Raw genomic sequence first — 134,217 nt, forward strand, 5'->3', positions numbered from 1 at the left:
CCAAGATGTAACAATTTCACCAAATCTTTACTAATGCTCCATTTGGGCACAACGACCATCAGGGCCACCAGAACGCGTGTTCAATACTCCTGACTTATTCAACAGAGTATGGTCATGGCATCTATTTATGTGCTGTATGTTCATTTATTACACCGTTATCGAGAGCAAATATATGAATAGAGTCATGCAGTTTATGGTTTATGCTCGTGTTTTTTTAGAAAAAAATAGCACAGTCACTGGATAACAGTAAAGCACGGGTATATGTAAAAACAAACAAAGTGACAGTGTATTTCACACCAAATACCATTTATTATTATGAATGTGAGGGTTTTTTCTCTCACAATTGATGTGTATTGTGTATATAACATTTATTTTAATAAATACTATGAATCCTACCTCTGGCAGAATGACTTCTTCCAGACACATCTGCTGTTCCATCTCTTCTCCCGGGACAGGCAGGATGTTCTTCAGGCTGTTGATCATCTCTGCAGTCTAAAACATTTTACAAATGATAGTTATTACATATGATCTACAAAGTACAGACTTTCTTCAGAAGCTTTGATGAAAATGTCGTGCTTCTGTTTTTTGACAAACATTATTATAAATACAGATCATACTTTCCTAACGATTAGAGACAAAGAGAAACACGTCTTGCTAGTTACGATGAAACATGGCAATGTGTTGAGCATAGCTTCAACTCATCCAACAATGTGTTGTTGGTGGCATACCTCATTTGTAATCCTGGATTAAAACCCTTGTTTTTATGGCGATAGTTTCTGTTGCCATCTGTGATCTTTTGCTCCAGATCCTGCAAAGAGCAGAACAATTCTGATGTCATGTATTTCTTTCGCCATCTCATGTGAACAAGTTAAAGTATTGATAACCCAAAATGAATGAGTTGTCGCACTTGCCGCCGAGTTGTCGCTGCCAGTGACTGCACTCGCCCTCTCTCTGATCCGGTCAGCGGCGTGAAGCCGTTAGCCTCCAGCTCGTCATCCAGAGTCTGGGCCGCATTCGCGCTACATCGTTACAGGTCAACGGGGCCTTACTTGAGCTGGAGCTGCTGGTGCTCGCTCTGGATCTTCCCCAGCTCGATCTGCAGCCGGGCCCGCTCCTTGGAGGACTCGTCCAGGCTCCTCCGGGCGTCCGCTAGCTCCGTCTCGTAGAGGGCCTTGAGTCCAGTCACCTCGCGGCTCCTGACGTCCTCCTTCTTCGTGATGGTGACCTGGAGGACGTCGTTCTCCGACTCCAAGCTGCGGACCTTGTCAATGTACACCACCAGACGATCGTTGAGGTCCTGGAGCTGCCGCTTCTCCTCCAGCCGGGTGATCCTGTTTGCGGTCAACGGAGTGCTGCCCTTGCTCCGCTGACCGGTGGGAGTAGTTGTCGCCATTTTAAAAAACAAACTTAAACTAACCAGTTTTAAACGACTGCGACCGAACTTAGTCAAGCGCGATCGGGGCGGTCAACGTTTTCCAACTGACCAATGGCGATGCCTTCTCGTCTGGGTTCACTTGGAATAGTGACCGCTATATGCCGACACGGTGCGCAGTAGGCGGAGTCTATTTACGTTAGGCTTTGTGGGGGGCTGACCCCGGTTTGTTGGATCCGAGCTGTCCCGGTGTTAATAACAAGCGCCGCCTGACTTCTCTGATAACGGCTGCTTTTGAAATCATTCGGTTGTATAAATTCTCCCCGTAGTGGCCATACAAATGTATTTTAATACGATTTGGCTATTGCTGCTCTGCTCCTTTTGCTAGATTCCTAGGTTTTTTGTGTGCTAATTTAAAGTGAATTAACATCTGGAATCTTCAGCAGTTAAAACTGTGTTTACACATCATTCATAGCTTGTTAATGCGTTCCCTTTCCACGGCGTGTTGTTAAAACAATTATTTTTACAATATAATGTTAAAGCCCTTGATAGATCAAGTCAACTGCGCCTCACAACTGCCCACCTCAGAGCCCCCCCCCCCCATCACCCTGAGGGACTCCCCCAGGACCTCAGTGGCAGCTGAACATCAGCTCCCTCACCAAAAGAGCTCAACAGAGGATGTTCTTTCTGCGGCAGCTGAAGAAGTTCAACCTGCCAAAGACAATGATGGTGCACTTCTCCACCTGCATCATGGAGTCCATCCTCTCCTCCTGCATCCCCACCTGGTACGCTGCTGCTGCCACTGCCAGTGACAAAGGCCGACTGCAGCGTGTCATCCGCTCTGCCAGAAGGTGATTGGCTGCAATCTGCATCTCTACAGGACCTGTTGGCCTCTAGGACCCTGAGGCGGGCAGGTCACAGTGTGGCCGACCCCTCCCACCCGGGTCACAGTGTGGCCGACTCCTCCCACCCGGGTCACAGTGTGGCCGACCCCTCCCACCCGGGTCACAGTGTGGCCGACTCCTCCCACCGGGTCACATTGTGGCCGACCCCTCCCACCGGGTCACAGTGTGGCCGACCCTCCCACCGGGTCACAGTGTGGCCGACCCTCCCACCCGGGTCACATTGTGGCTGACCCCTCCCACCGGGTCACATTGTGGCCGACCCTCCCACCGGGTCACATTGTGGCTGACTCCTCCCACCGGGTCACATTGTGGCCGACCCTCCCACCCGGGTCACATTGTGGCCGACCCTCCCACCGGGTCACAGTGTGGCCGACCCTCCCACCGGGTCACATTGTGGCCGACCCTCCCACCGGGTCACAAACTCTTCGAGGTCCTTCCCTCCGGCAGGAGGCTGCGGTCCATCAGGACCAAAACCTCACGCCACAAAACCAGCTTCTTCCCGGCTGCCGTTGGCCTCATGAACAAGGCCGGGACCCCCACCTGACGGGGTCACTCACCCCGCCCCCACACCTCAAGCCTGTGTTATGTTAACACACACTACACTGCACACTGCACATTGCACATCCACTTTTGCACTTTTGCACTCCTGCCCTGTTTTTTTGTATTGTAGTACTTATTGTGTTTGTATGTTTTATGTTCACTGTATTCACCGATACACAAATTCCAGGTCGGTGTTAGGTTGTAATAGTTTATTTTGATAACATCTGCAGAGGTCTTATGTTTTAAATTAATACATATAGAAAGATATTATAATAGAAAATATTAGGTTGTAATAGTTTATTTTGATAACATCTGCAGAGGTCTTATGTTTTAAATTAATACATATAGAAAGATATTATAATAGAAAATATTAGGTTGTAATAGTTTATTTTGATAACATCTGCAGAGGTCTTATGTTTTAAATTAATACATATAGAAAGATATTATAATAGAAAATATTAGGGAGAATATTGATATTGTTATTAATGTATTATGAAGCATAGGGGTAATGTTTACTCTATGCAAATGTAAATGGCAAGAAGTAATGTATGTTGCATGAGAGTGACTGTATGTTCGTATTATAGATCGACGAGGCCGGTTGAATTCCGTCAAGTGACTCACAATAACAAGGGACTTTTATTGTGAAAGTGACTTTAATGCGGACAATAACAAGACAGGACTCTTATTGTGAAAATACTTGTTTAGCGACTTGACCGGAAGTGACGCGTTTGACCGGGACATTGAGTATAAAACTCCGTGGATTGGAGAAATCGGGTCTCTTCCACAGGTATCCTCGACGCCAGAAGGAGGGAGGAGCCAAGAAGATCACGATTGTGAGCCTTGAATGTTTGTTTACACTTCCTGCCATTAAATGTTGATAACTTAATTCACGCGTCCGGAAGCCTGTTTTCCATCATCTGCGAAGTGCCCAGTTTCAGAACTACTTTACATAGGTGTAAACCTACTTGGCAATAAATACTTTCTGATTCTGATAGATAAGAAAGCCGTTTGACAGTGAATCAGTTGGGAGTGGTATTGTTCGTGAGAGCCGATCCCTACAAGCCAAACAGGATCAGGCTGCAGATCCATCTCCCACATTGTAATAATACATCATGAATACATATGTCGTGTGGCAGGGATCCACATCAGCGCAGTCCAGAACCGGAGGCCATGCAAACAGCCATGTGAGAGGTCACATGACCACAGTGGAAACACGGGTCACCTTTACATCTAATGGGAGTTGTTACAGGTGAGGATGAAAAGCTTGGGAGGAGCCCAGTCATCCAATCAGGGACGAGGAGCGTCACATGACATCACTGATGGACGTGGAAGTCGTCCTGTTTATTGCCACCAGCTGATTGACGACCATCATCAGTGCTGAGAGGTCACCCCCCCCACCCACCAATTTCTTTAGGTTGAACAGAAATGATTTGACTGGAAAATGAAAAATCATATATATTAAATGTCTATAAAGATGTGTATATATATATAAGTATATGTGTATGTATGTATACAGTGGGTACGGAAAGTATTCAGACCCCTTCAAATTGTTCACTCTTTGTTTCATTGCAGCCATTTGCTAAAATCAAAAAAGTTCATTTTATTTCTCATTGATGTCACTCAGCTCCCCATCTGGACAGAAACAAACTAACATGTAGACATTTTTGCAAATTTCTTAAAAAAGAAAAAGTGAAATATCCCATGGTCCTCAGTCTTCAGACGGGAAAGGGAACAGATTAAAGTCGATCTCAGAAACATACGACTCTTTTCTGACTTGAACTTTTTACTTGATGTTAAGTCAAAGTTCAGACACACGAGAACATTACACATACATATATATATATATATATATATTAGGGCTGTCAGCGTTAACGCGTTAATCTATGCGATTAATTTGGCCGCGTTAACGCACTAAATTTTTTTTTTTACCGCGGCAGTACGGTTTGACACTGTTTCCGTTTTTAAAACAATCATTTCTCCACGAAAATAAGGAGCAGAAATCAGTTTAAACTCGTGGATGAATCAGTCGAGTTTCCTCCTGCTCCTCCTTCCTCCCGTCTCCCCCTCTGACACACAGAGGAACAGAGGGGCGACGTGTCGGGGGACGCGGCGCAGAAAGAACGCGACACACGAAACCTTCACCGTGATTGGTCAATCCGTTTGTCTGTCAACATTTCGGGGGGGAAAAAAACCAATGAACACTCAGTAAATCACAAAGGACCTCCCACCTCACAGGTCAGGCTCATTTAGCAGCCTGTCAGTCAGAGAACCAGAGGACACAGCGCGAGGACAATGAGGCTCATTTCAGAGCTGAGATTGTTCTGGAATGTTTGATGTATAACACGTGGGGGTGTGTCACATGCAAAAGACTTTAAACGGTGAATTTAATTTATTTTGTAAAATGTATAAAATGCCCCCAGCCTCCAGAGGGTGAACGTGACATATGTGAATGTCAGTCAGTTACCAAGGCCACTGGTTCTGCTGCTGTTCAATGTTAAAGATGACAGGACCAATGGGGTCTCAATATACTTCTTTTTTTTACTAATCTGATGTTTCACTGAAGAAACAATTTATCATCCACGATATTAAATACCTCGCTGGCACTTTATAGGTAGGAGCCTCTTTGAAAACACAGCTCTGTGTGAAGTTTTGTCTTTAAAAAGAATGAACTTTTAATTGCGATTAATCGCGATTAATTAATCTCAATTTCAAAATGTGCGATTAATTAGTTAATTTTTTTTAATCGATTGACAGCCCTAATATATATACATACAGTGCATCCGGAAAGTATTCACAGCGCTTCATTTTTTCCACATTTTGTTATGTTACAGCCTTATTCCAAAATGGATTAAATTCATTATTTTCCTCAACATTCTACACACAACCCATAATGACAAAGTGAAAACTGTTTTTTGCTAATTTTTGCACATTTATTAAAAATAAAGAACGAAAACATAACATATACATAAGTAGCCTTTGCTCAATACTTTGTTGAAGCACCTTTGGCAGCAATTACAGCCTCAAGTCTTCTTGGGTCTGATTCCACTGGCGGCACACCTGTTTCTGGGCAGTTTCTCCCATTCTTCTTTGCAGAACCTCTCAAGTTCCATCAGGTTGGATGGGGAGCGTCGGTGCACAGCCATGTTCAGATCTCTCCAGAGATGTTCAATGGGGTTCAAGTCAGGGCTCTGGCTGGGCCTCTCAAGGACCTTCACAGAGTCGTCCCGAAGCCACTCCTTTGTTATCTGGGCTGTGTGCTTCGGGTTGTTGTCCTGTTGGAAGATGAGCCGTCGCCCCAGTCTGAGGTCCAGAGCGCTTTGGAGCATGTTTTCATCCAGGATGTCTCTGTACGTTGCTGCATTCGTCTTTCCCTCAATCCTGACTCGTCTCCCAGTTCCTCCTGCTGAAACACATCCCCACAGCATGATGCTGCCCCCACCGTGCTTCACTGGAGGGATGGTGTTGGCCAGGTGAGGAGCAGTGCCTGGTTTCCTCCAGACATGACGCTGGCATTCAGGCCAAAGAGTTCAATCTTTGTTTCATCAGACCAGAGCATTTGGTTTCTCATGGTCTGAGTCCTCCAGTGCTTTTTTGCAAACTCTAGGCGGGCTGTCATGTGCTTCTTACTGAGGAGTGGCTTCCGTCTGGCCTCTACCAAACATGCCTGATTTGTGGAGTGCTGCAGAGATGGTTGTCCTTCTGGAAGGTTCTCCTCTCTTAATAGAACAACGCTGGAGCTCTGTCAGAGTGACCATCGGGTTCCTGGTCACCTCCCTGACTAAGGCCCTTCTGCCCCGATCGCTCAGTCTGGCTGGGCGGCTCTAGGAAGAGTCCTGCTGGTTCCAAACTTCTTCCATGTCCGGATGATGGAGGCCACTGGGCTCATTGGGACTTTCAATGCTGCAGACATCTTTCTGTACCCTTCGCCAGATCTGTGCCTCGATACAATTCTGTCTCGGCGGTCTATAGATGATAATTCCTTGACCTTCATGGCTTGGTTTATGCTCTGATATGCACTGTCAACTGTGATACCTTATATAGACAGGTGTGTTCTCAATCATGTCCAATCAACTGAATTGAGCACAGGTGGACTCCAATCAAACATCTCAAGGATGATCAGTGGAAACAGGACCTGAGCTACATGTTGAGTGTCATGGCAAAGGCTGTGAATACTTATGTACATGTTATGTTTTCCTTCTTTATTTTTAACAGATTTGCAAAAATTTGCAAAAAACAGTTTTCACCTTGTCATTATGGGTTGTTGTGTGTAGAATGTTGAGGGAAATAATGAATTTAATCCATTTTGGAATAAGGCTGTAACATAACAAAATGTGGAAAAAGTGAAGCGCTGTGAATACTTTCCGGATGCACTGTATGTGTATATATATATATATGTATGTGTGTGTATATATATATATATATATATATATACACACATATATATATTAGGGCTGTGAAATGATTACAAATTTTAATCAGGTTAATCACAGGTTTCTGTGGATTAATCATGATTAATCACATATTACCGATATTCTCGGTATATTTTTGTGAGAACATGAAGATTCATGACAAAAGACCGATCTATACATTTGACATTCTTTTTTTATTCATAAAAAATGCAACTCAGCAGTTCTGTAGCAGTTCTCTTCCACATGGAACATGAATGTATCTTCATCCTAAACAGAACGTTTCAACAGTCAACCATGAACTCCACCATGATGCAGCCTGAAGGCCTCTAGTCTTCCTCTAGCAGCTGCTGAGGCAAACTCACTTGTTCACATTCTCTGACCGCTTCTTTTGCACAATGTGTCCTGCGAACCGTGGAAGAAGGAGTGGCGAGGTATCTGCTAGCTGTGAGGCCAACTGCTCATGGGCTCCTGAATGAGATGAGCACCACTCCAAGGGGCCGTCCTCCAGACCAACGCTCTGTGAGGCTGCTGCACCTCTTCATCGGAGTCACAACCTGAGCCCATTACCAGAAGAGTTTCTTCTTGGTGGCCCATCTTCAGCAGCTCGTGGCCTCCTGGCCCCGGGTGACTGTTCCTGCAGCAATCTCTCAAGTGTGGTCCACCCCTCTGGTCTCTTGGGGAGGCTCTTCAGGGCTTTAACACGTGGATCCAGCTGGTGCAATAGAGAGCCATTCTCTGAGCCATTCATTGTTGGTATTGTCTTGGCGGGAGGCTCGGTCTCTCTTGAATGCCGTCTTAAATGTCACCACATATGCAATTGTTCATTGGTCTATATTCTCTGAACGCAATAAGATATCAACAAGATGTTCACTAATTATGATGACATTGAACCACTAATGGACCCCAGAAATTTTCGGATGAATCGGACAAAGCGTTTTGGAAAAAAATGAAAAAAATATTTTTTTACAAAATTCTAAATGGCGGAAAATCTAAGTAGGCGCATTTGATGGTCACCATTAACTTATTTGTAGAGCAGGTCCAGGTGAACCTGCATATCAAATTTCAAGTCAATCGGTCATTGTTGAAAAAAAGTATTAGCTTTCTACTTCAAGGGGGCGCTAGAGAGAATTTTTTTAATAAACAAATTCCGAAAACCAAAAAATCATAAATTTTTCACGAGTTCTGATATGCGTGTGAAATTTCACTTGGTTGCGGTATGAGGTGTGCGGCCAGTCGACGTTTGTTTGGAGAAAAAGAATAATAACTCTTAGAAAAACAATAGGTTCCTCTACGACGAAGTCGTAGTAGAGGACCCTAATTAGTGTCTTTTTGTAGACTTACGTACAATATGCATTAAGATAGTGCTGTACATTACTGCTATACAATATTTAATATGGTTTTGCTTCTATATATTCCTGTGTTGCAGAGGGACAGACCATGACTCACATGTGAACTAAATAGGAACATTATATACAGAGCATGTGAGACAATCACAGTAAAGTGTACAAGGTTCCGGATTGTTCTGAACCCAGATCATCAGCTTGTTCTCACACTTCGGGAGGCGACTGAATGACTTGTCATACTGCATGTACATTCCTGTGCAACGCTCTCCCAGTGGAACATTGATGTGATGTTTCTGTCGTAAATACCAGGAGATGTGGGATGTTAGGACGTTGAGTGGACCATCAAGAAAGACTGCTCTGTAGAAAGAGAGTTCCTTTGACAGGTCTGGTCTGTGACTGTGTGACTTGTGCATGCTTGTACATTGAATGTATTGTAAAGGTCGAAAACCTCCCTTTATACAACAAAGTAAGGGTGTTTATGTCGAGGTGGTTAATTATATCAACAATATTAAATACAAAAATATTTGGTGAATATTTTAGATAATATTTGATATATAACACAATAATTTTTTTTGTGGGAAGCAACTTGAACTAGTATGTGTGTGTTCCTCACACACACTGCTCTCATTACCACTGACACACATGGAGCAGCTCCCAGTAAAATGTGCTTTCCAAGTTTCAGCTCGACCTTTGTCCTCTGGCCTCAGAACAATGGCCTTTTTTTTCTTGTTGATACTTTTACTTTTTGCTCCAGAAGAACTGAAGTTGAGACAGAAACGTGTCGGTGACCGCAGCAGATACACGGCGTACCTCCTCCGGTTCCCCCGGTCCTCCCGGGGAACCGCCACAACGAGCCTCTCTGTCCGGGACTGGTAAACAAGGGGAGGGGGCGGGGCTTCGCCGCGCGCACACCCACTTATTACAACTACAGCTGTTTACGTGACTTCACTTCCACGAGTTGAAACAGTCAAACAGGAAGTTTGCCCTTCAAAATACAATAACGCTACACAGCTTCTCAAATATTATGTTATAATGTTCTGTTTATGATTCACTCTGTTGTTGTTTTTGTTGCTGTTATTGTTATCTTTTTATTTCTTATTTGTAATTATCTGCCTGATGGATCGTGGAGGTCTCCATCGTGGAATATGCCTACTACCAACTATTCATACACTCTGTCATATTCATTGAATGTGTTTAAATTCTAATCTGTCCTTCTGGTCACATGACATCTTTTGTTCTGTCCATCCTGGAGAGGGATCCTCCTCTGTTCTCTCCTGAAGGGTTCTTCCATTTTTTCCCCGTGAAGGGTTGTTTGGGAGTTTTTCCTGATCCGATGTGAGGTCAAAGGTCAGGGATGTACAGATTGTAAAGCACTCTGAGACAAATTTGTAATTTCTGAAATTGGGCTATACAAATATACTGAATTGAATTGAATCTCCACCCCTCTCAAATTGTCTTCTTTTATTTATTATATATATCTATTTTCTTCTTCTTCTTTCTTTTCTTTCTTGTCTTTTCTTCTTTCTTTTCTTTTCATTCTTTCTTTTATTCATTTTCATTATATAATTCATTTTCTTTCTTTTCTTTCTTTTCTTTATTTCTAGTATTTATTATTACAAATGAAGAAGACAGGACTTTAAGTATACAACACAGAGGGAAATTATAAATTAATGGTTAAAGAACTTCAGAAAACTCACCAAAACAATAAGAACAATAATTAGAAAAATCACAGCAAATAACACATTCGCCCATCACCAGTCTGACATCAGTACATTTTGGTTATATCATCAAATCAAGTCAGCACCAGTGTTTATAATCTGGCAGGGCAAAGTCCAGCACGTCTCAGACCGGTTTCCATGTGTCTTCTTTTATTTTGAAGGCGGTATTCATCATGTTCCGGACGCACGCCGTGTGACTTACCTGTGGGCTGGCAGCTCGCTGCCGGTGTTTACCACCTGGACTGTAGTAACAGAGTATTTAGTGAGCCACGCGCGCGTCCCGGGTTATCTCCACCGTGCCCCCCTCCCCAACACCCCCAACCCACCCGACCCATCGCTGCCTGACAGCCGCAGACATGCCTCTGTCTCTGGGGTGGCTCTCGGCTCTGTTGGCGGGTCTTCTCTGCGCTCACGTCCTGCAGACCCTCTGCTTCCCGTACTTTTGGAGGGACTTCTTTTTCCTGCTGAAGGTGGTGCGTTACGGCGTGAGGCTGGAGCTCTCCTCCAGGCTGCCGCGCGGCGTGCGCACGGTGCTGGACCGGTTCGTCCAGCAGGCGCGGCGCATTCCGCTCAAGCCGTTCCTCATCCACGAAGGACGCGTGCACACGTACCGGGACGTGGAGCTGCGCAGCAACAGGCTCGCCAACGTGTTCCTGGAGGCGGCGAAGCTGCGCAAAGGGGACTGCGTCGCCCTGCTCATGAACAACGAGCCCGACTTCCTGTGCGCCTGGTTCGGCTTGGCGAAGGTCGGCTGCTCGGTGGCGTTCCTGAACACCAACATCAAGTCCAAGGCTCTGCTGCACTGCTTCCACAGCTGCGGAGCCACAACTCTCGTTGTCGGTTCAGGTAGAACCCTCTCTAGCACTCTCTAGCACTCTCTATCACTCTCAATCTCTCTCCTTCACTCTCCATCTCTCTCCATCTTCCATCTATTTCTATCACTCTCCATCTCTCTCCATCACTCCATCTCTCTCCATCACTCTCCATCACTGTGGGTCATCAGCTCCTGCCTGCTCCATCAGAGCACATGATAACTTAGAAGTTTTATAATAAACTCCTTTAATTGTTTATTCATAATTTTATCATGAACAATACTCTGTTACCTACGACTGCACTTGTGTATTTGACCTGAATGGATGTACTTTGTACTTCATCCTCTGGGCCATCACTGGACAACAAATGCATGATCCCTGATCTTATTCCTGTGAACACGACATGTTCCAATCCAAATGCCAGGTTGTAAATTCTCAATTATTATACAAAAAGCAACATCTGGCATATAGCAGCCAACAACTGTGTAAAAGTGGAGAAATGTGTGTGTTGTAATCCAAGCTTCTCCTGTCTCTGTTGACAAGACCACACACCTTTAAATCCAATTACATTTATGTGTATAGCCCAATATCAGAAGTATTACATCAGCCTCAAAGGGCTCTACAACCCGCACGGCGTAGGCTGTGGCCGAGAGGAAGAGGTTTGATCCCCGGCTCCGTCGTCCACCTCGAAGTGTCCTTGGGCGACACACTTTTAACCCTTAACTGTTCTTGAAGGCTACGTCTTCGGTGTGAATAAGTTTAGTCCTGATGGGCCGGTGGTATCTTGCCCGGTAACCCGTCAGCGTGTGAATGGCGTGTCGAATACAGACACAGATAAAGGTGGTGTACGGATGCAACTCCATTCTCCAGTCACACCTTCTGTCCTGGGATTGGATATGTAAACATCCCCCAAAGAAATATTGTGTTTCCATCAGCACTGTTATCTGCATCAGCGCTGTTATATCCGTCAGCAATGGTATCTCCATCAGCACTGTTATCTCCATCAGCACTGATATCTCCATCAGCACTGATATCTCCATCAGCACTGTTATCTCCATCAGCACTGTTATCTCCATCAGCACTGATATCTCCATCAGCACTGTTATCTCCATCAGCACTGTTATCTCCATCAGCACGGATATCTCCATCAGCACTGTTATCTCCATCAGCACTGATATCTCCATCAGCACTGATATCTCCATCAGCACTGTTATCTCCATCAGCACTGTTATCTCCATCAGCACTGTTATCTCCATCAGCACTGTTATCTCCATCAGCACGGATATCTCCATCAGCACTGTTATCTCCATCAGCACTGTTTGCTCTTGTTGAGAGCCAAATTATTACCTGAGGATTGACTAATTCATTAATAATGTATTAATTTGTACATGATAAACATTTGATAGGCCCATTAAATACTTAAATTAAATTTGAAGAAAATATAATGAAAAACAGGCAGTAAAATCCTTTTCATTGTGTTGTCATTGTGTTACGATACTGAACCCCGTTCTCCAAACGTCGGGCCAGATCATATTGATTGTTTCCCCGCTCGGCTGTGAACTGTGTGACTGCTGAACTCTGACCTCTTCCAAAACCTGCGATATACAAACAAAGCTGGACCCTGCTGTACATTATTTAATTTGTAATATTTGCTGTGTGTATTTGAGAACACAACGATGTGAACTTGTTGTGCTTCCACTCGAGGTTTACCGGTCTTCACTGAATCCTGTTTCTAGTTAATAGGAATCACCGGGCGGCAGCATGTGACAGGATGACAGATGATCGCTCGAGCAAACAAGCGTGATATCGTCCGGGGACACGGCGCTCAGCCTAATGCGTTGAGACAGGAGAAGGATTCATGGTCCGACCCTGAGAGGATTTAGATGACCTTTGCAAGGTGAAAGTTATGCCATTGGGCAGAAGAAAGACGAGACACTTGTGTTTGTGTTTGTAGAGTTGTGGAACATGAGTAAAAAAAAAAGAAGTACATTTCTGCTTATAGTTCAGAATTATTACGCAAAATCAGATTCTAGATGGTAAAGACGTGTTATTGAGTAAAAACACGTTACAGTACGGCCATCCGGTACGCCCCTACGGTACGCCCCTACGGTACGCCCCTACGGTACGCCCCTACGGTACGCCCCTACGGTACGCCCCTACGGTACGCCCCTACGGTACGCCCCTACAGTAATCCCCAGGACAGCGGGTCTATAGAACTATGTGGTGTCCTTAATAACTATGATCTGACCTGGCATGTCACAGGTAAAGAACATTTCCGAGGTTGCCGTGACTGACGTTGCATTCTCTGATCATTCCTGTGTTTTCTTCGAGAGTCGATCTCCCTGCACACAAAGGTCCAAGCCGAGGTTGTGACAAAGCGTCACATCACTGAAAACACCAGTGAGCTGTTTATTCAGAAGTTCTCCTCCACACAAGCCTTCTCTTGCATCTCAGTCTGTGAGAGTTCAATACAAATGAAAAGCATATTAAAATGATCTCCATCTCTCAGATCTGGTGGAATGTCTGGACGGCATCCTCGGCAGCCTGCTGGAGGACAACATTCAGGTGTGGGCCATGAAGAGCCAGAGCGAGCACCCACAGGTGCTCTCTCTGCTGGATAAGGTGGAGGCTGCCTCCGATCAGCCCGTGCCGGCGGCGCTGCGTGCCATCACCTCCCTCAAATCCCCGACTCTCTACATCTTTACGTCTGGAACAACTGGTTAGGGTGGTTTTCTTTGTTTGCCTCATAGCCGCCAGTGTTTGTCTTGGGGGGTTGTGTTCGCAACGGGTTCCCTGAAGGCCTCCTCCAGCTTCCCCCCTGTGCGATCCATCCTGTGCTCTGGGATCTTTGCCTCTTTGTTGGTTTGAACATGAACCCAGCGCCCACTCTGCGTGTGCAGGGACATTATAACGATAACATGATGATTGTCTTTTAAGTATGGATTAATCATACATCTCCTTTTAGTGTATGAAATGTAGAACACATTAACAACCCATGCTGCTCAGTTTGAAGACATGCAGGCTAGGTGTAGGTCTGATGAGCCTGTGTTTTTCCCAGTGCATGCTGGGATAGACATGGTGACAAACAGCATTCAGCAAATGAGTTCAACCTTAGGCTTACCATATTTGTGAGACTTTCTTCTTTTTTTTTTACCAAGACAATTTTACTTTTCTATTTAAAATTTTGAAAGACTATACATTTCAAATAAAGTGCAATATTAAAAACGCTCTGATCTCAGGGGTTAAACTTCAATATTAAGTGTTTTCCGTAGCTGACGTCCCTCATTAGCTTCCACGGTTTAAGAGCTGCAGGTACCTTTAAAATAAAGGTTGCCCCGGTCATGGTTTTGGATCGATGTCTCACTTCGATATGAAAACCATGTCTTTTAGAAAATAGACGGCTTTCATTTTCTCATGAATCCGTCTGAATTTCCATAAGATCTCTGTGGAAGGACAATAAAAGCTTGTTTCCACTGGACGTCATTGGTCCATCAGAACCGAACGGAAACGGCACGGGACGGGACGGGACAGGCTTTCCCTTCTACCACCGTGACCTGAGGAGTGTCTTTTAAATCAGAGTGAGGGAGAGGGAGGCCACTCACAGGGCAAGCGAGGGCAATTCCGTGCGCTTTCGTCATTAATGGAGTCGGGAACCTTAAACTGCAGCTTTGCGTGACGTCATGCAGGCTGTGTACCACGTGTCACACTTTTCTTTTCCCGTATCATATAATGCATAAGTTGTGTGTGTTTCATTTCCTCAGGGCTCCCGAAGGCCGCGGTGATCACTCACCTGCAGAGCCTGAAGGCAGCAGCAGGGTTCTGGGCCTTCGGAGCTACCGAAGACGACGTGGTGTACATCCCTCTGCCGCTCTACCACAGCGCCGCTTCCTTGATCGGCATCGGAGGAACCATCGAGCTGGGTAGGCCTCCGAGTCCGCGTGGCTGATTCTTGTGTTGGAAGCGTTTGTTTTTGTCGTAGCTCATCGGAAGAAATCTAAACATCGAGCAAACGGCGAACTAGATCAGCGGTTGTTTGCATGACCGAGTTGAGGCAACGAAAGCCTCTTTGGACTCTTTGGCCTTTTACTTTCTTGTCACATTGAACGGTTTGCAGAATTATCAATTCACAGTTCCTGTTTAAAATGAAGAATCACTTTGTAGAGAAAACCTGAAAACCTGAGAGTCGTGACACCCTCCTCAAATTCTTCTGCAACAGGTTTTATTTTGAAAAACCTCTGATCTCACCGTGTCATTATTGTCATATATCTTAAAGCAGCGAGAGCTATTGTGCCATCGACCACACAAAAAACTAAAGTCAATGATCAATACATCTACAGCTATTTGAAGGGCACTTTATTCAGATGGTGAGATGCACCGACGTAAGCATGCTCACAATGGAGAATAGCACACGTCAAACACTATGTTTTCTAACTTTTTATTTTATTCTATTTTGTGTGTATTTTTTTCTTTGGAAATATTGACAGGTACATAACACGGTAAACATGAACTTTAATTAAATTTTTTAATTGAATGGTAGATGACACTTTCATTTTATGATTTTAATAATAATAATAATAATTTTATTATCGGCTGCAGAAACGCGTTAAATATCATTTCATTTGACAAAATGTAGGATGCAATTTATGAACCTCAGGGTTTTGTGAGCGTTTGTTTTCACAGCACGAGTCCACAAGGTCGTGACGATGATATGAAAACAAAACAGATTTGCAGCAGTGTTGCGGTCATGTGGATTATTGAGTGAATATAATCGTATACATGCATGTTCCGCCAGAATCTTGCCACATGATAGTTTCCAGAGGTAAATAATAATCTACTTTTAAAATGTAAAACAGGCAACAGAAGGCATCCTGAAGAGGTTTTTGTGGCCTTTGTTACATAACAGGGCTGCAGACGGTGTCACCGCCAACAGCGTCCCCCTTTTGAGGACCCAATGTTCCACAACTAGTGGCCTAATTGGAGACTTTAGAACAGGAAGTGGACACCGAAGACTCTTGTAGATGATGCTATTGTTTTGGGTCGTGGTCGCCGTGGTCGCCGTGTTCGCCTCTTCACAGAAGCGTCCACCGTGTGAACCTTCATATTTTGGGTTTCGATGACATTACAGTACGGTCCAAACTGCTCGTTTCAGCAACTTTATTATAATTTAGAAATGTGATGCTGCAGTGATATAACATGGTTTGGGAAATGCAGCTACTTCTTATCTAATCAGCGATCCCATTGATGACTCTCTGGCTTCTGCATTTGGGCCAACTGCTGCCAGAGTTGACGGTTCAACGTCCTTCAGAGATAAACCTCGGGGCAGCTTGTGCTCACAGACCGTTGGCGAGGTCGGCGCCCTCACAGATTTAGATGTTGACACACGGGGGTACGTACGCCTGCCTGGACTCACAAGACCGCCTCTAAACCCAAAATAGAAGTCCAAAGTAAGCTAACGTGGAATAGCCCACCAGAGGTGTAAATACATCATTTCGTTCCACTGCGAATTTATATTTTGATAAATTCCCACTTTACATTCACGTTCCACTCTGGCAGCATCTTCAGTCTGAATCTATATCTATCTCTGAATATGATTTAAGCTTCTCATTTGGAGTCGATCAAGCCGTCATCTACGATACGCTGAGTCGGTGTCCTCGCTGTTTGTCCCGTCACAGGCGCCTCCTGCGTCTTGAAGAAGAAATTCTCGGCCTCCCAGTTCTGGAACGACTGTCGAAAATACGACGTCACCGTTTTCCAGTACATCGGAGAGCTCTGCAGGTACCTCTGCAACCAGCCCGAGGTAATCCGCTGCTCGGCATCCAGATTAAAGGGTTACGGTGCAGTGCTAACAGCACGCCTGGCACCAAGAGGCTGGCTCTCTGCTTCCTCGTAACTTCATCTCGGTTCGTTCCTTCCCTTCTGTGTGTCTGCTGAACAAGACTTTGGAGTCACATTTAGAAAGGGCGTCGTCTTCTTTCTGATGGACTGACCCCTGAACCATCGCTCTTCAGAGCACCTTCAGGTGTTCCTTCTCTCCTCAACTCACTATTCTAAGAGTTTCCGTATCTGACGCCGAGCTAGGAAGCGGCGCGACGGAGCCAGTGAGTTAGCGTTGAGGCAACAGGAGAAGGAAACGGCATCAATGCTTCACAGCCAGGGCCACTTGGCGAGGACCCGTCAACTCAAATTGTGGCACAACTAGCAGAAAGACAAGCAGGGCCTTTGTTTTTGTGATATTCACGTTCTCCCATTGGCGGACACACACACACACACACGCACACACACACACACACACACCCAGTGTGAGGGCAGAGCTCGGACTCAAAGTCCTCTTTGTCCACTCGGTTATTCGCCGCGTGGGCGGAGGCCGGGACTCGTCCTCGCCACTGATTGGCAAATTAAAGATGTGGATACGCACATAAGCACTTTTTTTTCACAAGGTCAACGTGAGTGACGATCACCGCCGGCACGCCGGCCCCGTGCCACGGACGCCGTCAGAGAGGACGCAACGGCAAATACTTTATGAAGAACTGCGGCGTATTCGCTCAGTGTCATTGATGTCATATTTGACTCATGTCATGTGTTAAAGCTGCATTCTCTCTCCGGACCGCCAGGGGGCGACTCCTTTTGGTTGTATAGAAGTCTATGCTTCATGTGTTAAAACTGCATTCTCTCTACTGACCACCAGAGGGTGACTCCTCTGGTTGTATAGAAGTCTATGCTTCATGTGTTAAAACTGCATTCTCTCTACTGACCACCAGAGGGTGACTCCTCTGGTTGTATAGAAGTCTATGCTTCATGTGTTAAAGCTGCATTCTCTCTACTGACCACCAGATGGTGACTCCTCTGGTTGTATAGAAGTATATGCTTCATGTGTTAAAGCTGCATTCTCTCTCCGGACCACCAGGGGGCGACTCCTTTTGGTTGTATAGAAGTCTATGCTTCATGTGTTAAAGCTGCATTCTCTCTCCGGACCACCAGGGGGCGACTCCTTTTGGTTGTATAGAAGTCTATGCTTCATGTGTTAAAACTGCATTCTCTCTACTGACCACCAGAGGGTGACTCCTCTGGTTGTATAGAAGTCTATGCTTCATGTGTTAAAGCTGCATTCTCTCTACTGACCACCAGATGGTGACTCCTCTGGTTGTATAGAAGTCTATGCTTCATGTGTTAAAGCTGCATTCTCTCTCCGGACCACCAGGGGGCGACTCCTTTTGGTTGTATAGAAGTCTATGCTTCATGTGTTAAAACTGCATTCTCTCTACTGACCACCAGAGGGTGACTCCTCTGGTTGTATAGAAGTCTATGCTTCATGTGTTAAAACTGCATTCTCTCTACTGACCACCAGATGGTGACTCCTCTGGTTGTATAGAAGTCTATGCTTCATGTGTTAAAGTTACTTTCTCTCTACTGACCACCAGTAGAGAAGCCGCCCCCTGGTGGTCAGGAGAGAATGCAGCTTTAACACATGAAGCAGAGACTTCTATACAACCAGAGGAGTCGCCCCCTGGTGGTCAGGAGAGAGAATGCACGTTTAAGACTTTGAAATCTACTGTGCTAACGTCGTCTCGTTCCCACCAGTCGGCGAATGACGGCGTTCACAAGGTGCGGATGGGCGTCGGCAACGGGCTGCGGCCGGACGTGTGGCGGGAGTTCCACGGTCGCTTTGGGAATGTGAAGATGTGCGAGGTGTACGGCTCCACCGAGGGGAACCTGTGCTTCATGAACCACATCGGCAAGATCGGAACCGTGGGCCGCTCCAACTTCTTCTACAGGGTGAGTGCTTGGTGACCTCGAGGGAATAACATGAGATAGATCACATTAAATGAATCATAAACACCCTCTCTCCATAGTTAACGTGGTAAATGACTATTCTCTGGTGTTTAATGAAGTCTCTACAGAGGTGTGTAGAGGCCCATCTCCAGTGTTCAAATGGTCCATTGTGTTATCGCCTTAGAAGACTAGCGGAGGGGTAGAAAACCCTTTAAACTCTTTTTATGTGAGCGCAGCTGAAAACAGTTATGCTGCTGAGAGAAGCTATAAAACTGTCCTTCCTTTGAGCCACAAGAAGAACAACATCGCCTCTGTGCATTGTGGGAATCTGTTTTCCAACCCGATAGTGAGCTCACATCCCACGTGCACTCTCCAGAGGCTTGACCACTAAATTAGTGCATGTGGCTGAGTAAACTGTAGTGGGTGGGGGGGGGGGTCAGCTTAGAGGAGGCCTGTCAGGTCCTGTAGTGTAGTCCCCCATCGGAGAGGTCTTTGAGGGGTCAACCAGCTGGTTGGCCTCTGCGTGGCCTGGGGGGGGGGGGGGGGTCATGAACACCTGTGATCGGCCAATTTAACGCCGACTGGTTTTCTGAAGCATAACATCCGGATTCAGTGTTGGTCAAATATAATAAAGTTATTTTATGTAAACTGGACCTCTGGAGAATTGATAGAAATGAACAAAGATCTCTCATTTGGAGAGAAGCCACGCCTCCTCTGAATGTCCTGGGCCTCTCGTGGTCGTCCAGGTAAAGGTGTTCCACGAGGTCGTTGAGTATCCCAGAGGTCACGACAGGTCATTCACCACGGCTTTTAAATGGTCTCGCTCCAAATAAAAAATGTAAAAAGATCGACGATGGAGATGACCGTCTTCCCACGGGAGGAGAGTCGGCTCCTTAAATCCACGAGGGTCTCCGGTACCCGGCGCACGAGTATTTAAAAACATCAACTTTTAGATGAGGCCTAAATAATTTAAATAACATTTAAATAACACATTTATGCTGTGTGTCAAGACAAAAAGGATGTTTTTGGTCCTAAATAGATTAATTTCAATATCTTGAGGTCAAGGATCAAAAACACCTCACAATGGACCAATAAATGCAATGTGTCTTCTTTTTGCCCGTCTGTTCGTTATCATAGGACAGTGTGACTCATGTATGGTGATTATATTTAATCAAGACAATAACATGTTTATTTTGTGGTCATTTTAACCATTTCATGCGATGCTGTGAACAGAAGGACCTCCTGTCGAGTCGGGGGGTGAAGGGTCATATGAGGTCATCCTGAGTGATGCGTTCAGGGCCCTGAGCTCACCAGTCTTAGCTTATATATCTTCCATCAGACTGGTTACACGTGTTCAGCTGTAATCTCTGACCTCTGAGTTCTGGAGGTCATGACCTCAGAACGTGACCTCAGGACGCACGGCGAGGCGTTCAGAGCCTTTCGCGTCCGATTCGGTTACATTACAACGTGCACAATTTGGGGAAGTTTATATGTACAAATATGCAAATGTTGGACATTTAAATGAAATAAATATGCACATTTTGAGTAAGTTTAAATGAAAAAAATGCACAATTGTGGGAGCCTTAAATGAAGTAAAAAAAATCAAATTTGTGGGAATTTTAAATGAAAAAGATATTGACATTTGGGGAAGTTTAAATGAGAAAATATGCAAATTTGGAGATGTTTACATTTTTTTAAAAGTGCAAATTTGGGAAAGTGAAAAACATTTGCAAAATTGAGTTAAATGTAAAAAAATTAGAAGAAAAGTGGTGTGTGTGAATATGTGTCTTGTATGTAAAAAAAAAAAAGGAGGAGAATATTCTTGAAGATGAACTCCCTCCATTGAGCCTTCTCACGGGGTCAGGAGGAGGTCAGAGCCCAAATTCTATCTGCTTCTATAAATCTGGACCAATATTCTAATGATGTCATCATGAGGTCATGGCCTTCTCGTCAAGGATCCTGGATGAGATCGCTGTGACGTGATCTTTAGTTCAACACGTTCTCTCGACTGTGTGCAGCTCTTGTTCAAGTACGACCTGGTGAAGTACGACATGGCGAGGGACGAGCCGGTGACGGGTCCCAGCGGCTTCTGTCAGCGGGTGGAGAAGGGTGAGGCCACGACGCCTGAAGGTGTTCCTTTATTTTGAAATGAATCCTCTTGGTATTGACTTCCTGTCCTCCTGCCAGGTGAGACGGGGCTCCTGCTGTCCAAGGTGAGCTCCCTGAGTCCGTTCTTCGGCTACGCCGGCAGCAAGCAGCTGACCGAGAGGAAGCTGAGGAGAGGCGTGTTCGTGAAGGGAGACGCCTACTTCAACACGGGCGACCTCATGGCGGAAGACCACGAGGGCTTCATCAGCTTCAGGGACCGCGTGGGGGACACCTTCAGGTACCCAGACTCCTCTGGTTGTATAGAAGACTATGCTTCACGTGTTAAAGCTGCATTCTCTCTCATGACCACCAGGGGGCGACTCCTCTGGTTGTATAGAAGGCTATGCTTCACGTGTTAAAGCTGCATTCTCTCTCCTGACCACCATGGGGCGACTCCTCTGGTTGTATAGAAGGCTATGCTTCACGTGTTAAAGCTGCATTCTCTCTCCTGACCACCAGGGGGCGACTCCTCTGGTTGTATAGAGGTCTATGCTTCACGTGTTAAAGCTGCATTCTCACTCCTGACCACCAGGGGGCGACTCCTCTGGTTGTATAGAAGTCTATGCTTCATGTGTTAAAGCTGCATTCTCACTCCTGACCACCAGGGGGCGACTCCTCTGGTAGTATAGAAGGCTATGCTTCATGTGTTAAAGCTGCGTTCTCTCCCCTGACCACCAGGGGGCGACTCCTCTGGTTGTATAGAAGGCTATGCTTCACGTGTTAAAGCTGCGTTCTCACTCCTGACCACCAGGGGGCGACTCCTATGGTTGTATAGAAGTCTATGATTCATGTGTTAAAGCTGCATTCTCTCTCCTGACCACCAGGGGGCGACTCCTCTGGTTGTATAGAAGGCTATGCTGCACGTGTTAAAGGGTACCTGTAGTGAAAACGAATATGTAGCCAGATCAAAAGATAATGTGTTTCTAAAGGTTATTCATGCACTGACGGTCCAGTATTCAATAACAATACGTAGTTTAGGCTGTTCAAAGTCCTCAACTCCGACATGCGACATTGCACTGGAGCTTGAATATGTCGCGGGTGGTGTGACGTCAGATCGTTGATAGATCGACAGCCAGCCACAGCGGATGTGTTCAGATACCAATATAAACAACGTCGAGCGCTCGCAAACAAATGCTGAGAGATTGAGAATATGGACGATGAAAGATTGTCAGATTCAGCAACTGGATACTTGTTTGAACCTTTAAAAGCAGACTATCCCCATTTAGTGAATTGTGACAGCGATGATAGCGATGATTCTGATGAAGTTGATGCGAAGGACCGCCGGTCCAGATGCTTCACCGTGCACGCAAGTCGGCGGACGTTTGGTGCAGTTGTGGGAAATGTGTGCCACAAAAAACAGACAGAGTGCATTTGTTGTAAAGAACACGAACTTATGTCCGATGATATAGTGTCATTAGACCTCATCTGCTTCACACAAAAGCGTGAGCTTGATAGCTACATCGCGCATAAGCCAGCGCTGGAGATGTCTTTCATTGATGCAATGATCGGCCGACATGTTCGGGGTGCTAGTGACTTTTCTTTGCTCCGTCCGTCCGATGCGCGCAAACCGGTGTCGGAGCTCCGCGCGCACGAGACGGCGGGCAGAGGACTGTCAGCGCAACACGTAGAGACAGAAATGACGTGCTGCTGCTGTAATGTGGCGCTATAGAGAAAGTGACAGGGGGGCGGGCCAATTTTTTTTAATGTCATGCGATCTACCAATACTACGCCGCGATCGACTGGCAGGTCGCCGCGATCGACGTATTGAGCACCCCTGATATAGATTGTGTAATTCTTGAGGCCACCGATCTATCCCAAGAAGCAACGCGTGTAGAAGTGGCTCCGGATGGGCTGAATTCCTTTCAACGACTCTACGTCATAGTGACCTTTGACATGAGTAAATAACTAGCAAAATGGCTGCGCCCTGAAGCGTTCACGGACTCGGAATGTTGACAAAGAAATGTAAAGCCTCGGGCTATGCGTGACTTGTTGACAATAGCGGCGGGGAAAATATGATTTATTTGATGCGCCGAATGGATGTAGCACGTTGTTGTTTTGCACTACAGGTACCCTTTAAAGCTGCGTTCTCACTCCTGACCACCAGGGGGCGACTCCTCTGGTTGTATAGAAGTCTATGCTTCACGTGTTAAAGCTGCATTCTCACTCCTGACCACCAGGGGGCGACTCCTCTGGTTGTATAGAAGTCTATGCTTCATGTGTTACAGCTGCATTCTCTCTCCTGACCACCAGGGGGCGACTCCTCTGGTTGTATAGAAGTCTATGCTTCATGTGTTAAAGCTGCATTCTCTCTCCTGACCACCAGGGGGCGACTCCTCTGGTTGTATAGAAGGCTATGCTGCATGTGTTAAAGCTGCATTCTCTCTCCTGACCACCAGGGGGCGACTCCTCTGGTTGTATAGAAGTCTATGCTTCATGTGTTAAAGCTGCATTCTCTCTCCTGACCACCAGGAGGCGCCTCCTCTGGTTGTATAGAAGTCTATGCTTCATGTGTTAAAGCTGCATTCTCTCTCCTGACCACCAGGGGGCGACTCCTCTGGTTGTATAGAAGGCTATGCTGCACGTGTTAAAGCTGCATTCTCTCTCCTGACCACCAGGGGGCGACTCCTCTGGTTGTATAGAAGTCTATGCTTCATGTGTTAAAGCTGCATTCTCTCTCCTGACCACCAGGGGGCGCCTCCTCTGGTTGTATAGAAGTATATGCTTCATGTGTTAAAGCTGCATTATCTCTCCTGACCACCAGGGGGCGACTCCTCTGGTTGTATAGAGGTCTATGCTTCACGTGTTAAAGCTGCATTCTCACTCCTGACCACCAGGGGGCGACTCCTCTGGTTGTATAGAAGGCTATGCTTCACGTGTTAAAGTTGCATTCTCTCTCCTGACCACCAGGGGGTCTATTTTTTTAAATCATTCCTGTTTCCCTGAGTTCAGGTGGAAAGGTGAGAACGTAGCGACCACGGAGGTGACGGAGGCCCTCGGTCAGGTGGACTTCATCCAGGAGGTCAACGTGTACGGCGTGGAGGTGAAAGGTGCGTTAAACACTATAAATATATAACACCTGTCATCGCCGTGGCGACCCGGAGGGTGACCTCGTGTTCGTGTCCAGGACACGAGGGCCGAGCCGGCATGGCCGCCATCATCACGAGGCCGGGCCTGGCGCTGGACGGCAGGAAGCTGTTCCACCACGTGATGAGGGAGGTGGCGGCCTACGCGCGCCCGCTGTTCATACGGCTGCAGGTAAGGGGCGGGGCGGGGGAGGAGGGTCCTCCACCCGTAGGGACTCAGACCCCCAGGTGAGGGTTTAAACTGAGGTGGTCGGTTTGAGCGTTCCGCCATCTAGTGGCCGTTAGGCGCCACTGCCACAGTCATGATGCCATGAATTAAATGGGATAGAAACAAATAGGAGAGGAGGGAGAAGGAGAGGGAGAAGGAAAGGGAGAAGGAGAGGGAAGGTGAGAAGGAGAAGGGGAGAGAGGGAGAAGGAAAGGGAGAAGGAAAATGAGAGGGAGAAGGAGAAGGAGAGAGAGAAGGAAAGGAGGAGGTGCTCTCACCGTGTCTGATATCGGCCTTCTTTATCTCGCCAGTGAGAAACAGACTCTCCATGTTCTCGATGACATTGTTTAACTTCTCTGCTTCAGAAGATATTTGGGGGCGGGGCTTAAACCATGCGTCAGAGTGAAGGCCCTCCCCTTACGCCTGATGGCCGCTGTGTGTTCTCCTCAGGTTGTCATGGAGACGACGAGCACCTTCAAGCAGCAGAAGTTCCAGCTGGTGCAGAGCGGCTTCGACCCGGCCGCCATCTCCGACCCGCTCTACGTGCTGGACTACCAGCAGCAGAGCTACGTTCCCCTCACGGAGAACATCTACCGCAGCATCATGACCGGAGAACGCAAGCTGTAGAACCCCGAGTGAGGACTGGGAACGAGGAACAGAGGGGAGGAAAGGAACCGAGAGGAACCGAGAGGAACTTAGAGGAACCGATATGAACTGAGAGGAACCGAGAGGAACCGAGAGGAACCGATATGAACTGAGAGGAACCGAGAGGAACCGAGAGGCACCGATATGAACTGAGAGGAACCGAGAGGAACCGATATGAACTGAGAGGAACTGAGGAACCGAGAGGAACCGATATGAACTGAGAGGAACCGAATGAACTGAGAGGAACCGAGAGGAACCGATATGAACTGAGAGGAACCGAGAGGAACTGATATGAACTGAGAGGAACCGATATGAACTGAGAGGAACTGAGAGGAACCGAGAGGAACTGATATGAACTGAGAGGAACCGAGAGGAACTTAGAGGAACCGATATGAACTGAGAGGAACCCAGAGGAACCGAGAGGAACCGATATGAACTGAGAGGAACCGATATAAACCGAGAGGAACCGATATGAACTGAGAGGAACCGATATAAACCGAGAGGAACCGATATGAACTGAGAGGAACCGATATGAACTGAGAGGAACTGAGAGGAACCGATATGAACTGAGAGGAACCCAGAGGAACCGAGAGGAACCGATATGAACTGAGAGGAACCGATATGAACCGAGAGGAACCAATATGAACTGAGAGGAACTGAGAGGAACCCAGAGGAACCGAAAGGAATCAAAAGGAACCGAGGAACTGAGAGGAACCGATATGAACTGAGGAACCGAGAGGAACCGATATGAACTGAGAGGAACCGATATCAACTGAGAGGAACCCAGAGGAACCGAAAGGAATCAAAAGGAACCGAGGAACTGAGAGGAACCGAGAGGAACCGATATGAACTGAGGAACCGAGAGGAACCGATATGAACTGAGAGGAACCGATATCAACTGAGAGGAACCCAGAGGAACCGAAAGGAATTGAAAGGAACCGAGAGGAACTGAGAGGAACCGATATGAACTGAGAGGAACCGATATGAACTGAGAGGAACCCAGAGGAACCGAAAGGAATCGAAAGGAACCGAGTGGAACCGAGAGGAACCGATATGAACTGAGAGGAACCTAGAGGAACCGACGTTGTGTAGTTAACAGGATGAGTTGATCACACACACTTTGTGAAACGTCCGATAAACAATCTGCACCTGAAGGCATCACGGTGGAACATGTCTGCTGTGTGTTGGTTCTCCGTGACGTCGTATCCGTCCATCTCTTCATTTACAGATCAATATAAATATCTGATGACGTAAAGATAATAAAGAGAAGTTCTAAGTATTTTCAGCTCTAAAATAATAATTAATAGTCGGGTTATTCTTTAAAATTCACGTATGTAATAGTTTTACAGTAAATAATTAATAATGGGGTTATTGTTAATATTATTATTAATAATATTCTGTATTATATAAATTGTTTTTAATGGTCTTTCTAAATGGATACAAATCCATTTAAAGTGCCTTAATTCCACCCGTACTGAAGGGTTCATTGATGGAATTTAAAGGTCCAAAAGTTCATTTTATGAGGAAGATTCAGGAATGTTTTTATAATCTACAAACAAATGAATTCTCACAGATATTTTTGCTACTTTACTGACAGTGAAATTGTTTTAAATGTATTTGTGGTCAACAAATTTATCCAGAGATGTTTTTCAGTGATTTTACTTCTTCAGCAGAATGACGTTGACAAAGTGATATTTTTAATATGAAGAGCTCAAAGTTCTCGACATTCATGTTTTCTTTTAATTCTGTGAATGTTTTGATTCCACGATTTATTTATTCATTTTATTACCTTTGCATTGAAAATGCGGAAGGTTATGTTTTGATCGCCGTGTATTTGTATGCGTGCGTGTTATTCGCATAAGTAAAAAAGTATTAAACCGAATCGCATGACATTTGGTGGGATGATTGATTATTATCCGGGGACCATTTGATTAGATTTTGGGATCGATCGGGTCAAATGTCAAGGTCAAGGTCATGAAAAGGTAAAAATCTTCTTTTTACCATAGCGCGTCAATTTTTATCCAATTGGCATGCAACTAATGCCAAAATGTTCATAATTCAATGCCCAATTTTGTGATATGCGAAGGTATGCGCTCTACCGAGTGTCCATTCTAGTTTATTTATGTTTTACTTGGTTGTTCATGTGCTGCTGCATTCAGGGAACCCTTCCAGGTGACATGAGTGTTCACTGAACGTGGGCAGCATCAGGGCAGGCGGGATTTGAACCATCGACCAAAATAAGCTTAAGAAGTTTCTGCTCACGTATTTAATTCCAGTGTATCACCAGAGATAATATGTGTAATGTTCTCGTAAATAAACACAACAGTGACTGAATGGAGGCCTTTGTTTATGTGCAGCTTTCCCAGGATGCAACACAACGTCCGGGTTGTTGTGTAGAACGTTCTAGACGTTGAGCCCTCGGCCTCCTCCAGAGGTCACCGCTGTTCTCCAGTGAAGCTCGGCGAGCAGCTGGAGCTCCCACAGCTGCTGCATCAGGCAAGAGAGTCGCCAACACTGCCTATAAGGCCACGCCCCCTCCAAGGTCACGCTCCCTTTAAGGCCACTCCCCCAAATGTTTCATACTCCCCATAAACAGACATCATGGCTTTTGTTAGCACTCACACACACACACACACATATATATATATATATATATATATATTCATATACATACTGTATATATGTATTTATTTACTTTTGTTGTAATATATAATTATACGTATATACATATATATATATGTATATACGCATCATCTCACTCTTCCGGTAAGCTTTGGTTGCCAGCTCAACAGCGAGCATGACTTCTTCTTCTCTCCCTCCCGCTCCCTCTTGCTCAGTGTGTCTCATGTATAGTTATCCCCCTGCCTCCCTTAATGATAACGATACATGCAACAAGTGTAGTTTATTTGCTAGGTTGGAGGCAGGTCTAAGTGGGTTAGATGCACGGCTCCGCGCTATCGAAGCTCAGACAGCTATGCTAGTTAGCCCGCCCTCTCCCGTAGTCGGCGCGGAGCTACAGTCAGCTGTTAGCTGTGCCCCGGCGGTAACCGTGCAGCCGGATGGTTGGGTAACTGTTCGCAGGAGTCGTAAGTCTACACAGAAGCCCGCTGTGCACCAACCACTTCACGTTTCGAACCAGTTTTCCTGCTCAGCGACACACCCGCTGAGGAACACACCCTGGTTATCGGGAGCTCTATAGTCAGGAACGTGAAAATAGCGAAGCCACGGACCAGAGTCGTGTGCCTCCCGGGGCCAGAGCGGGCGACGTGGAGTCTTGTTTGAAGCTGCTGGCTAAGGATAAGCGGAGATACAGTCAGATTGTAATACACGCCGGTGGTAATGACGCTCGAGCCCGCCGCTCGGAACTCACTAAAATTAATGTGGAATCGGTGTGTGCTTATGCCAAGACGTTGTCGGACACCGTAATTTTCTCTGGCCCTCTCCCAAATTTGCAGACAGACGAATTGTATAGCCGAATGTCGTCTTTCAACCGCTGGCTGTCGAGGTGGTGCCCAGCGAATAATGTGGGCTACGAGACAACTGGAAGACTTTCTGGGAAAACCTGATCTGATGAGGAGAGACGGCATTCATCCCACGTTGGACGGAGCGTCTCATTTCTGCGAATATGACCAAGTTGATCACGGACTTAATCTATGACAACCCAGGGTTCAGATCAGGAACCGGGAGCAGAGTTGTAGTTTAACACCCTTCTCTGCTCTTCCATTCGAGCAGTTACCCACCCTTGACTTTAGAGTAGAGACTGTGTCTGTCCCACGGCCACTTCAATTAAATAAATCAAAAGTAAGCAGAAGAGGAGTCGTACACAATAACCTTATACAAGTTAACACAATTATTTCAGCAGTGCAACAAAATAGGTCTATTAAATGTGGTCTCCTAAATATTCGATCTCTGTCATCTAAAGCTGTGTTACTGAATGATTTAATATCAGATAATCACATTGATTTATGTTGCCTAACTGAAACCTGGCTGAGCCATGAAGAATATGTCTGCCTGAATGAATCGACTCCTCCAAGTCATATTAATACTCACATTCCTCGAGGCACCGGTCGAGGAGGTGGAGTAGCAGCCATCTTTGAATCGAGCCTATTAATTAATCCTCAACCAAAATTACACTACACCTCATTTGAAAGCCTTGTTCTTAGTCTTTCACATCCAACCTGGAAAACACTACAGCCAATTCGATTTGTGATTCTGTACCGCCACCAGGTCCATATTCAGAGTTTATATCTGAATTCTCAGAATTTATATCAAGTTTGGTTCTTAAAACCGATAAAGTTATTATTGTTGGAGATTTTAATATCCATGTGGATGTTGATAATGATTGCCTTAGTGCTGCATTCATCTCCTTGTTGGACTCGATTGGCTTCTGTCAGAGAGTACAGAAACCCACTCACAGCTTTGGCCACACGCTTGATCTTGTTCTTACTTATGGCGTTGACATTGAGCATTTGAACGTCTTCCCACAGAATCCTCTTCTGTCAGACCACAACCTCATAACTTTTGAATTTATACTACCGGAGTGTACTCCGTTAGTCAAAAGTTTCTACACTAGATGTCTAACTGATAGTGCTGTAGCTAAATTTAAAGAAGCGATTCCTTCTGTATTTGATTCGATACCACGTCTCAATATAACAGAGGACTCCTGGTCTAACTTTAGTCCGTCCCAGATTGATCATCTTGTTGACAGTGCCATAGGCTCTCTGAGAATGACACTGGACTCGATAGCCCTCTGAAGAAGAAGACAGTGAGGAAGAGGAGGTTTGCTCCTGGTATAACCCTCAGACCCGCAAACTGAAGCAACGTCACGAAAGCTTGAACGCATATGGCGTTCAACTAATCTCAAGAATCCCGCTTAGTTTGGCGAGATAGTCTTAAAACATATAAGAAGGCCCTCCGTAATGCCAGAGCAGCCTATTACTCATCAATAATAGAAAAAATAAAACAACCCCAGGTTTCTCTTCAGCACTGTAGCCAGGCTGACAGAGAGTCACAGCTCTGTGGAGCCGAGCATTCCTATAAACCTTAGTGGTAATGACTTTATGAACTTCTTTAATGAAAAGATTTTAACTATTAGGGACAAGATTAATAATCTCTTGCCCATAACCAGTGCCAATCTGTTCTCAAGTGGAATGGCCTTGGAAACCGCTGTATGCCCTGGTGTATATTTGAGGATTTTCTCCTATCAACCGTGACCAATTATTTTCAACGGTTTCTACTTGAACACGTCTACCTGTCTCTTGGACCCCATCCCGACGAGGCTGCTTAAAGACGTTTTGCCTTTAATTGGCGGCTCTCTATTAGATATTATCAATGTGTCTCTGCTAACAGGCCACGTACCACACTCCTTCAAGGTGGCTGTTATTAAACCTCTCCTGAAGAAGCCCACTCTGGATCCAGAGGTGTTGGCTAACTACAGACCGATCTCTAACCTCCGTTCCTCTCCAAGATCCTTGAGAAAGTGGTCGCAAATCAGTTGTGCGACTTTCTACATCATAATAGTTTATTTGAGAAATTTCAATCAGGATTTAGAAAACACCACAGCACCGAGACGGCACTGGTGAAAATTACAAATGACCTCTTAATGGCAGCAGATAAAGGACTCCTCTCTGTCCTGGTCTTGTTAGACCTTAGTGCTGCATTCGACACCATTGACCATGACATCCTGTTACAGAGACTGGAGCAGTCGATTGGCATTTCAGGCACGGCACTAATTTGGTTTAAATCCTATTTATCAGATCGATCTCAGTTTGTATTTGTAAACGATGACGCCGATAACCACCAACGTTAATCACGGAGTTCCACAAGGTTCTGTGCTTGGACCAATTTTATTTACCTTATACATGCTTCCTTTGGGCAATATTATCAGGAAACACTCCATAAACTTTCATTGTTATGCAGATGACACTCAACTATATTTATCGATAAACCCAGAGGAGTGCAACCAACTCTGTAAAATTCAAGCATGTCTTAAAGACATAAAACATGGATGACCTGCAACTTCTTGATGTTAAACTCAGACAAAACCAAGTAATTTTAATCGGCCCTGAGCACCTCAGAGATCAATTATCTGGTGATGTGGATTCTGTAGACGGCATTGCCCTGGCATCCAACACCACTGTAAAGAATCTTGGCGTTATCTTTGATCGACTTGTCCTTTAACTCCCACGTAAAGCAAATCTCAAGGACTGCATTCTTTCATCTACGTAATATTTCAAAAATCAGGCACATCTTGTCTCAAAAGATGCAGAAAAATTGGTTCACGTTCGTTACTTGAGACTGGATTACTGCAACTCCTTATTAGCAGGCTGCTCTAATAAATCTCTTAGGTCCCTCCAGTTGATCCAGAATGCTGCAGCTCGTGTTCTCACTAAAACTAAGAAAAGAGATCACATCACTCCTGCACTAGCTGCTCTGCACTGGCTCCCAGTAAAATCAAGAATCACTTTTAAAATTCTTCTCTTAACCTACAAAGCCTTGATTGGTGATGCTCCATCATATCTTAAGGAGCTTGTCGTACCATATTGCCCCACTAGAGAGCTACGCTCACTAAATGCGGGACTACTTGTAGTTCCTAGAGTCTTAAAAAGTAGAATGGGAGCCAGAGCCTTTAGTTATCAAGCTCCTCTTTTATGGAACCAGCTTCCAATTTCAGTCCGGGAGGCAGACACAGTCACCTCGTTTAAGAGTAGACTTAAGACCTTCCTCTTTGACAGAGCTTATAGTTAGGGCTGAATCAGGTTTGCCCTGGTCCAGCCCCTTGATATGCTGCTATAGGCTTATAGCTGCCGGGGACGTTTAGGATGCACTGAGTACCTATCTCCTCTTTTTCTCTCCTTAAGGATGAATTTTCATCTCTCAATCACACGTTACTAACTCTGCTTTCTCCCGGAAGTCCTTTTGACTTTACGTCTCATGGGGTCATCGGACCCTATGAGACGGCATAGATCCTATCTGCCTGATGGATCGTCTGGGTCGTGGAATTCCTGCTCATGACTACGCCACTGTCCTGTTGAGACTCCGCCCCTCCTCCTCCCCACCGCCATCTGCCTGATGGATCGTGGAGGTCTCCATCGTGGAATATGCCTACTATGAACTATTCATACACTCTGTCATATTCATTGAATGTATTTTAACTCTAAATCTGTCCTTCTGTACACATTACATCTATTGCATCTGTCCATCCTAGGAGAGGGATCCTCCTCTGTTGCTCTCCTCCAGGTTTCTTCCCTTTTTTTCCCCCTGAAGGGTTATTTGGGAGTTTTTCCTGGTCCGATGTGAGGTTTTGGGGCAGGGATGTCTATGTGTACAGATTGTAAAGCACTCCGAGACAAATTTGTAATTTGTGAAATTGGGCTATACAAATAAACTGAATTGAATTGAATTGTTCATGTGCTGCTGCATTCAGGGAACCCTTCCAGGTGACATGAGTGTTCACTGAACGTGGGCAGCATCAGGGCAGGCGGGATTTGAACCATCGACCAAAATAAGCTTAAGAAGTTTCTGCTCACGTATTTAATTCCAGTGTATCACCAGAGATAATATGTGTAATGTTCTCGTAAATAAACACAACAGTGACTGAATGGAGGCCTTTGTTTATGTGCAGCTTTCCCAGGATGCAACACAACGTCCGGGTTGTTGTGTAGAACGTTCTAGACGTTGAGCCCTCGGCCTCCTCCAGAGGTCACCGCTGTTCTCCAGTGAAGCTCGGCGAGCAGCTGGAGCTCCCACAGCTGCTGCATCAGGCAAGAGAGTCGCCAACACTGTGCCTATAAGGCCACGCCCCCTCCAAGGTCACGCTCCCTTTAAGGCCACTCCCCCAAATGTTTCATACTCCCCATAAACAGACATCATGGCTTTTGTTAGCACTCACACACACACACACACATATATATATATATATATATATATATATATTCATATACATACTGTATATATGTATTTATTTACTTTTGTTGTAATATATAATTATACGTATATACATATATATATATTTTCATATTTGTGTATACAGGACTGTCTCAGAAAATTAGAATATTGTGATGAAGTTCTTTATTTTCTGTAATGCAATCAAAAAAACAAAAATGTCATGCATTCTGGATTCATTACAAATCAACTGAAATATTGCAAGCCTTTTATTCTTTTAATATTGCTGATTATGGCTTACAGCTTAAGAAAACTCAAATATCCTATCTCTAAATATTAGAATATCATGAAAAAGTATACTAGTAGGGTATTAAACAAATCACTTGAATTGTCTAATTAACTCGAAACACCTGCAAGGGTTTCCTGAGCCTTGACAAACACTCAGCTGTTATAAATCTTTTTTTTTACTTGGTCTGAGGAAATATTAAAATTGTATGAGATAGGATTTTAGAGTTTTCTTAAGCTGTAAGCCATAATCAGCAATATTAAAAGAATAAAAGGCGTGCAATATTTCAGTTGATTTGTAATGAATCCAGAATGCATGACATATTTGTTTTTTTAATTGCATTACAGAAAATAAAGAACTTTATCACAATATTCTAATTTTCTGAGACAGTCCTGTATGCATATGTTTGAATATATATATTATATATATCTTCACATGTGTATATATATGTATATTCATATATATATATATATATATAATTTTGTTTTCATATATAATTATATATATGTATATGTATATTCATAAATGTATATAATATATATATTTATATACTTTTGTTTTCATATATAATTACATATATATATGTATATTCATATATGTATATATTTATATACTTTTGTTTTCATATATAATTAGAAATATATATATGTATATTCATATATGTATATATTTATATTCATATACTTTTGTTTTCATATATAATTATAAATATATATATATGAATATTCATATATGTATATATACTTACATCCATAAACACAGTGATGTTGTCATATTGATGATGGACAGCAGGGGGCGCTATAATGTTTACCATTGGTGGAAGTACTCTGATCATTTACTGAAGTAAAAGTACTAAAATCTCAGAGTACTAATACACATTCACAAGAGCTCCTTCATAAATAATTATTAATATTAATGAGGCACTAATGACAGATGAAAGCATCAGTGTGTGAGCAGCTTTCTGCAGGTGTGCTGTCTTAAGGTGGAATTTAAGTGTCATGCGTCCAGCTCAGCTAGTTCGGTCCAGTGGGTTCCCAACATAGGGCTCCAGCCCCAACAGAGGGCCACAAGGTGAACCTGACAGGGTCCGATGCTTAAAGAAGAAACAAAGTTATATTTTTATCGTTGGTCTTGATTCAGGTGTGAAATGTTAATTTAATTTCTTCAGAGCAAAATGTCTCCTCTTCAAGTGAGGATGGATCATTTTGTTTGTTTAAATTAAAAGAATAAACCACTTAAAGGTCAGGGATGTCGTACGTAATAAATAAATAAATTCGGTTAATTTTGGGCTATACAAAATAAATGTAATCTAATTGCATTATGGGTATTTGGATGATAAAGATATGGCACACAAATAGCATTCATTCATTTATATATATATATATATATATAAATATATATAAATATATATATATAAATATACATATATACATATAAATATACATATATATATATATATAAATAAATAAAAAGATGACTGCAGCATTAGAGGGAACAATACATATTTCCAATACAATTATTTGGAAATTTAAATACAAAATAAAATGTACACACAGATACACAGAAAAAAAACCAACAAATAAACAAACTAAATCGTGTTTATGAGCAGATTCACACAGACAGCCTGAGTGCATGAGGCTGATCTGAGACCAGCCCACAGGTGTGTGAGCGTAACGCGCCTCCAGGAGCCTCTCTTGACATTTTAACATCCCGTAGATCACCATCAATATTGACACGCATAATGTTTACTGTGGCTCAAGGGTTCTGGGGCGCTCCAGCTGCAGGGTAAATGCAGGCCGAGCCGCCGCGTGTGTGCGCTGACAACACAATGAAGTGTGTGTGTGCGGGGTCTGAGGAGGAGACCTGGATCTGCTGACCCCTCAAGAGGAGGCCAAGAGGAGAACAAGAGGAGAACAAGAGGAGGCCAAGAGGAGGCATCAAGGAGGCCAAGAGGAGGCCAAGAGGTGACCAAGAGGAGGCCAAGAGGAGGCATCAAGGGGAGACCAAGAGGAGACAAAAAGGAGGCCAAGAGGAGACCAAGAGGAGACCAAGAGGCGGCATCAAGGAGGCCAAGAGGAGGCCAAGAGGAGACCAAGAGGAGACTAAGAGATGGCCAAGAGGCGGCATCAAGATGAGGCCACGAGGAGGCCACGAGGAGGCCAAGAGGAGGCGAAGAGGAGACCAAGAGGAGGCATCAAGGGGAGACCAAGAGGAGGCAAAGAGGAGGCCAAGAGGAGGCCAAGAGGAGATCACGAGGAGGCCAAGAGGAGGCGAAGAGGAGACCAAGAGGAGGCATCAAGGGGAGACCAAGAGGAGACCAAGAGGAGGCAAAGAGGAGGCCAAGAGGAGGCCAAGAGGAGACCAAGAGGCGGCATCAAGATGAGGCCACGAGGAGGCCACGAGGAGGCCAAGAGGAGGCATCAAGGAGGCCAAGAGGAGACCAAGAGGAGGCCAAGAGGAGGCCAATAGGAGGCCAAGATGACACCAAAAGGAGACCAAGAGGAGGCTAAGATGAGACCAAGAGGAGGCCAAGAGGAGGCATCAAGGGGAGACCAAGAGGAGACAAAGAGGAGGCCAAGAGGAGGCCAAGAGGAGACCAAGAGGAGGCATCAAGGAGGCCAAGAGGAGACCAAGAGGAGGCCAATAGGAGGCCAAGATGACACCAAAAGGAGACCAAGAGGAGGCTAAGATGAGACCAAGAGGAGGCATCAAGGAGGCCAAGAGGAGACCAAGAGGAGTCCAAGAGGAGGCATCAAGGAGGCCAAGAGGAGACCAAGAGGAGGCCAAAAGGAGACCAAGAGGAGGCTAAGATGAGACCAAGAGGAGGCCAAGAGGAGGCATCAAGGAGGCCAAGAGGAGACCAAGAGGAGTCCAAGAGGAGGCATCAAGGAGGCCAAGAGGAGACCAAGAGGAGTCCAAGAGGAGGCCAATAGGAGGCCAAGATGACACCAAAAGGAGACCAAGAGGAGACTAAGAGGAGACCAAGAGGAGGCCAATAGGAGGCCAAGATGAGGCTAAGATGAGACCAAGAGAGACCTCCACACTAAAGGTCGATTCCTTGGCTCCCGCGAGTCCAGTGTTGCCCTTGAGCAAGGCACTTCACCCCAGCATGTGTCCGTAGCTGTACTATTGTGACTGTCAGTTGGTCCTGGTGTGCAGGTGGAACTGTAGCTCCTCCCACCAGGGAGTGAGAGGGTGAACGATGTCATGCAGTGTTGAAGGAGACTAGAAGAAGAGACGCACAGGTACAGGTGCATTTATATGTCAATGACATCACATAATGCGATGGACACATCTTTTTAAATGTTCTTTATTTTTGTATGATTCCAATATTTTCCCTTTCATCTCGTTTGTGATGGCCACCTCTTGTTTGGTGTTTCTGTGACTCGCATTGATCAGCAGGAACACGGGGAGAGGCGTTCAGGACCTGCTGGAGACGGGATTATTAGAGAAGAATATAAATGCATCTTCCTGCACACAAAACAAATAGTTAAATTACAACCCAGAGAATTCCACATTGTGTTTTTCTCAGCTTGGATGGACGACTTCTCAGATCAGTTTGTGAATAAGCTCCAAACCAAAAGGTTAACTCTGGTTACTTTAGTTGTTTATATATGTGTGATATGTATGAATGCTTGCTATGTTTATTTATATCTAAGATATTGTTTATATTGTTTGCTTCAATGATTGGTAAGTATGAACAAGTACCATTAACCCTCCTGTTACCTTTATATTTACTGACATATTTTACCCTTGGGGTCAATTTGACCCCAGCAATTAAAACCTCCAGAAAATTATTAGAATTAATATTGTTTTCCAAGTTTAAGTGTGAGACACTTTATGTTTGTTTGTTGACTACCTAAATAGCCCTTTAAATATATTAAAAAGTTGATATTTCTTATATGTTTGACACAGTGAAAAACAGCCTGGGGTCAAATTGACCCGAAAGAACACCGACATTAAACATTGAATGGGGTCAAATTGACCCGAAGGTAACAGGAGGGTTAATCTGTAGACGTATCGCTCTCGACAGAAGAGTGAGGTCCGTCAGCGGTCACCTTGCAGGCGCCGCGTTGGGTTCACTCGACTCGGTGAAAGTCACGGCGCCCTGTGAGAGAAAGGCCACGAATATGGTCAAAACAAACGCACCACTGCTGATACATAAACTCCCCCACACCCCCATGCCACATCGCGCCCGGCCGGGAAGTTACAATAACAGCTGTCATTCGTCCAACCGCTGAGCCCAAATTAATACTTTCACTTCAAAGTATGCGATGCACCAGGAAAGAAATGCTCGATATGACATCACAGACACCCGTGACCTCCAAAACGCTGCTGCCCCTCCACTGTGTGGCTGTGACTTGTTTTACCATCAAAAGAGAGAAAGAGAGAAAGAGATTAAAGCGACCGCGAAGATACAAAGTGACGGCGAGGAGACGCAGAACGACCACCGAGAGATGCAGGGTGACTAGAAAGAGACCCACAAGGACTGGGTGGATCAAAACCACCACGAAGGAAACCAGAAAGAGTCAAAACCATCATGAATATAACCAGAAAGAGTCAAAACCACCATGAATATAACCAGAAAGAGTCAAAACCATCATGAAGAACACCAGAAAGAGTCAAAACCACCATAAATATAACCAGAAAGAGTCAAAACCACCATGAATATAACCAGAAAGAGTCAAAACCATCATGAAGAACACCAGAAAGAGTCAAAACCACCATAAATATAACCAGAAAGAGTCAAAACCACCATGAATATAACCAGAAAGAGTCAAAACCATCATGAAGAACTCCAGAAAGAGTCAGAACCAGCAGGATCAGATCAGAAGCAATGGAGCCGCTCCTCCTCTCCCCTCCCCCTCCTCCATTGGCTCCTGGAGACGCTGTTGGTGAGCCGGCTGGACTTTATTCTCTGAAGGTGGTCTTCAGGTCTCTGCGGACAGGAAGCTGAGGGCCCCGGGGTCAGCAGCAGGGCCGTGTGGCCGGTGTGGGTGACCCAGCAGGGGGTCGGCGTGGGGGTCAGGGCCCGGGGCACAGGGCTCGCCTTACGCCCGCGGGCCGCCATGCTCAGCCTGTGTGCACAACACTCCGTGTGTACGCTGCCGTGACCTTGAGGTCACCGGGACGCCCTCGCTGAACAACCACCAGGTCATTTAAAATCAGTGTTCACTTGGTTTATCAATATCATTCCTCTGATTTCATGTTTTTTATAATATACTAAGCTGAACACGCTTCCTCTTCCTCTTCCTCTTCTTCTAAACTGAGCGTACGCATCATCCAGAACACGGCAAACATTTATCATTTAAATGGCCTTCAAAGGCCTCGAGTCGTGTTTCAGTCTGAGGGTCACATGAGGTCAGGATGAGTGGTGTTCCTGTTATTGCTCCTCTGGTTGTATAGACGTCTATGCTTCATGTGTTAAAGCTGCCTTCTCTCTCCTGACCACCAGGGGGCTCCTCTGGTTGTATAGAAGTCTATGCTTCATGTGTTAAAGCTGCCTTCTCTCTCCTGACCACCAGGGGGCTCCAATGGTTGTATAGAAGTCTCTGCTTCATGTGTTAAAGCTGCATTCTCTCTCCTGACCACCAGGGGCAACTTCTCCTTGAAAGACATCGTTCAGTCCATCCACCAACAACTGAATACTTTTTTCCTTAAAAAAAAAACCTTTTTCACTTCTCAACTTTGAATTTCTTTAATAAATACAAACTTCCATAACATCTTAGACCAATTTCTTTTTTTTAAAGTCCACATGAGAAAGAAACGAGGATTTTATTCAGAGTTTTGTTTAACCAAATTTCATTTGTTTACAGGTTCAGGTCACATGGTGTCCTAGAGCAGAACGACACAGCGTAGAAACACGGAGAAGATGTCCCGCGTTAGCTGGATTAGCTCCTGGCTAATGAGGCCCCTGGGTGGGTCTGACCTTCAACACCACTGGAGACCTGATAGAGACCTGGTAGAGACCTGGTAGAGACCTGATAGAGACCTGATAGAGACCTGCTAGAGACCTGGTAGAGACCTGATAGAGACCTGGTAGAGACCTGGTAGAGACCTGCTAGAGGCCTGATAGAGACCTGATAGAGACCTGGTAGAGACCTGATAGAGACCTGGTAGAGACCTGATAGAGATCTACTAGAGACCTGCTAGAGACCGACTAGAGGCCTGGTAGAGACCTGCTAGAGACCTGATAGAGACCTGATAGAGACCTGGTAGAGACCTGCTAGAGACCTGATAGAGACCTGCTAGAGACCTGCTAGAGACCTGATAGAGACCTGCTAGAGACCGACTAGAGACCTGATAGAGACCTGCTAGAGACCTGATAGAGACCTGCTAGAGACCTGCTAGAGACCGACTAGAGGCCTGATAGAGACCTGCTAGAGACCTACTAGAGACCTGCTAGAGACCTACTAGAGACCTGCTAGAGACCTGATAGAGACCTGCTAGAGACCTACTAGAGACCTGATAGAGACCTGCTAGAGACCTGATAGAGACCTGATAGAGACCTGCTAGAGATCTACTAGAGACCTACTAGAGACCTGCTAGAGACCAACTAGAGACCTGCTAGAGACCTACTAGAGACCGACTAGAGACCTGATAGAGACCGGCTAGAGACCTGATAGAGACCGACTAGAGACCTGATAGAGACCTGCTAGAGACCTACTAGAGGCCTGCTAGAGACCCGATAGAGACCTGCTAGAGACCTGCTAGAGGCCTGATAGAGACCCGATAGAGACCCGCTAGAGACCTGATAGAGACCTACTAGAGACCTACTAGAGACCTGGTAGAGACCTGGTAGAGACCTGCTAGAGATCTAATAGAGACCTGATAGAGACCTGGTTGAGACCTGATAGAGACCTGATAGAGACCTACTAGAGACCTGGTAGAGACCTGCTAGAGATCTACTAGAGACCTGATAGAGACCTACTAGAGACCTGGTAGAGACCTGCTAGAGATCTACTAGAGACCTGACAGAGACCTGGTTGAGACCTGATAGAGACCTACTAGAGACCTGATAGAGACCGGCTCCCGGACCACATCTGCTGTGGCTTGGCTCTGACCTCACCTCCCAACACATAAAACATACCAACACAAAACAACAACAAATAAACAAACACATAAGCGGCCATGTCCCTCCTGAGCAGTCAGACCCACTACATTGTGGTCTAGGGGGTCCGGTCCAGGAAGAGCCACCTGCAGCGGGACCAGCTGGGTCTGGGTCCGGCCCAACATGAGGATTATGTTCTCCTGCAGACTGAAGAACAGGTGTAAACAACAGGTGTAAACAACTCATTTCCTGGGAACTTCTTCTTCTTCTCTTCCAGACGTGGCTCCAGGTGAAGAGAGAACAATGTGTTCTCAGGTGTAATTTAATATCTTTGTGTGATCCTGTCATCACTTTGAAGTTTTCTTCATGCTCTCCAAACACAAAGCTCATATTTATTAGTGACGTTACTTAAAACTCACCCGGAAGAACACATGAATGCTTGTTTAATCCCGTGTAGAGAGCATGTGGTAGTGGAGCTCTGCTGCCTCTTGTGGCTTGAACTGGTATTACATCAACACTTTTATTCTAATGACCAAAAAAGATAATAATTTACCTGTTGTGAAAACAATCTACATCAGAATAAATGAACCATAGTTCTTCATGCCTACTTCTCTCATTATATGAATGTTTATCCCCATTAAACGTTTTTTTTTACCGATGATGTCATCCGTGTACAGACTGTAAAGCCCTCTGAGGATAATTTGTGATTTTGGGGCCGATACAAAATAAACTTTAATTGAATCAAATTCATTGTCCCTTTATTATTATCACCGTGTAGCTCAGAGGTCATTTCTCATTTCTCTCCACACATATTTTAGAACCAAACAAAATGTCAATTTCAATATTCCCCCCCCCCGCGGCCTTCTTGACTAAGCAAAGGCTGACATGTCGTTACATCTGTTGAGGACGTCCTTGAGGGAAAGGGACGCGCTGCCGGCTTCTTGTGGGGAAAAACACACAAAACAAGGCGCATACTTTATGAAAAGTTGCTTTTATTGGAGGGCAAATGTATTATTCTCTAAATATGAGATATGATATTACTATTCCCTCAGTGAGGACTTGCAGGATTACAGCAGCTTTTGCACAGCAGTGAGCAGAAATACAAATTAAAAAGTTTAAACAAACAATATTAAACATACAGACAGAATAAAAGTACATACATGTAATAATTAAGTGAATTGACAGGAGATTACTTACTTTATGAGAAGCAGAAAAACTGCTACCCTGGATAATTTAAACCATATTATCGTACGTGTCTTAATAACATAGTTCACGACCTAGTCTGATGCGGTGCTTCGTGACATGATGATGATATGACTTCCCTTGGTCGTGTGCAGACACGTCCTTCATGGTTATTATGCAGATGGTCATTGTTGTCTCACGCCCTCCTCTGATTGGCCTGTTCATAGTCACATTATTCATGAGCCCTCCTCCCTCCATCAGGAACAATGGCGGCTTGTGAGCGTAGCAACAAAACACGATGATTTAAATACTAAATAACACCTCAATGTGGGGGCGGTGTCGGCTAACGTCTCCGAAGCACAAACAATACGCAGACCTGCGTGTTTACAGAGAAACGCTATCTTTACACAAGAAAGATACAAAGATCTTATTTATTACCTTCGCATTGAAAATGCCGGAAGGTTATGTTTTGATCGCCGTGTATTTATTTATTTATTTATTTGTATGCGTGTTATTCGCAAAACTCAAAAAGTATTGAACCGAATCGCATGAAATTTGGATGATTGTTTATTATCCGGGGACCAGTTGATTAGATTTTGGGATCGATCGGGTCAAAGGTCAAGGTCAAAGGTCATGAACAGGTCAAAATGTTCTTGAATCGCATGAAATTTGGTGGGATGATTGGTTATTATCCGGGGACCATTTGATTAGATTTTGGGATCAATCGGGTCAAAGGTCAACGTCAAGGTCATGGAAAGGTCAAACTCCTTTTTTTACCATAGCACGATACATTTATGTCCAATTGGCATGCAACTAATGCCAAAATGTTCATAATTCAATGCCCAATCTTGTGATATGCAAAGGTATGCGCTCTACCGAGTGCCCATTCTAGTTTCTTCTTTTTTTAAACTTTTTATTTCTTGATTTTTGTCTGTTTTTTTGTCCAATTGTAAATGACAAAAAAGACAAAAAGAGGAGAAAAAATACATTTAAAATAAATAAAGAAAAGATATGAGTAGAACATATATAGTACATTAATAAGGGGTCATCAATCACTCTTTACAATTCTTTAGGAAGAGAGGACATTTTTCCATAGAGTATATTTTTCTCTACAATGTCCAAAAAGATCTTATTTTTTTACTTTTTATTTATAGATTTTTTTCAGTTTCTCTGAATATAAAAAGAAGGCAACAAAACTAATTTTAAATGACAAAATGACAAGAAGAGGAGAACAAATGAATAAAAAAGAAAGAAAGAAAAGACAGACAGAAGTAGAACATATATAGTAAATTAATAGGGGGTCATCAATCACTCTTTACAATTTTTGTATCCATTCTTTTCCGGTCAGCTTGTATATATTTGTTATAGACATGTTTCCATAGAGGGTATTTCCCTCTACAATGTCTAACAGTATCTTATTTTTTAATTCTACATCTCCCAACGTAGAAAAAAAAAAATGTCATGTCAAATACTGAGTTTTCTATAAATGCATTTCTCTACATGTTCATTACCCAGAGCCCCCTCAAACCCCTCAGACCGTCAGGCCCCCCAGGCCCCCTCAGACCCCTCCAGACCCCCCCCCCCCCCCCCAGACCCCCAGGCCCGGATGTCACAAAGAGCTCTTATCTTCTCTTCTATGTATTGATGCATTTTCATGACACTCGTCTCTCGTCTTTTATATTGTTCTCATGGTCACCTGCCTGTAAACAACTGGATCTCTATTGTTATGTAGAATGTGTTCTGCTGCTGTTGTCTGATGTGATGTCATCGCACTGAGATCTCAGACGAGGCTCATCGCTTCATCCATCAGGTGATCGGCTCCTTAGCACAAGAACACAGATCGGTAGTTTAGTTGTTGGACTCGTGTTTCCTCCTCACGGGGCCACTCACCCTGCCACCCCCCCCCCCCCCCCGTATGTATGACATCATCACTAATATGTTGACACAACACTTATTAGCTTCTGGGTTTGGAATTAACTTGTAGTTCAAGGTTTGTTTAGACTCAACGTTGGCCCTGGGCCCAGAAGCTGTAAGATAATAATAATAATAATAATAATAACAATAATAATAATAATAGTAATAATAATAATAGTAGTAATAGTATTAATATTAATAGAAATAATAATAATAATAACAATAATAATAGTAATAATGCTAATACTAGTAATAATAATAATAGTAATTTAAATAATATATTATAATAGTAATATTAGTAATAATAATAGTATTAAAAGTAATAATAACACTATTAATAGTAATAATAATAATAGTAATACTACTACTCATATTAATATAAATAATAATAATAAATAATAATAGTAGTAATAATTATCATTATAATAATAATAGGTATGGCAGAGGGTTCAGTAAATGTGCACAAAGCTGTAAAACACTGTGACTCAAAATCCTTTGTTTACGGCATCAAGTTCTTACTCATGAGGTCACTGAGCTGGATCTGGTCTAACTTCATTTACCCCCAAAACCGGATTAAAGCGGATCGATGCTGTCTCATAAGGTAATTACACGGTTAGTGTAATCAATAGGTCAATGTCATTTAAAGTCGGTACCGGACCCTTAAAATGCTCCTTAAAGTGTCAACCAGATGTTGGACCATGGTTCCTCCCATTCGGGTCCAGGTTCCGGACCAGAGTCAGTCGAGTTCCTCCACAGCAGACCGGGACAATCACTTCTGAAATATCATTAGATATTATATTATTATTTACGTAATATTACGTAATAATGTAACAGTCACTGGGGTGTTGTTGTGCATTCATGCTTAAAGCAAAATGTGTAAATATCACAATGTACTTGTATTTTATAGTTGAATGCAGGACTTTTAATTGAGTATTTTACACGATTGTGTTGCTACTGTTACTTAAGTAAACATGATTGCCCATTAGATTATATATGCTAAGGTATACACTTTCTATTTTACTTTCTTTAATACACTCTATTCTACTCCCGGTGCATCAGTATAACATTCTCGGGTCCCTTTACTAATTTTGTATTTACTTTTGTTTATTTGTAATTTTTGTAATTTAAAACATTGATGTACTATATGCACTGTACCACTTTGATTAAAACTAACCTGGTTAAATGATGTATTCTTTTGTTTTGGTTGAGGCGGTTGGTAGTTCAGCATTATAAAAATATTTAAAAAAATGTTAACCAACTGGTTTATCTCACCTGTCCTTCCAGTCTACTCAATAGACTTTTTGTATGTCTGTCACGTGCTCTTTAAATATTGAATCGGGTCAAAATGACCCGAAGGCAACACAAGGGTTAAAACATGTTTTTTTACATCTCTCACTACACATGTTTAAATACCTCTGAAAAAGCACGGCACGTGTATTGTGTGTATGGTTAAATGACTTAAATCCCGTGTGAGCGAGGCGGTTTCAGGTCACACATGTTGTCTGCTGTCGGTGAACATCTGTGCTGAGGCCTGGGGCCCAGGTGTGAGGGACCAATCACAGTCAGGCCCTAAAAGCCTTCAACACACTACTCCTGTATTGTATTGTAATCAGCCATCAAACTAACGCCTAAAACACTCAAACACCACGTTATTACCCTACAGTTTGGCAGAAAACACACACAAACACACGCACACAAAGTATTGGTAGGCCTGTTGGTGCAGTTTCACCGCCTCCCCTTCTCGCCTCGTCTCCTTAGTCCCGCCCATTCAAATTCCCTCCAGCCTATCAACGTCGCCCATTCTGATTGGGTAATGTCGCATCTTCTCGCGATACTTCCCACCCTCTGAAGGGGAGGAGAAAAAAAAAAAAAGAGACATGATGGATGACATCTCGCGAGACTTCCCTCCTCCAGTGGGAGCCCACCCTTTAACGATGCCGACTGCAGTGTGTATAATAGCACGGAGGACAGCGCCGGCAGTGAGGAGGAGCTGCGGCAGCATCCCACTCAGAGCGACACACCGGGGCGGCCGCACGGGAATCACAGTCCAGGTAGCGACTGAAAAGTTACCGGGAGAATTATTTCCTTTGTTGGGGTAATTTACTGCCGCGGAAGATAGGAGCGGCAGAGTGGCTGAAAGTTTCCATCCTGTGTAGCCTCATGTTCCGGGGCAGCTAACGAGCTACTGCCGGGATCCGAGCCTCTCGAGCGGGTAGAGCAGCGTGTTCTCCCCCGACGGTTTGTCCGTTAGTCACGGGGCGACTCCCGGGTTCGATGGCTCCCTGCTGTTAGTTCGTGGGCCACAACGTTATTTGTGTGTGGTTTTTTTGGCCGCACACCTTTTTCCACGTTTTTGTGTGTATTTGTTTGAGTTTTGCCATGTCAGCGTCATCCTCCACACCCTCCGCCCCGGTGAGCGATTTTTTAACCCCGGGTGCGGGGCCGAAGCCGCTCGCTCCCACCCCGAGCCAGAGCCGCTTCCAGGTGGACATCGTCACGGAGGCAGCGGGCGCCGCGGAGGACAAGTCCCCGAGCTCCACCACCCTCCCATCCTGCGACGCCGCCGCCGTCGCTCCTCCTCCTCCTCCTCCGGGGGGTCCGGATGCGAATCCCGGCGGCGGTGAGGAAGCCAAAGGCCGGTTTCGCGTCGTGAACTTCGCGGACCCGCGCGAAGCGGAGAGCGACGCGACCTCTCCGGAGGGCGAGGGGCTGCAGAACGGGGACACGGTGATGAGCGAGAGCAGCTTGCACTCGTCCACGGGGGGCCAGCACCACTATCACTACGACACGCACACGCACACCTACTACATGAGGACTTTCGGCCACAACACCATCGACGCGGTGCCCAACATCGATTTTTACCGGCAGACGGCAGCGCCTCTCGGGGACAAGCTCATCAGACCCACCCTGTCGGAGCTGCACGACGAGCTGGACAAGGTAAGCCCCGCGCAGGCTCACGGGTTGCATTATGACGCTTCATAAAAAACTTCTTAATTTGTGAGTGATGCGTGTCACGCAGCCAGAGGACCGAGGTGCTCCCGGAAAGTACGACCGACCCCGGCGTTACATTCCGGGTCGTGCCTCGTGCACATATTGACATTTTGTGCACATGACACATAACACGTGCTTTCTGTGTGTCTTGAACGTCACAGCAACGTGTGACCTCCAGGCATTAGCCCGCTTCACTGCTGCTTTTGTTGTATTTACATATTTGCGTGTTTTTTTTTTAATGTGTCCTTTTTGTGAACAATGCACGTGAGCTTTGAGCCAGCTTTATATATGTTGCATGAGTGAGGTCCAACCGCCAGTCCCACATGTGATGGATGTGGCTGTGGTTGCGTTCAGGGTCAAACCATCTCTTCATGGGGCTGACTTTGTGCACGAGGCCTCCAACTGCAACCACAAAGTTTAAAGAACTCTGATGTCTAAATCATTAGATGCCCGAGCATTACTTATATATACATATATAGTGTATGTTTTGGTACTCATGGTTTTATACATGCCATGTATAAACTACGACTTACTACTACTACTTATAGAATAGAATATACACTTTTATTAATCCCCAAGGGGAAATTAGTTCTCTGCATTTAACCCATCCTTAGTTATTAAGGAGCAGTGGGCTGCGGTGAAGCGCCCGGGAAGCAACTGGGGGTTCAGTGCCTTGCTCAAGGACACTTCGACTTGCAACTAATGGGGAGAGCGGGGATCGAACCCACAACCCTGCGGTTGCAGGACGGCCCTCTTACCCCACTGAGCTAAAGCCGCCTTATGGTACTACTTATGGTATTACTCATGGTTTTCTACATTGTATTGGTATTACTTATGGTTTTATACATGGTATTGGTCATGGTAATACTTGTGATATTATTCGTGGTATCGCACATGGTTATGCGCATGGTATTACTTATGGTGTAACTTATGGTACTCATGGTATTGGTCATGGTAATACTTGTGGTAATACACATGGTAATGCTCATGGTTGTATACATGTTTTTATACATGGTATTGCACATAGTACTACTTATGGTATTACTTGTGATATTACTCATGGTATTATGTATTTTTGTAGTTCCCTTATTGTAAGTCTGTTTGGATAAAAGCGTCTGCTAAATGACGTGTAAACTTAATATTTTGAAATCTATCCAAATGTCCTGTAAGACAAAAGCTGTTGACGTAATCGCCGGCGGGTTCAGTGACTCGTGTTCCGTCTCGAGGGATTCCAGAGGCTCCTCATCTGACCCCTCCTGTTGCCTTTTTAATGGTCAAGGTTACATTTTGATAAGCATCAAAGTGACGCGTTGGCGGGAGTAGCCCGGCTAATCCACCGCGGCGCTATTCCAGAAGTCTTGACTGTAAACATCTCGACTATGAATAGAAGACATTCATGAGGCGCGTCGGCTCTCCAAACCTGAAACACTTCTATCCCCGAGTGGCCTTTCTGAAATAGAGATAACATTCTTTGATGCCGCTCGAGCAGATAATTCTGATTTCAATGTGGATAGCGGCGTGAAGCGGGGGGGCTTTCTGGATGCTGCTGCTTAATGTTTTTCATAAATGAATGTCTTTGTGAGGAATTCTTTTAATGTAGTTAGAGTAGATGTGGGGGGGGGGGGGGGGGTTACGATATCAATTTAGAAAGGACTGTTGGAATTTCTGTTCTCGTATGAGTCTTTACTTATCAGCTGAAATATCAGTTCATCATCATCTGTGAGTGTGCCCAAATAATATTTATTGCGCATTGTATTTATTAGAACACCTCGTCACATGACAGTGATACTGTTTGATGACATCACTTTTATTTGTGTGTTTAGTTCATAGGAAGCTTCCACACCTGTTTGGCTTAGCGTAGCTCCATCGGTACCATCAAACGGCGGCTAATATGGCGTGTTTGCGTACTGTTTGTGGGTAACCCACCTGGGTGTCTGTACCTTTTTTGTGGGTATCCGACGTCTGTACCTATTGTCGGTACCCTTATGGGGTATCCGCATCACAGAACCACCTAAAGGCGGGTCCAGAGTGGTATTGAGTGGTTCTTGTTCAGTAATTCAGAACTTTCTTCTTTTATTTGCCTTCGTTAGAAAAAGAGTTTTTCTGAAAACTCATGTTTTTCTGTTTCTGAAAGGAAGGGATCACAAAAGGCTGGACTTGATCCCCATATTTCACAACCGTAGCATTGGCCCTCAGTCTTGTTTGTACTTGTTTAACAGTTTAGTAGTTCAACACAATCATTACCTGTCCTCTGCTGGCCAAATGCCTCCAACTATATCTGGATTAAAACACAGATTTGCACTTCAGTGGCTCTTAAATAGCTCTTATTATGGTACTTTTGTAGTAAGACTACTACTACTGTTACTTTCTGTATTCTTGTTGTTTTTAGTTTGTACTCTAGGTTGATGCACTTATTGTAAGTCGCTTTGGATAAAAGCGTCTGCTAAATGACATGTAATGTAACTGGTATTCCACCCCTTTGATTCTCGCTCCAGAGCGAAGTGGTTGGCGTCTTGCCGAGGGAGGAGGTTATTGGTAGTAAATCGTGGGCAGTGTATTTAGTTAGCAGCGATACTTCCCAAAACTTTGCTTTCACTTCGTCACAATAGTGAGCTGAAATACCAGGAGACAGAACACCACCATGTGGAATCCCATGTTTACATTCCAGTCAGTAACTCAGCTGTTGGTCATAATTAAAAAATGTCGGATGCCAGAACGTTTTTTTGTTTTCAATAGACTTTCCAGAAATCTACTATAATGTAAAAAAAGAAGGTGGTAGAAGGTTTTTATCCAGATTGCTCAATCCAACCCTCTCAGTTGATATTTATGTTCTTAAATAACAAAATCCAATGAATCCAATGGCTAAAAATTAGAGCGTGGCAGCTCTCCAAACGTACCAGTCTCAGATCGTTTGTTCCAGTTGAAGCTTTTTGTGTTTCAAAGATGCAGTCCAGGTGTCTGCTGTGAGCACGTGAGTGAAGGGACGATCAGACGACCTTCTCTCAACGTAGAAAAGACTCTTCCTGCCCGAGCCGCTCCGCTGCTGCTGCGAGCGTTCAGGAGGCGGTCACCACGGCGCCGCTGGGTCGTAAAACACACGGCGCCGGCGGCACTCACGAGTCCCCGACTCCTCCGGGTGAGTCGGTACGTCTTCGTCCTGGAACGAGTTTGACCTTGAGGAGTAGACGCGCAAAAAACAAGTTGGCACAAACAAACCAACCCGGTCTCAAACCAGCCGGTCTGACCCTGACCTCCACTGGACTGTTTTAATTTAAATTATAGAGATAATCGTGAATATTGTCTCATCACGGCAGAGAAGTGAAGAGATGCAGCCTCACTTCAGGAATAATCCTTTAAGAAAGAACGGACTCTATTATTTATACTTTATTCGTTCATCATAAACTTTATTGATTTAATCTTTTTTTCATAAATCATTGTTTATTATAAAATATATACAAGTTTGTCCGGTCAGTTTGCGTAGCTTGGCTTCTCGGGGTCCAGTAAGGCTCTAGGGTTCAGTCGGGTCTTGAGGATAGGGTCCGATCTGGGTTCTGGATCCACATGAACCCCCCCCCCCCCCCCCCACACACACACACACACACACTCTGTGTCCTAGACCGTAACGCTCCTTGTCCAGGACCACTTCCTGGGTTCAGTTGTACAGTCTAATGAAGAAATGGTGAAAAGCAATCTCCCCGTTGTTTAATCTGATGAGCCCCCCCCCCCCCCCCCCCTCCTATCCAGTCCTTAAGTAGTGTGTGATGAAAAGCTGGTGTTCGTCTTCCCCCCTCAAGGTTGTGAAAGAGTAGCTCCCCTTGTGTTCCACGGTCAGGAGACGTCGGGTCGTCCGGTATCGGAGTCGAGTCGGTTTCATCGCCACCGAATTACGGCTGATTTAATTATCCGCCGTCGAGGCCGCGGCGTTTGGCTTTTGAGCCAAGGGAAATGTCTGACGCTGCGGCTGTCATTTTGTTGAGCAATGTCACCCCCCCCCCCCCCCCTCATAATCTCCACTTCCATCGAGCCTAGAACTGAAGGGAAACACCCAGAGTACGTCTACTGGCTTTATTACTTCTGCTCGGTCAGCATGTTTTCACATCGAATGACTATTTGACTTCAGGAACAAAGCAAGGACATTGAGTAAAAGCCTAGATACCCAAGGGAGGGGGGTCATCATCATCCCATGGCACTTTATTGTGAATGAACTAAATTCAATATTGCTACCAGAGAGCAGCAGCTGGCGGCGGATCGACTGCAGCGCTGTAAATTTGTCGTTGGGTCTTCTCGACTCTCTGGAAAGCGTCCGCTGGTTTCTGGTGCTCAGAGTGAATAAATAATTACAACTTTCATGTGACGTGAATGCAAGATCAGACACGCTGCAGCAATCGGAACAATGACTCGCACACACACACACACACACACACTCACTCAGCATGTGGGTTACCTTGAGTGTGTGTGTGGCCTCCTTCACACATGGACCTCATGGGATGTGTGTTACTCTTAACTACATCTGACGTTGCAGTAATTGGCGCGTTGGAGTTCATTAGTTTGGATCTGAATGAGTTTCCGTCTGCGACGACGAGGTCGACGTTTGTACTATTTTAAGACCGAATACAAACCTGAACACCTTTTTAATAATAATCTGTATTTCTTTCATAAGTTCCGTCTATTGCAGGATGAGTTGTGAGTCGTCCTGAAACTCTTTCCTGGTCTTTAGAGCTCAATGGATTCCCAGTCGGCTGGAGATGCTCCTCTACTTTCATTTCACTCTTGGCGGCTGGAGGATTTATGTTTTTGGTTTGGCCGTCTAATTAATTTCAAATATATGATTTAATACCAAAAAAGTATCACACACACACATTTCTACCGTTTGTAGTTAAATATTTAACAATTATTCCAACACTGACATAATAAGGAGATCTTATTCATACTATTCAGTATATATATGATTAAAAAAAATACTGTACATGTGTTATATCATATATTAATACCATATAATATAAATATATTCTAATTAATAAATATAAGAAAATATAAATATGGTATTTAAATACCATATAATATAAATATATTATAATTAAAATATAAGAACATATAAATATGGTATTTAAATACCATATAATATAAATATATTCTAATTAATAAATATAAGAAAATATAAATATGGTATTTAAATACCATATATTATAAATTTACAATATAAATATAGAGTAATATAAATCACTTTAATCTAACATTGATTTCCATAATTTGTTATTATAAAATGCCTCAAGCCGCCAGTGATGACATCATGAGTGTGGCCCGTGACTCGTGTTGCTCCGTTCAGGAGGTCCTCTGCTGCGCTCCTGTGCACGACGACAAGCTCAAGGTGAGATGAGTATTCCGTCGTGTTTCCAGGTCGTACAGCTGAACTCGTCTGACTCGATCCGGTCGTGCCTCATGAAATTTGACTTTTAGAGATAAACGAGGATCGAGCTGCTGCTGCTGAGTTCTGCTCTTTACAGGAGACGTTACGAGCTCTCGCACAATGGACTCGCTTGTCTGAGTGTTGCGCGTTACCTTTTTTTTATTTAAAGCCCCCCCCCCCCCGTTTCTACACTGCTCCCCCTTCTCCTTGTTTTGCTGTACACAGAAACAGGAAGCGGAGGACGCCCCGGGCGGCTGGCGTGGCCTCTGACAGGAGAGGGAGTCCTTTTGTCTCAGCCTTACAGCTGTTGACGCACACACACACACACACACACACACACACACACACTGCTCATAAACCTCTGTGGGTTAGTGTGCTTTTTGGACCTTCTTCCCCTCACATCCATGTACGTCACACAGGACCTGGTGTCAGAAATAGCGCAGCAACCCCCCCCCCTCCTCTCCCTGAGACCATTTGTACAGTAATTAAACTGGCAGTACATCGTTGGTACAACTGTACAATAAGGTAACGTCTACAAATTCAATGTACAGCTAAGAAAGAAGCAACAATTACACATGCAACTCCTCCATGCCAATAAATCACAATATTACTCTACAAAATAAACTGAATAAAAAAAGGAAATAAAAACCATACCCAGGAACTATCCCCTGCTTTTAACTTAAAAGTTTTAGACGAGGATATCTACATTCACTAGTCGGGCGCCTTGCTCAAGGGAACCTCAGTGGTGATGAGGGGGGTGCTGACTTAAATAAGTGAGTTGTGTTTACTATCCGGGGTTCGTACACTCATGGAAAACCTGGAATTTTAAAGTTATTTCCAGGCCTGGAAAAGTCCTGGATAATAAATAAAAAAAAATCCCAAAAGTCATGGAAATGTGTTATATTCATAAGTAGGTGTTCGCGGTGTACACGCTATGCGTTGGAATTCTCATCGTAGAGACTGGACTAGTGGAACTCGTCAAACCTAGAGCGCCTCGGCCCACCTGGACGCCTCCTGCAGCCAGGTGAGAGGCCTTCCTGTCGGCCTTTTGTTCCTCAGCAACAATGGAGCGACGCGTTCTCCCAACGCTCCGGTGGAAAAGCTCCAGTCTGAGGAACGCCAGTGGAACGCTCGGGTTCAACATCTGGAGCGCGTCGGGGTTGCAATAATATTATCCGACATGGAAACGCACAGGGAAAAAAAATTCCCTCGTCTGGAATTTGGTCCCCTTCTAGGACCACGACCTTCACCACGACCTTCACGGTCACGTTTCCCGTTTCCTGCGCGGACGCATCGACCGGGCTGCAGCGCTTCCACTTTGGGGCTCAGTGGGGGGGGGGGGGCAATGTTGACATCACTTTCTCACATGATATGATAAACCTTTTTGAATCATGGTTCTTTAAAGAACCATTTCCTTAAATAGTTCTTCAAAGAACCTATAAAGGTGTCTCAAAGGAAAGAATGGTTCTCCAGTAGGTGGTGGTTCTTCGTCGAACCACAAAGCCTCTTAAAGAACCCTATAAGAACATCATGTTTGTGTGTAGTTGCATCTTCATAAACTTATTGTACGTGGATCCAAATCCATCCAGACGTCTCTCCACTAAATAATGAACATGCTCAGTAAAAGACGGCGTACATTTTAAGAAGCATTCTTCCCTTTTTGTTTAAGCCCCGCCTCCCTCCCAAAAAGAAGGGGGATGCGTGTTTTCCTTTTGTTCACCTCACTGCGAGCCGAGGTTCCTCGTGGTTCACCTTGCCCGTGGACAAAGGGGCGTTGTGCCGAGGGCCCAGGGCCACGCGGCGAGACGGACGGGTCGACTTCCTGTACGCAGCGTCATGGAAAATCCTCTTCTACGCACACGCGTGTTTACAAGCGGCCACATGTGAGCGACGGGCTGCTCGGTGGGAAAGTCCTTCCACAAAGCGCCGGGGCGGACTGGCTGCACGCCAACGGGATTATATATTTATTTAATCCAGCAACAAACACAACAACAATATATAAAATATTCTACGAGGACGCGATGCAATCACTGCAGACCACGACCTGGTATCGCTCCGTTGGCTCAGTTAATGAGGCGTTCATTATTACAGTCTGAGTCATTTAATCGACATTTAAATGTATTTTTAAAATATATATAATTCCTCATCACAGCATGAAAAGTTGGAACATTATAAGTCACAAACGAGTATTATTTAGAGTAACTTTAATACAATATGGTGGTTTACCCTGATGCTTTTGGCTCAGACATGAAGCATAGACTTCTATACAACCAGAGTAGTCTCCCCCTGGTGGCCAGTAGAGAGAATGCAGCTCTAAAACATGATGCATAGACTTCTATACAACCAGAGGAGTCTCCCCCTGGTGGCCAGTCGAGAGAATGCCGCTCTAAAACATGATGCATAGACTTCTATACAACCAGAGGAGTCTCTCCCTGGTGGCCAGTAGAGCGAATGCAGCTTTAACACATGAAGCAGACTTCTATACAACCAGAGGAGTCGCCCCCTGGTGGTCAGGAGAGAGAATGCAGCTTTAACACATGAAGCGTAGACTTCTATACAACCGGAGGAGTCAGACCATCCCCCCCAGGCTCATTCCCACGCCTCCCCCTGCATCCTGGTCCTCTCTCCGGTTCCCTGTCCAGAGCCCCTCTCTGTCTCCGCGGCTCGTCGCCTCTTCCCCCTCGCGCTCCGAGTCGAGCGGTAACTCGACTCGCTCTGTAAACAGAAGTCTCCGCGGCGTCGGGCCATCTCGGTTCTGTCAACAGGCCTCGGCGGGGCGGGCGGGGGGGATCCACCTCTGGGAGAGTTTCAGTGCGCCAAAAGAATAATGAAGCGAGTGGACAATGGAGAGGCGTCGGAGACGGACGACACCCGATCGCCACGCCGGGGGGACGGGGGGCGGAAAGAGGGATTTGAGAACCAATCGGCATCCGCCCGGCTCCAGAGACGCTTCCACCGCTGTGTAAACTAAGACCTGCACAGGACGCGGAGGACAGACGAGGTATTAACGCTTCTACAACGCCCACAGGAGCTGCAACTCTGATTTCACAGATCGGAAAAATAAACTAATATTTATTTTTATAACGTTAGATCGTTATCATTAAAACCAACAATGGAACAAAATGTCATTTAATTAGAGCAAATATTTAAATAACAATGCAATTTGGTTTTCCTTGTCATTTGATTTTTAAAATTTGATTTCTTTAAAACAAATAATTGCTCTGGCTAAGAATAACAAAGTCAAAGGTCATTTAGATTTTGTTCATTCTGACTTTGAGATGGTTGAAGTATATTTAGTGCGCCTGTATTTAGTCTTTTTCCACCCAATCGATCAGGAATCTAATAGATTATAATACATATAGTAGTATATTAACATTATTTTCCATCCTCGGCTGCAACCACAGTATGCTTGGTATTCTTTTGCTTCATCAATAACTTAAAACAAGGAATCAATTATTAAAATAGTTGACGTCTCACGTCCTGTTTATGAAGCAGAAGGCTCTTGAGCTCTACATATGATGCTTGGCTGTAGGTGCCCCCCCCCCCCCTCCCGTCTTATTTAAAGAGCTCTTCAGGTTTCCATGTCATCAGGGTCCTTGGCTCATGTGTTTCGAGGCGTTTTGAAATGCACATTTTCTGCAGTAGTTTCTTACTCAGCTCCTCTTTAAATGCGTCTCTAACCTTCCAGATTGTGGTTTTTATTTCCAAAATGTTGAACTCTCCTTCGCCAACATAATCCTCTCCTCGGGAAAAGCCAAGTGGCTGCGGTGACGTCTGACGGGGTGGAGCGGGCCGCGCCAACAGAACAGGAGCCGTATTTGTTCTTTGATTAGCGAGCTGCGGCAGCCTGATAATTCAGGATTATTCAGTTCCAGGAACCGTTCCGTCCTTCCTTGACTTGTTGTTAAGTCACTAAAGTAGTCGCGGGTCGCTCGACTTCGAGGCCGTCTTCGTCCGAGGTTAAAGGTCGCGAGGTCCTCGCTGGGTTCCGTCGGCGGTCTGATGAGCGGCGGCGGCACCGCGGCGGCTCGGCTCGGCCGGCGCTGCCATTGTGGAGCAAAGCCGCCTTTCGTGTGGCTCCGGCCACGTGGACGACGAGCGCGGCTCGCGGCGCCAGATGCAGCCGGCGTCATCGGGGCGAGTCAGAACCGCTACTTGTGGATGCCGGCTCCGGCCGATCTTTGTTGGGATGAGGTGGGACCGGTCCTCCCCGGACGCGTAATCCTTTTCATGAATTCTAATGAACCTCTTCTGGACATCAGAACCGCCTCCGCTAGTCGGCGTTCCTGAGTGACGGCGGTACCTCGTGTGTTCTGCAGAATACACATGAAGACACTCGACTCCAACAACGGATATCCACCTTCCTTTGATTCCCACGCTGGAATTACTCCTAAAAAATAAATACATCTGCTTCAGCCGAGTTCGTCGAGCATCTTTGCTTCAATACTCGCAAATGCATCATTTAACTCATTTGATTTCTTTATGTTATTCAAGAACTTCTTCCAAAGAAGAAACTGCATTTAATGGTTTATTTTAATCGAGAAAAATAATGATTGCCGAGCGTTTTATTCCAACAGCCAGTGCTTGTGATTCTATTCCACAATATATTCCCTCACCAATACTTTTATTCTGAGTAAATCCAATGACTGCTTCATGCTGTTTTTTTCTTTTCTCTCATAACATTGCAGCGATATCGTAACCCACGGTTACTCAAACGTTGATGAAATGATTGCGACGTCTTTCTTTTGGTTTTGTAAGTTCCCATTTCAGTCGTTTTCCTCTTTTTAAACCGAGTCGCCCTAAAATTACATCTGACGTTCGTTCTAAACCGATGAATTAAAACCCCCTTTTTAAAAAAGAATAAGGAAAGAGTCCAAAGGCAGCGGTGACAGAACCTGACGGAGGGAGAGGAGCTGCCTGTCGAGCTGCCATGTCCAGAGTCATTGAGGGAGGCGTCGGCTTCATGTTGACAGATGGCCGAGGTGAAGTGATGATGAGTGATGCTCCTCCCTCGGCTCTCTTGGATAATTTATTACCTCCATGTATGCGGCAGTTGTAACTGACCCTCTGCGCCGAGATGTTCGTTCCTTTTGTTTTCATGTTTCCTCTCCATCTCACATGGACACGTTTGTTTTAGACACGGAGACACTGGCTTCAGTTTGAGGAGGAAACGGTGACCAATGGCCTTCCCTTAACACCCGTAAACCTTGAATATTACATAACATCAGAGACCAATAGCATTCAGATCTGTGAAACACAATCATGGTCGTCGGATGAAACGAATCGGGTTAAACATTCTTCTATCTTTCAAAGAGCCTCCGAGTCCTTTTGTTGAAGCCCTCTCGTCTATTGTGACTGAGTCAGCGAAGCAGCCGCCTCGTTAACCGACCCGTGACCTTCTGCCATGGAGCTGATGGATGACTCGCTTTGTGGCTCTCTGCTTGTAAAGGATGGCCGACTTGTCCTGACGTCATGCTGTGGGGTTTATTTTTATCCGACACCTTTTTTTTTTTGTATGTGCAATCTTCCTGGTTAGCGGGTGGGAGGAGGGGGGGGGATGCTGTAAAGGTGCCAGAATAAGATTGGTGTGCAGACCCCGGTTGGTTACGAGTGTGCTGTAAAAGCAGGAGAAGGCGGCGTGCCGTCAACCCAGGAGGCCCGGCGCTGCCTGAGGGAGGCTTCCTGTGTGAACGGCGAGGAGGAACACGAGGGCGGAGCCGATCCCTCACTGGCTGCTTCTTAAAGGGCCGGCGTCTGCGATCTGTTGCACCATTATTTATATTTCTTAATTTGTCATTAAAAAATAAAATTACAGCTGGGCTACTTTCAATAAATAACTCTTGAGTGCTACACAGGGCCGTCTTTATTCTTTATTCACTCAAGGTCAGTCTAACCTTGAAAGCATGAACTGTCAAACCAGTCGTCCAAATTATTGATTGTTTCAGTTATTCAGAATTTATTTTCACTTGTACTTTTAACTTTTTAAAATGATTGGTCTATTCAGGAGATATTAAGTGAGTTTTGGGTGCTGGGTTGCATGATTGACATCGGCCCCATACTCACTAGACTACTCACATAGGCTCCACCCCCCCATGGACCAGATTCCAAAGCTCTGGCTCTTTGCTCCCCCATGAGTCATAACGACTTATTGTCTTCTCCAAACCCTAATTCTATGTTGTTGTTGGTTTTCTAGGAGCCCTTTGAGGATGGGTTTGCCAACGGGGACGAGCTCACCACGCCGGAGGAGGCCGCCGCGAAGGAAGCGGCCGACTCCAAAGGAGTGGTCAAGTTCGGCTGGGTCAAGGGGGTCCTGGTGAGTCCCCTCCCTTTTGTCCTCATAGCATATGTTCATGTCAACGCATCGAGAGGCTGGAAAAGTCCTGGAATTTTAAAATGGTTATTTCCAGGTCTGGAAAAATCATTTAAAAATGTAATCCCAAAAGTTTTGGAAAAGTCATGAAGAAACTGTTTACCATGACAGTTTGATTAAAAGAATAAACATTTATATAAATGTTTATTCTTTAAATCAAACTATTGTCTCATAAATATATCTATAGATTTATATATATAGGGTTATTTACTCGTGTATACACACAGATTTCACTAAATGTTCGGACATGGAAATTTGGTTTAAAGTAATCCATCTGTCTCCATGACTCCTGTAATAACCGTCCAAAGCTCTCCTCTTATCCTGTGAGGTATTCACCCCATGTAAACGCGTCAGGCCAGTAGCCAGTGACAGATGACTGAGACTCACTGAGTTACAGAATATATTCAATAAAAACTGAAATCAAATGTAACTTTGAGGTTCTCGCAGCCGGCCGATGAGAAAAGAAGCGGCCCGCCCCGTGACGAGGTGGCTCTCGGGTGGTAAGTGTGCCCCGCTGGTCATTTGAGCTGGAGGTGCAAGCGGCCGACACTGTGTCGATGCTTCTGGATCCTGAGTGTGAACGACGTCATGAAGGAGTTCCTCCCGCAGGCGGAACCGCGCTGCTCACTGAGCGCGCCTCACACGTCTGGACATCATCATCCTGCTTTTATTTTGACAGGAGAAGTACTCACTTCCCCTCTAACACAAACCTCGCACTGAGCCGGGTTCCTCCTGGTTCATGAAGGCTTTTATGAAGGCGTCTAGGACATGTTGAATTCAATTCCTAGTTTCCATTCCTTTTTGTTGGTTCCAACATCAAGAAAAAAGGTGCATAATAAATCAATATTATGATCAAAGATTATTTGGTGCAACATGATTCTGATCATATTTAGACTTTTCACTTCTCTCGCACAGAAATTCAGAATATATTTCCCAAGTTGTGGTCGTTGTCCCGTCAGAGGCTCTAGAGAAGTCTAAAAGGAGGTTACATCAATGCTGCAGCACAGTGCAGTCACACACACACACACACACACTCGGTGGTGCATTGCATCAGCGCCGGTGTATCTTTCCCCTGAACTGTGGGAGTGAACGCAGAACAAAAAAAACAAAAGAAAAGGTGCATTGAGACAAATTGGTACTGGGCCAGCACTCCACCTGAAGGTCAGACAACGACCTTCAGGACGTGTGGGTGGTGGATGAGTTGCAGCCTCCAGTTGATCCAGATGTGATCACTACCAGCTGAGCCACTGACAGTCGCCTCCTCTCTGCAGGTCCGCTGCATGCTGAACATTTGGGGCGTGATGCTCTTCATCCGCATGTCATGGATTGTGGGTCAGGCTGGAATCGGTAAGCAGAGATGACCTCTGACATCACGTCTGTCTGTCTCCTGTCACGGTTGTGTCATGTTGAACCAAAGGCACGAAACTAATTCCTAAATGTTCTTCTGTTCAATTTTAATTTAGTCAATTCCAAATTTGCCTCAGCGGGCTTTACAATCAGTACGTCACCCCTGACCTTTGACCTCACATCGGGTCAGGAACAAAACCCTTTAATGAGGAGAAAAAGAGCAACGGAGGATGATCCCCCCCCCCCCTGTCACAGATGTCATGTGACCAGATGAACAGAGTTGCATAAACACGTTCAATAAATATGACGGAAAGGATTCATATGAGAAATAAAGGAAGTGTGTTTGGAATATGCAGAGACACACTTTCAACTTTTTTCTTTGTTTTCTTTAGGAATTCAAGTTGATAAAAACAATGTAATAGATATACAACCTCTTCCTTTTCTGGCCCATTTCCCCTCTTGTTACTCTTTTTGACCCCCCCCCCCCCCCGTGTTTATTGTTGTTCTGCCGCTCGCCGGACGGCCGTTCCTGCTCTGACCCCCGTGGCCAACAGTTATTTTCTCCCTTCACACGCAACTTTCAACTGTCCCTGAACCCCCCCCCCCACACACACACACACTTGTTGTTATTTCTCCGCTTTGATGTGAAATGCCTCCACAAAGTGACACATGTGGCCGGCGTCTTCGCCGCAGTAGCTCTAGATCTCCGAGGCTAGAAAAGTGTTAACAGTGTTGCACATTCTTTCATCCGAGCGCCTCGTAAAGGTCGAACCGTGTCGTTTCTCCCCCCCCCCCCCCCTCTCTGCAGCTCTGGCCTGTCTGATCGTCGGCATGGCCACCGTGGTGACGACCATCACCGGCCTCTCCACGTCGGCCATCGCCACCAACGGCTTCGTACGAGGAGGTACGTACCGGCGGCTTTACGCTCTCTTCCCCACCGCCACGAATCCACAGGCTGCGAACGGTCATGGAAAAGATGGGAAATTAAAATGTCTTTTTCTAGGCCTGGAGTTTTGGAAAAGTCATGAAAATGTGTTCTATTCATATATCTGCATTTACACCGAGTTTAAAATAATTAATATGCTTTTAAAAGAATGACCCTCAAAATATAAGCCGGCATTACGCTCTTTCATAGTGAACGCACCTTAACTGAAAAGACAATGTTTATTCTTTTAATCTAAACTATTGTCTCATTCATTTGAGTCATTTAAGGTTATTTACTGGATGCTTTGGAATTCTCATTGTTAGTTTAAATACAACATTCTATCACTTTTTCATATCTGCACAGGCCTCAAAGTCCTGGAATTTTGTTATATTCACTTCTTTTACGCTGAGTTTTAAATAATTAATATGTTTTTTAAAAGTGATGCTCTAAATATAAGCCGACATACACTCTTTCATACTCGCGGCCCAAGTTTCAGGATGGGGTTAAATAATAGTTTGATTAAAAAGAATAAACATTTGTTTATTTTAAAAATCAAACTATTGTCTCTATTACTGTATATGCTTTGGATTTCTCTTTGTTAGTTTACATATGACAGTTTCTCACTTTTTCATGTTTACACCCAGATTTCAAAACGTTGTTTGCTCATAGACATTTGGTTTAAAGTGCTGTTCACCCATTGGTCAACACGTGTCCCAACCCTGTGACGGACGTGTGGAACATAAACTCCCACGGCCGTCTGGTTTGATTGAGTTCTCCAGATTGCGACACAAAACAAAAGAACAGCTGATTCCTTTCATCTCCTGTTAGAACGAGCGGGGTAAAAAGACGCAACAAACTTGAGGTCTAGAGATGATCTTTTATCTGAGGCGTCTGTCAGTGGTCACGGTGAAGTCACCGGGACCAGAGGAACAGAACGTTCCTGGAGAACACGAGACCAGAGGCTCAATCCTGGGACTCTGATTGGACGAAAGGATCCCTGTGTTTTGAGGGTTTGCTTCTGAGAAGTATTTTATTCTCCACCTTGACGATTGAGGTGACGAGTAGAGTTTTTAAAGTCACACGTGTTCCATGTTGGCGCCCGATTGAAACCACCTTTCCCGCCATCATCACGCGTCACGGAAGCCCTGCGTGCTCAGTGCCTTAAATTTACTTTAAAACGTGTGTTTACATTATGTAGACTATTATAGAAAGGGGGATTTTAGAGTAGAAGTGTCATGTCTGATTCTCAAATCTGGATCAGCGACTCTCGGTATAATTGGTTTCTCTTGCGTGAGTTTGAATATGTCTTCCATGGGTACTAGTTTGGATTTGTTCTGACCATTTGTGGTATGGGTTACTCACCTGTAACCTCATTACATAATGACGGGGTCCTCTGATCAGATACCCGTCGCCCCTCGGGGGGCTTGTCAGTTTACCTATGGCGACCATCGACTCCACGGATGCCTCTTGGTAGCTCTGAGCTCTTTGTTGCCGGGCAGGTTGGTTGTCAGTGACATGTGATCCGAGAGCTCGAGTAACCTCCACGCGGAGCATGTGACTCCTTGGAGACCCAACGGGCCTGTGTGGTCTGTCCTTTAACACGCCACGCACTGAGAGGACGGCACCTCACTGGCCGTTGATTATTGTGCTAATTACGTCATTGTCTTATTGTACGATATATGGACATAACATTGACCCATTGTACGATATATGGCCATGACATTGACCCTTTTTTGGTTATTGTACGATATATGGACATGGCATTTACCCTTTTTACGTGATTGTCTTATCGTACGATATATGGTCATAACATTGTCCCTTTTTACGTCATCGCACGATATATGGACATGACCTCGGACCTTTTACGTTATCGACTTGTACGATATATGGACATACAATAACCTCAATAATTTTGATGTTAATGACTTATTATATAATCTATGGATTTAACATTGATACTTTTACGTTACAGGCTTATCGTATGATACGTTGTCATGACTTCATTTTTACGTTATCGTTGATGGAGTCCGTTTTAGATATAGTTTTAGTCGTGTGGTTTTATTTGATGTATGTTTTAATTGTATAAAGGATATGTACATTTTCTCACAAGCCAATGTCTTAAGTGTTTAGAATTAAAGTGTATAGCTCTGAAAGGATGAACTTGCATTGCCATTATATTATCATGTCAGTGGCGTAAAATATATTGTTTACAGTTATTTCTAGGACCATAAACAATAGTTTACTATAGTGAGCAGCTGACTATTACTAACGTCTTGCCGTTGCCTTCCGGTTCCAGGTGGAGCGTATTACTTGATTTCCAGGAGTCTGGGCCCAGAGTTCGGGGGTTCCATCGGTCTGATCTTTGCCTTTGCCAATGCCGTGGCCGTGGCCATGTATGTGGTGGGCTTTGCCGAAACTGTCGTGGGACTTCTTGCCGTAAGTCTCTTTGAACCTCACGCTGCTTTCAGACAGTTGGACTGCAGGAATAATGAAAGCAAGCAAAATCCAAAGTAGAAGGGAGGCAGATTGCAGCAGAGCAGATGATACGCCGATGGAGGATGGACTCGATCGACTGAACTATTTAACTCCTCGTGTTGTCTCTCAGGGTGCAGACGCCCTCATGACGGATGAACTCAACGACGTCCGTATCATCGGCACCATCACGGTGGTCCTCCTGCTGGGCATCTCCTTGGCGGGGATGGAATGGGAGGCCAAGGTAGGAGCCGGATCCCCAACACAAACTGCCTCGCAGCTCAGAAGTCTCAGCCTCCCGGAAGATGTGTGAGATCTGTTGTGATTAATCGGTCCGTTATCTTCCCTCACAGGCCCAGATATTCTTGCTCATCGTCCTCATCGCAGCCATCATCAACTACTTCATCGGAACCTTCATTCCTCTCAAGTCAAAGGAGCCGATGGGCTACTTCGGCTACGACGGTACGACCACACGTGAAACTCCTTAACGCACAACTAACATCGGTACCACCTCCCGATGGGGCCGTCCTCCACCAAAGACGTCCGTAGTCGACCGACACTTTGTGATCTTTTAGTGGACGAGTCGATTAGGTCTGTAAAACTGAGTTTCTCTTCAAAGGAACACAAAGCGCCACACCACAAATGTGTTCTGATGTTTCTTTGAAGTAACTCATTCATCATGAAGAACCCAATGAAATCCATTAAAGCTTTTGTTAAAATTCGTACTGAAGCGTTTGTCCTCTAGCCACAAACCGACTTCTATACACTTTGATCTAAAAAAAATATTTTTTGTATAATCTCTAAAATGTGTAACGTTCTTTTTATCAGTGAAATATTACAAGTTTAAAAAATTCTGATGTTTTTGCAACCAAATGGCGTGGCGTCTGAGTACGAGCGCGAGTCGGACTGCGACTTAGTCGTCTAAAACCCAAACTCCTCCTCTTTTCCCCGTCAGGTGTGATCATGTGGGAGAACATGGGCCCCGACTTCCGGGAGGAGACGTTCTTCTCCGTCTTCGCCATCTTCTTCCCCGCCGCCACCGGTATTCTGGCTGGAGCCAACATTTCAGGAGACCTCGCTGTAAGTCTACCAGGATTCATACGGTCATGGAAAACCTGGACAACTCCTGGAATTTAAAAATTGTTATTCTTCAGTCCTGGGGAGAAAAAAAATCCCCAGTTTTGAAGAAGTCATGGAAATGTTTTATATTCATATCTTCATTTTATCGAGTTTTAAATAATGAATATGATTTTAAAAGAATGACGCTCTAAATATAAGCCGGCATTCGCGCTGCAAGTGAACGCACCTTAACTGAAAAGACATGCATGTTTATTCTTTTAATCAAAGTATTGTCTCATTCATTTGAGTCATTTAAGGTTATTTACTGTATAACCTTAACCTTTGGAATTCTCATTGTTAGTTTAAATACAACATTCTCACTTTTTCATGTATACACCGAGATTTCACTAAATGTTTGGTCATGGACATTTGGTTTAAAGTCCTGGAAACCCATTGGTCACCATGTGGATGAACCGGTCTACTTTAATCACGACTTAAGACCCTAAAGGGTTTTACCCTGATGTCCTAGATTTGACTAAAGCGGTCAAACCGAGCACACATGGTTCTACACTCTGTGACACAGTGATCGATGACATCACCTAAAAGCCCTTTATTGATGAAGGTTCAAAGGTTTCCGATGGATGGCGTGTAATCTTTAGTTGTGTGTTGCAGGACCCACAGCTGGCCATCCCCAGAGGAACCCTGCTGGCCATATTGATCACAGGAATCGTCTACCTGGGCGTCGCCGTTTCCACAGGTGCGATTATGTATTTTATGTTTTCATGCCGCTCCGTAGAAGTCAATTCCGTGACCTTTTTCACGAGCGTACTCGTTTTCTTCCCGCCAGGCTCCTGCATCGTGAGGGACGCCAGCGGGAACCTGAACGACACGCTCAGCTCTCAGTTCATGGCCAACTGCACCGACGCCGCTTGCAAATTCGGCTATGACTTCTCCGCCTGCAGGAGCGAGAAAGGCGGCTGCCCGTACGGCCTGCAGAACGACTTCAATGTAAGAGGCAGCGTGGCGAGATGAGCAATACAATTCGGTGAAAAGTCTTGGAAGCCCATTGGTCAGCATGTGTGTGAACCCTGTGATCAATGTGCCTTTTGCCCTTCAGGTGATGAGCATGGTTTCTGGTTTCGGGCCAATCATCACCGCCGGAATCTTCTCTGCCACTCTGTCCTCCGCGCTGGCCTCTTTAGTCAGCGCACCCAAAGTGTTCCAGGTAAGAAACGGCATCAAGGTACCAAACTAATTCATTCAGTTTATTAGCCTCATAGGGCTTTACAATCTGTGAACATACAACATCCCTGACCTTTGACCTCACATCGGATCAGGAAAAACTCCCAATAAATCGGAGTAAAATAAACAGTCCCTGAGCACGTAAACTCATCATAAAAAAAAAAAATCAATAAAGTCTCTTAAAAACGTAATATTGTCATCCTTGGATGATGTATAGGTGTTTTCTGACCTCTGCCCCCTAATGTCCCACAGGCGTTATGTAAGGACAACATCTACCCCGGCCTGGCCATGTTCGCTAAAGGCTACGGCAAGAACAACGAGCCCCTCCGAGGATACATCCTGACCTTCGGCATCGCCCTGGCCTTCATCCTCATCGGTACGGCTACACACACACATGCATACACAAACACACACACTCTCACACACACAGCCCTGACAGGAAGTGGCCTCAGTGACCCCGTACTCCAGTGTGTTGGTCCACAGAGAGAGAGCGACGCACGACTCTTGAGCAAACAAAACCTAGCGAGCGTTCCCAGATCGGAGCGCCGGGCGTCTCATCCGGTCCGGATCCCATTAAAGGATTCTGGTGTTGATGTTTCTAGTTTCTGAAGCTCTTCACTTGTGAACCTCACAGTGATGCACCGCCGCACGCTGACTGCAAACTCAGTGTGAACTCTAGGGGCGCACTCCTCCACAGACGCACAGATCTAGTCTTGAAAAGGCTTTTCATAATGGGCTTTACTAACTTGTTTTTCTCATCATATAAGCTAGGACATAGGAGAGGAGTAGCCATTCTCATTTCTAAACAGGTCAATTTTGAAAAGATATCTGAAATCAAAGATAAGGAGGGTAGGTATGTTTTAGTAAAGGGAAATATAGATGGAAATATAATAACTTTACTCAATATCTATGCACCTCCGGGAAGTGATATGGGATTTTTTCAAAAGATAATTGATATCATAATAACAAAAACAGAAGGCCTACTAATATGTGGAGGGGATCTTAATATCCATCTTCAACCACAACTTGATTCTTCAAGTGGGAAAACATATGAAACAAAATCTCTACATAGAAAAGTCAACACACTTTTCAAGGATGTGGGACTTATTGATATATGGAGAGAACTATTCCCACAAAGAAGAGATTACACCCACTACTCCGCTCCTCACTCCATTTACACAAGAATAGATTATTTTATAACATTTGGGAGGGATAGAGATAAAATACATACATGTGATATTGGGACAATTGATTTGAGTGACCATGCGCCTATTTATCTAACGGTTGACCTTGACCTACCACCCCGAAATACTATATGGAAACTAAACTCTGGCCTTCTCAATGACCCTGGTTTCAAACAAGATATTAGAAAAGAAATGAGTGTCTTCCTAGAATTTAATGATAATGATGAGGTCTCACCTCTTATCTTGTGGGATACTATGAAAGCGGTTTTAAGAGGAAAAATTATAGCAATAGCCTCACATAAGAAAAGACAAAGAAAAAAGGCTCTAGAGGAGCTACAACAAAAATTGAAGAATTTAGAAACAAAACATAAGGCCAGTTCAGATGGAAATACATTTCAGGAAATCGAGAAAACCAGAAATGAAATTAGAAGTTTAACCACACAAGACATTAAAAGAAACCTCATGTATCTGAAACAGAGACATTATGAAAGTGGCCCAAAATCAATGAAAATACTGGCATGGAAACTGAAGAAAAAACTAGCTGAAAATACAGTTCATAAAATACGACACCCTAGGACAAAGGAGATCCAAAACAAACTAAGTGAGATTCATGAAGCATTTGAAGCATTTTACAAAAAATTGTATACAAGAGTCCCAGGAGGAGACATAGCCCAGATTGATACTTTCTTGAACACCCTGAAATTACCCACTCTTAATGAAGAGCAAAACCAAGAGCTAATCACTGAGATAACAGAAAGTGAACTGCAAGCAGCAATTAGCAGACTTAAAGTAGGTACGGCTCCAGGTTCCGATGGTTTTACAGCTGAGTGGTACAAGGAGTTTAAAAATGACTTGATCCCTATCATACTTCCTACACTAAACTGGGTCCTGGAAAAGGCCCAAACACCTCCTAGTTGGAAGGAGGCCATTATTTCTGCCATTCCAAAGGAAGGCAAGGATAAACGGAGTGTGCGTCTTACAGACCAATATCTGTTTTAAATATAGATTATAAGATGTTCACTTCTATTATGGCCAGAAGACTTGAAAAGTTTATGACTAAATTGATCCACAACGATCAGACAGGTTTCATACACCAACGTCAAACACAAGACAATATACGAAGGACGTTACATATTATTAATCATATAGCAAAAAACAAATTGGAAGCAATAGTAATTAGTATAGATGCTGAGAAGGCATTTGACTCCGTCAATTGGGATTTTCTTTACAGAACTCTTCATAGATTTGGTTTTCATGCCAGGATTATTAAAACCTTACAATCATTATACAATACTCCTACTGCAAGGGTCAAGGTCAATGGTTATTTATCAAATAGGTTTACCCTGGAAAGGGGTACAAGACAGGGCTGCATGGTCACCAATATTATTTGCACTTTTCCTTGAACCACTAGCCCAATATTTAAGACAAAACAGAGAAATAAGAGGCATTCAACTGGCAGAAAGAGAGCATAAGCTAGCTTGCTACGCAGATGATGTACTAGTTTATCTTAGCCAGCCAACACACTCTTTGCCCCAGCTGATGCTGGCACTTGAGAAATATGGGCAATTATCAGGATATAAGGTCAATGTGGGTAAAACCCAAGTACTATCATATAACTATAATCCAACATCAGAAATGGAAAGCAAATACCCATGGTCATGGCAAGCAAAATCCCTTAAGTACCTAGGCATAAATATTCCAAAAGATCTGTCAAAACTATCAGAATATAACTACTCACCTATAAACAAAAAAATCAAAGAAGATATCACAAGATGGAACCTCGTACCATTCTATAGTTTCAGCTCAAGAATACAATCTATAAAAATGAACATATTACCCAGATTGTTATATCTATTTCAAACCTTACCAATAGAAGTTTCTCAGGGCCAGCTTAATGAATGGGACAAAATGTTGTCGAGATATGTGTGGCAAGGCAAGAGACCAAGGGTTCGCCTTAAAACACTGCAGTTAGTAAAGGAGAAGGGAGGATGGGGTCTGCCATCCCTCAAGGAATACTACTGTGCCGCCCAGACAAGAGCTATAATATGCTGGTGCAATCCTTCATATGATGCACAGTGGAAAGACATTGAAGAAAAAATATTTCCCATTCCAATACAAGCAATCATAGCTGACTCTAAAATGCAACACTACATAAACAGTTCTGATAATCCATGGGTCAAATTGACCCTTAAAGTGTGGAAGAATATCATTAGAGAATACAAACTTGAAGGAGATCTACTGTGCCTTAAATGGTGTGGATATGACTCAGACTTCACACCAAATAAAATGGACACCAGATTCAAAAATGCAGAGCTAATGGAATAACAGCTTTATGCAATATTATGAAGGGAAACAAACTGCTTAGTTTTGAAATGATTAAAGAAAATTATCTTTTAGAGAAACAGGACTTCTTTAGATACCTACAGTTGCGGCATTTTGTCAATGAAAATGTTAAAAAGGTAACAGAGGTAAACTCCAGTCTCATAGAACTGTTTAAAAGAGCATACAAGTCAAATTGCAATAAAGGGGCAATATCAGCCATATATAAATGCTTTCTAGACCTTAAAACTCACTCAACAGCATACATTAAAGTAAAATGGGAAAAGGAATCTGGGATAGATATTTCTGAGGAAGAATGGACATTAATATGGGGGTATCAATGGAAATGTACCAGTTCAATGAGCTGGCGAGAGTTTAACTGGAAAAATTGTATAAGATACTTCATTACACCATCTCAGACATCTCATTATAGCGATAACATTCCTGTTTGCTGGAGAAAGTGTGGACACCAAAGCGCAAACCACTACCACATCTTCTGGGACTATCCCATCATTAAAAACTTTTGGAAGGCGGTACACAATGCTTTACAGGACATATTTCACGAGGACATCCCTTTGGACTTTAAGATTCTGTACCTTGGAAATATACCTCAAAGCTGGCCGAAAGGGGACAGACTCTTGATAAATGCAATGCTGGTGGCCAGTAAAAAGTCTATTACCAGAAAATGGTTATTACCAGAGTGTCCTACAATTACATGATGGAGAGACATTGTGACAGAGCTACAGAATGGAGCAGATTACAGCCCATGTTAACCAAAGAACGGAAACATTTCTTAAGCACTGGCAAAAGTGGTGCAACTATGTCACAGATAAATGGCCTGACTGTATTTCTTTACTCTATAGAAAATGATTTCTCCCTGCTTTAATTTATAGTTTTGTTACTATGGTATTGTTTTTGTTTCTTTATTTGCATATGTTTTTTTTTTTTTTTTTTTACTTCTCTTTATACAAAGAATCTGAAAAATGTCAATATGTGTATGTGAGATTCTGAACACTAATAAAATATAAATTAAAAAAAGAAAAGGCTTTTCATGGGGACAAACGGCGTGGGGCGTGTCTAGACACTGGTCTGAAGCTCGTGGGAGGAGTTTGCTGGTGAGGACCTCATTTTAGGTCCCCACTGGGACATGAGTCCCCATGGCTCTGTGTGCAGTCAGGTCGAAGTCCCCACCGGGATAGAAGTACAAGAGCACACACACACACTCACCGCTCACTGGCACTCGCTTGTATGAGCTCACAATAAACACAACGTAAGCAAGACTAAAAGCTTTGAGGCGGCAGCATTCATTGAAAAAAAAAAATAAGGTCAGAGTACTTTCTAAGAAGTTACCTGGAAATATGAATGTAATTCAGTACTAAATGTAGAGAATATAATATAAAGGTGGTGTTCAATTGGGGCATTCCCAATGAAGTAAAGGTACATTTAGATCCTCTTTTGACTCTTGCCGAAGGGCGTACATTACATTTGAGTTCGGCTCACTCCAAGTTTACCATGTCTATGTTTTCTTCTTGCAGCGCAGTTGAACGTAATTGCCCCCATCATCTCCAACTTCTTCTTGGCGTCCTACGCCTTGATCAACTTCTCTGTGTTCCACGCCTCACTGGCTAACTCACCAGGTAAGAAATGTTACAATGTGCTCGAGATAAGGCTGCAGAGGAACTTTATTATAAGAGACGGCTCTTTGTCTAATTGGGGAAACGAGCTGCTCGGTCACGGGGGTTGTTCCGTGTTTAATGGGGTCGGGTTTCAGAAGGAATTACTTTGAGGCTCAGGACGCGTCTAAAAGCTTAAGACTAGAACTCACAAGACAGTCCCATTATACGCCCCTCTCACACACGCACCGCAACCCCCAATTTATGTCGCCATCAGCCGGAGCAGCCGTATGTGAGAAAGCACCATCATGAATATTCTATTTTAGACCTTCTGGCCAACCTCGGGGCTGAAATTGAAATCGAGAGCTGTTTTACAATCTCGTGGCTTAAATGGGACCATATATTTTTATAGTCTTTATCAAAATTCAGACTTTGAAGAGGGGAAAAGCAAAATCAGACCATTTTGACCACTTACTTGCTCCTTAGCCCTCCATGTTATCAAATATTTATTGAATTTCTTGATGATACACAAGTCTTGTTTAGAGTCAACTACAGTAGTTTGAGAGGAAAAGAATGAATGAGTTTATGGAAAAGTAGCTTTCCAGTGAATGTTTATGTGGTCCCTCCATCCTTATTACTGTACTTGTGGCTAGATCATGCAGTCTAGTGTAATGTGTTGATCATAACGCTGATTTCACATCATGTTCTGTTATATTATAAAGTGTATCAAGAGGATTTTCCCCATGTGCTCCAACCTTTCCTCCAATCACGTTGTGTTACTGCCAGTCCTTTGATATAATCATTACCCAATGATCATGAGTGGCACTTTTTAAAAGTAGACTTACACCATTGGACCGTTTGTCTGTCCATGCTGTTTCATGACGAATGCAGCGCAACAGTTTGTACAGCTCACCTGTGTTTTCTATTTGTTCTAAGAGGGTAACTTCTGTGTTTTTCATCCTATGTTCCTGTCTCAAGTGGTTGTTTTTGGCCACCGACGGGCTCAGATTGTTTCTGCAAGTCTCTGACCAACATTATGGAAACGAAGCTCCAGAGAAATGAAACGTAATCGTCATTGGCGTCAGAGTCTCCTTGTGAGATCTGAATATCGGGTCCTGCTCTACAGAGCATCCTTCGTCCGTCGTCTCGTACCAGATCTCACGAGACTTGTCTCTGAGCGAGACCCGACACTGGTTATTATGATAATCTGTTATAATCTGTGGCAGAAACAAGCTCTTTTAGTGGACGTACATTGACATAATTTGTCCCGATATGATCACACAGGGTTCTGGACCAATTCAAGAAAATGTCCCTATTCATCAGATGGACCAAAAAAAAACATGGTTTATGAGTCCTGGTTGAAAAACACCAAGATTACTATTTAAAGAAGGAGTTCGCCAACAGAAAAGCAACTTCCAGTATTAAATTAGTTATTTTATTCAGCCGAGTTTTGAGATATCCGTTTCTGCCTCCAGTGGAATTTTAGTTCATTGCAACTTTCCAGAAACGGAGTTGCTTATTCTTAATATAAAAGAGGAATGTACAAAACATGGAGGTAACGTTAAACAGGCAGTTGAAAGGATTGGCTTTGTTCCGTCAAGTCGCTTGACAAGAGCCAGAAAAGGAGTTGTTGTTGTGGTGTTGATCACCGGGCCTCATGTGGGCGATTAGAAGCATGGGTATATAATGCGCTCCATAATTGTTAATGGACCCGTGTGTGTTTTTGCACTCACAAACAAGACCGGCAGAGCCACAATCTCCCAGTTACATTAATATCATATCCATGGTTTGTACGGTCATGGAAAACCTGGAAAAGTCATGGATTTAAAAAACTGTTATTTCAAGGCCTGGAAAAGTCCTTGAACATTTTAATTTATTTCAAAGGTTTTAGAAAAGTCATGGACATTTGTTATATTCATATGTACATTTATGCAATTTGATTAAAAGAATAAACATTTATATATATATTTATTCTTTTAATCAAACGATTGTCTCATTAATATGTCATTTATACTCGTGTACACACCGAGATTTCACTATTTGGCGAAAAGTCCTGGAAATCCATTGGTCAACATGTGTATGACCCCTGCATATAAATACTTAAAGTATTCATTGAAATAATAGTAATGAATCGGGACCAACAGTATTGAGTGCTGAGCCTAAGTTAGTCATACATTTAGTTACTTTATAAATATTGAAAGCTACATTCAGTAAGGGATCAGAAATAATGAGGATAAGGGGCTTTAATACTATAATTAGATAAAATGCTATTAAATCCTTAATTAAACTGCTGTTGAAGAAGAACCACTCGTAAACACAGATTAGATCTTAAATGGATGTCAATGTTCTTGCAAATGTTTCCGGAGAGGAGATTGGGAGAATCGGGTTGGAGGAGGGATTCTCTGACCCAGATGTATTTAACTGCATCATTGAGATCATTCAAATTTGTTTTTGAGTTTGGGCGAGCTAACTTATTTTTAGACTGTAGCTGAATGAAATGCATACAACGGCTTCTTTATATTGAGTCCTGTGCTTGTTTCCTCCCCTTCAAAACCAAAAGCTCTAGCAGAACTCCAGGTACAGATTCTCACTCCTTCCAGAGCGGGTCGTATAATTACACGGGACTTAAATGGTACGCGACGGAATTAGAGGCCGGCAGTAAATACTGGGATGCATTTTATTCAAACTATTACCCCCCCTCCCTCATTTGGTGTCCTGGAGCAATCTCTCCCCACTCTCTGGGACACATGAACCCCTGAATGGGGTCTGCGAGGACCGGCACCGTCAATGTACCCTTTATGTCCTGTGGTTGTGTTTAGACGCTGTCATTGTGTCCCCATCACTAAAATCCTACTAGTCTAGTTTCTGTGGTACCCAGTAAACAAACACTCGGTCTCCTCATAGCTGGGATAACCTTCTGGCTAACAGGCTGCTAACTCCCATTCTCTATAACCCCAATCCCACTTTAACGTCAACGTTATCCATCCTCTTTAACAGCAACATTTGCTATTTTAAGACCATGTTAATAATGATTTTATTGTTAAAAAGTTCGTGGAGGATGTTCAAGGTCTGACTTGACTTGGTCCCAGTTTTTAAAAGTATTTAACACATCTGACTTCCACCTTAACATGAAGTACATTTCCTCAGTTTAACACAATATGACACGTGACGAGCGGCTGGAGTCGTTTCGATCCTTTTTTAAATGTCGTTCCCCCTTTTTTGTGTTTGCAACGCGCTGACTTTGTTCCCCTCGATGCTGCAGGATGGCGTCCCAGCTTCAAATACTACAACATGTGGGTGTCGCTGGCCGGAGCCATCCTGTGCTGCGTGGTGATGTTCGTCATCAACTGGTGGGCGGCGCTCATGACCAACGTCATCGTCCTGGGGCTGTTCATCTACGTCAGCTACAAGAAGCCAGGTGAGACTCACCGACTGAGACACACAGAATCATACGAGCTTTTTAGATTTTGTTTATACGCTCAGGGAAAACTTGGAAAAGTCATGGCATTTTTAAATAGTTATTTCCAGTCCTGGAAAAGTCCTTAAAAAACAAACATTATTTCCAAAAGTTTTGGAAAAGTCATGGAAATTTGTTATATTCAAATGTTCATTTACAGTTTTATTTTAAAGAATAAACATGTATATAAATATGTATTCTTTTAATCTAATTTCATTTAAAGTATATTCATGTACACCTAGCTTAACCTAAAGTGAATAACATGCACTTTAGCCTAGCTTAGCCTAATTTAAAGGGAATAGCATGCACTTTAGCCTAGCTTAGCTTAACCTAAAGTGAATAGCATGCACTGTCCAACAAGCTGCCTGGTTACCATGACTTAATAAAGAAGAATATGCAGATTTATTGAGGTGCTTATAGTTTTAGGCTGTTTTAAAGTAAATAACCATGTGTTCCTGGGCTCAGTTAGCGTAGCATTGGTGAACTAGCATGTTCCTCCAACATCCCGGTAATACGCTGAAGGGGTGTTGTGCCCCGGTGGTCGTGAAAGAACACCTCCGTGTCTATTTCCACACGTGTTGACGGACACGTTGCATATTCAACACGAGCTGGAGAACTTCCACACGTCGTTCACATCACAAACATCTCGATCCTAAGCAAAGTGTGAATGAACAAAGCTCGCGCTCCACGAGTCGCCCATCTGTGCGCCGCCCCCCCCCACACAGAGCGATCCTCGCGGCGCTGAACACACACACCTGCGTGCGCACGCAGTTTGACATGCAGCTACACACACACCGAGGCCGACCCGTAAACACGCTTCACATCTGCACCGCTTGTCTGCCTGCATGCGTCCGCCCCCCCGCCAGATGTGAACTGGGGCTCGTCCACCCAGGCGCTGACCTACCACCAGGCGCTGACCCACACGCTGCACCTGAGCGGCGTGGAGGACCACGTCAAGAACTTCAGGTACCGAGCACAGAGAAGACCATCATTGTGTGTAATGTGTGTGTGTGTCACATGTTTCTGTGTGTGTGTAACATGTTTGTGTGTGTGTAACATGTGTGTAATGTGTGTGTGTGTGTAACATGTTTCTGTGTGTGTAACATGTGTGTGTAACATGTATGTGTGTAACACATATACGTGTTACACACACATATATGTATTTATAATGTTTGTGTGTAGTCTTTTTATCTCGAAGCAGCTCATCTTCTTTATCTCGATGTAGCCCACACACACACACACACACACACACACACACACACACACACACACCTCTCCGATGATCCTTGAATACTTCCCGGTACCTAAAGCAGGAAGTCCTGCTCCTCTTCACCCCGTGGGACGTGTGCTCCTTCTCAGAATGGTTACACATGCGGTGCGTTCGAGGGCGTATTGGAGCATGGGATTAAGAGGCATCCTCTGAGCTCCTTCTCACCACCTCCATTAAATGTTAAATCCCTCGGCGCTTAACATATTTGCTTTGATGTGCGCTACTCCGTCCTGTTTTCTTTCTCTTGGGAAGATGGCGAGGCCACCGTGAAGGCCGGGAGGAGAAGGCTGAGGGTTTAAAATAAAGCTTTTCGTGCTGTAAAGACCAATTAACAAATAAACACTTTAAAGAGTTACATAATATACACGGTATACTAGTGCTGGTCAACGATTAAACACTTTTAATCAGGATTTAATGTCATTGTTATGGTGCAAACATTTAATAATTACTTCAAAAGGACTTTTAAAATAATACTAATTTAAAAAAATGCATTTAATTTAAAAAAAATATATATATAAATAATTATACATATATATATATTATATAGTCTTTTTTAAATGATTAAAAAATAAATATATTTGTTTTTTAATCATTTTAAAGACTATATATATATAAAATAAATAAGTATTCTAACCATGGTTAATGTCTCCCTTGTCTGTAGGCCTCAGTGTTTGGTGATGACCGGTTACCCAAACTCTCGTCCAGCTCTTCTGGATTTGGTTAACTCCTTCACCAAGAACGTGGGCCTGATGATCTGTGGGCACATCCGCACGGTGAGTAGGAACACTGCTCCTCCTCCTCCTCCTCCTCCATGGTAGAGCTGGGTGGTGATGGGTGGTTTATTGATGAATTCTGTCTATATGAAGTCGACACGTTGACTTCCAGTCGCATGTAATCCACGTCGTCATCGGGGTCGTTGGTTTGGATCGGACCTCAATGAAGTGAAAGAGGCTCAACCGGCTCTGAATGTCACAAGAGAAGTTCAGCTGGAGGAGTTTGTCACATTTCAGTTGAGAACCTTTTCCTTCTATCTTCCAACCCGCGGCTTAATAATATATATATATATATATACACACACTGCTCCTGGCCTCCGGGTCCTTTTGGGACTATATCTGCTTCTTTTGAGGCGACGTTGTTAAACTTGTGAACGTCAACATGTTCTCGCTCTGCGTGAATTCATTGCTTATTAATCCCCCCCCCCCTTCTAACATTCCTCACCTGTCTTGGCTGAGCGTAGCTCTGGACTCACCTCTGGGCTCAGCGGTGACGCGTTTGTTCCAATCCTTTTTACGAACCCATAAGGCTCCACAAAGGAGGAGCGCATGAATGCAGCCTCTGTGCAGAGCAGGAGGCTCTGGGAACACACCGGCCTCCACAAGTGGCCTCTAGAGCCCCCAGTGATGTAAACCTTCTGGGCTCACGGCTCTGCATACGCTTTCCTGGCTGATATAAACAAAAAGGTTCTGGCTCCACTTTGTTCTGCTGGCTGAATTCAACCGTCTGTGATCTGATGAAATGAAGCGCTCCGTGACGTCTGAGCTGCGTATTCATCGTGTGTGTGTGTGTGTGTCCGTCCACAGGGCTACCGGAGGCCCAACTTCAAGGAGCTGTCCACGGACCAGGCCCGGTACCAGCGCTGGCTGCTGAAGAACGACACCAAGGCTTTCTACTCGCCGGTGTTCGCCGAGGACATGAGGCAAGGGGCGCAGTACCTGCTCCAGGTAGGAACGAGGCTCCGCCCCCCTATGTTGCCGTGGGTGATGTCACTTAGCGACGGGGCTCTTTCTCCAGCAGCCCGACCACAGCCAGCTGCGTCCTGTTTTTAGAACTTGGCATCACACACTCGGTCTCATTAGTGGACGTACATAGAAAAATATAATAATAAGTATGTAATGATTTAATATGTTTATATTGGCATAACGCGCTCATAAAAAGACCCACAACAACTTCCTGTTTTTTGTCTCAGCTCCGAGCCCACTCATATTTATTTTGTATTTATCAAATGGAAAAATTGTGAAAATATTGTTAGTTATTCCTAATTTTAAATAGTGTTTAACGTTTTAAATGATTTTTTAATATATTTATTTAGATTTTTACAAATTAACAAGACAGGACTTTAAGGATACAGTACACAGAGAAAGGAGAAGGAAAAGGGTAAACAACAACGAGAAACAGACCAAACATAAATAAATACAAATTAAATAATTTGAAAAACAGTTTGAAGACGTTTAAGTTCATCTAGTTTTGCAACTCTTCACGTTCTTCTGGGGAGAATTTAAATCGGTTTACGGAACGTTTTTTTAAAATTTAAAATGTGATACATTTTTCCTGGTGAATATATTATTGGGTTTCATTTGTGTGGAACCGAGTGGATCCACTCAGAGTTTCCACTGGCGCGCTCCTCTGGACTTCCTGCTCCTCGGTGAGCAGCGAGGCCTTGGGCGGGAGTTTAGTTTTTCCGATTCTTCTCCCCCTCCCTGAAGGCGGCGGGCCTGGGCCGCCTCAAGCCCAACACCCTGGTGCTGGGCTTCAAGAACGACTGGAGGGACGGAGACATGATGAACGTGGAGACCTACATCAGCATGATCCAGTAAGACACACACACCTACACACACACACACACACACACACATAGGATGAACGTGGAGACTTACATCAGCATGATCCAGTAAGACACACACACCTACACACACACACACACACACACAGGATGAACGTGGAGACTTACATCAGCATGATCCAGTAAGACACACACACACACACACACACACACACACACACACAGGATGAACGTGGAGACTTACATCAGCATGATCCAGTAAGACACACATACCTACACACACCTACACACACCCACACACACACACACAGGATGAACGTGGAGACTTATATCAGCATGATCCAGTAAGACACACATACCTACACACACACACACACACACACACACACACAGGATGAATGTGGAGACTTACATCAGCATGATCCAGTAAGACACACACACACACACACACCTACCCACACCCACACACACACACACACACAGGATGAACGTGGAGACTTACATCAGCATGATCCAGTAAGACACACACACACACACACACACACACACACACACACACACAGGATGAACGTGGAGACTTACATCAGCATGATCCAGTAAGACACACACACACACACACACCCACACACACACACACACACAGGATGAACGTGGAGACTTACATCAGCATGATCCAGTAAGACACACACACCTACACACACCCACACACACACACACACACACAGGATGTATGTTGAGACCTACATCAGCATGATCCAGTAAGACACACACACACACACACACACACACACACACACACAGGATGAACGTGGAGACTTACATCAGCATGATCCAGTAAGACACACACACACACACCTACACACACACACACACACACACACAGGATGAACGTGGAGACTTACATCAGCATGATCCAGTAAGACACACATACCTACACACACACACACACACACATACACACACATGATGTATGTTGAGACCTACATCAGCATGATCCAGTAAGACACACACACACACACACACACACACACAGGATGAACGTGGAGACTTACATCAGCATGATCCAGTAAGACACACACACACACACCTACCCACACACACACACACACACACAGGATGAACGTGGAGACTTACATCAGCATGATCCAGTAAGACACACATACCTACACACAACTACACACACACATACACACACATGATGTATGTTGAGACCTACATCAGCATGATCCAGTAAGACACACACACACACACACACACACACACACAGGATGAACGTGGAGACTTACATCAGCATGATCCAGTAAGACACACACACACACACACACAGGATGAACGTGCCACAATGCATTCTGGGTTTCAAGGCTAAATGGTCAACCTTTAAGTATTTAAGAGTTCCTGGTGGTACACACAGGCACTGCAGGAGAGGCTCAGGTCATGTGACTGGAGGACTTGTTTGGGGGATTATGTTATTGGAGGTCAGATGGGTCAACCCCGCGGTATTAACATCACGGCTAATGGGCCCGTTACTTCAAATCAGCCTCCACGTGTGTGTGTGTGTGAACCTGAGGTGTGTGTGTGTGTGTTGACATCCATCTTTTCTCTTCCTCCCAGTGAGTCCTTTGACTATCAGTTCGGTGCCGTCATCCTGCGGCTGAAGGAAGGACTAGACGTGTCTCACATCCAGGGACAAGGTAACACACACACACACACACACACACACACACACACAATCTAATTGGTAATCACAATTTCTGATGATACCATGAAGAACCAACCCTCAGTTCAGCTGTTGAAGCTTAGGGAGTGACGTGCTCAGTGTCTACACATCACTGCATCCTGGACGTTGTTGTTGTTGTCTGGTTTCAAGGAATACTTCCCTGCGTCTCCCTCCAGACGACCTGCTGTCCTCCCAGGAGAAGTCCTCCGGCATGAAGGACGTGATCGTCTCCATCGACACGAGCAAAGACTCCGACGCCGACTCGTCCAAACCGTCGTCCAAAGCCACGAGTCATCAGAACAGCCCCGCCATGCAGAAAGGTACACACACACACACACACACACCTACACCTACGCACACACACACACTTACACACACACCCACACTTACACACACTTACACACACTTACACACACCTACGCACACGCACACACTTGCACGCATGCACATACACATTCATTAACATGCACATACACACAACCGCGCACACACACACCTACACACACACACACCTGCACGCATACCCACACACACACACACCTAAACACACATGAATATATGTATAATCTCATTCATAAATACCATGTGTTGTTTATGTGACTCAAACACCAGGTCATGACAGGAAGTAGAGTTGGGGGGTTTGGGGTCAAGGTCGGCCCCTCCCATGTTTCCACAACAATCACCAATGCTTGTATTGTCAACGCACACGCACACACATACATACACACACACACACACACATTATCCAGGAAATCACTGAAACACTATTCTCAGAGCCCCCTCTTAATCCATCAATGGCTTCCTTTATCACACACACACACACACACACACACACCGTGTGTCGGTCCACGGAGAGAGAGCGACGCACGACTCTTGAGCAAACAAAGCGCGGGCGTGTGCTCCGGCCCCGTGAAGGACTCTGTGTTGGTGGTTCTGAAGCTGCACAGTGGACCGCTGCAGGACCGGATCAAACCGGTTTAAGGAGCCGCTCCACGTGGACTCGGGTCGGCTCGATGCGTCTCGCGGGTCCAGAGATGAGTGTCCGTTGCCATGGGAACACAGGACTCTGAGCCTCCATGCAGACTCGTGACCTCGAGGTCGTCGACGTTTGACCCCAAATTCTGTTGTTGTTTTTCTCCCAGAAGACGAAGAGAGGAAAGCCGCGACGCAGCCGCTGCTGAAGAAAGGCAGGACTGCATTTTATGTTATAAACACCCTCTCTTTCTTTCTTTGTTTTCTAAAGTCTTCATCGCCTCTTTTATTTACACGCCGGCTATCGTCCCTCCTCCTCCTCCTCCTCCCTCATCATCATCTTATTCCTCCTTCTCCTCCTCCCCCCCCCTCATCTTCATTCTCCTTCTCCCCCTTCATCTTTTTCTTCCTCCTTATTCTTCTTCCTCTCCCCCCTCATCTTCTTCCTCTCCTCCTCTTCCTCCCCCCCTCATCTTCCTTCTCCTCCTCCTCTTTGTCGGCTTTGGGAATAACTCATTTCCCTCCCCTCATCATCTTCTTCCTCCCCCCTCATCTTCCTCCTCGGCTTTGGGAATAACTCCTCCTCTTCCTCCCGTTGACAGCCTCCGGCTTGTCGCTGCAGTCTCTGACGCAGTAGAGTGTGTTAGTGCTTCTTGATGTTGTGAGCCGATGTTTCTACTTCCTGTTCCTGTCTTCAGTCTCTCTGCTTGTCGCTCTGGAGGAAAACGTTTGTCCGTGGCTTCTCTTCCAGGATGAAAACGTCTCCTGTTTTCATGTCTCCAGCTCCGCCAGCTGCTCTCCCTCTTTCCTCGTGACGGTGTTTCCCCTGTGAGGCTGAAACAGAAAGAAATCACTCGTATGAGAATATAGGAAGACTAGAAGAATACTAGATTCCACAAAACAAGACAAATCTCCCCCGATTCAAGATTCAAGATGTTTTATTTGTCACATACACACACAGGGTGTGCAGTGGTCAGGAGAGAGAATGCAGCTGTAACACATGAAGCATTGACTTCTATACAACCAGAGGAGCCCCCTGGTGGCCATGAGAGAGAGTGCAGGGGAAACACCAATCGCCACTGTGGAGGTTTGATGACCTGCCTTTTAGTTGTATTAACATTGTGTGATTTGTAGTGTGCCTTACTGTCATTCAATCACACGGCTAAGGACACACACACACACACACGTTGCTAACTGTTCCACTCTCAGGACTCCTAACCGGCCAGCAGAGTCCGTAGAGTCACGACAGCCATCTAAATGTGTGTGTGTGTGTGCGTAGACAAGAAGAGCCCGACTGTCCCCCTCAACGTGTCCGACCAGAGGCTGCTGGAGGCCAGCCAGCAGTTCCAGAAGAAACAAGGGAAGGGCACCGTGGACGTGTGGTGGCTGTTCGACGACGGAGGTGAGTCCCAAGGAGACGGTCATCGAGTCATCTGATTGGACCACGGAGGTCATGGTGTCATCTGATTGGACCACGGAGGTCATGGTGTCATCTGATTGGACCACGGAGGTCATGGTGTCATCTGATTGGACCACAGAGGTCATGGTGTCATCTGTTTGGACCACAAAGGTCACATTTATACAACAATCGTGTGTGTGTGTTAGATTATTATAATCTATAATGCTGACGGAGGCGAAGCCTTCAGACTTATGTTTTAGTTGCTTATTTAAAATGCGTTCTGAATGCATGAAGAAGAGGCGTGTTGGCTAACCCGTGGCGGTGTGTGGACCTCCTCCAGACCATCGTTATATGAATAGATCATTAACGCGCTCGCATGTCAACACGGAGCCGAGGAGCTCTGACGCAGACGGAGGATTAAACTCCAGATTAATCTCCAGCTGTTGAAAAAGATCAAATCTGTTAATGAGGTGTTGACCGGCTGCAGGGACTCATCCTTCAGACCGGTTCTGGCCGGTTCTGTAGCGATGCCTTCAGGACCAGACCAGAGGATGACTCATGTGGCGTTTACAATCCGGCTCATCGTCGCCACGTCGGCCGCTTCGGTGCTGGCAGCGGAGACTCCGCCTCCTTTTAAAAAGCTGTTGCTCTATACCTCCACCGTGTGAGACCCAGCAGGTGTGTGTGTGTGTGTGGTCCAGGTCTCACCCTGCTCATCCCCTACCTGCTGACCAACAAGAAGAGGTGGAAGGACTGCAAGATCCGCGTCTTCATCGGAGGGAAGATCAACCGGATCGACCACGACCGCCGAGCGTGAGTCCTGAGTCCCGTCTTCTGCTTCTACTGAACAAAAATTAAATACAAAATAAAAAAAGTAGATTAAATAAATCCTTTTTGATTACTATATATATACATATTACTATGTATATATATAAAAATATTACTATATATATCTATTACTATATATATATATGCATGTGTGTATAGATATATCTAAATATATATATATATGCGTGTGTGTATATATATAGATCTATATATATCCTGCTACTTTGTTAATGAAGTCATGCCGACGTCAGCATGTGTTCTTTGTTCAGCTGATATTAGCCAGACGTATCTCCATGGAGACGGAGGTTAAACTGTGAAATAGTCCTCTAGAGGCCGTGAAGGAAGCGAATGTGTGTGGTGGGTCATAATGTCGGATACAGAGACGGGTCTGAATGAGTCCCTCGGAGGAGGAGCTGCAGCCTCCTGGTGTAGAGAGGATCTGTTGGAGGCCGTGACGAGGAAAACAAACTCATCGGATTAATATCTATGTGTAGAAGAGTTTTTCACACCCGTTTTGTGTTGGGACTCGTCAGTAGAACTGCTACTGGCTACTGGCCCCCACCAAGATGATGTGACCCCCCCCCCCCCCCTCGCCTTATTTATGCCTCAATACCATCATCTCATCTGACTCCCTGAAGGAAAGCTAGTGGCCCCCCCCCCTCTGTGTATCTCATTGTCCACAACAGCTGACTCCCACCTCCTGTTGGTGGATACAATTAGATCCACATCCCTGTGTGTGTACTCTAAAACTACTTCATGATAAATGGCACTGACAATAAAAACCTCTTTATCTTTAAAGGTTCTAAAAATTCACAAGAGGAATAAAACAAACGTTGCCAAATAAAATAATAATGTTTCTCCGTCACGACAGCGTTGTGTTTCATCAATAGGAAAGTAGCTGCCTTATATATTTGATACAAATCTATTTCTACAGGTGCGTGTTCTTCAGAGGGCTCTCGACTCGTCTTCTAGATCCTCCTCACGACTCGCTCAATACCTTTCACAGTGGGGGGTTTACGTGTTTAATTTGGCTGTAAATCACACGCTTGACGTTATGCGACTGATCGGCTTCTTCTTGAAGTTGAAGCTCAAGGAAATGAATCTCATGTCCAGAAAGCCACCGGGTACAGACGGCCCAGCTGCCTCCTGCTCCCTGAAGGCCCCTGTTCAAAAGGAGTGGGTTAAAGAGGCTGCAGGGGGCTCAGGGGGCTCAGTGCCGTTTTATTGAACATGTGTTGCAGCTGGTTTCCAGCATTGTTCTCAAAGCTCTTCTCCTCCTGACAGGATGGCCACTCTGCTGAGCAAGTTCCGGATCGACTTCTCGGACATCACCGTGCTGGGAGACATCAACACGAAGCCCAAGAAGGAGCAGTAAGTCTTCCTCCACATGCAAACCTCCTGAAGGGGAACCAGAGGATCGGACCGAGGCTGGACCTTCATCAACTTTCTGTTCTGAGACGCGTGTCCAGGGCTCTAGTGACGTCTGTTGTCTCGTGTTCTGAGGCGTTGTGGAGAAGCTGGATGGAAACGGCGAAAAGTCAACGAGTCCCTGAAGGCCTCTCCATGCCTTTGATAGAGAGAAGGCGACTCGCTCTTCCTCTTCCTCATTTCTCTTCCTCGTGTCTCTTCCGCATTTCTTTTCCTCTTCCTCGTGTCTCTTCCTATTCCTCATTTCTTTTCCTCTTCCTCGTGTCTTTTCCTCTTCCTCGTGTCTTTTCCTCTTCCTCGTGTCTTTTCCTCTTTATGTCTTTTCCTCTTCCTCGTCTCTTCCTATTCCTCATGTATTTTCCTCTTCCTTCTCATGTCTCTTCCTCTTCCTCCTCCTTGTGTGTCTTTCTCTTCCTCGTGTCTCTTTCTCTTCCTCGTGTCTTTTCCTCTTTATGTCTTTTCCTCTTCCCTGTGTCTTTTCCTCTTTATGTCTTTTCCTCTTCCTTCTCCTCATGTCTCTTTCTCTTCCTCCTTGTGTCTTTTCCTCTGTCTTTTCCTCTTCCTTCTCCTCATGCCTCTTCCTCCTCCTTGTGTCTTTTCCTCTTTATGTCTCTTCCTCTTCCTCGTGCCTCTTCCTCGTGTCTCTTTCTCTTCCTCGTGTCTCTTCCTCTTTATGTCTTTTCCTCTTCCTCGTGTCTTTTCCTCTTCCTCATGTCTTTTCCTCTTCCTTCTCCTCGTCTCTTCCTCTTCCTCCTCCTTGTGTGTCTTCCTCTTCCTCGTGTCTCTTCCACAGCAGCTTCAAGTTTAAATCATTATCATGACTCTAATGGACATAAAAGTTGTTTTCTACATTAATGTCATGAAGCTGGAGGGTTGAGTGAGTCTCTGCTGCCCCCTTGTGGTTGTGTGGAGACATGACATCAGCACGATCACACATTCACTGATCATATTCGGGTTTTTCTATCAATAACCGGTCGTCTGGCATCTGTTTATTAGAATCATTTATTACATTTCAGCTCTTTGTGTCTTCACCTTTAAAATATCGGTGTTTGGACTCAACCTGCCGGATTCTTGTGAGTCTTAATTGATAGAAGGACAACAGAGATGAGACTCTTAGACCAGACAACCCCGCTGACCCGAGGTGTGCCTCTTCCTAAAATACTAACCGTGACTCTTGTCGCAGCGTGTCGGCCTTCGAGGAGATGATCGAGCCGTATCGGCTGAAGGAAGACGACATGGAGCAGGAGGCGGCCGAGAAGCTGAAGGACAGCGAGCCCTGGAGGATCACCGACAACGAGCTGGAGCTCTACCGCGCCAAGGTCAGCACGCTGCCGCCACAACGCCGACCTTTACACCAATCGGCTCCCTGTCTCTGTTCATCGCTCTGTTTTTAATGTGCTAAATAAGCCACGCCCCCCTCCTCATCGTGTTATGATCCTCCATGAACCCTTAAGAGCTCCGCAGCTGGCCCTTTAAGACGGTTGCCATGGTCACTTAATAATAACCCACTTGCTGACTCGCTAATCATAGAGCACCTTTTTGTTTTTGCCAATAAATATAATCTTCTCTGAAGTTTCTTGTGACCGTTGGATGTTCTCCCTCCTCTGTGTTTGAGTTCTTCCTGAACGCTGACGTCACAATGTTTCTGCTCCTCAGACGAACCGCCAGATCCGACTCAACGAGCTGCTGAAGGAGCACTCGAGCACCGCCAACCTCATCGTCATGTAAGTGTGTGTGTTTAGAGACCTCAGGAACGCACGTTTTAGATGTGTTTTTTCTCTTTATTCGCGTATCTGTCGTATTCTGTGAACAAGTGAGTGCGAGGCAATGAAAGTCCTCCTGAGAACCTCTCCCCCCCCCCTCCCTCCCCATTGTGGCCAGTCAGATGGCTTTCCCCTCATTACTTGTAATGGCACCACTGCATTTGCACAAACCTCCTCGACTCTTGCCCCCAGCAAGGTGTCTGTCGTCCAATCCTGTCATCCGGGGTTAAGCTCTCTGCCGCCACCTGCTGGCCACAGGCATCAGGTGCACCCAACGCTTTTACTGATTAAGGGAAACGATTCTCCGTAGTTGCAGTCTGGCTCTGGTTCCTGTGATTGTGATTAATGGAGGGAAGCCGGGGAGAGAACGCTCTGAGGCTTCCTGACGGTATCGATCCGTCACTCACAGTTTTATAATGGCTGGAAAGTCCTGACAAAGTAGGCAGTGGGATACAAACATCTGTGGCCGACGCCCAACCTTACCCATTGGAGGCCCGGCCTTACCCATTGGGGGCAGGGCCTTACCCATTGTGCGCCCGGCCTTACCCATTGGGGGCCCGACCTTACCCATTGGGGGCACGGCCTTACCCATTGTGCGCACGGCCTTACCCATTGGGGGCCCGGCCTTACCCATTGGAGGCACGGCCTTACCCATTGTGCGCCCGGCCTTACCCATTGGAGGCACGGCCTTACCCATTGTGCGCCCGGCCTTACCCATTGGGGGCACGGCCTTACCCATTGTGCGCCCGGCCTTACACATCGGGCATTGTGCGCCCGGCCTTACCCATTGGGGGCCCGGCCTTACCCATTGGGGGCCCGGCCTTACCCATTGTGCGCCCAGCCTTACCCATCGGGCATTGTGCACACGGCCTTACCCATTGGGGGCACGGCCTTACCCATTGTGCGCCCAGCCTTACCCATCGGGCATTGTGCGCACGGCCTTACCCATTGGGGGCACGGCCTTACCCATTGTGCGCCCGGCCTTACCCATTGTGCGCCCGGCCTTACCCATTGGGGGCCCGACCTTACCCATTGGAGGCCGATGCCCGGCCTCAACCAGTCGTACCAGTGAACTAAAAGGTACCCTTGCTAACCATCCTTCCCTCGTTGTCTTGCAGGAGTCTGCCGCTGGCCAGGAAGGGCGCCGTGTCCAGCGCCATGTACATGGCCTGGCTGGAGGTGTTGTCCAAGGACCTGCCGCCCATCCTCCTGGTGCGCGGAAACCACCAGAGCGTCCTCACCTTCTACTCTTAAAACACACACACAGGGGGGAAAACAAGAGTTTTTAAAAGTCTCGCATCCACTTCTGCCTCTGGAAGCACACACACACACACACACACACACACACACACACACATACACACACACACACACACACACCTAAGGTGCACCACATACACTCCAGAGACGGTAGAAGCCACTGATGGAAACCAATGCTGGTAACATGAATAAAGATAAAGGAAGTGGAATTGGTTGAGGTGTGTAAAAGCCCTTCAAGTGATAGGGGGGGGGGGGGGGGCTATGGGGGTCCACGGGGCCCCACTCTGCCCCTTTCTTTAAATCTTGATCTATTCCAACATGTCTGGGTTTTTTCTCTTGTAGCTTTAGTTTCTTCTAATTGTCCTCATGACGTATGTTCCATGTGTTGACTCAAAGCGGTCCTCATACGGAGGTTCTGGCCGTCGTGTTGATTGGACCGGGTCGGGTCGGGTCATTTCTTTTTTTGCGACGCAGCAATAATCAAACTGTTCTCCTTTGGTGTTTCCGGGAGAGGCCCCGCCCCCTGAAGCCTTATGATGTGCCTTCCAGCTGAATCCGACACAAACACTTCTAATCTCTCCGGATTGACGGATGCGAGCTAAACTTATTCTCTGAGTGGACACTAGTTCTGGTTTTAATGTGATTGCTAGTTGTATTTATGCGAGTGGACTGCAGGTTTAATGAAGGCGGTCCACTCGGTTGCTTGAAGACTTTTTTGTCATTTTTTCTTTCTTTCTTTCTCTTTTTACCCAGATCAACGTGTTTCTCTTTCAGGCCACGCATTTATTTTATTAGTCTTCACCTCCAGTCTTCCTTTTCTTTTAGAAAGCTGTTGAATATTCTCGGCTCGGCGGCGCATGACGCAGTTTATCCTTCAGGCGCCGCGCCTGAAAAAACCCGTTTTTATTGGTCTTGAGTGTCAGAGCCGACGTGTGAACGGAGCCAGACTGACGAAGTCTTTTCTTCTAACGCGTGTTTGTGTGTTCGGTTCTTCCCCCGAGAAAGAAAGGAGTCCCACCTCGCCTTAAGGCCAGAGCGGTCCCCAGTCACCGCTTCCTGTCCCCTATGAGCCATACTGGCTGCACCGCTTCACTGGTTATGCCTCATCTTTACGTTCCACCTGCTGTCTGTTACATGGCTTCCTGTGGTCAAACCGCGGTTACGTTACCCGGGTTAGCGCCCCGGCAGACCCGTTGCCGGTCTCTCCGGTTCCCCCGCGACAGCCTGTTGCCGGGCAGAGCGTCGCTCTGGAAGGCGTGAGTAGAGCGCCGTGTTCCTCTACGCAGCCCGCTGGTGTTAATAAGTCGATGTGAGCGGATCTGCTGGCTCCGGTCGTCCCAAATCTAAACGAGATCCTGAAGTTACTCGTTGGGCTCGTTGACCGCGGCTCCAAACTTCAAATCCCAAACTTTTGATTTGTGCTCGTTCCAAAGAGTCTTCAGGAAATGCAGAGCGACCGGGAAGGAACCCGACAGCCCGGCTGACATTCAGGAGGAAACGGACACGGTCATTAACAGCAACTGTAATCTGGATTATTTCACTTTGTTTTGCCCTCCGTGGTGCGCACACACACACACACACACACACGTTCTATACGAGTGTGGCCCTGCAACATGAATAATTCCATTTGATTGTTTAACAGGAGTCGATGGTAAGAGAGACGGCACAGCTCATCACGAGCAAACTGGAACTCCTCCGTGGTATGCTACTCTCTTTAGCTAACGGGATGCTAATGTCATTAGCTAACGGGAGAGTAAACCTGGACCAGTTTAGGAGGAGAAGCTCCCTCACGGTTCTAAGTTAAACTGCCTCATAACTAATGGAATAAAACAGGGTTCTTTGGGTTTCTAATTAACTTTCCTCCCCCCCAGAACAGGCGGTTTTATAGCATCGAGCACGTCGCTCTCATGTACTCTGTATGCAATTTCTAAAGTGCGTGAACACGATGCTTTAGGTTAGCTGAATGTACTGTATAATCGTAAACATTCCCATCCTGTATATTTCCCGTCGCCGTTAGCCTTCACGCTGCCGCATCCTGTCATCGCGCGGTGCTTCACCTTCACGTGTGTGTGACGGTCAGTAGTACGTAAACACGAACTATAGGTCGTGCTCGCGTGTATTGAATACATTCTGGAGTACTTTCCAGGTAAAAAGCATGTCAAAGACGACCTGCTGGTGGTGGTCTAGCGTGCGATAGCGCCCCCCAAAAACATCCTCCCAGCTCCGTCGGGGTCTTTTGATTGGGTACGGTCTGAACATCGTCAATTTACATAATAATCTTTCCTAAAAGTGACCTGGCCTTCTGAAGGCGCAGCACTAAATCCCCGGAGTGCCGCTCTTAATTGGCATCGGCATTCCACTCACAATTTGATTGACGTTTCCCAACTTTCACTTCCTGTTGGTGCCTTTGGGGGGCGCTGTTGTGCACCATGAGGAAGCCCCGCAGTGTGTCTTAAAAACTCCATTCACTCTCTCTCTCTCCTTTTCTCTCTATTTTACTGTTTCATAGAAACAATATCACAAACAAGAACACGGGTTATTCTATATTTGTACATTACAGAATCTATATAGCTGCCTCTATATATATATTTATCTATATATATATATACAAATAGTTAGTCTGACCTGTCAACAAAAAGACTGTGTCCAGACTTGTACTCATATTGTCAGCCACCGTGTCGTCATTTGATCCCATGTATTTCCTGCCAAAGCCCCGCCTCCTCCCCCCCCCTCCGGTCCCCATCTGTCCAGCCATGACGGATGACGCTGTAAACACTGCGAACACTATAAAACTAACCTGTAAATAAACTCTTCGTAGACTTAACGGCATACATTTAAGAATGGAACAACTGTCGAATTTCAAAATGGAGAAAGATATTTATTTTAGTTCAGGATTTTCTCCACATTCTTTTTCTTTGGTGTATTTTTGGTTTTGGTTGTAAGTTAATTTGCATGTCGGTTCTTTTTTTTAAATCGTTTTGTTGCCTTGTTGATTATAGCAAATTGTCTTTTCTTCCTTTTTTTTAGTCTATTTCTATCTTTTCGATGCCTTTTGAAGAAAAGACATCACGTTAAAAATAACCAAGCAGATCAAACCTGTGTTCACACAGACGTGGAGGGAATCCAGCAGCCGGTTGAAGCGGTAATGTTTTATACGCTGTCCTGTTAACGGTCACAGATATGCTTTTTTTTTTTTACATTCATGATTACCAATACTTTGTACATCTTTATTGCAATAAATCAATCAAATGAAATCTGTTGCATTCGTGGTGTTTTTTTTGTGCTCTGGAATATTTCAACTGAATGGGGAGAAGAGCGGTTAGAATATGTTTAAAGAATTGTTTATTTTTGTGCATATTGTAAAATCAAGACAATTAAAAAAGTGCAATTTTTTTTGTCATGTCGTCTTGTTTAAAAAGACACAAATAAAGGGATAAAACATTTACTGCAATGTCGACCGCTCTTAAAGGGCCAGCGTTGATGTTTTAGTGACATGTAGTGGTTAGGTGGCAGATTGAGATGTAATGAATACGCCTCCTCAGCCCTCTAACTCCATGGAGGAAGAGAAGCTACGGTGGCCTTCGGGTAACATTGGAAGAAGAAGAAAAGCAAAGACCTCATAAGTTTGTCTGTTCTGGGCTGCCGTAGCAACGTGATCCTGGTACAACACGGGGTTAGGGTCCTTATGTATATATTAATAATTCATTCTAGGCTTGCGGAATACAATGATTCTGAGCTTCAGGTGATTACAGACTAATAGAAACATAATTATAGATTCCATCTCTGCCAATCGAGCCCCTCCTGAAATGCTACACACTGTACCTTTAAGGCCTGAAGATGACTTTGCATTATTTCATGTCATTTACGGATGAAAAATCCACTATCCAGAGTAATATATTATTCTTGCATTTTACGAATGACTTTTTAATCACCTTACAACACATTCTTTATCGTCAGGAATAAAAGTCAGCAAAAAAACCACGTTGATTTCCAGTTGGTGTCGAGCTGCAGCGTGAAGCCACCGGAGCTGCGTTGTGATTGGCTCATCTTAAGGATGGTCAGTGTGTGTTTGCTGCGACTGCAGGTCACGTCGGTGGTCGCCGTCTTTCAGCCGTCCAATCGGCTGTACAAATGGAAATGTTCTGGCCCAGTAAGCAACCTTTTTATTTATTTCTCCTCCACTGGTCACTTCCAGGAAGTTGGTGCAGAGCGAGAAGTTTCAGATTTTTCTCGTCCTCTTTCAGAATATAGTGAACAACGGTAGATATCTGCAGGATGGAGCACAGCGGCGGCGTTCTCATCGATCAGTTCTGCTTCTGCAGAACCAAAACGGGCACCACGATTACGACGAGCGCGGCGCAGACGACCAACACGACTACAGACGTGATTTTACAAAATCTTCTCCTCTGGTGTTCCGCTTCTTTCTTCTTCAGCAGGGAGTCGAATCCTGGCGTGTAGACGTCCTCCAGCCAGAAGTCCAGGTCCCTCGGAGTCTTCTCCTCCTCCTGCGAAGAAAATGAAAATGTGGCATCGCCATACATTTAGTTTTTCATCCCGACACTGATGTGCGTTGCCTGGTGCTTTTGGCTCCCCCTAGGGGTCAGTTGTGGGAAGGCACCCATAAACGATATGAAATGGACGAAATCCACAAATCACCTTTAAATAATCGGCGAGGTTCCCGTGGATCGTCTGCGTGTCGTACTCCCTGACGGTCCAGGAGGGCTTGGTCTTCTTCTTCTCGTCTTCCGCCTCTTCCATCGCCCTCACGTCTACGAACAGAGGGTTCCTCTTCACGTTGGACTTGTGAGAGTTTGGCGTGTTGCGCTTGTCCAAGTAGCGGTCCTCAAATGCCACGGGAGTGACCTCTGGGGATGGGGGGGGCCAGCGGTCCGTCTTGACCCTTTGACCCCTCTGTTGGAGACATTGAGGCGACGATTGAATTCTCACCACATTCAAAGACAAAGAGAAGAAACTCAAACAATGGAGCCTGAACCAGAATACACAATGTCCTTGATCTCTGCTATTTATTTGTGATTTCCTTGCTTTTATTTTGACAGGATTTCTGACGGTGTCAATGCAACAAAACTACAAGGAGACTCTAAACAACTACAAAGAGTCTAAACTACTACAAAGGGAAACAAAACAACTACAAAGATACTCTTAACAACTACAAAGAGACTCTAAACAACTACAAAGAGACTCTCCATTCTCGAATCTGGATTCTTGAACCCAGAGTCTCAACCAGCTGTTCCTCCAGGATCTCTGATCTGAGCTGAACTCCTGCCTCCTGGTGCTGGAGTGACTTTAGTCAACGTCGTACTCTAGTGGTGTTATGAATCCAGTGCCGGGGTTCAGGACACATGGCGTGTTGCTCTCTTGTTTCACGCCCACTACCTCCACGCCGCTCCAGCTGGTGACCGTGACCTTTGCTCTAAGGTCATTCACGTCTTTGTGTCGTTTTTTTAAGGAACCAGAAACGTCTGAAGGAGAAACGAGAGACACGTGACACCCGGCGAGACGACTGACGTGTGGTCCCTACCTGGGAGTAGACTCTGTTCTGCCACTGCTTCTGACTGGACAGCACCGAGCCCACTTGGAACATGCCGTGTGTGGCCGGCAGCATCCCCACGTCCAGCTGGAGGAACTTCTCCGGCCGGTTGTTGTTGGGCAGAACAGAGATGTCCATCCCGCCTGCGTCGCTGCGTCCACACTGAGCCTTCGCCCGGCTGCACACGGCTCGCTACGAGACGCTGTAATAATTCATGAAGAGCACGATGGGCATGTATCACTTGCAGGTGTGTGTGTGTGTGTGTGTGTGTGTGTGTAACCCAAAGCTGAACCCAAACCAACAGGGTCAGTGCCTTAATGTCACATGAGCAGCATCTCCGTCAGTCATCTGAGGAATGTGTGTCCACCGGCTGAAGGTAACTAGGTACCTTTACTTCACGTACGGCAATTCAAATTTGGGTTGGAAATCTTGGGAATCGAGCAAAAATCCGCGAGATTTATTTAAAATGATCCAACCTAGAACCCAACCTGGTGAACTCTTTCCCAGTGAAGGTAAAGTGCTTCACATGAAACCTTTAAAAGCATCGAAACATAATGCAAAGGATTTAAAAAACAGTTAAGAACATTTATTAAAAGGTCAAAAACAGTCCAAAAGCTTTCAGTTGCAGTGCAGTTTAAGAAATAAAATGCAGAAAGTATTAATATCCTTAGAAATCTGGTTCAAAAAAGCTATATTTGTTTTAGATTGACAGAAAAATGAAGAATTTATATAATGGTTGAAGTATTTTTTTATGCAAAAATGCCAAATATGCCATTTTCTGCATCGTGTGAAATCGTTTACTGTTTATTTTTATATATTAATATTTATTAGGGGCTAAAGATGCTCAAAAACTCACACTGCTCTGAACTGTAGAAACATGAGTCTGGGTAACTCAACAGCGCCCCCTACTGGTTAGAAATGAGAAGCTCCGGCCTAAAGTAAACCCACCGGGGAAAAGATGGTTTAAATACCGTGTTGCTGAACTTTAATTAACTCAAAATGTGTTTATTACAAATAAAAAGATCAGAATTAAATGTTATCAAAATCCACAATTTACTGGATATCAGCACTTTGGTTTAAATAGTTTGTTGAATATGTTGAAAACTAATTGGACCAATCCATAAATTAATTAGTCATAAAACAACTTTTTTTTTAGATGTTTTTGTTTTAAACCTGGAAATTTAATTTGTTCCAAGTTTAATCTGGTAACTCTTTGATCAGAATACCTACGGAGAACCCAAGTGTAACATCAATAGAGTTAAGATATGGTTTTATAACGGGAGCAAATAGATTATAGAATAATAATAATAATAATCTGATGGTCATTTCATAACCAATCAAATCATCGTTTGCTCTATAAAATAATCACGAACTCAAATACAGTCAGAAGATAAAACCCAATTCTGCAGATTAATCTCTTTAATCCCTCAACATGCAGAACACGCTCTGGCCTGAAGGGGGCGCTGTGGTCAAGGTCACGCAGGGCCGTCGACCTTAAATATGGTTCTTCACTTCACGATGGAGAATTAATGCGCTCCAGATTTCACTGATGGGGAAATCTGTTCATCATATAACAGATGGAGGAGAAACCACCGGATCAGTGTCAGGGGGGGGGGAGGGGGAGAGAGAAAGATGGAGAGGGAGGAGAGGAAAGGAGAGAGGGGGAGAGAGAGAGAGATAAATGATGGAGAGCGAGAGAGAAGAGGGAGAGAGTGAAATAGAGAGAGTGTGTGAGAGAGGGGGGGGAGAGAAGGAAATAGAGAGAGAGGGGGGAGAGAGGGAAATAGAGAACAAGAAGAGGGGGAGGGGAGAGAGTGAAATAGAGAGAGAGAAGGGCGAGGAGGGGGAGAGAGGGGAATAGAGAGAGAGAGAGAGGGGAGAGAGTGAAATAGAGAGCGAGAGACAGAGAGAGAGGGAGGGGGATGAGAGGTAGAAAGGGGGAGAGTGAGGGGGGTAAAAGAGAGAAGAGAGAGGGTGACAGAAGAGGAGAGAGTGAAATAGAGAGAGATAGAGAGAGGGTGTGTGTGAAAGGGAGGAGGAGGAGGAGGAGGTGTGGTTACGGACACGGAGATGTGGTGCAGCGGGTTGCGCAGAAATCCACCAACGATGTAGCGTAAAGAAGAGGAAGAGGAAGGAGAGGAAGAGGAAGAGGAGAGGGAGGAGAGGAAGAGGAGAGGAAGAGGAGAGGGAGAAGAGGAGAGGGAGAAGAGGGAGCAGCTCGCGGGAATCTGACCGAGAAGGCGGATATTGCAGCGCGACCTTTTTGCACATGTCGATGTCGTCATCGGGAAACCACCTCGCGCTGCCTCGCTTCGCCTCCGCGTCGGCGGGGACCGGAATGGACGCGCGGTGCGGGCGATGCGGTAAGACGCGGGCGGCTTCCCGCACTCACATCTTCACTCATACCTCACGTCGTTGCGATGGTGATACCGAGTCACCAGCCTCGGCATTATGTGCATATCTCTGTATGTTCGCATGTGCACATTAAAATATGCATTGAACCTTCCGGAGCTTCTGCACATTGTGAACACTGTTTCAAAGCTCGACGACGTGTCTGTGGTCGCGCGCTGAGCTCAGCGGGACGGACGTGTTCCCAAATCCTGGAACGCTGACATCATCCTCATCAGGATGCTCCGGGCGGCAGCAGCGGCGCGGTAGCGGCAGGCAGGGCGACGCAGTGTTCGCTCGCGCGGCGCGTCAATGCGACGTCCGGCCCTCTGCTGCGCGGCGGCGGTCCGGAGGCGGCACGAGCGGCACGAGCGGCGCCTCCAGAACAGCCTCAGCCAGATGTTGCAGAGTTGGTACAGAGGCCGCAGTACATGTGCAGACAGACAGGTAGACAGACCGGTATTGTTGATAGGCAGGTAGACAAGCAGACAGACAGACAGGTAGACAGATCGGTATGATGGATAGGCAGGTAGACAGGCGGATAGGCAGACATACAGACAGGTAGACCGACAGGTAGATAGGCAGACAGGCGGAGAGGTGGAATACATTAAACTGTTTATATTACTCACTTGAAGAACTTCTTCAATAATTCTGCCGTATGCTCCGTGATTCTGAAGCTGTGTCATGCTTTCTGAAATTAAATTAAATATGAGATTGAAGGCGCAGTTAGCGATGCGGTGGTGGGACAGGAAGTTTAACGAGTCCCTCGCCCCACGAAGTCGACCAAAGTACTGGACTCAAGTCAAAGGATGTCTAGCGTCATGGCAACGTATCCTGACCAGTGACACGAAAAGCCCAAAACAGATTTCACAGCAATCCATCCAGTCGTGGTTGAGACGTTGAGTCAAACCAACTAGTGCAGGGTGGGGAGGCATCGTGGTAAAGCCACGCTCCTCAAGGAGCATCCGCCCACGATGCTGCGGAGATGAATCCACGAACACGAACAAGCACTCGTTGAACATCGAGTGTCCGGGTATTTATGTCTTCTGAGACTGAGTGATGAACCCAAAGTCTGCTACAGTCCGTTTACTGGAAGAAAACATCATCAGACTAGAATGGGCACTCGGTAGAGCGCATACCTTCGCATATCACAAGCTTGGGCATTGAATTATGAACATTTTGGCATTAGTTGCACGCCAATTGGACAAAAATGTATCGTGCTATGGTAAAAAAAAAGATTTTGACCTTTCCATGACCTTGACCTTTGACCCGATTGATCCCAAAATCTATCAAATGGTTCCCGGATAATAACCAATCATCCCACCAAATTTCATGTGATTCAAGAAGATTTTGACCTGTTCATGACCTTTGACCTTGACCGTTGACCCAATCGATCCCAAAATCTAATCAACTGGTCCCCGGATAATAACCAATCATCCCACCAAATTTCATGGGATTCGGTTCAATACTTTTTGAGTTCTGCGAATAACACGCATACAAATAAATAAATAAATAAATACACGGCGATCAAAACATAACCATCCGCATTTTCAATGCGAAGGTAATAAAAGACATTTGTGATTTGAATAAAGGGGGGGCAACTTGCACTAGTACCAACTAGCACTAGTACCAACTTGCACTTGTACCAACTAGCATTAGTATCTACTAACACTAGTACCAGGGATCCCACGTTTTGAAGACAGGCAAGAGTGACATTTCCATCAGTCAGTCGCGCGCAATTCCAGGATGCTATATTTTCATTGGTTGCTGGATTAAATCTTACCCAGATACAACAGATAGCCTACGGGTTTTTTTCTGATTGGCTATTGTGTAGCCCATTCCTCACAGCAGAACTCCAGGGGAGCGCTTGATTCCTCCACGGTGAGGGCAGCGCGGCCGGCTCACATTAAAACATTAAATAGCCGAGAGGTTTTCTTCAGAGTGAGAAATACGATGTGTGGCGGGAGTGCGTGACTTAAGACCAAAATGCGTGAGTGTCACGCTCAATGCGTGACACTTGAGAGCCCTGTAGTACTAACTAGCACTAGTACCAACTAGTGGGTGGTGCTGGGTGCTGCATTCAGGTGAACGGTGAGCCGTAAAAATCCAATTTAGGCCGAATATCCGAGATCACTCACAACATGGCACACATGATGTCAGTCCCGCAGTCTGGCCTCCTCTTCGCGCTGGCTTCACACACGTGATGAGACGTCGTGAAGTGAAACCACTTCCCTGAGAGCAGCGCTCACAGAGCGAGGCTGTGGTGCAGGAGGAGGAGAGTCTTTACGTCGCTGGGCGAGCTAACGCTACATCTGACTTTCATGAGGAAACCAGATCCTGCTCAATCCATTTATCTTCCTGCACGGCAGCGAGACGCCTCACAATATCACTCGAGAGCACAGAGCCAGAGCAAAGGCCCTGAAGGCCTCCCCCGGTGGGGGACGGGCTTCCAGCTCGTCGCTCCCCGACTTGCTTCATCGGGAGTTTGACTGACAGGCGCTTCATCAGATCCCCTGACAAGTCTGTCATTTGTTTTTAAGTGACTTCCCTTTTCCCAAACGTCTTTGTATTTTCCAAAGACGGCTTCCATGCAATAAACCATCTGGTGGGTCTGGTTAACGAGATATTATTGGTATTTGTGGCTCATGTTTTACCGAGCCCCGATCACCCCGTCTCTGAAGGCAGTGTCTTCTTTGTGGAACAACAACTGTCAGACAGTAACCGTTAGAATCTGAAGAATCAGTTTTGGCCCAACATTAAGCATCAAGACTAAATAAACTATATTGTGCACTCGGTAGAGCGCATACCTTCACATATCACAAGATTGGGCATTGAATGATGAACATTTTGGCATTAGTTGCATGCCAATTGGATAAAAATGTACAAAAAGAAGACTTTGACCTTTTCATGACCTTGACCTTTGACCCGATCGATCCCAAAATCTAATCAAATGGTCCCCGGATAATAACCAATCATCCCACCAAATGTCATGCGATTCGGTTTAATACTTTTTGAGTTATGCGAGGAACACGCATACAAATAAATAAATAAATACACGGCGATCAAAACATAACCTTCCGCATTTTCAATGCGAAGGTAATTATGGAATAGGAATCCATTGGGTTCTGCTTTAACGTGGTGGACACACACACACACACACACACACACACACACACACACACACATAATAACCTGGATTACTATAATTGGTTACGTAATCCCACGATGATCAAACAAACTTTCCCTCTGCTGGCGCGCTGTTGAAGGGACTTTTAAGAAGGCAATTTCATATCCTCTCAAGCTTGAAAGGCCCAATTATGATGTGAGCCTCAGCCTCTCTCTCTGCAGCGCTGTGGGCGGCCGAGCATAAACAAAGCGGAGCTCGCTGGCTGATAATGGAGCTGCTACCGTAGCATGTTGCTAAGTGTCGCTGCGTTTCTCTCGGACACGGAGTGCATCGAACTCGCCTGACTTACGATGAGCAGGAGAATGACAGATGGCCTAATTTGTGTCTAACATGTTTTTATTTCCTCTTCTCAGACTGACCTTTCTGTTGATGACCTTTTACTGTTTAGGCTTCTTTGGCATACATACACACTTCCTCTTAATCTACCTTTCTGCAAGCAGTCTGGTCTTGGCACACTTGGCAAGCATTTTTCCCTCTTTATACACTCACTGCAGGCGTTACTTCCTCTTGATATACTCACTGCAGGCGTTACTTCCTCTTGATACACTCACTGCAGGCGTTACTTCCTCTTGATACACTCACTGCAGGCGTTACTTCCTCTTGATATACTCACTGCAGGCGTTACTTCCTCTTGATACACTCACTGCAGGCGTTACTTCCTCTTGATATACTCACTGCAGGCGTTACTTCCTCTTGATATACTCACTGCAGGCGTTTCTTCCTCTTGATATACTCACTGCAGGCGTTACTTCCTCTTGATACACTCACTGCAGGCGTTACTTCCTCTTGATATACTCACTGCAGGTGTTACTTCCTCTTGATACACTCACTGCAGGCGTTACTTCCTCTTGATACACTCACTGCAGGCATTACTTCCTCTTGATATACTCACTGCAGGCGTTACTTCCTCTTGATACACTCACTGCAGGCGTTACTTCCTCTTGATATACTCACTGCAGGCGTTACTTCCTCTTGATATACTCACTGCAGGCGTTACTTCCTCTTGATACACTCACTGCAGGCGTTACTTCCTCTTGATACACTCACTGCAGGCGTTACTTCCTCTTGATACTCACTGAAAGCGTTACTTCCTCTTGATATACTCTCTGCAGGCATTACTTCCTCTTGATACTCACTGCAAGTGTTACTTCCTGTTGATATACTCACTGCAAGCGTTACTTCCTGTTGATACACTCACTGCAGGCGTTACTTCCTCTTGATACACACACTGCAAGCGTTACTTCCTCTTGATACACTCACTGCAGGCGTTACTTCCTCTTGATATACTCACTGCAGGCATTACTTCCTGTTGATATACTCACTGCAAGCGTTACTTCCTCTTGATACACTCACTGCAAGCGTTACTTCCTGTTGATACACTCACTGCAGGCATTACTTCCTCTTGATACACTCACTGCAAGTGTTACTTCCTGTTGATACACTGACTGCAGGCATTACTTCCTCTTGATACACTCACTGCAGGCGTTACTTCCTCTTGATACATTCACTGCAAGCGTTACTTCCTGTTGATACACTCACTGCAGGCATTACTTCCTCGTGATACACTCACTGCAAGTGTTACTTCCTGTTGATACACTCACTGCAGGCATTACTTCCTCTTGATACACTCACTGCAAGCGTTACTTCCTCTTTCAATTATAATGAGGGCTGCATTTAAAATTGAAAAAAACATAAAACTTAATAGTATTTGACTGAATTGTTTTTGCCCCGCAGCTTTAAATTCAGTTCATTCAGATGTGAAGTTATGTCCCACATAAAAAAAGCAATATAATATTATTCTCATCTTTTTTTCTTTGAGGGAAATGTGTGTTCAGGGACTTTATCTGTGGTTCTTAAAGATTCTTGTTCAGCTCCATGTCATCGTTAGCATTCTGATCACATCGACTCGAGTGTCGATGTAACTTATGTTCTGATAAAACTTTACATCATTCAGCTCCGGATTTTATTTTTCACTGTACCGAAAACATGTGAAGGTAGATTTGTGTCAAACCCACCAATAGAAACTCCTCGCTCGTTAAGCGGCGTAAGCCCCGCCCACTACGTCCAAACTCAACTCGTAGATTTTCAATTTGAGAGCAACGTTTTTCTTTTTCTTTTCATGAGTGCAATTCTTTTATTTTGAGAACAAAAGTTTTTAATTAGCGGCAACACATTCTAGTTCATCAGGAAAACAAACAAACAATTAATTTACTTACAAACGAGAAATTTGCTCTCAAAACCTTTTTGTTTGTTTGCGTAATAAAGACACAAATCGACCTTCATAAAGACCATATTATAAACTATAGCCCCTCTCCACCTGCACACTCGTATTTTGTCATCCTTCTTGTGTTTCCAGTGAGGATGAGAACGTCCTCCTGACGTCACGCGGAGGCCTCGCGATGAACACCGGAGCGCAGCATCGTGATGTTGGGGGAGGGTAAAGTCGAGGGAGCTTGAATTAGTTCTGCCCGGGGAGATGTTTTCTCGGCTGTACAGGGCCAGTGGTGCAGCTCCATCGCAAATACCCACAATGCACCATGCAAAACAGTACTCACGATGATCACTGACCAGAAGTAACGCGACACTCCCACTTCTGTGACACGGCTTTGTTTTTTCTTTCATACTCATAAAAGGAATGACCCAATATTGAATTTAAATGGTAAAATTAGACCTATTAGTAACAGCATTTTCTTTTTTAGCTCTCAGTGATGTCATGTGTTGCCTGCAGGCCACTTGCAGGAGCTGACAGACAGAGTGTGAAGGCAGAGTAACACTCACTCCACCAGCCATCTGTGGCTGAGAGGCGGCGGCCCGTCACAAGCCAGCCTCGAGACTCATGAAATATTCTTTAGAAACCTTTAGAAACCGCGGTTGAGGTTCTTTCATTGATTTTTTTCTCGCTGTATTTACAGGAATATGGAAAAGTCGTTAAGTATTTTTTTCAGACACACTATGCACTGTTATTTGCAAGAGAAAATATATATCCTCGACACTCACACACTCATTAATACACTGATATTTATTGTGTTGAAAACGTGAGGTTATTGCGCAACAAATTGAAAGACTCATCATTGCATTGGGAGTAAACCCGTCACAGCACCATGGTCACATGCTGGCAGTATTTACAACATGCTGCACTGGAGAGAGACTTTTTTCTGTTGTTCACATTAAATTTGAACACGACCTTCACTGAACTGCTGCTGCTCTCTGGCAGCTGCAGGATTTTAGGGCGACTCAGCAGCAGCGTAATCATCCTCCATCTGCTCCACCGGTTGCTCATCTGGGTCGACTTCTTTCTCCTACGGGGGGCACACAGGTTGCAGCAGCTTGTGTGTGTGTGTATATATATAGGAATTTAAAGACTACTTAACATTATGATAACTATATATATATATGAGTAAAATTTCAAATATGCAGGAATTTAAAGACTACTTAATATTATGATAAATATTTATATATATATATATATATTTATATATATATCATAATAATGATATATATATATAATGTTAAGTAGTCTTTTAAATTCCTGCATATTTGTCATTCTACTCTTTTTCAATTTCTCCATATATATATATATATTTATCATAATAATGATAAATATATATATATATATATAATATTAAGGAGTCTTTAAATTCCTGCATATTTGTAATTCTACTATATATATATTTATATATATATGGAGGAATTGAAAAAGAGTAGAATTACAAATATGCAGGAATTTAAAGACTACTTAACATTATATATATATTTATCATAATGTTAAGTAGTCTTTAAATTCCTGCATATTTGTAATTTTACTCATATATATATATATAGTTATCATAATGTTAAGTAGTCTTTAAATTCCTGCATATTTGCCATTTTTGTTCATATGTTTTAATCCTGCATTGTGTTTGATTGCTAGATGTCTTCTTCTTCCCAGTCTTAAAAATATTATTGAGTGGATATCCCATTTCTCCTTCGTCAAACTAGCAGAATTTTTGTTATTCCACAACCAAACCTGCTGAATCATATACATATTTAATATTTCTGCCTTATTTAGTTGAAAGACTAACTTTCTAACATGTATCCCAGACTGAATATTATTTATTCTCCATGTATAGTTGATGGAACTAATTCGTATTACCTCTCATATTGCCGCTAACTAAAATAATATTTTTTGTCATCTCTCCAGGCAACATCAACATTAAAGAAACTTGATGGAGAAAACTAGAGGAGTCCCTTTAAGATGACACGCACAGACCCTCCTGACATACTGGTATCAACTGTGCATCGAGATATTCGAGTCGTCCCCTTTTCTTCACACAGCGAGTCGTTGCAACCCTCCGAACAATGTGATTCTATACATTACAGCACACTGGAGGACAGGAAGAGCAAAGTCAATAAGAGGCACTGCCGCTCCTTTGACTACCGGTCATTGGAGAACCCCAAATCCCAGACATACTCAATGGAGTCCCCGTACAAGAATGCTGATCGGCAGGCCGCTAACCCCGACGTGGCCTTGAACGCCCTGGGCCGCCAGCAGAGGTACCGCTTCTCTGCCCCGGACATTTTCAGCCATAGATTAACTCCCCAACCAATACCTGCAGACATGCCCAGTGAAGTCATTGTCCATGAACAAAAAAGAAGGACCAGGTCAAAAAGTGCTTCTCGGGTCCAGACTAGTCTCACCCCCGTGTCTTTCGAAGGGTCCTCATCTTCTGGGAGGAAGGGTAGGGAGTCCCAAAGGGCTCCAAGAGACTCTCACTGGAGGCCTGAAGTATCACCGCGTAGGGAGTCCTCCCACGCAGCAACTCGGGCTCATATGCATGACGTCCATCCAATTAAGTTGCAGCCTCAGACGAGCGACAGCAGTAGATACTCGCCGCACTATGCCGCGGAGAATTCTGAGGATGGAGTGCTGGATAAACCGGCAACTAGCCCTCATGTCAGGTGTCGCGTCGACATCAAACCGGATGAAGCGGCGTTACATCATTCAGGCCGTAAACAGGCTTCACAGCACGTGGACATACCCTGGCAGAGGCACCACAGTGGGGGGAGGAGGAGTCTGACTGTGCCACGCCATTTCTCCTACTCCAGAACACCAACTCCCACTGATTCACTGGGCACCGAGGGCAAGCAAGCGCATCAATATTCCCGCAGCATGCCAAATAGTTACATGCAACCCATGGAGATTCCCCTGCAGAGAATGCTTTCATCGGGTGATGATCGGTACTATGGAAGGGAGCGCAGAGCTCACTCCAGTCCCAACGTGCCAACCAAGTTCTTTTATGCAGACGATTCAGCGAGATATGCGACTACTGCGCCTCCTCAACCAACTTCTGGCTTTCACGATGAACGTTACACACCAGGACAAACATACACTCCAAAAGTGCAATACGTGCAAGATCCAAGGACTCGGATGGTGCATGCTGTGACTACAAGACCCTACTATCCTGAGATGGAGCCTTATCCGTATTCTGTGCAGACGGGGTATCCCAAACCCTACGTGGCTAAAGAACCGGGGCCATACATCATACAGACACCTCCAACAAGAATATTTTATGGGGATGATCCAAGGTCTTACCAAATCCAAACAGCTCCTCCAAGGTTTTATTATTCCAGCGACATGTATGCAATGCCACCAGAGCATCATATTCCAGCGAGGGCATATTACACAGAGGGCCGAAGACATGCTCGAGTTATTCAGGCACAAACTGATGACTGGTATGGCTCAGAAGCATCTGGCTATTCCACCAATCCTGCCTCTTATGTATCTCAAGTCACTCCAACGAGAGTCCGCCAAGAGCCTGTTTTAAATCCATGGTATGCCAACCCATGTGTAGAACCTCAAAGAATCGGCCCAGATTCAAAATCTTACTCGAGGTCCTGGGACAATATCCTCGACCCTCGCGTGGAGATGGAACAACCTATTACTGTCCAGCGGGGCCAGAGCTGTGATGATCTTCTTGACTCCAGGATGCCTGCAGCAGCCACCGGGGACAAACCACAACCAGTGGTCGTCAATCTTTCCAGTTCCCCGAGACGCTACGCAGCCTTATCGATGTCTGATAGCTCGCTGATTGACAAAAGCCCAACAGAGACAACAAAAGGCAGTACGAGTAAACTCTGGTTCGTCACCCCTGAGATAACAATCACCGATAACGACATTCGACCGGGGAAACTTAATAGGGCCGAAGGACGGTCTGCCAGTTGGGACATTCTTGACTCCAGAACCACGGAGGGTCCAGAACCGTCCCAGCGAGACTTTGAAAGCTCAACCAAAGAGAAGATTCATGACAACGCCTCGCTACAGCAAAGCCTCGAGCAACTCGACGAGCTTCTGGCCGATCTCGTGACCGATTACAAGCCACCCACTAGAAGGGCGAGTGAGGACATTCTAGATCAACTGAAGAAGTTAATTGATGAGGAGGAAGCAGTGTCTCTGTCCAGAAAGGGCTCAAAGGCATACACAGACGAACCGCCTCCTCTGGACAAGCAGCCCACCTCGATAAGAATGAATCCCGATCCTTTTCGAGACATGGACAGCGATGCAATGAAGAGCGCAGACGAGTGCTCTCCGGACCAGAGTCCCGACGAGGACGATACGATGATGTGCTCCAACAACAAATGCCAGAGGACGGAGACCCTGTTCAACGCTTGCCTGTATTTTAAATCCTGCCACAGCTGCTACACGTACTACTGCTCTCGCAACTGCCGCAGAGAGGACTGGGACATTCATAAAGAAAGCTGCGTGTACGGCCGAATCGGCAGCATATGCCGCCACATCATCAAACACTGCCGCGAGACCGTCGAAGTCCACAAAGCCTTCTCCCGTATTGCCAAAGTGGGCTACCTTTCTCGAGGTAGAGGAGTTCTATTCCTCGGTTTTCCAAACCCGGGGTCATCCAGTAAATTCCTGCAGTATGGCCTGGATAGTCTACTCATGTCTCCCACGTACCTGTCTCTCCGAGAGCTGGAAAGCTTCAAAGACAACCTGGGGGAGTACTGCAAAGAGCTCCAGGAAGCCGGTTCAGAGTACGACCCGAACGAATGTTTCATCTTGAATGTATCCATCGCCGTCGGTGACCAGATGCCCGACGGGCCATCTCCGAGGAACGAAGCTCCGACCGTCAGAAAATATGCAAAGGTGGCGCTGGCTTCCTTCAGCCCCGAGAGGAAGGTTCAGAAGAAAGAGAGCGACATGGAAACGCTGATCCTCACTCCGCCCCCGGGAACAGCAGACATCGACAAAGAGGGAGAGGAAGGCAGGAAGGCCAGGGAAATCTGTTTTATAAATATACAACGGGAGTTGAGGATTCGAGGGGTTTTCCTACGCCACGAATACCCAAAGGTATATCAGCAGCTCTGTGAGTTTGTGGAAAGTAACCGGAGGTTCACGCCCACAACTATTTATCCTATCGATAAGAGGACAGGTAAACAATTCATGTGCATGATTATGGCCGCCTCTGAACCCAGGACGTTGGACTGGGTAGGCACCCCGCATCTCCTCGATGACATTATTTAAGTGCACCTTTTGTTGTAAATATATATGTCTAGAAATACATATATATTGTTACACATATTTATATATATCAATCCAATTACAAGCATTTGTAGATAAGTATTTTGTTATCAAAATGATATATATTCATGTCTGCTTGGTCAGTATTATTCTTTTTCAGAATATATGCTGTCAGGTGCAGAATGGGTACAGTACATTATTTGTTTTAATCTTTTTAACAAGCACATCATTAACTACGTGTCCTGGTCGTATCCTGGTTACTGTTACACGTTCTTTTTGGTAGGGATTACCTAAACTGACATTATTTGATTTATTCGCAATATATGTTTTTAGTTTTTTTTAACTCAGCCTCTATAAATGAGGGAGATAATTTCTGGAAGTGAGTATAACATTACTATTTTTCATATGTGACTCAAGTGGTTAACCATACAGAAAATATTAAACATTATTTTCTTAGCTACGTAAATACTTTCTATGCAAAGTTGCTTCATGACTTTAAGTACCACATTCCTGTAGGAGTTTTTTTCAGTTAAAATATTACATTATATTAAATCATATTACATTATTATACACATCTTTAAAGAAAGTTTTGCTGAAATTGAGATAAACTGTTGAAAGTTTTAGGGCAAAGTACATCCCGAGAAAAAAATGAAAGCTAAAAAAAGTGATAGTTGTGCTGCTTACATCTCTATATCTATAAAACAGGCACAAGATATTTTCCTCTTTGAGTTTAATAGCACACTCTGGAGAAATTCAAGCTAAGTTCAGTCGTTCTTTGAATTTCCTCTTTAAAGTTACGGAGCACTGAAAGCGACCTCCACCCAGCGGCTCTTGAGACGGTGCCAGTCACCAGCCGCACGGTAGTCAGTTTAACACTGTGAATAGTGAGAGTGTAAACTCGGTGTCATACCAAGTGAATCATGCAAATTCCTATAACGCTGAAGTTGATGAGTTGTATTTTTAGTTATATTTACACAAAAAAAGAAGAAAATGAATTAGCAGCAGGAGTTATTGTCCTTAGAAAAAGGTGACCCCGATGTGGCGCAGTAGATATACGGTGCATTAATGCTTGAGGAAACATTAGTTGTGTATTTGTGCTGCACTAGGTTTAATTACATGTGTGATTTATATTGTCCTATTTAGTTTTTTAGCAAATGAGAACTTTTTTGCATTGCTCATTCATTGTTTTGCAGAACTTTTTGGAAGCAACTCAGCCGCGTTGCCTCGACTCTCAAGATACAAAAGTTTGGGGTCACTTAGAAATGTCCTTACTTTTCAATGAAGATAACATTAAATTAATCAGAAATACACTCTATACATTGTTAATGTTGTAAATGACTATTCTCTGGTTTTTAATTAAGAAAAAAATAATATATATACTGTATATATCCATATATGTATATATACATATGTATATATATATATGTATGTATATATATATGTATATATATATATGTATATGTACATATGTATATATATATATACGTGTATATATATACATATGTGTATATATGTATATATATATATATATATGTATATATACACATATATATACATATATATATACATATGTATATATACATATATATATATGTGTATATATATGTATATATATACATATATATGTGTATATATATGTATAGAGGCCCATCTCCAGTGTTCTAATGATACATTGTGTTATCGCCTTAAAAGACGAATGGAGGGGTAGGTTTTTATGTGAGCGCAGCTGAAAACAGTTATGCTGCTGAGAGAAGCTATACAACTGGCCTTCCTTTGAGCCACAAGAACTACATTAATATTTAAAATAAAAATCATTATTTATAACCTCCTAAATGTCTTGACTATATTTTATATTCATTTTGAAATTAATTTAATAAATAAAAGTGAGAGTTTTCATGGAAAACACCAAATTGTCTGGGTGACCCCAAACTTTTGAACAGTAGTGTCCATTTTTTGTTTTTGTAGTGTCCTAAATCCCAAATTCCCAAATGCCAGCATACTGGTGATTATCTGAAGTGTAGCTGAGTTATATTGTATGCTAATACCCAAACTATTTTAAAATGGTTTGACCCGATTCATCCAATAACTCCACGTCTCCGTCAGACGGGAGGAGTCCTCGGTCGTCAGTAAACGGTTGAACAAGCCGGTTTTCTTCCTCATAGTTTCCCATTTCAACCTCTTCCCTTGTGACATCAGCTTTCCTTAGAATTTGTAAGACAAAGTAAAGTGAAACTTGAAGTACATTTATATTTAAAAACCTGTTCCACTATTTGGCGATAGTTGACGGGCTGACAGGATGTGCTGTACAGACTCCGGCTGCATGTGTTTTATATGCTCAGATTGTAAAAAAATGCTCGATGAATGGACTCGTGAAAGTGAAGACTCACGACGCTGTGTAAGAAAAAAGAAAAACATTTTGGTCAGTCAAGTTAAAAACAACGTGTCAAAGATGATGAAGAAGAGACCTCACTAAAATGTCTAGAAAACTCTGTAATCTTGTATTTTTTTATACTTTCAACATGTGTGTCTGAGTGTGACTATTTATAAAACATAACTAATAAATGGAATGGGAACTCTGGGTGTCTACCTGTTCTTTAGGCGCAGCGCATCACACGGAACACCGATATACCGGACTCATTTTATTACACAGTCAAATAAAATCAACACGAAAATAATGCAAATATAGTTTGGTATATCAAAGAAATTCATATATTTAAAGTCTGACATACAATTTAATGTCTGAAGTTTAAATCTAATTTGTGAGACGTAGGGGTGACGTGTAATCGATAAACATAAAGGTGGAATTACTCCATAGAAACTCTTGACTTTGAAGGTTCAATATGAACAAAATATTACTTTAACATATATGTATATATCTACATATATGTTAAAAGTCATTTTAAAAAGTCACGTCAACATCAGCCGGATGTCTAAATCTAAAGTCCCTGGGGCTGCACCCCGATGCAGGAAGTCATCTCGGTGTTCGTCTCTGAGCCAATCACAGTGTCCCACATCATCTAACGTGGACTGCAGTGGAGCCACGCCCCCTTTTTCTTTACAGCAAGCATGGCCGACGGGGAGGCAAGAAGGAAGATCTCTCTCTCCCTCTCTCTCTCTCTCGGCCGCTGACCTCCATCAGGCCCACATCGCCACCTTGGATTTCCCAATCAATAAATCATTGATCTTGTGCGCTCCTCTGCTCTGTGTGTGTGTGTCTGTGTGTGTGTGTGTGCACGCCGGTGCCAGGATGTGGAGCCGTGAGGGCGAGATAAGAGCTGCGGCTCAGCATCTTGTGTGGCTGCTGGCAGTCTGACGGTCTGACGCCGTCGTGGGGACTCGGACCCTTTAAGAGAGGTCAAAGGGCACAGTCAATACTCACCAGTGTGTGTGTGTGTGTGTGTGTGTGTGTTCACACAGAATGGAGGCCATGTGAGTAACAGACTGGGCCTTAGTGTTTCCCTGACTGCGCTGCAGGGCTTCTGACTGCATGATTTATTAAAAGGTTTCTATAGATTTTGCCGGTTCCGATCGTGATGGGAACCCAGAATGTGTCCGGGGTGTCATCTCGTGTGAAGGGCCCCCCCTGAAGGTCTGGAGGGCCCTCGGCCCCCTCTGCTCCCCCAAAAGTGGTCCTCTGGTTGGAGAGCGCCCTCTGGTGGTGGGAAGGACACACTGCCTCCTGCTGTTGAATATGAGCGTCATCCCGAGCTCTGCAGGGCCTTAGAACCCTCTGACTGCTCAGGTGTCCGTGTCATTGCCTGTCGCGTTGTGATTTCTATCAATTATGATCATTTAATAAAAATGGACAAAACTATGACTTTGCCCGTATGACTGCCGGTGCCCATGTGGAGGACACGTGAAACGGATCAGGACAGAGTCTCTGGGTTGAGTCCGAGCAAAAAGGTTCTGAGCTAATGATGCAAACGGGTCAGAATAACGAGGTGGACCTCAAGCCCCCGGCTCATTATACGGTTATCAGTCCTCATTTCCATAATCCTCACAGCATCATAACCTCACATGACCCCGAGATGAACAGAGGAACTGAGGTTATACGAAATATATATATATATAAAATATATATAATTTATAATATATATATATTATATATATTGTATATATATTATATATATAATATATTTATATATACTATTATATATATTTATATATATTATATATAATATATATTATGTATAATATATATATTATATATAGTATGTATAATATATACATGTATATTATATAATATATTTATATATATAATATACAGTATATATAATATGTATAATATATATATTATATATAAATATATATATTATATATTATACATATATATATATATTCACATAAAAAACGTCTTCTTTATGATTAAAAGAAGGAAACCTGGTTGTGCCGGTGCGTCTCTCGTCTGAATAATGATCAACCTCTGACCGCTTATTATAATAATGTTAATACCATATTCAAAATGCGTCTCCTGGTCCAATAGATGATGTCATGTCCCTTCTATATGGAAGAAACTAATTAATTCCATACAGTTTAAAACAAATGGTGTATATTGGATATATAAACATACAGAAGCCCATTGTTTTAAAACAGAGACGTTTCCACTTAATTATAAATTGTATAAATCATTGTAACATCTAATGTTTCCCACTGTACTTTTTATCTTTTAGGGAGTGATTTTGAATTTGTTAAATAGTTTTTGGCATTTGATTCAACTACTTTTTTTTATGAGCATTCAACCGCATCTTATACCGCCTATCAGAATAAAAGTTATTATTATTAGAGACCTAACGGTTACAAAATGATCAAAGCTCCACACGAGTTGGTTGAAAGCTTTTGTCCTTAATAAATGTTCATATTCAATTATTATTTATTTCAGCTGACCTGATGATAAAAACTCTTCTGGTGTTTATAATAGTGCATAATTATGATTCGTCAAAATCATTCACATGTGAAGTAATTATCAATCTAAATTATTATGTTTTTTAATTGTTTGGAATGTAGAAATTTTTCCCAAACTAATAATACATTTAATCGATATACAGAACATAATTAAAACATCTTAAGATCCATACAATAAAAGTAACTGATATTACAATAAAAACAATAACGGTTCAAAATCCTTTCAAAATAAATTATAATTATAGTTTGTGAAGGGACATACGGGACCCTTCACATCCCAAAATATCTAAAGGATTTCCAAAAGAATCTTCCTCGGTGCTAAATCCTAATTATGAGAAGGGAAAGTCAGAACTGAGAAAGCACAGCCAGTTTTGATGAAGGCGCCTGGAGGCACTTCCTCCGCAGGCCACTAGAGGGCGCTAAAGAACGTGAATGTGAGGAAGTAATAGAAAAGAGCTGAGACTTTTATATATAAGTTTATAAATGTATTAAAAAAATATATATATAAACGAAATATACATAATTCTATATATATATATAAATACAAAATATATAATTTTGTGTATATAAATAAATACAATTTTATATTTATAAACAAAAAGATATATATATAAATACAAAATATATAATTGTGTGTATATAAAGAAATATAATTTTATATATAAAAACAAAAAGATATATACATATATATAAAATATAATTTGATATAATTAATACAAAATTTGTAATTCTATATATATATATTTATACACACACATATTACATACCAACTTTCTACCACGCTGTGAGTGATGGGGGGACAACATTCTCAGTCCAGCTGCAGCAGAAACTTTAGGTTTCCAGAGGTTTCATGTGTTCATGAAGTTTCTGAATGTTCCCTGAAGATGAAAGTGGCTGCGCGGCTGCAGGCCACAGAGTACGGCGTGACACCGTGTTGTGTATTGAATGCCTTCCTTTAAAATACATTTGTGTGGCCTACAGTCATTTCTACCAACGTTAGTCTGTTCATACTAAACCACGTCTTTGTGGTTCGTTGCTGAGCTGAGGAGATTCACCTACACAGGTGTGTGTGTGTGTGTGGAACAGAAACACCATCTCATCTATTTTTAGGGCCTTCAGTCCAGAAGCCTCAGATGAGCTTTAGTTTGAATTGATTGACGGTGTCTCGACCCTCAGACGCTCACTGTGTCCGTTTCTCCACATAGAATAATAGAGGGAGCGGTGTTTCTTTTATTTTGTCCATGCCAGTCATATTGTCGGGGGTAAAACACCCATCAGTATGACATAATTTAAGAAAAAGAGGAATCTAATGAGCGTCCACGATGCTCAATAGGATGTTCAGAGCGTTAAACAAGCAGCAAAGAAGTATTATTGTTTATTATTATTATCAGTTATGAAAGATGTAAAAGGCCTCGAGGAGTGAAGTCTACCTGAGCAGAAAGACGTCTCTCTCTCTGTGTGTTCTTATTGGAGCCAGGCTGGCCACGCCCACCTTTTAGAAGTTAGCCGATGACTCCGCCCCCAACGGACGCCATGTTGAGAGCTGTCAAGAGGCAACGCGTCACTCACAGCACTTTAACATTATTTGATATCTTCAAGGCAGAAAGGGCGTCGACCTGTTTTTTAAAATAATCCCCACTGGGCTATTTTTTATTTCTATTACATCATTTTTCATTTCTTGAATGCTAATTTTCTATTTACAGTACATTAAAAAAAAAATCAAAAAAGAATTGTACAATGTTTTTCTTTCCGTGTCGATTTAAATCAGTTAAAAAGATGGAAAAAAAACACAGAAGCGAAGATTTTGCGTGTAGCTCTTGTTTTGTTGTACGAATCCATCGTGGAGGACGGACTCGTACCAGGAGGCGGTGGCTGAACGGCCGTTTCCTGTCCGTCTCCCCCGACTTCCTGTCCGTGTGCGAGGCGGTCGGGTCCCGTCACGACGTCCTGATTGGCCGGTCGGCGTCTACTGGCCGCTCTTCTTCTCCTTCTGGAAACTGAAGCTCGTCCTCCGGCTCAGCTTCCGCTGCTTCTGGGCGAAGTAGTCGGCCCGCGAGGTGCTGGCCCGGGACTCCAGGATGTAGTTCACCTGAGAAACGAAGGACCAGGATGTTGAGGCTTTTTTAATGTGAAATATAACGTTTTTATTTATCGCAGACAGAAATATGTATGTATAATAATAATAATAATAATCATTTATTTTATATAGCGCTTCTCTAGACACGCTTACAGTTTTAGAGTCCCAGTAGTACACACACACACAGTCGGTGGTGGAGCTACATACATAGCCCAGCCACAGCGGGGGCAGACTGGGCGTGGCGCAGCAGCCAATCAGCGCCTACGGCCCCTCCGACCACCACCAACACTCATTCACATCCATACGTATAAATATATATATAGTTATTAACTTCTTAAGTTAACATGTTCTGATAGACAGGAACAAAGAGTGAGACTAGTTTCTATTTACAGCCTAGAGGAACACGGAGGAACTACACCACAGGTTTATTATATTATTTATATATATATATATATATACACAAATTAGTAAAAACAACCTCCTCTGTGGTCGTTGCTGCTCCAGACACTCACTCTGAATCTCCCGGGGGACAACAATACCAGACACATGCCATCACGGCGGGTAAATACCCATAAACATGTTAAAGGTGCATTCAAAACAGGTGTGTTTCAGTAAATTAGTATCACTTTTTAGCATAAAGGGTACAAACATAGAATAAGTTTAGTCCTTAGTCTAGCACTAACAACTACTGGTTATGTTTATAACCCTGATTACATCACTATGACATCATCAGAGCCGTCGTCAGACTGAAGAGGAACTGCGGTAAACTAAATATTAAATAAAAATGGAAATACTCGAATGTTTAAACTGTACTTTGCTCCTATAAAAGCAGAACTGAAGTCTGATCCGTTGTGGAAACATTGAAGCAGAACTCACCTTGAGCACGATCTCGTTGACCGTGGCGGCGTCCGACTCGAAGTACAGCGGCTTGTAGTCGTGGTTGCTGAGATAAGTGACCTTAAATATCGCGTGGCCTGCAAGACAAACAGAGTTGAGGAGACACGCCCACTCCTCAAGCAAAATGAGACTTTGGTTTGAAGTCTCAGATCATCAGGAAGGAGTCGTAATAAAGGAGAAGGGCCCGGCGGCACCGAGACGACCCGCATCCCCACAGGCGGAGGAACCCTCCAGGGACACGACGGCCACTTAGAGGTCATGCATTGACCTCTCACGGGTTAGGGTCTCACGCGGACCACTCACTGGGGCTCCTCTCCTCCACGAGGTCGCAGGCACAGAGGTGGTCCGAGTCGATGGAGATGGGTTTCTGGCGAATCCAGAACTTGGTGCTGGCCTTCTGATTGGTGACCGGATCGATCTCCACCTTCTCTCCCGAGACGCCTGAAGGAACAGGGCGCGTCGTGAATGACACGCCAACGCGCCTCGAGACGCTCTGCTCTCCGGAGCGCGGCGTCGTCGGCGTACCTAGCTGCACGTCGGTGGTGAAGCGCAGCTTGTGGATCATGCTGATCTTGAAGGACTTGTAGTGGTGGCTGCTCAGCATGTCCTGCACCGTGGTGACGTCGATGGGCGGGTCCTCCTCGGAGCTCTCCTCGCCCCTGGAGCCTGCATACGGAGAGGAGACAACGAGTCACGGCGCCGTCGGAGAACTCTCCGCCCACTGGAGCGTCGGGAGGACCACGCACTGTTCTCCCGGACCAGGCAGAACTCCAGGGTGCTCTGGCTCTCCAGCGTGGAGTCCAGGTCCACGGAGACGTTCGGCTCCGTCTGCTTCTCCAGGCGATACATCGGCCCTGTGGGAGGACGAGAGGGCAGGGGCGTCAAACTCATCTTCACCGTGGGCCACATCAGCATCACGGCCGCCTCTTAAAGGGCCGGTGTACCTGGAGCAGTGTGTAAACTACTCCCCAACATATTGTTAAATAACTCTTTGCATTCGATTATTGTTGATTCAAGAGTGGAAATATTGTACACAAGAACATTTCTCTAATATTAGAACACTAATCCATTTAATTTGTAACCTTCAAAATAAAAGCACAGGATATAAAAAGCGATCATATGTCTTTCAAGCCGTCAGGGGTCGCATAAAATGACGTGGTGGGCCGCATTCGGCCCGCGGGCCTCGTGTTTGACACCTGTGCTCTAGGGGGTCGTGATGATGATGATGATGCAGATGCTTCATCGGAAGGGAAAGCCGGGTCTTATTGTCAGCGCAGCGTTTGGCCACCAGTCTGGTTGTGTTGGACTCGTCATAATCCATCATAATCTTTTCTTAGAGCTAATAGGACGTGTTAATTTAGGGTTTCAAATATACTTCTGTTTTCCTGCTGGGGCCACAGGATGAGAGGAAACCTACCCGAGCCTTTCTGTGAGCCTTTCCTCTTCTTCAGTGCTTTCTGGAGGATCTCCTTCATGGTGACCTTCAGACTGTCCACGGGGATCAGAGAGAAACCATGAGCAGCATTTCTAAAAAAATGAGGGGGAGAAGAAGAAAAGGGTGAGGAATGCATCTGTAGACTTAGCAAGACAGACGGAATGTAGGAAAACATCACGTGACATTACAACCAATGCTAATTATTTATGGAAAGTTTTGAATATGAGCAAAATAATAAAAGTAACAAGCCATGAAACACAATGGAAATATCAGTTAAAGTACATGTGTACTGTGTAATGTACCCGTCAATAAAAGAAAAGATAAATACTGCACTGGGATATTCATTTATCTCTGTGGTGATTTGTATTCAGTTTTATCGTTTGAATTGTGCAAAATAAAATAAATAAATAGCCGATCTCAATTCATGCTCAACGTTGAGCTCTTGTTTTGAAGGGCAACAGCAGAAACGCCGAGTTCACGTAGATTGGCTTTTGTCAAAACGCCAAGAATCAGCGAGTCGCCAATAAACTCGTCCGTCGCACACCGTGACCCGTTAACGGCGTAACGTAAACATGTACGCGAAGGAACGGGTACTTCAACGTGTATTTATTAATAACTTTATGTCTGTGCACTTTAAACTTGTGTAATAAATAAAGGTCTTTCTGCATTTCCTCCTGCGCCCCACCGGCAGTACCACTGCGCCCCACTAGAGGGCGACGTGCATGTGCTGCGTTCCTCTAGACTTACATTCGTACAAACAGCGACTGTCTGGAGGCGAGGCCGGGCGAGGAGTACTTCTCCACCAGCGCCAGCGTGTTGAACCCAAACTTGTGGATGGGCTCGTTGGAGTCCAGCGGCGGGAAGTCGGTGTCCACCTCGCCGTCGTCCTCGGCGATGTGGAGGCAGTAGGCGTTCACGTTCTCGCTGCGGAGACGAGGCGCGTTGGGAATGTACGTCGTACGAAGAGAAAAGGGCGCGTGCCGAAAGGCGTCTCGCCGCTCACTTGAGTTTGGGCTCGCTGCTCTCGCACGTGTACTGCCAGCAGATGAGGCCGATGAGGTCGTGGACGCGGGCGTTGGCGATGGTCACCACCGTCATCGGGTGGACCTTCTCCTGAGCGAGCTGCATCGAGAGGTAGACGTCGATCTTCTTCGTGGCCGTTGTGCCGATGTGGCCCTGAAATGGGCGAAGAGGGTTAAAGCGTTACGGGACGCGACGAACTTCAGCTTCCACTTCCTCCCGGAGGAAAGAGACGAGGAGGCAGACATTATCGCGCCGTTGGGTTCTGATGCAAGAGGAGACAAAAATATATACGAGAGAAAACACAAACAAATATGGTGCCGATATTCACGTGAGAGTGTGTGTGTGTGTAGGGTTGTCCTAATACCAACATTATAATTTCGATACGATACCTTCCATAAATATCATGAAACCTGATACTTACGATATGTATTCTCCATTTAATTTTTTACATTTCAGAAAATGTGTTCTATAACACCCAGAATTAAAAATATCCCACCTAGATGTACTTAATGGAGTGTAGCTTTGACTAATAACAGAAACAATGATTTTATTATGAAAAATATTGAGTCATCTGTAGAGCGTGAATGTCAGGAAAGCGTCAATATGTCTTTAATTTATCATCTTAAATATGTTTTATTTTCACTAAAGGAAAAATGTCGTTGACATAAAACCACAAATGTGAATGTGATGAAATCGTCTTATCTTTGTGGTTTTAAGCCCTGGATGTAAACTCCTGTCATGGTGAAGTAGACTGAAGGATTTCTGAGGTGGATGAACTCACTCACATGGGTCCTCGCGTTTCTTATTTCTAAAATGACTTTCTTTTAAAAGGAGACACCCGACAGATGGAGAGAAACTGGAAGCGGAGCGACTCGCCTTGCCATCGAACTTGGAGTATTCGTTGAAGGGGTTGTTGAGCTGCTGGGGACACTGCTCCAGCCGCAGGGAGAGGGTGGACTTGGTACCTGTGGTGGTCCGCGGCCGGTCCTTAAAGTCCCGCTTCTCAAACAGGGAGCCCAGGTCTTCCACTGAGGGCCACAGAGCATCAGAGCCATAAGCATCATGCAGGAAGAGAGACCGACACATGGAAAAGGACTTTATGATTGAAACTAGTGCTGGAGAACTGGGTTTATTACACCTTTATTTCTGTGTGCATATTATCTTAGGCACAAAAGTAACATCTGTGTAAAACCAGTTGATTTGGACTTCAACAAAAAGGGCTTTTCTTCCTTGTTTTAATTATATATATATATATAAAGTGTATTTATAGGTATTATATTTATCTATATATGTGTGTGTGTGTATATATATATACATACATATATCAGAGTATGTCAGAGAAAATTCCTTAAACATTCAGATTTCTAAAGATTAAAACGTGCTGTTTTCCTATGATGTTAATAACAAGCGCAGCTTTGCTGTTGAAATATATTTAATATAATAACACAATCATTACCCGACTGGGAGTTGATCATCGACCTCTCTTTCCATTGAACGTTTTTACATTTGATTTGGTTCTGACGTTCTTTTCTTAACCGTTCGAGTCTTTGGGCTGAAAAGAAAGGAACAAAACTTAATTCATTTCCATTTTATTCACCGGCAAAAAAGGTAAAAACCTGATCTATAGAACAATCCACGATAAAAAAGGTACAGAACTAAAATACCAGCACGCTGTGCTGTTCACATGTACAACAGATCAGTCATTGGGCCGCAGGAGGAGGCGGTTCCCTCTGCGACCCGAGGACAGAGCATCACGCCCTCCTCCGCCTGGGATCTTACCGGCAGCCCCGGGCTTCTCTCGGCCGTGCTGCTGGAGTCCTGATGAGACAGCCGCCACAGGTCAGTCCTCAGAATCTCTCCGACCCACAAACCCAGAACCGAGACCGGCACGCCACCCAACCCGAGAGCAACACTCGAGGGAGCCAAGAGAGACGCGGCGTCTGCCTCTGGGCTCCCTCATCACCGAGAACCACAAAACCGTCACCGAGTGACGTGCAAATGGAGCGGCGCGGGTTCTGAACCCTGGGATTCAGAACCCGCGCCGCTCCATTTGCACGTCACTCGGTGCCGAGCCTTGTGGTTCGAGGGGGTACTGCGAGAGCGCTTCATTTTGCTTCAGGGGGGAAATCAAAGTTGTAGCAGCCGTCGATTAACGCGTCAACGAGGGTCACCGGTTCACACCGGGGCAAAGAAACAGGCGGCACTGAAAATCTAGTATCTTGTGGTAAAACCAAACATGCAAGTCCAGGTTGGTATTTTTGTGATGTAAAAAGCTACGGAGCGGGCCGTCTCGCTGGCTTCTCGTCCCCGTTGAGAGCCGGGCACTAGAAAAATAAATAAAATGGTGACGGGTGACGTCTACCGGCTGAGAGGCGGGTGAACATTTCACTTAAACTCCAAATGTATGCGTCTGAATAAACGTTAGGAAGCAGTACTGCATACATGTACACGTACAGGGGCAGGAGGACTTGACTCCTGACCTTCTTATCCAACCCAACAGAAGAAAAAACATCATTGAGCCCTGAGGTGTTGGATATTTACTCATTAAAAAAAGCCTTTCATAATGCTGGTCTACGGGGAGAAGCTTTTTCCTTCACAGTAATGTCTGCTCGTCACTTCTGGTCCACACATATATATAAATAAATATAAAATATATTTAAATAAATAAATATTTATATAAATATATATATATTTAAATAAATAGAAAATATATATAAAAATAAAAAAATATATATAGAAAAATAAATATATATATATATATAGTGCCCTAACTGCGAGCTACATCTGGCCCTCCGGCTCTCTGCGTGTTGATCGGTGGGGTTACTGATGGAGCTCCTCCTCTACACAACCTTTACGCCCAAGTGGCTGCAGTACAGTATTATTATATGTTGTTGTTGTTGTTGTCGTCTCAGCAACTGACTGACAGATGGATTTGTTTGTATATGTTCCAGTTTGAGCGTCTCTTGCAGACACGTCGCGAGAATAAAAACAAGTCCCGTCTGAGACGCGATGAAAGAAACCAAAGCCGAGCGAGAGCCCGGCACCGAGCAGCTACCGAAGATATCGACGGGCTCAAAAGCAGCAATCACATCGAATAGTGCCAGAACATTCTCCTGCATCATTTTGCATTAAGGAGTCGATTGAGATTAGAGGAGAGACATTTCAAGTGCAACCGACAGAGAAGCAGAAGCAAGGTCGTGGACAAGGTCGCGCTCATGGAGGTCAGCTGAGACCCGAGCGACGAAAAGGGAACTCAGCAATGAGACTGGAACGTGAAGGGTTAACGAGGTAATCGGTGATAGAGAGCACACAAGAGGAAGACACACATGAGAAATAACCGATCTGAGATTGACCTCTTGATTTACAAAGTAAACTCAAACAATCATTGTGAATGTGATCCGTGCCACTCGCCTCACAGCAAGATAATCCCACACAATTTGACAAGAGCCTCACTAAACCACCGGCCCAGATTAGACACACAAACCCACGCCACACAGCAGCAGAACTGGCTTTCTGGGGGGGGGGGTCTGACAGAAAGCCCGCCCTGCTAACCAGCCGGAGCCGCCTGGAGCCGCGCCCTACCTGTGTTGGAGCGCCGGCGGATGCCGAAGTCCCAGCTGGAGGTGATGTCCATGGACTGGGAGAGGTCGCAGCCGTGGCCGTCCGGCGCGCTGCCCCCCCCCTCGAACAGGGAGCCCGACCCCGCCGACCCGCAGCTGCTGCCGCCGGGTACCAGAGCCAGCTGGCACTTCTCCAGATCCACATCCTGGTCGATCAGTACCATCTCGCACATTCCCGTGTCATCGCTGGTCACGTGGGACTGTCTGATGTGGGCCAGGATAATGGCCGGGTTATCCAAGAAAGCCATTTCTCCTCTGCTGCTGGAAAGTGGCCGATAGCTTCAGGTGGCCTCTCTTTGTCCCCCGACCCTCTCGCCAGAGGATCCCTTTCTCTCTCTCTCTCCTTTCAGTCTCTCTCTGAGGCCGGTGAGAAGTGGAGAGTGGTCATCTTTTCCATCTCCCGATTATTCCTTCAGGAAAGGTGCCGGCACCTGTTTGGAGAGCAATAACAGCCATTATACACAGTGCCGGGTGTAAATAGTACAAATTAAGCCTGAGATTTTAAAGCCAAATCTTCGTAAAAGGCAACAATTGAAAAGGCTTGCAGAGAAGTGCAATATTTGGATAGAACATTAAACAATTAATGATGGAGAACCAACCTAAATCAAACCAAGGAGTAAATAACATTTCACTTATAGTTTATTTGATGCCGACACCAAGAAGCCGTTAAGATGACAGAAGTAAAGTGGAGCCTGAAGAAGACGTAACCTCCAGGGAGGCTCTTAATGCCCGGATGTTAATCTGCCGTGTGACTTGGAAAGAGTAGAAGACGATTCATACACACTTTAATGACCCTCGTGCATTCTCCAGGTCACAGACGGACCAGAGGATGTCACCGTCTAGGACCAGTTTGTGATATCATCACTGGACACGCGTGTCGACCAGTAAACAAATGACCTCTTACCACAACAACAACAAGAAGGAGTGTCCTGAGTGTTGACACTGAGCACAAAGCTGTTGGTGATGTCAACAGAGATGAGAGCTGTGTGAATCAGGGCAAAACAATAGCGTCACACTCGCTCTAAAGTTAGCAATCAAATAGCACCATATGCTCACCTACACATTGCTATAATCATATCTAATGGCCTTTATTTAACTAACAGTTATTAGTTAGCACAAAGGCTTTCCCCCGACGGGTGCTAACGCTAGTGCTAACATGCAAAACGTTAAAGTTGTCACATTTATAACGCTTTAATGTTGTTTTTTAGGGAAAAATTATGAACGTGTACGTTGACCGCTTCTCGAAACAGAAGATGTGCCTAATATGATATACTTACCCCCCCCCCACACACACACAAAACAACCCAATTACAAAGTGACAGCTAGTCGGTGTTACAGTTTAAGAGGCGACCGTGTTAACTGGTGACGTTGAAATGAACGCGTCCGTTGTTGCCGTAGTTACGACGGCCGTCCGAATATAAAGAGCTTTCTTCATGAATGCCGCTTGGTTTTAATTTTGTAATACAGCGTCAAACCCTCTCATGTACATATTAATATATACGATACTATAAACACTGCAGAATTCACTCTTCCTATTTCCAACAGCTGTCTGTACCTACAACGTCAACGAGTTTGGCTCAAAGTGGCCAGTTAACACGGTCGCCTCTTAAACCGCAACACCGGTAACGGTTAGTTAGCTAAGCGCTAGTGTTAGCTGACCTATCTAACGAGCTAGCTTCAAACACCTAGCTACATGTTAGCTCTCGTTAGCTGGCTAAGGCGCAGCTGTAGTGGGTATTCAGACTGTAAATACACTTTAAATACAGACTTTAAATCCGCGCAGTCACGGCTGTCAGAGCGAGCTGCGCTCTCTGCATCTAGTTAGCTCGTTAGCTCGTCGGCTAACCCCTGAAGCTGCCTGTGGTTGGCCGACTGCGGTTGGTGCTAACGCTAGCTGCTAACATAGCCTCCCGGAGTAACTGTTGTTACTGAGGGTGACTGAGGTTGTCCCACCTGTATACGTCACATCCGATAAGGGAACGACGTGTCCACATCGCCCCATTATTCATGCACACTGCCAGTAGCGACACGAACTGTCTCCCCGCTATAGAGAAATCATAACACGACTGCGACCCGAAGCGATCTGCGGCGCTCAGACCAGCAGCAGAACAGCGTCAACTCCGGCTCCACTTCTTCTTCTTTGGGGTTTTCAATTCTTCCTCTTTTTCGGTTCATTTTTGCGGGTAGCAAGCCCGCTTGCAAATGCATTACCGCCACCTACAGGACTGAGACCCGGTGAGACCTCATGAGATCCATTGAGACCTGATGAGACCTGATGAGACCCGATGAGACCTGATGAGACCCGATAAGACCCGATGAGACCTGATGAGATCCATTGAGACCTGATGAGACCTGATGAGACCTGATGAGACCCGATGAGACCCGATGAGACCCGATGAGACCTGATGAGATCCATTGAGACCTGATGAGACCTGATGAGACCTGATGAGATCCATTGAGACCTGATGAGACCTGATGAGACCTGATGAGACCTGATAAGACCTGATGAGACCTGATGAGATCCATTGAGACCTGATGAGACCTGATGAGACCCGATGAGACCTGATGAGACCTGATGAGAACCAATAAGACCTGATGAGACCTGATGAGACCCAATGAGACCTGATGAGAACCAATAAGACCCAATGAGACCTGATGAGACCTGATGAGACCTGATGAGACCCGATGAGACCCGATGAGACCTGATGAGACCTGATGAGAACCAATAAGACCTGATGAGACCTGATGAGACCTGATGAGACCTGATGAGACCTGATGAGAACCAATAAGACCTGATGAGACCTGATGAGACCCAATGAGACCTGATGAGAACCAATAAGACCCAATGAGACCTGATGAGAACCAATAAGACCCAATGAGACCCGATGAGACCCGATGAGACCTGATGAGACCCGATGAGACCCGATGAGACCCAATGAGACCCGATGAGACCCAATGAGACCCGATGAGACCCGATGAGACCCGATGAGACCCAATGAGACCCGATGAGACCTGATGAGACCCAATGAGACCCGATGAGACCCGATGAGACCTGATGAGACCCGATGAGACCTGATGAGACCCGATGAGACCCGATGAGACCCGATGAGACCTGATGGGGCCACTTGGTAGACTAAAGTTGGGCCCTGAGGTCAAACAGGTTAAGAACCCCTGCACTACATGAACTTAACACAGGTTACTGAGGTCTATGTGAAGAGCAAAATGCTGCCCTCTGGTGGCAGATAGGTGTAAGGCCAAAATAATTAAGCTTTCCATGTAGAACTAACAGAACAGCGCCATCTAGTGGTGCATTACATGAACTCAACACTTCATAATATTCCACATCTAAAAAACTACTTCATAATGCTCTGTCAGATGATTCACTTAATTTAAAGACAGGCAGTACATATTGTCTCATACTATATATATATATATATATATATATATATATATATATATATTCCGCTGTAACAAGGACAGATACAGGAGAACATTCCTGATAATAAAAAAAAAACTTTATAATATATCTCCTCGGGCCAGATCCTCCTTCAATTGAATCAATACCTCACTGTGTAGTTCTCTCTCTTTCTCTCTCTCCCTCGCTCTCTCTCTCTCTCTCTCAATTCTATTCAGTTTATTTTGTATAGCCCAATATCACAAATTGCAACCTACCCTCAGAGGGCTTTACAATCTGTACACAAACAACATCCCTGACCTTTGACCTCACATCGGATCAGGAACAACGCCCCCAAAAATAGAAAAAAACCTCTCTCTCTCTCTCTCTCTCTCTCTCTCTCCTCAGATCTTCTTTACAAGTTTTGCTCAAACTCAGGAAATCTAACAAAGCAGCAGAGCGTCAAATAAAACACAATAAAACCAACAGAAGTTCATAGCTTCCTCTAATGAAACGTTCCCACGCTGCGTTCGTCCTATAAACTCGTTTGCACAGACTCTAATTTGACGTGTTTCTTTTGAAACGTGTATTCTTCTTCTTAAACATTCCAACACAACAACGTGAGGAACGTTTCCCTGCACCGCGTGTGAGGGTCCGTCTTGGGCCTAAAGCCAGAATACCACACACAGTGTAGGAGGTGCAGATGTGCGTGGCCTCCACCCTAAACCTGCTCACGGCCCAGACCTCACATTACAGCGAGTATATTTAGCTCTCACGTCAACCCAGGAATATAACTTTAGTCCAACACACATCATAAATACACGGGACCCACACTGGTGTCCGGTCTGAAGCCCTGAAACGAACATGTAGACACGGGAACACGGAGGAGCATCTGGAACTAGAAATGGTTCTTCAGAGGGATGCCAGGGAAGAACCATATCTGGTTCCTCAAAGAACCTTTCAAACCAGGGTTATTCAAAGACCCTATAAAGGTGTCTCAAATGAATAAATAAAAAATAAAAAATACAATTAATATATACACAAACTTGTGAAACATTTAGATCATTGTCCCGGATGAAGCTCATTCTAAACACCTGCTTGTATTTGCAATGAAAAGTAGATTTATCTCTAAATGTTCATTCACTTATTACCATTCTCTATTTTTCTCTCTAAATTATTATTATTTTTTAAAAACTATAACGGCAAAGATTCACGCCGACAGCCTCAACACGACTTGTGGAGTTTAAATCAGACTCGTCTAGGAAGTTGAGTAAGTTTAAATATTATAATAATATTATTATTATATTAAATTATATATATATATATTATTATAATATATATATTATTATATTATTATATAGATATATATTATTATGTATATATATTATTAGATTATTATTATTAATCTAATCTAATCTATCTGATATTACTCAGATAATAATGATATTTCAAAAATCATGTGATTACATTTTTGATTAAAAAAAAAAGAAAAAGCAAAAACATGAAGTGACATCTTTAAAAAAAATGTTGTTCAAGTGAAATATTTTTGGGAGGAAACTCCCCCCCAACCCTTGTTCCCTTGTCTCTACTCCTTCCTTCCTTGTTCCCTCGTCTCTCTACTCCTTCATTCCTTGTTCCCTCGTCTCTCTACTCCTTCATTCCTTGTTCCCTCGTCTCTCTACTCCTTCATTCCTTGTTCCCTCATCTCTCTACTCCTTCATTCCTTGTTCCCTCTTCTCTCTACTCCTTCATTCCTTTTACCCTCGTCTCTCTACTCCTTCATTCCTTGTCCCCTCGTCTCTCTACTCCTTCATTCCTTGTTCCCTCGTCTCTCTACTCCTTCATTCCTTGTTCCTCGTCTCTCTACTCCTTAATTCCTTGTTCCTCGTCTCTACTCCTTCATTCCTTGTTCCTCGCCTCTACTCCTTCATTCCTTTTAGCCTGGTCTCTCTACTGCTTGATTCCTTGTTCCCGCGTCTCTGTTCTCCTTCATTCCTTGTTCCCTCGTCTCTAGTCCTTCATTCCTTGGTCCCTCGTCTCTCTACTCCTTCCTTCCTTGTCCCTGCCTCTACTCCTTCCTTCCTTGTTCCCTTCTCTCTACTCCTTCATTCCTTGTTCCCTCGTCTCTCTACTCCTTCATTCCTTGTTCCCTCGTCTCTCTACTCCTTCATTCCTTGTTCCCTCGTCTCTCTACTCCTTCATTCCTTGTTCCCTCGTCTCTCTACTCCTTCATTCCTTGTTCCCTCGTCTCTCTTCTCCTTCTTTCCTTGTTCCCTCGTCTCTCTACTCCTTCATTCCTTGTTCCCTCGTCTCTCTACTCCTTCATTCCTTGTTCCCTCGTCTCTCTACTCCTTCATTCCTTGTTCCTCGCCTCTACTCCTTCATTCCTTGTTCCTCGTCTCTCTACTCCTTCATTCCATGTTCCTCGTCTCTCTACTCCTTCATTCATTGTTCCTCGCCTCTACTCCTTCATTCCTTGTTCCCTCGTCTCTACTCCTTCATTCCTTGTTCCCTCGTCTCTACTCCTTCATTCCTTGTCCCTCGCCTCTACTCCTTCATTCCTTGTTCCTCGTCTCTCTCTCCTTCTTTCCTTGTTCCCTCGTCTCTACTCCTTCATTCCTTGTTCCTCGTCTCTCTACTCCTTCATTCCTTGTTCCCTCATCTCTACTCCTTCATTCCTTGTTCCTCGCCTCTACTCCTTCATTCCTTGTTCCTCTCTCTACTCCTTCATTCCTTGTTCCCTCGCTCTCTACTCCTTCATTCCTTGTTCCTCGCCTCTACTCCTTCATTCCATGTTCCTCGTCTCTACTCCTTCATTCCTTGTTCCTCGTCTCTACTCCTTCATTCCTTGTTCCTCGCCTCTACTCCTTCATTCCTTGTTCCTCGTCTCTCTACTCCTTCATTCCTTGTTCCCTCGTCTCTACTCCTTCATTCCTTGTTCCTCGCCTCTACTCCTTCATTCCTGGTTCTCTGCCTCTACTCCTTCATTCCTTGTTCCCTCGTGTCTCTACTCCTTCATTCCCTGTTCCTCGTCTCTACTCCTTCATTCCTTGTCCCTCGCTCTCTACTCCTTCATTCCTTGTTCCCTCGTCTCTCTACTCCTTCATTCCTTATACCCTCGTCTCTCTACTCCTTCATTCCTTATACCCTCGTCTCTCTACTCCTTCATTCCTTGTTCCCTCGTCTCTCTACTCCTTCATTCCTTATACCCTCGTCTCTCTACTCCTTCATTCCTTGTCCCCTCGTCTCTCTACTCCTTCATTCCTTGTTCCCTCGTCTCTCTACTCCTTCATTCCTTGTTCCCTCGTCTCTACTCCTTCATTCCTTGTACCCTCGTCTCTCTACTCCTTCATTCCTTGTTCCCTCGTCTCTCTACTCCTTCATTCCTTGTTCCCTCGTCTCTCTACTCCTTCATTCCTTATACCCTCGTCTCTCTACTCCTTCATTCCTTGTTCCCTCGTCTCTCTACTCCTTCATTCCTTGTTCCCTCGTCTCTCTACTCCTTCATTCCTTGTTCCCTCGTCTCTCTACTCCTTCATTCCTTGTAGCCTCTTTTCTTGTGGTTTCTACATGAAAAGCACATTTTCAATCCAGAGTCCCCTCCGCGCTCACACTGAGGCTCCAGGGAACCACAGTCCAGAGCTCCAGACGAGTGCCCATGTAAGGTCACTTCCTTCCCCCTGAAACGGGGCCTCCCGGCTGGGCTCGCCGCCTTGGGAGTGCCGGCGTCCTCCGCCTGCTGCTCTGTAATTACCGTGGGCCGGTCCACCGGCGAGGGCCGGAGAGCCTCCGGGAGCCACGTGGGTGTCGGGGCCGACGGAGAGGAAGGTCCTCCAAACACGTCTCCAATTAGAGGCACACGCGTGTGTGAACATGTAATCACATGTTCACACACGCAGAGGGAGGCCACGTTGAGGCACATGCTCACACATGCACACGTTACATACATGTACACGCGTGTACGTGGGCTTGATGTGAGGAGAGTGTTTATTTGGGTTTTCCTGGATCACAAAGCTCCATAATTGAAGGGAGCGTAAATCACAACGGGCACACGGTGATGATTGAAGCAGCATTTTATTGAGTAAAGATAATTAACATGTGTGAAAAAACTGTTTTAGATCCTCAGGGAAAACGTTTGATGCTCCAGTCAAAGAGACAAACAGGACGAATAGATCCGACACGTCTTCACGGGCGCAACATCCTTCTATTTGACATAGTTTATACATTATTCTGTAGTTTATGTGAAAAAGACCTCTGTGCTGCTGGAATACTGACAATAAAACAATAACACGTGCTCCGTCTCCACATTTCAACACTGTTAGCTCAGCTAACGAACGTTAGCTAGTAGCTATAACCGCTCCACTTCTAGGTCGCCTCATGTAAACAACAATAACATAAAGTAAACGAGTTACAGTGGGTACGGAAATTATTCAGACCCCTTTGAATGTTTCACTATTTGCTTCATTGCAGCCATTTGCTAAAATCTAAAAAATTCATTTTATTTCTCATTGATGTCACTCGGCTCCCCATAAAGACAGAAAAAACAGAAATGTAGAAATCTTTGCTAATTAATTAAAAAAGAAAAACTTTAATTTAAATTTTTTTGTTTCATCTTTATTCTCTCATTGGTCCCATCTGGGAATGTGGGAGCATTCTATTTGGGGGGTATAATATGTATCTATACCTGCATGTATAATCTGTCACCCTCCACTGTTATTTATATTTAGTTACTGCTGAAAAACATTCAATTATGCCCCAAACTAACCATGCCACTGAGATCTGTATTTATACTTCCAAGTGCCTTTATGTACCTTTAATGTGCCTTGTTATGCTTTGTGTTTGTGTAATGTGTGGAAAAAAACAATATAAACATTTGTCAAAAAAAGAAAGAAAAACTGAATACTTTTGACCATGTGATATTTCAGTTTTTCTTTTTTAATAAATTTGCAAAAATCTCTACATTACTGTTTTTTTCTGTCCAGATGGAGTGTCCAGTGAACATTAAGGAGAAATAAAATGAACTTTTTTGATTTTAGCAAATGGCTCCAATGAAACAAAGAGTGAACATTTTAAAGGGGTCTGAATACTCTCCGAATGAGTTCCCGTGGATCTCCGTTAGCCGTGCGCTATCTCCGTTAGCCGTGCGCTATCCCCTCCGACCTGAACGCTGGCTGCAGCACCGGATGTTTTGCAGTGAGTGAAAACATGAGGTTTACATGAGGTCACTCGCAGCTCCAAAAGGAAAATGGCTCCTTCACTTCCTGCATTATTTTAGGACGGGAGGCCCTCAAGAATTTGTGCGGTCGCAACATTCTTGAGGCCACGTCGAGCTACGCGGGCCTCGCCGAGGGCCCCCGCGCTGCGTGATTGTGTCTGCTGCGTTTCCTTTTTAGTGGACGATTAACAAAAAATGTCCGACCCTCAACCCAACGGTACTGAGGAGTCCACGGAGCCACAAAGCATTTTGTATTTATACATCAACAGCATGATTTCTTGTTTCCGATTGAATGCAACGAGCTGCTGTGAGAGCTGGCCGAGGGGGAGGAGTCACTTTAAAGGTCGTTCTAAAGGTCGTTCTAAAGATCGTATGGCGGCAACTTCCGGTCCTGAAAAGTTATAAAGTTATTACATCACCCAGTGTTTCCCAATCCTAAAACTAAATATATTTAAACAACACAATGAACTAAACTAAACTAAAGAAGAAAAAAGCTCTTCTAACATATTAAAATATAACCTAAACTAGAACGGGCACTCAGTAGAGCGCATACCTTCGCATATCACAAGATTGGGCATTGAATTATGAACATTTTGGCATTAGTTGCATGCCAATTGGATACAAATTGACCGCGCTATGGTAAAAAGAAGATTTTGAACTTTTCATGACCTTGACCTTTGACCCGATCGATCCCAAAATCTAATCAAATGGTCCCCGGATAATAACCAATCATCCCACCAAATTGCAAGCGATTCGATTTAATACTTTTTTAGTTATGCGAGTAACACGCATACAAATAAATAAATAGATAAATACACGGCAATCAAAACATAAACTTCCGCATTTTCAATGCGAAGGTAATAAGCAATGATTAAACAATATTACTTTTCAATAAAACTAAATACAAATGTCATAAATATATAGCTCCAACAGTCAGAAATTTGATTTAAAAGGCCGTAAAGTAGTAAAGTGAACATAGTTTTACTGTATTTTACAGAGTAGGAACATATCCAGATGAGATTCAGACACGTTCATGTACACACAGACACATATTGTATATTTTCCATAACCCATGAGCAGAGTAGCCAGACAGCGACGGTGACACAGCTCATGTTCTACGGACGTACATTCAGCTTCTGGGCCAGATGGAACTTTTTGTTCAACATCTGGTTCGAATTTGTCTCCAAGACGTTCTCAGTTACACATGAAGCCTTTTTAAAAATCAGAAAGCTATTCTAGTCCACATGAAGTGACTGGAAGAGGCTCCGCAGGCCCAGATTGAGGCGTAAAGGATCAGCTGATGGAGCAGGAAGTGGAGCTTGGATCACTTTTTTCACACCGTACGGATCCTCCTAGAAGAGAGCGAGCCGAGGATCTTAAATGCAGGCCGAGATCATGGAGGCCGAGATCATGCAGGCCGAGATCATGGAGGCCGAGATCATGGAGGCCGAGATCATGCAGGCCGAGATCATGGAGGCGGGCTCATGGAGGCCGAGATCATGGAGGCCGAGATCATGCAGGGCGGGCTTATGGAGGCCGAGATCATGGAGGCCGAGATCATGGAGGCCGAGCTCATGGAGGCCGAGATCATGCAGGCCGAGATCATGGAGGCCGAGATCATGCAGGCCGAGATCGTGGAGGCGGGTTCATGGAGGCCAAGATCATGGAGGCCGAGATCATGCAGGGCGGGCTTATGGAGGCCGAGATCATGGAGGCCGAGATCATGGAGGCCGAGATCATGGAGGCCGAGATCATGCAGGCCGAGATCATGGAGGCGGGCTCATGGAGGCCGAGATCATGGAGGCCGAGATCATGCAGGGCGGGCTTATGGAGGCCGAGATCATGCAGGCCGAGATCATGGAGGTCGAGATCATGGAGGCCGAGATCATGCAGGCCGAGATCATGGAGGCGGGCTCATGGAGGCCGAGCTCATGGAAGCCGAGATCATGCAGGGCGGGCTTATGGAGGCCGAGATCATGGAGGTCGAGATCATGCAGGCCGAGATCATGGAGGCCGAGATCATGGAGGCCGAGCTCATGGAGGCCGAGATCATGCAGGCCGAGATCATGGAGGCGGTCTCATGGAGGCCGAGATCATGGAGGCCGAGCTCATGGAGGCAGAGATCATAGAAGCCGAGATCATGGAGGTCGAGATCATGCAGGCCGAGATCATGGAGGAGGGCTCATGGAGGCCGAGCTCATGGAGGCCGAGATCATGGAGGCCGAGATCATGGAGGAGGGCTAACGGAGGCCGAGCTCATGGAGGCCGAGATCATGGAGGCCGAGATCATGCAGGCCGAGATCATGGAGGCGGGCTCATGGAGGCCGAGATCATGGAGGCCGAGATCATGCAGGCCGAGATCATGCAGGCCGAGATCATGGAGGCGGGCTCATGGAGGCCGAGATCATGCAGGGCGGGCTCATGGAGGCCGAGGCTGCGTGTGAATAACATTTCAACGTGTTGCTTCACACTGAAGAGTCGGCGGCGGTCGTCCGTTTAAACAAACCAACAGAACTTTTTGTCGTTAGAATTCTCATTGCACATTTTTCCACAATTAAAATCTACAGTTACGAGCTCGCGGCGGTTTGAGCTTCAGATATTACACATAAACCCAACTCGTGTGAATTTAATGAAGACGGGTCAGAAGCTATAGTCGGAAACCTTCTGTGAATATTCCAGAGGTTTGGTGTCACTCTGGAACAGAACCACACGTCTATGAGGCGGGAGGACTCTATATATATATAACTTGAAAATTAGGGAAAGCACACAAGTTCTTTTTATGGTTTAGCCCAGTCATATATTATTATTTTTCCTGTGGAAAACAAATGACTGGCATGTTACTGCATGTCCTCTGAGACACGTCCAGTAAACTCACCACGCCTGCTGCGTCTGAGCACCTCACCCCTCCATTCTCATCACTACGCCTTCCTGCGGGAGAGGGGAGTCTATTATATATAATATATTATATATATATATATTCTATAAATATATAATATAGATATACACATATATATTTATAAATAATATATATAAATATATATATATAGTATGTATATCTATATATTATATATATAATCTATATATATTATACATCTATATATATTATATATACATATAAATATATATAATATACAAATATATCTATATCATATATATTATAGAGATACATATTCATATAATCTATATATGTTATATATATCTATATAATATATATAGATTATATATATAATATATATATATATATAATATAGATAGATAATATATAATATATAATAAAGATATATAGTATATATATATCATATATATAGAATTATATATATACTATATATCTATATTATATATATATATTATAAATAAAAGATATATATACAGTATATAAGCTATATAAATATATAAATATAATATATATGCATGTATATTATTTATAAAAGATATATATATAAGCTATATATATATATATATAAATATAATATATACTGTATACATATATATTTACTCAGGGCTGAGAGGCCTGACCATTGTTTATTTAGTTTATTTATAATTCCAATAATGACCATTTGGGAATTTTTGTAGATTCCCGTACATAAATGTGATTTTTGCACACCGCTGCATCTGGTAATCCACCCTCGTACCACAAGGTCAAAGAGGGCGGCCTCTGAGACGAAAAGTCCCGTACCTGTTAAACAGTTTTTAAATGATTCTGATTGGCCCAAAGGAAACATGTGACCCATCTGTTAACCGTCATCCATCTGGCAATTCTACTTTAACCTCAAAGCAAGGAGAAGGGGTTTTCCCACAGCAGCCCGCCTCAATGTATCCTCTGGGTCTGGAGAACAATGGAGAGGAACCATTGTTTACCACAATGACCGTGTTTACATGCATTCGAATAACTGGCTTAGTCGGACGGAAATCGAATTATCCGTTTCATGTAAACACATTTGTTCGACTATGTGCGGTCCGACTACGATCCGATTAACACCCCTGGATAACTCCATCCGATCCGGTTGATAATTCGACTATCGCGGCATGTAACGGTGAATTGGATGAGGAACTGGACTTTGCGTCTTTGCGCATGCTTGAGATCCCGCCGTCCTCCTCCCCCCTCCCTCCCTCCCTCCCATGTCGTGGCCCGGAAGTCGAAAGAGACGATAAGTTGTCACTGCCGGGAGCCTGGCCGGCAGAAAACAAACAAACAACGCTGTGGAGAACACAAGAGCCACCACACATTTCTGGACCGAAGAGCAGATAGAATTTATGCTTAATGCATTGAAGGAGTTGAACATACTAAAGTTCATGGATGGGAAGAAGACCCGAAATGGTGAATCGTATCGGATATGACATGCTTTCGGCCAATGATTCGAATCACTCACTGCCATGTATATTGGGATAATAGCAGATCCCCCAAAAGATAGCATAGTCCGACTAAAGCAAGATTCGAATTATACCATCATGTAAACGCACTGAATGATTGTGCATGAGGCTGCGTATGACGTGAGGCTGGCTCAGTGTTATTATGAGGGAATACAACTTCATCATTCAGCGTCCAAAACAAACTGCAAACAGTTCATGTAACTCTGTAACGATTCCTTCTGGTCACATGACGTCGATCCACCCGTCCATCCTGGAGAGGGATCCTCCTCTGTTCTTTCCTCAAGGTCTTTTTCCTATTTTTTGGGGAGTTTTTCCTGATCCGATGTAAAAGGTAAAAGGTCAGGGATGTCGTTTGTGTACAGATTGTAAAGCAGATTGTAATTTGTGATGTTTCCCCTCCCATTGTAGTCATCACCCCCCGCCCCCCTGAAATCACCCCCGCCCCCCTGTCATTCCCTTTCCTAAAGAAGAGGTCTCCACGGAGATAAGCCCCGCCCCTTTAAGGCTGGACGACATCTGATTGGCTACAGACAGGTCCATGTTGGACAAAATTGAATTAGAAAATACTATCAACAGCCATGAAAAGATAAATTAATTACAATGTTCTATAAATCTACGAGTGGTCAAACCAATCTGTAAAAAACAAATTACGACTAAAGTGGAGATGTCTGGATCAGAGAAACAGTATTTTATGAAAACTGCCCAAAGTTCTGTCTTATGAAATGACATACCAGCAAGACACGACTGAATAATCAAATAATCGCCTCAATGTGTATTTTCGGAGTGAAGGTATGAAACTGGCACATCTCCCTCCTGCTCTCTGCACTTCGGGATGAAGCCGAACACGCCTGTTTCGAACCCCGTAGTTCTCTCCTGTGATTTAAAAGCCCCGGTCATGTTTCCACCGCACGACAATCAGTCCTCACCACCGCCGACCGACCCGAAGGACGTGCTTCACCCCAAACCAGCATCTCCCCGACCTCTGCCATTACGGCAAAGCTCGCCACCGCCGACGTTTATTTTCTGTGCTCTGAAGCGACGACGTGTTTAGTCTGTTTGGGTTCACGGCGCTCGTTGACAACAGAATATATAAATACCGAGGTCACGCGCTGCGATGCAGATCCTCTATTGGTCCGTTTAGAGCTTCTGTGTGTCTCTGTATTCATTTTGGCAAACGGAGTCACAACAAGTGCCTGAACCACGGGGAGGACTTCAGCATCAGTCTAAACGTTGTTCTCCTCCTCGGCTTTCCAGGATACGACCTCAATCCACTTCCATCCCATAATGTCGGATGTTCCCTGAACAGTTTGATCGGATCGTGTTCATTTCTCTCGGACGGAGACTCCGTCTTGGAGAGTTTTGTTCGGCGTCGTCTGAATTCAAACGTCTTCGTTCTCAGCTGAGTTCAGGCCTTTACACTCCAGGGGCGTGAAGGACGGGTTCTCATCACGCGTGTGCCGTGAAGAGTTTGATGAATCTGAGTTTGAACAAACTGATTCTAAGACGCTTTAAAGTCGCTCCGGCTGTTAAGAACATCTAAGAAAAAACTGCTATAGATAAGGGGTGGCTTTAGCTCAGTGGGGTAAGAGGGCCGTCCTTCAACCGCAGGGTCGTGGGTTCGATCCCCGCTCTCCCCATTAGCTGCAAGTCGAAGTGTCCTTGAGCAAGGCACTGAACCCCCAGTTGCTTCCCGGGCGCTTCACCGCAGCCCACTGCTCCTTAATAACTAAGGATGGGTTAAATGCAGAGAACTAATTTCCCCTTGGGGATTAATAAAAGTGTATATTTATTTATTTT

At 44.6% G+C, this 134,217-nt stretch overlaps 6 protein-coding genes and 1 long non-coding RNA gene across 16 annotated transcripts in view; 4 read left to right on the forward strand and 3 right to left on the reverse strand.

Moving 5' to 3' along the window:
* The window catches only part of LOC130205766 (uncharacterized), a 3,254-nt gene extending 2,917 nt beyond the window's left edge, over positions 1-337 (forward strand). The window contains exon 2 of the long non-coding RNA XR_008833970.1: positions 1-337. This exon is cut by the window's left edge and continues 2,547 nt beyond it. This is a non-coding gene — a long non-coding RNA (uncharacterized LOC130205766).
* Positions 1-2,386, reverse strand: part of LOC130205764 (lamin-B1-like) — a 4,265-nt gene extending 1,879 nt beyond the window's left edge. For 4 of the 9 annotated variants that reach the window (XR_008833967.1, XR_008833966.1, XR_008833965.1 and 1 more), the window contains exons 1-2: positions 1,050-2,386; positions 397-492 (exon numbers count right to left, since the gene is read on the reverse strand). Coding sequence is in view for 3 of the 9 variants with exons in the window: in XM_056433279.1 (XP_056289254.1) it covers positions 1,050-1,393 (344 nt within the window). In the remaining 6 variants the exon portion in view is untranslated. The other 5 variants (XM_056433279.1, XM_056433280.1, XM_056433281.1 and 2 more) reach the window with 3 other exon arrangements.
* Positions 2,387-10,544: 8,158 nt separating this feature from the next.
* slc27a6 (solute carrier family 27 member 6) lies at positions 10,545-27,287 on the forward strand. The gene is made up of 10 exons (XM_056432817.1): positions 10,545-11,133; positions 13,609-13,818; positions 14,861-15,019; positions 16,772-16,896; positions 18,678-18,872; positions 20,888-20,978; positions 21,057-21,255; positions 23,967-24,064; positions 24,142-24,272; positions 24,759-27,287. Exons 1-10 carry the CDS (start codon positions 10,644-10,646, stop codon positions 24,933-24,935), a joined length of 1,875 nt encoding a protein of 624 aa, XP_056288792.1. The 5' UTR covers positions 10,545-10,643; the 3' UTR covers positions 24,936-27,287.
* Positions 27,288-45,229: 17,942 nt separating this feature from the next.
* On the forward strand, positions 45,230-90,107 carry slc12a2 (solute carrier family 12 member 2). 2 transcript variants are annotated; one of them, XM_056431877.1, is made up of 27 exons: positions 45,231-46,207; positions 57,862-57,981; positions 59,310-59,385; positions 60,194-60,289; positions 62,607-62,746; positions 62,916-63,026; positions 63,136-63,244; positions 63,738-63,862; positions 64,514-64,598; positions 64,689-64,849; positions 64,959-65,066; positions 65,336-65,459; positions 70,122-70,223; positions 73,462-73,617; positions 74,523-74,622; positions 75,588-75,699; positions 76,507-76,647; positions 77,410-77,516; positions 79,098-79,177; positions 79,380-79,523; positions 80,346-80,390; positions 81,455-81,577; positions 82,276-82,387; positions 83,687-83,773; positions 85,014-85,149; positions 85,487-85,554; positions 86,712-90,107. In XM_056431877.1, the coding sequence occupies exons 1-27, from the start codon at positions 45,650-45,652 to the stop codon at positions 86,845-86,847; spliced, it is 3,462 nt and encodes a 1,153-aa protein (XP_056287852.1). In that variant the 5' UTR covers positions 45,231-45,649; the 3' UTR covers positions 86,848-90,107. The 2 variants fall into 2 exon arrangements, with proteins under 2 accessions (XP_056287853.1, XP_056287852.1); XM_056431878.1 differs by lacking the exon at positions 80,346-80,390 and having other exon boundaries at positions 45,230-46,207.
* Positions 90,066-93,942, reverse strand: LOC130204893 (major intrinsically disordered NOTCH2-binding receptor 1-like). The gene is made up of 3 exons (XM_056431879.1): positions 92,393-93,942; positions 91,510-91,764; positions 90,066-91,358 (listed from the first exon to the last, which is right to left on the reverse strand). Exons 1-3 carry the CDS (start codon positions 92,537-92,539, stop codon positions 91,158-91,160), a joined length of 603 nt encoding a protein of 200 aa, XP_056287854.1. The 5' UTR covers positions 92,540-93,942; the 3' UTR covers positions 90,066-91,157.
* Positions 93,943-94,431: 489 nt separating this feature from the next.
* On the forward strand, positions 94,432-106,841 carry ajm1 (apical junction component 1 homolog). Its single transcript, XM_056432267.1, has 2 exons — positions 94,432-94,764; positions 102,157-106,841. The coding sequence occupies exon 2, from the start codon at positions 102,211-102,213 to the stop codon at positions 105,487-105,489; it is 3,279 nt and encodes a 1,092-aa protein (XP_056288242.1). The 5' UTR covers positions 94,432-94,764; positions 102,157-102,210; the 3' UTR covers positions 105,490-106,841.
* Positions 106,842-111,750: 4,909 nt separating this feature from the next.
* On the reverse strand, positions 111,751-121,558 carry mapkap1 (MAPK associated protein 1). Its single transcript, XM_056432280.1, has 12 exons — positions 121,394-121,558; positions 119,403-119,871; positions 117,277-117,372; positions 116,697-116,848; positions 115,801-115,973; positions 115,545-115,721; positions 114,780-114,889; positions 114,109-114,216; positions 113,888-114,028; positions 113,666-113,803; positions 113,342-113,439; positions 111,751-112,477 (listed from the first exon to the last, which is right to left on the reverse strand). The coding sequence occupies exons 2-12, from the start codon at positions 119,686-119,688 to the stop codon at positions 112,355-112,357; spliced, it is 1,602 nt and encodes a 533-aa protein (XP_056288255.1). The 5' UTR covers positions 119,689-119,871; positions 121,394-121,558; the 3' UTR covers positions 111,751-112,354.
* Between the last annotated feature and the right edge of the window lie 12,659 nt (positions 121,559-134,217).

Source organism: Pseudoliparis swirei, chromosome 15 (assembly GCF_029220125.1).
Source record: "Pseudoliparis swirei isolate HS2019 ecotype Mariana Trench chromosome 15, NWPU_hadal_v1, whole genome shotgun sequence".
In the NCBI taxonomy this organism is placed as follows: domain Eukaryota; kingdom Metazoa; phylum Chordata; class Actinopteri; order Perciformes; family Liparidae; genus Pseudoliparis; species Pseudoliparis swirei.

Coding starts and splice junctions, on each gene's coding strand:
- ajm1 (XM_056432267.1), top strand. CDS start 102,211: ATGACACGCACAGACCCTCCTGACATACTGGTATCAACTGTGCATCGA.
- slc27a6 (XM_056432817.1), top strand. CDS start 10,644: ATGCCTCTGTCTCTGGGGTGGCTCTCGGCTCTGTTGGCGGGTCTTCTC. Junction 15,020..16,771: donor CGGAGGAACCATCGAGCTGG/GTAGGCCTCCGA, acceptor GTCCCGTCACAG/GCGCCTCCTGCGTCTTGAAG. Junction 20,979..21,056: donor CTGTCAGCGGGTGGAGAAGG/GTGAGGCCACGA, acceptor TCCTCCTGCCAG/GTGAGACGGGGCTCCTGCTG.
- mapkap1 (XM_056432280.1), bottom strand. CDS start 119,688: ATGGCTTTCTTGGATAACCCGGCCATTATCCTGGCCCACATCAGACAG. Junction 115,974..116,696: donor ACTCCAAGTTCGATGGCAAG/GCGAGTCGCTCC, acceptor CGCCCATTTCAG/GGCCACATCGGCACAACGGC. Junction 114,029..114,108: donor CTGCCTGGTCCGGGAGAACA/GTGCGTGGTCCT, acceptor CTCCGTATGCAG/GCTCCAGGGGCGAGGAGAGC.
- LOC130204893 (XM_056431879.1), bottom strand. CDS start 92,539: ATGGACATCTCTGTTCTGCCCAACAACAACCGGCCGGAGAAGTTCCTC. Junction 91,765..92,392: donor AGAACAGAGTCTACTCCCAG/GTAGGGACCACA, acceptor TGTCTCCAACAG/AGGGGTCAAAGGGTCAAGAC. Junction 91,359..91,509: donor ACCTCGCCGATTATTTAAAG/GTGATTTGTGGA, acceptor TTTTCTTCGCAG/GAGGAGGAGAAGACTCCGAG.
- slc12a2 (XM_056431877.1), top strand. CDS start 45,650: ATGTCAGCGTCATCCTCCACACCCTCCGCCCCGGTGAGCGATTTTTTA. Junction 64,599..64,688: donor GGGCGTCGCCGTTTCCACAG/GTGCGATTATGT, acceptor TCTTCCCGCCAG/GCTCCTGCATCGTGAGGGAC. Junction 85,150..85,486: donor TGGAGCTCTACCGCGCCAAG/GTCAGCACGCTG, acceptor TCTGCTCCTCAG/ACGAACCGCCAGATCCGACT.